Source organism: Podarcis erhardii, assembly GCF_964252035.2.
Source record: "Podarcis erhardii genome assembly, chromosome: 15".
NCBI lineage: Eukaryota > Metazoa > Chordata > Lepidosauria > Squamata > Lacertidae > Podarcis > Podarcis erhardii.
In genome coordinates this window covers 16,692,096-16,833,637 of record NC_138505.1, presented here as the reverse complement: position 1 = coordinate 16,833,637, position 141,542 = coordinate 16,692,096, and the positions used below count along the sequence as shown (strand labels likewise).

The following is a 141,542-nucleotide window of genomic DNA, read 5'->3' as shown; positions in this document are numbered from 1 at the left end:
GTTGGATGGTCGCCTGTCAGGGATTCTTTAGCTGCGATTCCTGCATTGCAGGGGGTTGGACTAGATGTCCTCTGGGAGCCCTGCCAACTCGACAGTTCTATGATTCAACCAGCTGCGTTCGCCCTAGATTGAGTTGAGAGCCTGCAGTGGGTGTGGTTACTCGATAGGCAGTTGATAACACTCCCCTTTATTAGTTCGCCCACGTCTTTCTCTCCCTGGACATGCACCAGGTGAATGAAGGACGTGGTGATTGTGATCTTGGTATTTGCCCACCCACAAGGTCATTGGGTGGGTGTGGAGAGACGCTCATCTGCTGCCTTGCTTGTTTTTGCAGTCACAGGCTAATACGACTATTGGCTACCAATCTGGGAGCTTATGAAAGATCACCTAGTAATTAGTTGATGGATCAAGGCAATGCTTAATTGTCCACCCATCAGTAAAAATTTGGACACTAGAAAGAAATCCTGGCAGTACCAAGTACAGTGGTACCTCGGGTTACATACGCTTCAGGTTACAGACTCTGCTAACCCAGAAATAGTGCTTCAGGTTAAGAACTTTGCTTCAGGATGAGAACAAAAATCGTGCTCCGGTGGCGCAGTGGCAGCGGGAGGCCCCATTAGCTAAAGTGGTGCTTCAGGTTAAGAACAGTTTCAGGTTAAGTACGGACCTCCAGAACAAATTAAGTTCTTAACCCAAGGTACCACTGTATGCAAGCTTTGGGGCTATCACAGAGCTCTTTATCAAGACAGAGCAAGGGCACTCGAAAGCTTTCCCATTGCTATATCATAACAGCTGGTCCAACCTTAAAAAGAGATGTTGTCATCTTTATCTCTTCTGGAAATCAAAGCACTGGCCACTGTATACTAAACTTTCAGCCCAGAAATTCCCACTTGTTTTATTTTGGACTTTTCTTTAAAAACAAATGACTCAAAAGGCATATAACTTTCCTGCCTGTTTTGTTTTTCAGGAAATGTAGGGCAAATGACGCCCTTGGTTATTGACATTAAACAGTGCCCTACTTAAACCCAGAAGAGTCAGCAACAATGGCAGCCAAGGATTGAAGGAAGCCTCATTGGACAGAGAAGGATTTACTTCTGAGTAAACATGCGCAGGGTTGTCTCCAGGGAAAGGCTAAAAATCTCAGGGCGGTGCCGGATTATATCCTGTGGAGGCTCCTAGGCAGTCAAAATCAGGGGGTGGGGCCTTCGCAAATTAACGCCTAATGTGTTTTTGCAATATTAATCCAAGATCAAATCAATATTATTTTGATCCCTTGTTGTGGGGCTCCTTCTCTGGCGATCACTCATAGCCGAGTAAGATTGTCTTCCGTGAATATGGTCTTAATGGTGTGTCCATAAGTGACTATGGAGGCCAATTCTGGACCCACACATCCTTCAGTAGTGGGGACATAGGTTTCTGGGCAGGAACTGTGGGGTCCATAGGCTGATACCTACTCTGTCTATTTGGTAATTTGGCACAGGTGAAGAGTAAAAAATTAGGTAAAAGGTAAAGGGACCCCTGACCATTAGGTCCAGTCGCAGATGACTCTGGGGTTGTGGCACTCATCTCGCTTTACTGGCTGAGGGAGCCGGCATACAGCTTCCGGGTCATGTGGCCAGCATGACTAAGCCACTTCTGGCGAACCAGAGCAGCGCACAGAAACGCTGTTTATCTTCCCGCCAGAGCTGTACCTATTTATCTACTTGCACTTCGTGCTTTTGAACTGCTAGGTTGGCAGGAGCAGGGACCGAGCAATGGGAGCTCACCCCGTCACAGGATTCGAACCGCCAACCTTCTGATAGGCAAGCACTAGGCTCTGTGGTTTAACCCACAGCACCACTGTGGAGGAAGCTATTGATCAGCTTTTACTTTTTGCTCTGCCCCCAATGCTATCATCTCTCTCTCTCTCTCTCTCATCATCATATGCCACATTTTCTTCTAAGGAGCTCAAGGTGGGCATACATGGCTCTCTATATCATAGGGTGATGCTTTTCAACCTAACCTACCCTGCAGGTTCCCCCCACCCCCAAAGTAGCTGACTGCAATTTGAAAGAGGAACCGCCGCTAAAGGTCCATACATAAATTCCACTTTTATTTCTTGTAAGCAAATCTTTCAGACTTACTGTACTTGACTCAGATAATTCTAACTGAAATTGGCATGGAAAAAATAGCTAGTGTTTGTTTATTTGTCCAAATGTCCAGAACAGAAATCAGCCCAGCAAATATTGACTGTTATCTGCTGTTGCTGCTTTCTGACTGAAAACAAAACATGTTTATGTACCCACCCCCCTGCCCCCATTTGCATTGTGTTTCCTTTGCACTGAAATGAATGCGGTGGAATAACATAATGACAACACACGCACACACACAGCAACACCAACCCTGAGCTCTGACCTGACCCAGAGAGTACCTCACTTGGCCTTGAATCATGTTTTTTGGGAGGAGCTAATGTTTAATTAGGGCTAATTTGGTCCATCATCTTGATTCAAAATGGCAGTTGATGGTTCAACTTTGACATAAAAAAACACCCCACCCCACTCAGGAACCCTCTTGCCAATTTTGCAATCTGTGCAATTTTAACCCCTTACGCCAAAAATCATGTGAAGTCACACCAAAGTCATGTTTCAGTCCACCATCTTGATTCAAAAGTGAAGATGTTGATGAAAATTGCTGCTGCCTCCATCTCAGGTAGCCTTGTGCTGAATTTGGCAGTGATATCTCAAGAGGCATCCAAAACTATGGAGAACAAACAGACATACAGACAGACAAACCACTTTCTCAAATATATGGTAGATTCCAGCAACTTTTTGTTCTGCAAGTTTCCCCATTCACTAGGATGGTCCATTTTGACTAAATTGTGGAACTGCATGATTTCTCCGGCACCTGCGGACTTTGGTGAGATTCATGAGGAAAACCTTAAGGCATCAACAAACTCTTTCTGCTTACCAAACTGTATATCTTTTGCACGTACAGGACTGTCTAAGGCAAAGATTATATCAATGAAGTAGACAAAATCCTGAAGGTTGCCTTTTCATGTTAAGAGAACCTAGCCTCTGGTCCCATCTTCTCTTTTTTTGATACACAGTGTTTTTGTTGGGGGACACAAACCTCTAAACAGTTTGTGAATCTTGGTACTTTTGTGCATTTACTGTATTTATTTTCCCTGATTTGAATTATAAAATGATGATTTTCTTGAGTCAAAATGTTTACTCCTAAACATTTTTTAAGGGGGAAAAAAGCACTGGATACACTACACAGTTTGTTGCAACACTCAGACCAAACCCCACATGCAAAAGAAGGAAAGTGTTTTCCCCACATGATGACGGGTCTCCAAAATCAAGGTCTTCTCACTGTTCAGGACCGTCTTTAGCATATGCGCCGCCGGGGTGCAAAGATCCGCCCAGCGCCCCCAAATTAACTTTTATGATGCTTATGTCACTATTATCATTTGATAGCTAGAGCTCACACCTGTGTGGCTCCAAAAGGATTTTTGTGTGTATGTGTGTTTTTGTTTAAAACCAGCTTTTCTAAAGAAGACAAAGAACACATTGGGAGTCGGTGTAATGACTCCACACATGCGCTTATGGTTGTAGGGAGGTGTCAGAAAGATGAGATGGGTGGGCATTGTGAGCATGCGTGGCAGAGCCATCTTGGGCAGCCTTTCATTGTGGGAGCAACCTTATTTCTAGAGCAGCTGGGAGGGCCCTTGTGAGAGCGCATATACGAGTTCTTCTTGGGAAGGTTCTGGAGCCTATGTACGCTCCCGTCATTAGATAGGCGCATTTTCTTTCTGTCTGTCTCTCCCTCTTTCCTGTCACTCCCCCTCCTCCTGGCTTCGGTGAGCGAAACTTTCCAGAGAGGTCCTCTGAACCCGTTGCTGGATAGCAGCTCAATACAATACACTTAGGCAGCTTCAGTGGCGGCCGCCTGGTGCCCCCCATAATTCGGCGCCCGGGTGCCCTGCACCCCTTGCCCTCCCTGGTAAAGACGGCCCTGTCACTGTTCCTGCTCGCAGAGCATCAAAGCAGTAAGCTGGGGAATAAAGTCTGCAAACGGCTAATGCATTCCTAGAGTTGTTGTTTTTAAAAATTGTTTTAATGGCATAGGTTTTTTTTAAAACTCATGAATCAGGATGCAAACAAGAGTCAGTGGCGGTGCAATGGTTAGCATGTTGGACTAGGTCCTGGGAGAGGCCATGAAGCTCCCTGGGTGACCTTGGGCCAGTCACTATTCCTCTCAGCCTAACCTACTTCACAGGGTTGTTACGGGAATCAAATGAGATGGAGGAGACCCACACACGCCCTCTGGAGAGAAAAAAAAAGGTGGGATAAAAATGCAACAAATAAGTAAATAAATTGGGGTGAAGGACAAGGCTGTCTGGGGGTGACACCAGCCTCTGTCACTTTTACCATTTTGCTTCATAAGAGGCTGCACAGGGTGCACCAGAGTGAGGTGGCAATAAAATAAAATGCAGAATAAAGTAGGCAGGTGATAGCTAGAAAGAAAATTGGAGAGCACATGTGCCGTGGCGCAGAGTCAGAGTTAATATTAGTTGTTTTCCTGCAGGCTTTTTTCCTGTCACCAGGCCAACTAGGATAAAGGTTGCACATTGTCTTTCCTCATGAGCACTCAATCGCTGAAGACTTTCCAACTGTGTGACCATGCCCTTCCTCAGTCCTCAGAGCCCTTGCTTGAAAGGCGAAGGTTCTTTCCCCTTCCCTGTCTCATGGCACGATTTATAACAAATTCCCTCTGGGGGGGAAAGCTTTCGTGTGCAAAAGTTTTTACTGGAAGTTGCTGCTCCATCTTTCATCTCATATTATTCCCAGAATTAAAAGACCCCTGTGATGTCCAGCTGTCCCAACTGACCAGGGAACCAAGTGACAGCCGCCTGCCTATGCCTCCTGTCCCTGGTAAACTACTCTTGAAATTTTGTCTGTGTGAGTTTTCTAGTGGTGCAAGTCTAGTTCTCACCCTAACGTAGCCAGTAATTACTTTTCTGATGCCAAGGCAGATATGGCACAGAACCAGCCTTCCCCAACTCGGTGCCCTCCAAATATTTGGTTACAGATTCCAGGCGCAGCTCGGCCATGTTAGACCAGAACTCCCATCAGCCCCAGTGAGCATGGCTGTTTAGTGCTCCATCTGCTGTCAGTGGCAGCTGTAGTTCAAAATATCTGGCGGGCCCTTGGTTGGGGAAGGTGTCAGAATAGAGTAATTGCTTTGGAAGACGATAATCAGGCATCCAAACAACAGGACCAGTCCAATGAAGTTGATGTTGAAGAATCATTGCTTTGACACTGGTGATCTTTGCTTCTTCCAGTACACTGGCATTAGTTCACCTGTCTTCCCAAGTGATGTGTAAAGGTTTTAGGAAACACCATTGATGGAATCTTTCGAGGAGTTGGAGATGGCGTTTATAAGTGGTTCATGTTTCACAAGCATACTGTAAGGTTGGTAGTACAATAGCTTTGTAAACAAGCGTTTTGGTTTGCCTGCAAATGTCCCGGACCTCAAAAACTCTGCACTTCAATTGGGAGAAAGCTGCACTCACAGAGCTCAGGCGATGCTTGTAGAAAGATAACCCTTGTAGAAAGATAACTGCCCAGGTAGGAGAAGTGATTGATGCTATTCTTCTTCTTCTTCTTCTTCTTCTTCTTCTTCTTCTTCTTCTTCTTCTTCTTCTTCTTCTTCTTCTTCTTCTTCCCCCACTCATCTGGCTGGGTTTCCAGTGTTACACATTGAGTTGGATTTGTGGCGCTGCAGAAGGGTTGTTTTGTGCTTGTTGGTGCAGCACTTTGGTTTTTTGGATGTTGAGCGACAGGCCAAGCTTTTTGTAAGCTTCTGCAAAGACATTTTGGATGCTTTGGAGGTCATCCTCTGTGTGTACACACACTACGTTGTCATCAACATATTGAAGCCCTATGATGGAAGTTATGGTAACCTTACTCTTTGCTTTCAGCATACTCAGATTAAAGAGCTTTCCATCTGTTTGATATATGATTTCTACTCCGGTGGCGAGTTTCCCTTCAACAAAGTGTAGGATCTTGGCAATGAAAATAATGAATAGAGTTGGGGCAACAACACAACCTGTTTAGCACCTGATCCCACTGTGAATGGTTCACTTTGAGAGCCATTGTTATCTGCGATTGTTGCTGTCATATTATCATGGATGAGCTGAAAGACGTTCACAAATTTATCTGGGCAGCCAATTTTCAGAAGGACGGTCCACAGGGCATTACAATTTACAGTGTCAAAGGCCTTAGTCAGGTCAATAAACGCCATATACAGCGGTTGGTTTTGCTCTCTGCATTTTTCTTGAAGCTGTCGAGTAGTGAAAATCATATCCACTGTCCAGTGGCGGACAAACCCTCTCCGGCACCCGGGGCTGCGCAGCCTGTACAAGATGCCGCACATGCGCAGTTTGTATGGCTGCCGCTCATGCGCGGTGGCTGTACAAGCCCATACGGTCACTATGCGAGAGGCAGTCCATATGGATGGTGCGCGAGAGTGGCAGACGGTACGGATGCCCGTACAGACGGCGCGCAAGTGGTGCCCATACGGATTGTGGGCGCCCTCGGCTGCTCTATAGCTGGGGGCAGCTCTACAGCTCTACAGCAGCACATGGGGTGGGAAGGTTTAACTCTTTTCTTCCCAACTATGGAAAGGAAAACACACGGATCCTATTAGTGCTGGGGAGAGGGACATCCTTAATATTCCAGATTCCCTTCCAGGGTATACATGGTAGCTAATAGGCAGGGACCAGATTGTCACCCCTCCCAGAGTGGCACCTGGGGCAGACCACCCCCTCTGCCCCCTTCCTATGCCACTGCCACTGTTTCCCTAGAGAAGGTCGAAAACCATTTTGGAATTCAGGAAGGATAGCCTCAGATATTGTCAGGAGACGATTTGCTAAGATCCTTACAAGAATTTTGCCGACCGCTGCTAATAAAGAGACGCCTTGATAGTTTCCACAATCCATTCTATCACCATTTTTTAAAGAGACTGATAAATTTGGCATCCCTAAAGTCTGCTGGGATCTCCTCTCTCCCAGATTTTTTCTATGAGCCTGTGAAGCTGTTGTGTAAGTTCAATTCTGCCCACTCTGAAGACTTCGGCAGGTATCCCATCAGGTCTGTTGGCTTTGTTGTTTTTCATTTGGTTAGTAGCTGTACACAACTCTCCCAGATTGGGAGATACTGCAAGCTCATCTCTAACTTGTTTTTGCAGAATTTCTGAGAGGACCTCAGCAGGTACAGGGAGTTGTGGTTAAGAAGATGCTGGTAATGTTCTTTCCAGCGCAGTGCAACAGCTTCTTTTCTTTTAGAAGTGTGGCACCATTTGTTGAGCACAGGGGGCATAGGCCATGATCCATTGGCCCATAGATGGTATTTGTGGCTTTAAAGAAACTGTGTGTCATGAGTGTCAGCTAAGTGCTGGATCTGTTGAGCTTTTTTTAATCCACCACATGTTCTTTAGTTCTCTGCTTCTTCTTTGAAAAATCAGCCTTAGTGTTGGCATAGGTTCTTTTCTTAGTGGCACAGCTTCTATCTCTTTGCCAGATCTGAAATGCTGGTGTTCAACAAAAGAGGTTTAAAGACTCTCTTGAGGCAAATCGAAAAAAATGTAGTATAAGCACCCACAATTGGGAAACACTGGCCTGCGAGTGCTCCAGTTGGAGAACAGCCTTTACCAAAGGTGTCATGGACTTTGAAGATGCTTGAACTCAGGAGGAAAGGGAGAAATGTTCTAAGAGGAAGGCATATGTGGCAAACCCTCACCGTGATCAACTCCCACCCAGAAACCTATGTCCCCACTGTGGAAGGGCATGTGGATCCAGAATTGGCCTCTACAGTCACTTACGGACTCACTGTTAAGACTGTGTTCATGGAAGACAATCTTATTTGGCTATGAGTGATCGCTAAAGAAGAAGAAAGGGGAGGGTGCCACAAATGCATTGTTTGCAACCAGATCCGTTATTGGTGGTGGGATTGACACCAGGGACATGATTTTTGTCAGGACCACAGCACATGGGGTGGGGAGGTTTAACTCTTTCCTTCCCAACTATGGAAAGGAACACACACAAACACACACACAGATCCTATTAGTGCTGGGGAGAGGAACATCCCTAATATTCCAGATTCCCTTCCAGGGTATACGTGGTAGCTAATAGCTTTGGAGGTGGACATTTTTGTGGAGAACACAGTGGGGAAGAAAAAAAGGGTTAAGCCAGATGCACCCCTTTTGGGGGGGGAGTTCCTCATCTTAGGGGCCTTTACAGAGAAGGCCCTCCACCTCCTGAACTTCTGAGGGTGGGAGGACTACCAAGAGGGCTCCCTCTGCCAATTTGGGCACTCAGGAGAGGCTGTAGGGAAGGAGGGCATCTTTCAGGCATAAAATACCCTCCAACATTTCTATGATGAAAATAGGGACGGGCCAGTATACCTGAAGAAGCGTCTCCACCCCCATCGTTCTGCCCGGACGCTGAGGTCCAGCGCTGAGGGCCTTTGGGCGGTTCCCTCATTACGAGAAGCAAAGCTACAGGGAACCAGGCAGAGGGCCTTCTCGGTAGTGGCGCCTGCCCTGTGGAACGCCCTCCCATCAGATGTCAAAGTGATAAATAACTACCTGACATTCAGAAGACATCTTAAGGCAGCCCTGTTCAGGGAAGTTTTTAATCTGTGATATTTTAGTGTATTTTTGGTTTCTATGGAAGCCGCCCAGAGTGGCTGGGGAAATCCAGCCAGATGGGCGGGGTACAAATTATTATTATTATTATTATTATTATTATTATTATTAATTACTATTCCATAATAATAAATTCACTATTCATTTCCCACCCATCTGACTGGGTTGCCCCAGCCACTCTGGGTGGCTCCCAACATATATAAAAACAAAATAAAACATTTAACATTTAAAAAAACTTCCCTATACAGTGCTGCCTTCAGGTGGCTCGGCAATCGGATAATTCCATACACTCCAACATTTCTCCGATGGAAATAGGGATGTCCTAAGAAAAAGCAGGACATTCCAGGATCAAATGAGAAACTGGGATATTTTCTGTAAATCCAGGACTGTCCCTGGAAAATAGGGACACTTGGAGGGTCTGGTATTTGGGGCCTGAGTTGTTTGGGGCTTTAAACACCAATGTGTATACCTTGAATTGGGCCCAGAAACAAACTGGCAACTAATTCAGATGTTTCAAAACAGAGTTTATATGAGATCTAAACGGAACCCTGGCCAGTAATCTGGCTGTTGAATTTAAGACCCATTGAAGTTTCCAAGTTGTCTTCAAGGGCAGCCCAACAAGGAACACATTGCAATAATACAGTCTGGTAGTTATTAGAGCACAGAACACAGTGCCCAGAGATCAGGGGGTGCTGGAGAATGGGCAGGGTCACCCTCCCCACATCTGTCCCCCGATAAATGTCACCAACCAGGGTCCCTTCTGTGAATCCATGACCAAGGCAGCTTCAGTACCTCAAGCAGGCCTGAAGAGCTAGATCAAAATGGATCAAGTCAACAACTTCCCCAAAAGCAGAGAGGTTCTGAGACTGGCTGGCAGCCCGGTCAAATTGAGCCCTGCACCAGATCTGGCGGGTGGGGTGTGCAGAGATGCTGAGGTGGGATTGCAAATAAGGAACTAGAGATTGTGGGGGCGAGGGTTCAGTTGCAAGAGGAAGGCAGGGTAGCAAAACAGCCGGCCGGTTTTCTTTTCCTTGAAAACTGACACTCCTGCTTATTGCTCCGAACATGAGGCTATGATGAAGCGCAATTTCACACACGCTCTCAACAGTAAAGGGAAGTCACCCTGATTGGCTGGAAGAGATAACAGCCGGCAGGCGATTGGAGGAGGCCCGTTTTCATGTGCACATCCATGCGCCAGCAGCATGCTCCTCTGACTAAGGAGGGCGAGGAGGAAATCCAGCATTGCTTGAGGGTATCCTTTGGCCCCCTTTTTCATCAGCATCAGCATCATCACTGCCACCCCTCACCCTTCCTACAGGGGCGGGGAACTGCCCCTCCAGGGAAAAAAATCTATTTTTAAAATTCTGAATAGGACGGTGACTAACATTCTCATTCCCAGAGTCAGCAACTCCCTCACTTGAAGCTCAATCATGGATCCCACAAGGAGAAGTCGAGCTGTGGGTATTCAGCAGAGATCCCCCCCAAGGCACTTGGTGCATGCTCAGAGACCCTCTTCAGCTGTTACTCCACATCAGAGCTGCATACCCGCCAACATTTCTCCGATGAAGATAGGGACATCACTGGCTGGGAAGAAGCTGTGGTTAAGCACTGCCCAGACCATGAGATCCTTCTGGTACATCATTTCTGCCCTCATCTGGTTTCTCCTGGGAAACTCACAAGCAGGGCAGGAAAGTGACAACTCTCCCGGGTTGGTATTTGAAGGTAGACTGCTACTGAGCCTGAAGGTTCTATTAAGCTATCAAGGCTCATAGCCCTTAACAGACTTATTCTCCTCCATAAATGTGTGAAACAGAGCCGGACCATGAGAGGCAGGACCCCACCTTCCCCACCACTTCTGCTGCCACCGGAATGCCCCCCTCTAACCAGCAAAAGGGAGGTGTTCTAGTGTGTGGCATTGCTACTCTTCTGGGGCAGAAAATACAATCTGTCTATCTATCATCTATCTATCTATCTATCTATCTATCTATCTATCTATCTATCTATCATCTATCATCTCAGGCATAAGCAAACTCGGCCCTCCAGATGTTTTTGGGACTACAACTCCCATCATCCCTAGCTAGCAGGAGCAGTGGTCAGGGATGATGGGAATTGTAGTCCCAAAACATCTGGAGGGCCGAGTTTGCCTATGCCTGATCTATCTATCATCTGTCTACCGTGTGTGTGTGTGTACACCTCTATAATTTCACAGTGACACCTCTATAATTTCACAGTGTTTAAAGCACATCCAACACACATTTAAAGCACATGACTCCCACAAAGATTTCTGGGACCTGTAGTTTTCCACTCACAGAGGTACAACCCGAGCACCCATTTAACAAACTATGGCTCCCAGGATTCTTTGGGAGAAGTCATGTGCTTCATATGTGTGCACTGTGTGTCTTTAATGCATCTTCTCTCAGCTAACACACACTGTCATCTAACCCCTGCCACACACCAATTGCCTTCCTTGTGCAAAGTCTTAGATTGTAAGGTTTTCAGGGCAAGGACCTATCTTTTTCTTGTTCCTAAAGCTACATGACCATTGAAAGCAAGGTATTTGTAAAGTTGAGGTGCAGTGTGGTGTAGTGGTCAGAGTGTCAGGCTCAGACATGGGAGACCAAATCCACACTCAGCCATGAAGGTTGCTGGGTGACCATGGGTCTGTCAGTCAGTCAGTCAGTCAGTCTGAGCCTAACCTACCTCACAGGGTTGTTGTGATTAAATGAGGAGAGGGGAGAGCCATGTACACCACCTTGAGCTCCTTGGAGAAAAAGGCAGAATATAAATGTAGTAAAAACATAACTGAATACATAGCCAAGTAGAAAAATAACCTGCTCCCTTGACTTCAGCTAACTGTGATTTTATTATTCTCCCCCAACCCTCCCCAAAAAAACCCTGAGAAAGAGGATAAAATCCTGAAACTTCAGACCGGACCGTGAGATTCAGGCAACCCTCAGCTACTCAGAAAATATTCATGAATATGAAATTCCAGCATTTGCTCATCAGAAAAATTAATGTTAAGGAAGGTTCCTTCAGATGCAAATCATTTGCCTAATTTATCTGGATGAAAACAATAAGGTTGTTTGTTGGGGACTGTGTAGTTTCTTTGAAAAGCAAGTAAATTTTGCAACTGCCTTATTTAGTCATGCCTCAAACCCATTTTCAAAGGCTGGATAAAGAAAGTGGGCCACCTTCTATACTCCTGTGGTGTGTCATATTCTGAAAACAGAGAGTTGAGTGCAAAAAGAAGCCAGCAGAATTCAGCAAAAGCTCTGTTAACTGTTGATGAATTAAGTATAAATACACTTTAAACATCAAGGCCTGAAGAAGAGTCCTGTGTGACTCAAAAGCTGACTTTAAATGTGAGACGAATTGGGGTGGAGGGGAGCTTGCTCACCGCATTTGCTAAACTTCAGTCAGGTCTAAAACTGGTTCTTCTAGCTGCCCTGGAGTTTCCCAAAGTTTTTCTTCTGGAGCTAGCAGTAGGAGAGCAATAATTCATCTGGTAATGACTCAGATGAGGCAAGGCACTGTGTGTTCTAGGGACCGGGGCTCGCTCATGAAACATCTTGAGTAAGTGGGAGGCACAGGCAGGAGGGATCAGGCGCAGGGAGCGTGGATGCTGTGTGCAAAATGCCTCTGGCCAATCAGGTGCTGCGTGATCCCTGCAGCCAGCCAATCAGCCCCCTTGCCGCTCCCCAGCATCCTCTGCTGAGCTGGCTTCAGTGTTAGCAAAGCGCTGAGGCCAGGAAATCCAGCCTGCCTGTGGGAAAAGGCTGAGTCTCGCCCTGTGCTCCTTTTGTCTTCCCCATGAGAAATGCCACATTCTCAAGATAACCAGCCTCAAAGTGCTCTGAAAAAGGGAGCGGAGCTTAGTGCTTCCCCTACAAATCATAGCGGCACAGACATGGTTCTTGGAACAGGGCAACCAATACATTTCCAACTGTTCTCAAAATCAACATCCCACCGCAATTCAAACCACCCAAAAGCCACACACTTGATTTTAAGACTGTGTACACACTATACTTTTAAAGCACATTTCAACACACACACACTCCGAATTCTAGGAACTGTAGTTTGCCCCTCACAGAATTAACAGTTCCCAGCAACCCTTATCAAATGACAGTGCTCAGAATTCTTTGAGGGGGGAAATAAATGCACTTTGAACATAAAGGTACGCAGGGTGTATGCAGTCTTATTGTTTATTTTTATTTTAATCTTCCACCCTTTGGGCACTGTGCCTCAGCTTCAAAAATAAAAAATAAACCTAGAGCCAGGCCCGTAGGCAGAAATCTTATTAGTTCAGGGAGGCATGAGGGTGCAAGGAATCCAGCTGGACCTCAGAGAGTCCAAAGTCAAAGTTATTTAACCATATCAAATATTAATAAAATAGAGTACAGCCGCCGCCCTTCATATGTTTTGGACTACAGTCTGTGTAGAAATACAATACTTCTCGCCATACAGGGAAAGACTATGACCCTGCTGAGGGGCAACTTTGACACATGTGCTTTCCATTCTGATAGAGGACACCTCCAAACAGAGGACAGTCCTCTGCAAAATGAGACATGAGGCTACCTAACTGGTGGCAGCCAGCCTCTGTGGCATAGTGCCTAAAGCAGAGGTCAGCAACCTAAGGCCCATGGGCCAGAAGCGGCCCATGAGACACCCTCGAACCGAGCCGCCCGCTCAGCAAACCGGTGCAGTGCGGCACGGGTACTCTCTTCCATGGCTCCGGAAATCATGTCTGCGCATGTTTGCGGCGCCGGAAATCACTTCCTCACATGCCCAGATGCTGAAAATCACTTCTCTGCAGGCACGATTTTCGGCGTCTGGACATGCACAGAAGCAATTTCCAGCACCACGGACATGTGCAGATGCGATTTCCGACGTCGCGCTGCGCCGGTCCAGCCCACGGAGGATCTCTGCAGGAGTTATCTGGCCCATGCCCGGTAAGCCTTGCTGACCCCTGGCCTAAAGTGTGAGACTAGGACCTGTGTTCAAATCCAGAACTCAGCCATGAAGCTCACTGGGTGTGCAACCTTGGGCCAGTCACTGCCTCTCAGCCTAACCCACCTCACAGGGTTGTTGTGGGGATAGCATGAGGAGGCAGAGAACCACGTGCAATGCCTTGAGCTTCTTGGAGGAAAATGAAAAGAAGAAGAAGAAGAAGAAGAAGAAGAAGAAGAAGAAGAAGATAAACCCAACTTCTAGTCCTGAAACATGGTTGTATAGTTACAATTCATCCAGTTCCAAGAGTATTCTGCTAGGTCATATTGCGGGACAGGGAATAGGGGCCTCCCAACCCTCTTGGACACAGAAAACTAGGCTGCCCAGTTCTTTTGAATTTCAGCTGGCTCTGCTGACGTCAGCGAGCCATAGTATAAGGTATCTGTCTTTCTCAAATAGCCAAAGGCTCAAGAAGTTCTGGGAGAGAAGGAGGAGGCAGAGGTTAGGGAATACGTCAAATGCACCGGATATGTTGACATGTCTGAGCAACTGGCATGGCTCTGCAATATCGCCCATCTCATTCCCTTTCACTACCTGGAACCGTATTCAAATTCTCCGGTGACTCAGCCAACTGTGCGTTTTGTAGAGGTAAAAAGCCTTTTAGTTCAGTCTTCCCAAACATGGTACCCTCCAGCTGTTTTGGATTACAACTCCCATCGGCCCCAGTCTGCTGCAACAGGTTACAGAGCAGCAGGAAGAAGCACCTCAAAGGATCTCTGGCTTCACTGAGGTGATCATAAAGGCCAGAGAGCCATAGAAGCATAGAATTCTAGAGTCGGAAGGGCAGGAATGCAAGGCATCTACCGTATTTTTCGCTCTATAGGATGCACCGGACCATAGGAGGGGGAGAACAAGGGAAAAAAATTATCCCCCTCTCTGTGCAGCGCCCCTTCAGCGAAGTGGCAGGAGAAACGGAGCGCCTTCCATTTCTCCTCCCGCTTCGCTGAAGGGGCACTGCACAGAGAGGGGAAACTGTGCAGCGCCTCTCCAGCAAAGCGAAGCCTGGAGAGCAAGAGGGATTGGTGTGCACCGACCCCTCTCGCTCTCCAGGCTTTAGGCGGCTATCCGCAAGCCTTCGGAGTGCAGAGGGAACTCCTGCTGTGCTCGGAAGGCTTGCGGATAGCTGCATGAAGCCCCCGGAGTGCAGCGGGAGTTCGTGCTGCTCTCCGGGGGCTTCAGGCGGCTTCAGCGAAAGCAACGCGAAGCCTCCGGAGCGTGGGGGGAGCTCTCCCTCTGTGCTTAGGAGACTTCGCGTTGCTATCACTGAAGGCAAGGCGCCTGCATTCGCTCCATAAGACACACACACATTTCCCCTTAATTTTTGAAGGGGAAAAAGTGCGTCACATAGAGCGAAAAATACGGCAGTTTTCTCCGAGGCAATAAGCTGCATCCATGCTGTCAGGCATCTGATTGTAGCTGAAGGTTATCAAGCTGAATGCTCCTCTGTGCAAAAAAAGCTACTGCAGGTAGAAATCTAGCATGTCAAGGAGAGGGCTGGGGCAGTTTTGTCTTACTTGTGTGCTAGCATTCTAGCTGCAGGGAATACAGCTAGGGTAGCTGTTTGTGGAGGGGCATTCGATCCTGTGAGCTATAGGAGTGCTTTCACTGCACAGGTGGCAGGTGTATTGCATTGGTGAGAACTAGACCTTTGTTTAAGGGGCCAGCTCATTCTCAGTCACTCCCAAGCCGTTCCTTCTTCCGATAGCAAAGGGTGAGCAATCCTCCCACTAGGATCAAAGAGTTGGTTTCATTCTTGCTTCCTCTTCTGGGCGAGAATCAGTACCTCTTTGAGTAAGCCTTATTACATAAGAGCCACGCACCTCGGCAGATAGATTCTTATTTTGCAAAGGGAAAATGGACGGCTCTAAAAAAAATGACAGGACACGAAAGAAGGAGAGGTTGCAACAAAGGAACATTGGCTTTAGAAAATGATGGAGGACGCGTAACTGTCAAGAATCGATTAACAGCAAAGATTACAGACCAAAATGACAAATAAAAGAATCCATTGAGGACTGGAGACGTTTTTATTGGGGATTGAAGGAACTGCTATAGCGAAATGAAAATGCGAGCAGGACTTGAAACAGCGTGATTTATTAAGACAAATAGGTTTAAATGGATGCACAGTGGTACCTCGGGTTAAGAACTTAATTCGTTCTGGAGGTCCGTTCTTAACCTGAAACTGTTCTTAACGTGAAGCACCACTTTAGCTAACGGGGCCTCCCACTGCCGCCACACCGCCAGAGCCCGATTTCTGTTCTCATCCTGAAGCAAAGTTCTTAACCCGAGGTACTATTTCTGGGTTAGTGGAGTCTGTAACCTGAAGTGTTTGTAACCTGAAGCATATGTAACCCGAGGTACCACTGTATTGAATAGTATATGTCAAGTATGCAGCATTTAAGGGCAAATATGGAAACCGTGGAAGAGGAGGACGGGAAGTCAATGGATAAAATAACTTATGGTCTATGTAAAAAATTGTCAAGTTTTTTAATATGAAAAATCAATAAATAAGACTTGAAATAAAAAATAAAAAGGACTGGACAAATTCATGGAGGAGAGGTCTATCAATGGCTACTAGCCACAATGGCTCTGGTCTGCCTCCCCTGTCAGAGGCAATCTCAGGAGGTTGCCACCCTGAGGCAACCACCTCACCATGCTTCATGGGCAAGCTGGCCCCAGCCAGGGGTATCTATCCCATATAATCCCATCACACTCTCGCCCTTTATCTGAATCACTGTGTGCTCTAGAAACTTCGCTTCTGAAGAAAGTCTTGTTTACCAGGTCACAGGAGTCCAGGAGTGCCGTGAGATAAGATTACAGGTATGAGATAAGGCGCTTGATAAGATTCAGAGGCGAGAGAGGGCCACACAATGGTGAATTCCATGTCTCAGAGTTGCCAGGTCAGGAGCATCCCAGGCCAGGAGCATCCTGGGCCCAGGTGCAGATGTTTGGGATTGGAGGCGGGACCTTCTACATGCAAAGGAGATGCTCTGTCCCTGAGCCACAGCCCTTCAAAAGCTGCCATATATGGAGTCGGACCATTAGTCCATCTAGTTCAGTAGTGTCAACACTGACCGGCAGCAGCTCTCCGGGCTTTCAAATGTCCTACCTGGAAGTGCTGAGGAATGAACCTGAAGACCTTTTGCATGCAAGGCAACCGCTCTTCCGCTGAGCTATATAACAATATGGGATGTGTGGCAATCCCAGAGGGGCAGCTACGTTAGTCTGTTGCAGAAGGCAATGAGTTCAGAGAGAAGCAGAAAGGTGGTTCTCCTTTTTTAAAAAAAAAATGCAAAGTGAGAATAGAGGGAAATCAACACTGCTACAGGCAAGGCACTCTTTGCGCTTGAGCCGAAAGCTGCATTTAGTGCAGAATGCTGCAGCAAGGTTGCTGTCAGGAGGGAAGCTTTAAGAGCATATCTGAAGGCAACCCTGTTTAGGGAAGTTTTTAATGTTTGATATTTTATCAGTTTTTAAATATTCTGTTGGGAGCCGCCCAGAGTAGCTGGGGAAACCCAGCCAGATGGGCGAGGTATTAATAATAATAATAATAATAATAATAATAATAATAATAATAGTTATTATTTCACACCCCTGCTCAGAGATCTGCACTGGTTGCTGATTTGCTCCCAGGACAAGTTCAAGGTGTTACTATTAGTAGCTGCTTTTAGTCTATTATTATTTTAACTTTTGGAAAATCTTAAAATATTGCTAGTTCTCCTTATTCATAATTTTATAGTTTTATTCTTTTTGTAAACCCTTTGAAGGGGGGTGTGTGTGTGTGTGTGTGTGTGTGCGTGCGCATATTCAATAATATATAGGTACAGAATAATAAAAATGTCTTCAACAGTAGTTATGTGTCATCTTTGAATCAGTAACAGGCAGTGCAAAGGTTGATGAACGCAATACATCAAGTTAAATATAGAACAAATACAGTGGTACCTCGGGTTACAGACGCTTCAGGTTACAGACTCCGTTAACCTAGAAATAGTACCTCGGGTTAAGAACTTTGCTTCAGGATGAGAACAGAAATTGCGTGGCGGTGGCAAGGCGGCAGCGGGAGGCCCCATTAGCTAAAGTGGTACCTCAGGTTAAGTACAGTTTCAGGTTAAGAACGGACCTCCAGAACGAATTAAGTTCTTAACCCGAGGTACCACTATAATCATATCCCCTGGGAGACCCCCAACCCAAATAAAATTATTATTTTTGGTTAGCAGTCCCCACACAGTGCATCCTCCAAAATAACACTTCAGCAAAACTGGATTACAAGTGGGAGACAAAGAAGATAAATAAGGCCAAGGAAACTGTTTACATGACAAAGTATAAAAGGGAAAGATCATGGCCAGTAAGCGCAACGAACAAGATGGGACTACAGTACTAAAACATAAAATTCAGCGTCCCAGGTGTTCAGCGTCCCAAATTATTACATAGCATGAGGGAGGATGCTGTGAATTGTCTTCCTTATCAGCATAACTAATAACAGAGCTCCAAGTTGAAGTAAATGCGTCTGTCTTCGAAGTGCCACGTAAAACTCTCCATTTTGGGGTTAGTTTCTCCTCCATAAAAATGTTGTTTGTTTTTTGAAACAATCGAGCGATGCATAAATTTCACGAAACAAACATAAATAACATGCATCGATTTTAGTACTAATAATTAACGTGGGCCTCGATGTTTTTTCGATGCGTACAGAGCAAAAGCATTGTTGTTTGGTGCGCTCCGGTCTGCAGCTGCGACGCGCCAAGAACCCTAAACACTTTTTCATTCTTGGAAACCGATGGCTCGCGTCCAGCTGCCGGCGACTTCCTTCCTTCCACCCACCTGCCTCCCAAATAGTCACGTTCTGTCCCAGGCCTGCCATTGGCCGGAGAGCACCCCCGGGCGCCCCTGATTGGCTGGCAGGGCCACTTCACATGATCAGCCACTCGCAGGGTGCGTGATACCTCTGGGCTGCCGACAGGCGTGTGCGTTCCTGGGCTTTGGTCGGGCTGGGCGCCTTTCCACCCTTGCACTACTCAGGCTTTGAAAGGAAACCCCCTCCCCATCAAAGGCAGAAACTGGAAACGAAGAAGCAATTAAAAAAAATAATAATCTAAAAAGATCCAGCCTAAAGAGATGGGCAACGGAGAGGTTGTCTAATTATAAAAGAAAAGAGGAAAGATAGGAGCAGCTGTCGCTGACAGTCATCATTCCCCAGAGAAAGGCTTAAAATGAGCACCACCGAGCTCATCAAAATGTGACACACTGTCCAGTATTTCACAGATGGGCAGAGGAGATGCTAACACCTGCGAAGCGCAATTTGCACTCGCCTCTGCCCCATGAATGCTCTGCTCAGGGAGAATATTAGTACAGTATATATATGAAGAGGGATGCGGGTTTAACTCACAGAGCCTAGGACTTGCCAATCAGAAGGTTGGTGGTTCGAATCCCTGTGACGGGGTGAGCTCTCGTTGCCCGGTCCCTGCTCCTGCCCACCTAGCAGTTCAAAAGCATGTCAAAGTGCAAGTAGATAAATAGGTACCGCTCTGGTGGGAAGGTAAACGGCGTTTCCGTACGCTGCTCTGGTTCGCCAGAAGCAGCTTAGTCATGCTGGCCACATGACCCGGAAGCTGTATGCTAAAGCGAGATGAGTGCCGCAACCCCAGAGTCGGTCACGATTGGACCTAATGGTCAGGGGTCCTTTTACCCTTTACCTTACATATGAAGAGCCTGCTGGATCAAACCAGACCTGAGGATAGAATAGATCTGAATTGTGTCCAGATCCTGGATCAGGCCAGTGGCATAGCAGATGACTCTGGGGGAACCTCACAAGCAGGATCTGAGCCCAAGAGCAAGTCTCACCTCCTTTGGTTTCCAGCAACTGGTATTCTGAAGAATGGCTCACACAGCCATTGTTTCTAGGAGCCATTGATAACCACCTCCATGCATTTGTTTAATACTCCTTTAAAGCTGCCCAAGGTGGTGGCTATCGCTGCCTCCCGTGGGAGAGAGTTCCACAGGTTAACTATGCATTGCACAAAGAAGTCTTTTCAATTGCTGGGAATCACAAGGGGGCAGAGCTGCTGTCACGCTCAGGCGTCTACTTGAGAGTTTCCCATTGGGGCATCTGGTTGGCCACTGTGAGAACATGATGTTGGACTACACGGGCCGCTGTCCCCATCTAGCAGCTGGATGAATTCAGATCTTTTTTATCCTCAGGTCTGGCTTGCCTGACAGTTGGGCTGCCAACTTTCCCCCTTAGCCTCTGTTGCTTTGCCTTTGTCATGCAGGTGGAGCTTTTTTTTATAGCTCAGAGATAATCATTATTTACTCACACAAACGCCTGGTTGGCACAGCCAAGCAGGAACAGTCATTGGCTCGATGGCAAGCGCCGTGGAGCCAAGAGGGCGGGCACCAAATCCAATTAAAATCCAGCTATACTTAGAGCCCAGAGCTGTTGCCTTGGGAACCTGATATAGGGAAAGCAGAGAAAATCCCTCTCGCCCTCTGCCTTTCTCTCTCTTGTCTCCCTTTGCAATGTGCTGTGGCATAAACTTTCCCGTTGATAAAGGTGAGGAGTACAAAGAGTACAGAACAGCTGGATAACGAATCCAAATTGTTGCAGTCCCTGAAGCTTCGAGCTGTTGGGAGGGGACCCCCAGTCTAAGCCCCACTGCTGTAAAGTTTCCACTTTCTTCCCAATAGACAGAATATCTGGGTTTTATTGTTAATAGAATCCCCAGAGACACCTCGCTGTTATGACCCTACTAGGGGCTGCCAACCCAACTCACGTCGCTCAACAACTGTGCCTAGTGACTTTGCATCTCCAGCCTTGTATCTCCAGCACCAGCCCTGTGAGGTAGCTCACAAACAATTGCCTCTTCTCCACCATCCAGGCCAAGGGGTGCAGGATTCCCACTGCCTCATGGCAGGCTATTCAAGAGTAGGGGGCTTTGCCAGCCAAATTCCAAGTGTCCTTCAGCCCTCCTGGACTTGCAGGCATTTTAAACAGGTAGCATAGCACAGGTTTGGGTGGGCCGGGCTGGGGGAGTAACACTTGAGTGTGTCCAAAAATTTAAGTGGTGTAGTGAAGAAAAGCTGGGGGGAGTGGGAGAGTTTGGGGGCCAGATAGGGATGCCTGGAGGGCCACATTTGTATTAGCGGAGGTGGAAATTAGGGCTGTGTATGGACTTGCAGCAGTGGTTTGGGAAGTAGTCACATTAGTCACAGTCCACGCCTATTCCGAATTTATCCTGTTAGGATATACTGCATTTTGATAGGTTTCCCCAAAACCAACTTCAGTACGAATTCAGATCTAACGCATTTTGAGATGGCCATGTGCACACAACCAAAGTTAAAGTGGTGTGCTAGGAATGATGACGATGATAGGATCTAGGGCTGTCCGGGGCATAGATATGGTTGTAATGAAGCAGCATTCATTTAAGCTGCAACTAGGAGGGAGCAGAGGGACGCAGGTGGCGCTGTGGGTTAAACCACAGAGCCTAGGACTTGCCGATCAGAAGGTCGGCGGTTCAAATCCCCGCGACGGGGTGAGGTCCTGTTGCTCAGTCCCTGCTCCTGCCAACCTAGCACTTCGAAAGCACGTCAAAGTGCAAGTAGATAAATAGGTACCGCTCCAGCGGAAAGGTAAATGGTGTTTCTGTGCGCTGCTCTGGTTCACCAGAAGCAGCTAAGTCATGCTGGCCACATGACCCGGAAGCTGTACGCGGGCTCCCTCAGCCAATAAAGTGAGATGAGCGCTGCAACCCCAGTCAGTCATGACTGGACCTAATGGTCAGGGGTCCATTTACCCTTTACCTTAGGAGGGAGCAGAATGTTATATTGCCCAGGGCAACAACAACAACAAAAAAACCTATGGGATGGCCATGCAGAGGACGCCATGGTTGACCAGAATGCAGAATTTCCTTTTTGGGAACCCCTATCGCCCCTACAAACTGGCTAGAAAAAAGGCTCAGCCAGAAACAACTAGTTTCTACATAAGGAAACAGTAGTTTCTACATAAGGAAACAGGGGCATAATTCAGCCCTAGAGGGTTCCACACAGAGAACACTGAAAATGCAAAGCACTTCAGCTTCAAGAGAAGGGTGTGCAAGTTCTGCCACAGACTGGAAGGAAAACACAACTTAAGTCACTCCAAAGGAAGATAATTGGAGCACTCCAAATCATTTGCTTGCAAGAAAACAGTAAATCTAGCTGAAAGGCAACACGTGGAGATTTGCATTGATAATGATCAGGGCACGTCTAATTATTATAATCAGCGCATCCTTATTATTATTATTGTATAATCTTAGAAGGTTGTATAATCTTAGAAGGGAGCATGGCTACCTTGAAATGGTTCTCTGTCCGGATTTATAGCCTGATTCAAACTGGAGCCATGCTTTATTTTCTCTGCTCTTAAGTGCTCATCGTGTAACAAGTTTCTTAAACAGGGTTTGCACACAGATTCCAGGTGAGGCTCTCAGGATGGGCCTGCAGCAAGGTTTCTTGGAAGGCATTCCAAGGATAGGAAAAAACTGGCCCCTGTAACATATGCATTGGTTAACCTCAAGGCTGGACTACTGCAACGTACTTTGTGAGGGGCTGCCCTTGAGGGAAGTTCAGAAGCTTCAACTGGTGCAGGATGCTGCGGCTACACTGGCGATGGGAACAGACCATCACCAACATAGGACCTGCACTGGCTTCCCAACTGCTACCAGGCCAGGTTCATGGATCTTGTGTGAGCGTAGAAATTCCTAAATAATTTAGGTCTGGCATACTTTCAGGACCCCCCGTACCCTGTATGTCCCAAGTCGATCCAGCCATCTGGGGGCTGAAATGGGAGCACTGTTAGTGGTTCCCCATGGACCATTAAATGCATGACTCGTGTCAACAAGGAGTCTTCAGTGCGGTGGGCCCAGCTCTGAGGTTTTACTAGAAATCAATCAGGCCTCATTGCTGTGGAGTTTAAGCGGCCGGTTTAAAACCATTTTATTTCCCAAGGCCTTTGCATCATGAATTTGCTCCGTTTCCGAGGTTTTACGTCTCGAATGTTTTATATTTTTATTGTTGTGAAGTAAATTTGAGAACCAGATGCATAGCTGTCAATGTTTCCCTTTTTTAAAGGGAAATTCCCTTACAGTGGTGCCTCGCAAGACGAAAAGAATCCGTTCCGCAAGTCTCTTCGTCTAGCGGTTTTTTCGTCTTGCGAAGCAAGCCCATTGACGGCTTAGCGGATTAGTGCTATTAGCGGTTTAGCAGCTTTTAGTGGCTTTTAGCGGCTTATTGGCTTAGCGGATAAGCGGCTTAGCAACTTAGAAAAGGGGGGGGGGAAGGAAAAAAACCCGCAGGAACTCGCAAGACAGTTTCGTCTTGCGAAGCAAGCCCATAGGAAATTTGTTTTGTGAAGCACCTCCAAAACGGAAAACTCTTTCGTCTAGCGAGTTTTCAGTCTTGCGAGGCATTCGTCTTGCGGGGCACCACTGTATTCCGAATAGGATTCCTCACAAGAAAAGGGAAAAGTTCACAGCTATGCCCAGATGGTGAAAAGTGGGGTATAAATATTTATAAATAAATAAATATTGATAGAGGGAGAAGATGGACAATGAGTTGTGCTTAAGGAAACAGTGTATGGCTGAGCCCCTCCATCCTTGGTGCAACAATCATGGGGGAAGCTCCAGGGTTGGAGTCACTATGCTACCAATTGCTATGGAGCAATGGTGGGGGAAACTATTGCAGCTATATCCAACTTTATGTCTTCAGATGTTTTGGACTCCAACTCCCATCAGCCCCGGCCAACACGGCCATTTTGGACTACAGCTTCCATCAGCCTCATCCAGCACAGGTGTTGTGGACCACAACTCCCATCAGCCTTAGCCAAAGCAGTCTTTTTGGATTCCAACTCCCATCAGCCCCAGCCACTACTGGCTGGGCCAGCAAGGTTGTGCTAATGGGAGATCATGAGAGTGGAGGTCCAAAACATCTGGAAGGCTCCAGGTTGGGGATGCTCCTTCAGCTCAAAACCTGCTGCTGCAGTGCAGCTGAGTTGTCACTTCCAGATGTGACTGGAATGCCTCTTTGGGCTGAATCCTGCCATGACTCACCTTGCACCACCACCCAAAGCGATAGCTAAGCTGCAATTTTAAAATAACGTGCCTGTTAGCCTTGCAGCCTCTATGTAGATAAACATCCGGTGAGATCATCAAGGTCGGCCGTTTTATTTTGTTTGCAAATAAAGGAGAACTAAATTGCAAGAAAGGCAAACAGGTTTTGGGTGAATAAAAGGTATGTTTTATTCAGCAGGGCAGCCATAGCGCTTGAGAAAACCATTTTACGATACCCAGATCAAAATGAAATATGATCAGTTAGAAAGTGTTTAGTCAATTACATGCAATCAATTACAATAATACATTTTTTAAGAGGAGATACATTGTTACTCTCAACCCCAATCTACGAGAGATGAGAGACTCCAGGGATACCTGCACTTATCCGGGGTTCTGTTTCCTTGGAATGAAGGACAATGGAGCCTGTGGTTTCTTTAGGATATGTCACTTATTTACACATATCTGCAACCTCAGCATAGCGTGGGAGGGCTCGCAGCATTAGCACCCCAACAGATCCTTGCTTCTCTGTTAGGTTTCCAGAGGAGCCCAAAATCCAGCACAGAGCAGACATGTCTCTGTGTCTCCAGCTTCCAGCACCACGAAAAAAAATTATAGCACACAATTCCCCCCCACACAGCCCTCCTTGCCATGACATCCAGCCAGGTAAGATGGGAAAAGGCCCACCCATTTGTCTCTATTGCAACCTGTTTGGACATGTAAATTTCTTATGAAATGAGGAAAGTAAGGAATAGATATGGCTTCTTCTGTATGCATAATCTACAGGCTTATAGATAGATGATTTATTATGGTCAAAGACCAGCTCACATAACATAACACAATAAAAACAGTGTTCATAAAGATAAAATATACAATCGGAGCAGATTGCAGCAATAGCTCATGAGTTAAAATTGAGATATATACATACACCTGTACAACTGAGATTTGGGCTACCATAAAAAAATTGACCCTGAGGCGCCTCAAAGGACAACTTCAGTATTTCCCTAGTCAGCTATTTTATTCTAGAGGATGATCTGTGCCTACAAATCTGGGCGCAGAATCTGGCTTATCCTTCACCCTTGGAACTCACTGCCTCATTATTTTTATTTTTATTCTACTGCCTCAGGCATGAAATTAACCTGTCGGTGCTCCTATAAGTGAGCTATAAGTCCCGTGACTTGCATCCTGAGGTTATAGCAAAACCATTGCCACAGGGATGTTCTGTAGCAATGGAATGCATCTCATTCCCATGAAACATCCTTGCAAATTCCAGTGGGTAGGCTGAGCGGATGGAAACCAGCGGGTTTGACAAAGGTGGCACTCCGCCCACCCGCCGCTGCCAAGAAAGAAAAACCCAGAGTCTGCCTTAACGGATCTGAGCATCTTGAAGCGCTTTGCTCAGCATGGAGAGAAACATGATCACCTGTTTACGCGTCTGCACATCAAGGAACTGTTCAGCATCCAGCTGCAAAGGGTGGATTGCAAAGTTGGCAGCCTGTCATATGTGCTGTGAAGTGAGTCAATACTGTTTGAAACACACATATTATTAGTACAGCGATTAACCTACATGCCCCATAAAAAACACAGGCAAGAGGTCAAAGATGGAGCAGCGCGTGAGCAACAGTAAACAGATGACTTTTTTTTTCTTTTTGCTGATTTCAGCCTGAATTATTTCCTCGCCTTTAAAAAATAAAAATAAATATTTATGCTTTTCAGATTTATACATTTCACTAATTTCACAATCATTTTAACATTTCAAAACTTGACTTCCTTCTCCCTCTTTCTGCATCTCCTTGAATTTATTTTTAATACCTTCTGCATATCCAAATTAACTTAATTTTCTCATTTATTCATCGACTTTAAATATATACTCTTTTTTTAAAAAAATAATTTTTATTCAATTTTTAAAACACATAATTAAAAAACAAACACATCACAAAACACAAACAAACAAAAACAAATCAAACATAAATAAATTCATAATCTTCTTTTCTTGTAACTTCTTTCAATCGACTTCCCCATACCTCCCTTTCGCTGCATCCTTATTTTAAAAAGAATTTTTTTTTTTTAGCAACCCTTTAGTCAATTTATCCATTTAGTTCCCTTCATTAAATTCCCATAAATTTGTTGGTTACAGCTGTAATTCTCTGCTTCTTACCCCTTGACATCTTAAGACTCATCAATTTTACAACAGTTTTTAAGATATATTTTAAATTTCTTCCAGTCTTCTTCCACTGCCTCTTTCCCCTGGTCACGAATTCTGCCGGTCATCTCTGCCAATCCCATGAAGTCAATCACCGACTTTAAATATATACTCTTATGAAACTGCAGGTTATTACAATAATGCTGCCAATGTTCTTATCTGTTTACAATTTATCTGTAAATATTCAATAAACCATTTCCATTATTTTATTTTTAAAAAGGAGTTTGTTATCTTGATTTCTTATTCTTCCAGTAAGTTTCGCCATTTCTGCATGTTCCATAAGTTTTTGTATCCATTCTTACTTTGCTGGGACTTCTGCTTCTTTCCATTCTGGGGCAAGTAGCATTCTTGCCACTGTAGTCGCATACATAAATATATTTCTATAGAATTTAGGTAGTTCTGCCCCTATAATTCCCCAAAGAAAAGCTTCTTGTATTATTATTTTTTACAAACATTATTTTAAACACCCTTTTCAATTCATTATATATCATTTCCCAGTAAGCTTTAACCTTACTACAAGCCATATGATAAAAAGAAAACTACCGTATTTTTTGCTCTATAAGACTCACTTTCTCCTTATGGAGCGAATGCAGGCTGCACAGCTATCCCAGAAGCCAGAACAGCAAGAGGGATTGCTGCTTTCACTGCGCAGCGATCCCTCTTGGCTTCTGAGTTTTAGAATTTCCCCCCCCTTGTTTTCCTCCTCCAAAAACTAGGTGCGTCTTGTGGTCTGGTGCGTCTTATAGAGCATATATATATATATATATATATATATATATATATATATATATAATATTTTATTAAGTTTTACAAAAAGAAAAAGTTAACACACCAACAAAAAAGAAAAAATCCACAAATGTCACAAAGAAAAACAAAAGAAAAAAAACACATAAAAAACAAATTTAGCATAAAAAAAAACTTACTTTCAGATTTGTACCCTTCAAAACCTTATTTCCCTTACTTCCACCCTCCTCCCTTTCTTGTATTCCACTTAACAATTAATTCAGCAAGATTATTCATTATTCATTTTCGTCCTTTATCCATCCCTTTGTACTCTTATTTATCTTAATCACTAGAACCCCTTCGTTTCATTTTCAATGTCCTCAACATTCATATATTTTACAATGTTTTTGTAGATAAACAACTTTAAACTTCTTCCAATCCTCTTCCACCTGCTCTTCTCCTTGATCTCAAATTCTGCTGGTCATTCCAATGCTTTGCGATGAGTATTCTTGCTGCTGCTGTAGCATACATAAAAAAAGTTCTGTCCTTCTTTGACACCAATTGGCCGACCACACCCAGGAGAAAGGCCTCTGGTTTCTTCAAGAAGGTATACTTAAATACCTTTTTCAGTTCATTATAAATCATTTCCCAGTACGCCTTAATCCTTGGGCACGTCCACCAAAGGTGAAAGAATGTTCCTTCAGTTTCTTTACATTTCCAGCATTTGTTATCGGGCAAATGATAGATTTTTGCAAGCTTGACTAGGGTCAAGCTTATAGAGCAAAAATATGGTATTTCCTGGGGAATTTGCTGAGATCGCCAAGGGCAAGGGATGAAAGAAGTTATGGTCCAGTAGGATGGCAGACTCTCCTTCACTGGAGCTTTTTAAGCAGAGGTTGGATGGCAAACTGTCAGGGATTCTTTAGCTGTGATTCCAGCATTGCAGTGGGTTGGACTAGATGACCCGCTGGGGTCCCAACTCTACCCTTCTATGATTCTAGGACCTAGAGGGTAGGGATGTGGGAGAAATCTGATTAAGTTCCAATACATAGGTGAACTTACCTCTCTTCCACTTTCTGGAACAATACGCAAAACTGAAACACAATCATCTTTCTGAATTTGCACCTCTATTAACTTTGCAATGTGGTTCTTTAGCCATGTATTGGATACAAAAATACATGCGCTGGAGGAATGTCTGCATGTAAATGCACACGCTATGAAAACTGCATACAAAATGGAACTCACTGCTGCAAGAGGCAGCGATGGTCGCCAACTCGGATGGCTTTAAAGAGGATTGGAAAAATTTGGGGAGGCTATCGATGGCTACTAGCCAGGATGGCCATGCTCTGCCCTCCACAGTCGGAGGCTGAAATGCTTCTGAATACCAGTCTCTGGTAACCACAGGAGAGAAAGAGGGCTCTTGTGCTCAGGCCCAGTTTGTAGGTTTCTTATTAAAAAGGCATCTGGTTAGCACTGCGAGGGCAGGAGGCTAGATTAGATGGCCACTGGCCTGAGCCAGCAAAGATGTCCCCACCCCTCTTAATCCTGGTCCAATGGAAAAGTATTTAAAAACATTTAAAACATCAACATTCATTAAAATTATCTTGAAAACAGAATTATCAAAAAGTATCAAAAACATCAATATCAAAATGTTGGGGAGATACTATAAAATGTATCAGTGTAAATAGCCACAAATTGATAAGGTATCTTAAGCATTTCACATCACAGTGTATTGGGATGGAAAGTTTTTTTCTTTATCTTTAATATATACAATGTGATTAAATTAAACCATACTTTAAAACCTTTTTTTTTTAATAGAACTTTGGAGAAGTTCTCCCCAAAAGCATGTAAAATCACAGTGGCCTCCCTGTCCCCTTAATGCCCGTGTGAGCACTTTCATGCATGTGCAATAGAGACTGAGATATCTCCGCCTGCCACCCAGAAATTCCTGGGAAGGGAGCAAAACTCTCCAAAAACAGAAGTCGAGTCATAGCAACTCCTGCAAACTTTTTCACAAGACTTATATAATAGGTGAAGATAAGGTCAGGGACAGGTGGCCAGAAAACAGAGATGGCCCTTTGTAAATTGGGACCATAGAATCATAGAATTGTGGACTGGAAGGGACCCCTGTAAGTTCTCTAGTCGAACCCTCTGCAATGCAGGAATCTCAACTGAAACATCCATGACAGATGCCTTAGCCTCTGGAGTCTGCCCCCACAAGCAACCTCTGACACGAAAGGCCTGTCGGTGCCTGTTGCGCTGTCTGCATCAAAATAAGATGTTCTTGTTTTCTTAGCACACCACAAGCTGTTCTCCCTCCCTTCACGTGTTGGTCTCTCGAGTTTGTTCTCACCGTGAACCAACCGACTGGTTGCTCAGTCACATGTTTGTGGTGTTCCCTGTCTCAAACCGCAAGAGGTTTTGTAATCAGGAGAGAACAAAATATTTGCTAGGTTTCTGCAGAAAGCCAAACACAGGAGCTAGCAGTGTTTGGGATTGCTTCCCCTTTCTTGGAAATGCTGCGTTGCTAATCTTCATACATTGTTCATACAATTTGTTCTGGAGGTCTGTTCTTAACCTGAAACTGTTCTTAACCTGAGGTACCACTTTAGCTAATGGGGACTCCCGCTGCCGCTGCGTCTCAATTTCTGTTTTCATCCTGAAGCAAAGTTCTTAACCCGAGGTACTATTTCTGGGTTAGCGGAGTCTGTAACCTGAAGCGTCTGTAACCCGAGGTACCACTGTATTCAGCTGGCCAACAGCTGCCATAAGAAGAGAAAAAGACTAGGAGGGATTGGTGTGGGGGGAGGACTATCACCTCCAACCATGAGGCAATGCTGTCCAGTTTTGCTCTTCTGCACTCAGTGGTGGTGGCAGAAATTCGTGGGGTGGGGCACAGAAGGGGCAAAGTCTATTTCAAAGTGGGCAAGTTGCATGTCACATAGTGAGCTATCGGAAAGAAAGCAGTATATGGTGACAGGAGTGCAGTGATCGGGAGGGGGCAAGTAGAGGGGCCAGCTCTTTGTTTTTTGTCCCCCCTGCACCCCCCTCAACACCACCTATGCCTTCTAAGAACATAAGAAGAGCCTGCTGGGTCAGGCCAACAGAAACCAGCAAGCAGGATTCGCATAGAAGAGAACCTTCTCCTCCTGCAGCTTCCAGCAACTAGCATTCATAAGCATTGCTGCCTCTGACTGTGGAGGCAGAGCATAGCCGTCTTGACTAGTAGCCACCAATAGCTGTGGTCTAAATTGCTGAGCCTCTTGGGCTTGCTGGTCGGAAGGTCGGCAGTTCGAATACCCGTGACAGGGTGAGCTTCTGTTGCTCCGTCCCAGCTCCTGCCAACCTAGCAGCTCGAAAGCACACCAGTGCAAGTAGATAAATAGGTACTGCTGTGGCGGGAAGGCAAACGGCATTTCCATGTGCTCTGGTTTTTGTCACGGTGTCCGGTTGTGCCAGAAGTAGTTTAGTCCTGCTGGCCACATGACCCAGAAAGCTGTCTATGGACAAATACTGGCTCCCTCAGCCTGAAAGCAAAACAAGCATCACAACCCCATAGTCGCTTTTGACTGGACTTATCCATCCAGGGGTCCTTAACATTTTACCTTACCATGAATTTATCCAATCCTCTTTTAAAGCCATCCAGGTTGGTAGTTATCACTGCCTCCTGTGGGAGGGAGTTCTGTAGTTTATGTATTATGTGAAAGACTTTCTTTTTTCTATCTTGAATCCTTCCAACTATTGGCTTCATTGGATGCCCATGAGTTCTATGAGAGCACTATGAGAGAGGGAGGAAAACTTTGCTATATCCACCTTCTCTATGCCATGCATAATTTTATAAACTTCCATCATGTCACCTCTTACTCTTATCAGGCGAGGGCCTAGATCATACAGGGATTGCTGACCCCTGGATGGCCGCACGCCCCCCCCCCCGCCCCCAACCATGAAGCCTGCTTCTGTCTCCTCCAGAGGAGATTTGACTCTTCTAAAAGCTGGTCTGGCTTTCTACTCATTGGGGAATTGAGGAGAGAGATTCAGGCCACTTCCAAACTGTCATTATGTTGTGGGTATCATTAAATTGTATAGCAGCAGATTCAGCTTGCGCAATTAAAATGGGTTTGGAGCCCTTGCTCACCAAACCTATTTCCTTCCCACCCACCTACCCTGGACTCTGAAAACCAGATTATTTTTGCAGTAAAAAAAAGTGATGGGGAAAAGTGACCAGAGAGTGTGGGATAATGGCAGTGCTGAGAAATGCCATACAATTTTGCTGCAAACGCAGGGTACCCTTCTATCCCAGCTTGATCACCGGGATCGTGTGCAGGAGATCTGTTGGTTGTTGCTCCCTGAGTTGGCAAGGCTCATTTGACATCAACAAGCCTTTAGTTATCATATTTATGATAACATTTGAAATGAGTTTATACAGAATGTAAATTAACATTTACATAAACATTAGGATAGGGACGCAGGTGGCACTGTGGGTTAAACCACAGAGCCTAGGACTTGCTGATCAGAAGGTCGGCGGTTCGAATCCCTGTGACAGGGTGAGCTCCCGTTGCTCAGTCCCTGCTCCTGCCAACCTAGCAGTTCAAAAGTACGTCAAAGTGCAAGTAGATAAATAGGTACCACTCTGGCGGGAAGGTAAACGGCGTTTCCGTGAGCTGCTCTGCCAGAGGCAGCTTAATCATGCTGGCCACATGACCCGGAAGCTGTACTCCGGCTCCCTCGACCAATAAAGCGAGATGAGTGCTGCAACCCCAGAGTTAGTCACGACTGGACCTAATGGTCAGGGGTCCCTTTAAACATTAGGATAATGACACAACATCAGTTTATATAAGGATGTATGGGAGTATCTTGTATTTTTGTAAACATATTTTCTCTTATATATTAGTTTGTTGTTCTTTTTCCCCTCCCCCTCACTTTTCCTTCTTTTTTTCTGTATCACTTTATTTGTTTTAATTGAAATTACTTGAATAATAATAATAATAATAATAATAATAATAATAAGCCTTTAGTGTCATGTGCCCAGTCCTGTAGAATATTCTGCCAGTAGAGATTCAGCAGGTACCTTCTGTGTAGGGCTGCCATATGTCCAGATTTTCCTGGACATTACTGGGATTTCAAAGGAAGAATTGATGTCTGGGGGTGCTTTCTGAATTTTTTTTTTAAATATGGCAACCCTACTTCTGTGCCATCTTTTAGACATCTCCTGCCAGCTTTCCTATTCTGTCAGGCTTCTGCAGGCAATTAACAATATACCTTTCCACAATAAGTTAGCCGATTTCAGCATTTTTATATGCTTTTTATCGCATGGTTTTACACAGGATTGTTGTATACCACTCTGGTTATTTATTTCTTCCTTTTTTAAAATGAATAGTGGTATATAAACACAGGCCGCAGGCTGCTGCTTTTACGTGCCATAGAATTTGGGTGACCTTGATGCAGGATTTTGCTCTGTTATCTCAGACAGGCCTGATCAAGCTGCATGCTTAATCTATTGCTCACCCTGATATTTTATAGCTCCTTTGTCTGTTTGGCACCATCAGCTGCGCCTGGCGGTTAACGTGTTGCAAGAGGACAAGGGAATGCCCCAAAGGAGATTATAAAAACTGGAGATAAAAAGAAGGGGAAACAGATTTGGGGGTGGAGGCAGACCAGAAGTGGTGGGGGATGGCGTGGAATCTGCAATTATTTTTCTTAGCATTAGTTACAGTGGGTTAAGGGAGCTAACCTTTTATGAACAGTGTGCGCGCGTGTGCGCGTGTGCAACATGTTGTGCAACATGTTGATCGAGCATTCATTCTGATCTATCATCTATCTATCTATCTATCTATCTATCTATCTATCTATCTAATCTCTCAGAATGAATGTTCATCCTCTGTATTAACTTAATGCAAAACTGTACAGAGCGAAGCTTGATAAAAGGGTTTGTAGGGAACAGCCTACAGATGGCTGCCTGTCTTTAGGCCCAGGATAGCAAATGCTCCCTCTCTCCCTCTGTAATTGTGCATCAATGGGACGAAGAGCCTGGCATTTTGCCTAGTGAAAGCAAACAGCCGGGCAGTTCTGAGAAGTACTGGGAGCACGGTACAGTTATGTAACCTTATGGAAACAATGCAGCCTCGGAGGAATAAACTGCTCCTGGAATACGATGTGCAGGAAACATTGCTGCCTCTGTGCCCCACCTCAAAGGGTGTGTCTGTGCGTGCGTGCTCTTTCTAGAATGCACGCGGCAATCTGAGCATGGTTAGGATTGTCATAGAAAATATGGGGGGGTTGGCTTTTGCTGCCCAACTCCCCTAGGGACTGAGTCCCCTAAGTCCATGATCGGTCAGAGATGAATGGATGGAGGCAAGATCCATAGAAAGCAAGGCAGATCTTTATTTTTTTCTGTTGCAGCAGAATTGCCTCCCCTCTTTGCAAGGAGGTAGGAGAGGCCCCGAACAATGGTGCAGCAAGCCTCTGCAAATACTTTTAAAATTGCCCACCCTGTACCCCAAGACCACCTCCCAAAACATCACAGGAGGAGGCAGTCTCCAGCAGAAATTTGAGAGTGTTGCTTCCTTCCTGTCTGCAGGGGTCCCTGATAATGCCTTCCTTGATTGCATTTTCTGGGTAGCCTGGCCATTCCTTTGAGATGATAAATACTTCAGTTCCTGAATCTCTTACACATATTGATAGTTTGCTTAGCAGATAACTTGCCGGACTGTACTTGCAGGGAGGTGTAAGCTGCTACAATCAAAGACAAATGGAAAGCGTTTCCCATTTCCTTCCTCCTTGCAGAGAAATATTTGAGGTCAATTTGGGAGAGTCAAAATGGCTTTAGGGTTGCTCTTCCTGTACTATTTCAGACACGTGGTTTCTATACTTATGTATGTGTTTGCCTTGTAGATTTATGAACATTTATTCTACATTTGAGACCTTAGAATTCTTATAACAGGATTGCTTTGTGTTGTTGCTGTTTTGCTCCATCTGAATTGCTTACTGTCTGGGTAACACGTATGACCGTCCCAGGACCATATAGCATCTGGGCTATGTGCTTGCAAAACGTTGGCCTCTTTGCTCCAGTGCCTTTCAAGAAGCTTCTGGAGCATGTGGGACATACATCCCTGTGGCTTTTGGCTTCAAGCAGGCAAACGAAGGGGACCTGGGCCAATAGCTGCTGGAAAAACACACCCAAATAAATGGTCCCAGAAGATGAAATGGAAAGGAAACAGAGCGTTGCATAGATTTGCACTGGCCAGCTTTTCCAAAGAACTCAAGGCGCTGGGTGTCTATTGTAGGCTGAAAATATCTCCTGTTTATAGCTGCAGGAGTCAGTGGTGTAGCTCTGGGGTGGGAGGGATGGGATTGGAAAGGGGTCCCTTTTAAATGGACCATTAAGGGGCAGTGATGGCTGCCAACCTGCAGGATAGCTTAGAGCCTGCAGGATAGCTCAGTCAGTAGAGCAGGAGATGCTTAATCTCAGGGTTGCGGGTTTGAGCCCCACGATGGGCAAAAAGATTCCTGCATTGCAGGGGGTTGGACTAGATGACCCTTGGGGTCCCTTCCAATTCTACAATTCCACAATTCTCTGGCTGAGCCTGTCTCCAAAGCAGATGCAGTATTAGTTAGAACAGGTGTTTTATTTTATAATGCCCTTTGTCACGCTCCAGGGCAGTGACAAAGTTATCAAAGCTGGAAAGTTATCAAAAAGAATATACTGGTAACTCAAACACTGTGTCATAAACTAGAAGGCCCCAGGATGATCAGGAATGCAGGATGAAGGGATCTGCAAGATTAGATCTATGTAGTCTGGGAAAGTAATAAAAGGCCTTTGGCCAGTGTGTGGAAAACACAAATGAGCAGGATCCAGACTTCCATTCGGTGAGCTTATAGAGCAAGCCTACAGAGTTTTCTGCTCAGTTCAGTGGGTCTTGTTGCCATGTAATGGTGGACAGGATCCCAACCCCGGTTCCCATCAAAATCAATGGCTCTGTTTCCCAACTCAGTTAGGTTGCAATCATAACTCCACTTACCTGGGAGTAAGCCCCATTTAATTCATTGGGACTGGCTTCTGAGTAGATGAGGTTAGCCTTGTGTGGTTAGTCTGGATAAAGAAACTGATCCATAGTAAACTGACCACTACAGTTTCCTTTGAAAACAAGCTTAATGTTTACTAGAAGAGGTTTTCTTTCTTCATTATTCTGAATTACATTTTATATCCCATCTCTCCCCTCATTTTATTCTCACAACAATCTTTCGAGGTAGGCTAGGCTGAGCGAGGGGTGACGAGTCCAACACCAGCCAGTGAGCTGCATGGCTGAGCAGGGATTCGAACCCAGAGCTTCCCAAACCTAGTCCATGCCAGCTCTAGCATGGACAGATCTGCTGTAGACCTCCTAGAGCAAAATGGTAGCAACTGAAAACGCATTGGGCGCCAGCAGTGGTGTAGCAGTTAGAGTGTCAGACTAGGGCGTGGGAGACCAGGGTTCAAATCTCTATCCTTAGCCTAACCTAACTTACAAGGTTGTTGTGTGAGGATAAGGCTACTTGCCACAATGGCTGTGCTCTACCTCTGCGGTTGGAGGCAGTAATGCTTCTGAACACCAGTTGCTGGAAACCGCAGGAGGGTTTCCAGTCTTGTGTTCGACTCCTGCTCATGAGTTTCCCACTGGGACATCTGGAAAGAGGATGCTGGACTAGATGGGCCATTGGTCTGATCCAGCAGGCTCTTCTTTAGTTCAAATGTGGGCGAGCATCACGGGAGGTGGCTCAGTTTGCAAAGCACACCTAGTCAAGGCTCAAGAGGCAAGAACACATCACCTCCATCATCAATAGGAGTATAGCACCTGATCAAGGGAAGTAATAGTGCCACTGTATTCTGCTCTGGTCAGACCTCACCTGGAGTACTGTGTCCAGTTCTGGGCACCACAGTTCAAGAAGGACACTGACAAACTGGAACGTGTCCAGAGAAGGGCAACCAAAATGGTCAAAGGCCTGGAAACGATGCCTTATGAGGAACGGCTAAGGGAGCTGGGCATGTTTAGCCTGGAGAAGAGGAGGTTAAGGGGTGATATGATAGCCATGTTCAAATATATAAAAGGATGTCACATAGAGGAGGGAGAAAGGTTGTTTTCTGCTGCTCCAGAGAAGCGGACACGGAGCAATGGTTCCAAACTACAAGAAAAAAGATTCCACCTAAACATTAGGAAGAACTTCCTGACAGTAAGAGCTGTTCGACAGTGGAATTTGCTGCCAAGGAGTGTGGTGGAGTCTCCTTCTTTGGAGGTCTTTAAGCAGAGGCTTGACAACCATATGTCAGGAGTGCTCTGATGGTGTTTCCTGCTTGGCAGGGGGTTGGATTCGATGGCCCTTGTGGTCTCTTCCAACTCTATGATTCTATGACCTGCCTGGGCGCTTGACAGCTGGTTTTGCAGCTCTGACTGGGCTGCTAAAACCGGAGGTTTCTGACGTCCCTGGCACTGCCTTTGGTTTTGGAGGTGGGCGGGGGCGGGGCGGGTTCATTGGCGTTTTCACAAGTCTGCTGATGCTTTAAGTCAGCCCATTTGGCTCCCCCCACACCGCAACTTCCTCTAGAGAGAGCTATATCAAGGTTCTCTGCTCCATCCGGAACAAGCTGTTCCTTTTTGCGCTTCCTGCCTCCGGAAACTATTCTGCAGAATTTGGGGTGGCAGCAGAACAGGCCCCAGACTAAAAAAAGTGTGGCAGAGGTAGCTCTACAGAGGAGAGATGCACAAGAGGTCGAACAACTGCTTTCATGGGGCTGGTTTAGCTTTGACTTGGGAAGAGTGTAAGCTTTCAGGTCTCACAGAAATCAATGCTAGACCAAAGGGTTTGGTGACGCTCAGCAGCTTGCACGCTTCTGTGCTGACCTAATAGAAATTTTGTTACGATTTCACCCCTTCTTCCCTTTGCTTCTTGCTTTCTCTCCATTCTTCCTTGTATTCATCATACACAAATCATCTTTTCAAACGCCGCTGCCTCTGACTCCAAGCTTTCAGTCGAGCTACTCTTTATGTGTCGGCATAAAAACAGGGGTTATATGAGATCTAAACAGAACGCTTACCAGTAATCTGGCTGATGCTTTGAACCGATTGAAGTTTCTGAGTCGTCTTCAAGGGCAGCCCCACACAGAGTGTGTTGCAATAATCCAATTTGGAAGTTAAGAATGGAAAGATTTGACAGGGAGAGAAACTGAAATCATCTTTCACCCATCTCTACCACTAAGGCAGCTCCTAAGATTCTCCCACTCAGCCTTCCTAAGAAAACTTACTTAGGAAATTTCCATTCCCAATACTGTATGGTGTTCTCTTATCAAGATAGTCGCTGCCCTAGCAGAGCCCTTCAATTATTAAGATCATTTCCATATCAAAGTCTCTCACCTCAGTTTATTCTCACAAAAACCCTGTATGTTGGTGAGTTAGGTTGCTGAGAGAAAAGCACTCTGTGTAAGCTAGGAATGTCCAAAGTCCGCTTTAGGGGTCTAATCCGGCCCCAGCCAGTCGATTTAATATGTCCTGAGGTAAAATCCTAAAAAAAGCTCAGCAACTCACACATGTTCACTTCATCGAATCTGGCCCTCTTTGAAAAAAGTTTGGGCACCCCTGGTGTAAGCTCACCTGAACTCTGCCCTTGTTCCTTCATACATGTCCAGGACTGGGTTGCCTCCCTAACATTCAAAGCAGGTTTTTCAGATGTGCTTTTCACAACCAGCCTCTGGGGCCTGATCCTGCCGGACCTTGACTTGCACCACGTGTAAAAGATGACTTTGTCAGTTTCTGAACACTTCCCACCATGCTTCAGGGCAGCATCTGACACATGCCAGAGGGCAGCAGTACATGTGGAAATGGCCACATCCTGCCAACAGCCTGCTGAGGGAGAACCACAACAATTTTACCTGTTGGAATCAGAGGATAACCTGAGGAATTTGCTCCTGGGCAAGCAAACTTCACATTCTCTTGGGCACACGTGGGTCACTCCTGGGCACAGAAGGCGGAGGCAGCAATTAGAATTAGGGCGATGCACACTGGGATTGACAAGGCAGACAGCATCCCTGGAATGGCACAGAGGATGTGAGGAAGCCACAAAAGGATGATCTTCACACCTACCCCATCCCAGGTAAACCATCCAGGTGAAAGCAATGCCTGGGTCATAGAATCATAGAATCATAGAATCATAGAGTTGGAAGAGACCACAAGGGCCATCGAGTCCAACCCCCTGCCAAGCAGGAAACACCATCAGAGCACTCCTGACATATGGTTGTCAAGCCTCTGCTTAAAGACCTCCAAAGAAGGAGACTCCACCACACACCTTGGCAGCAAATTCCACTGTCGAACAGCTCTTACTGTCAGGAAGTTCTTCCTAATGTTTAGGTGGAATCTTCTTTCTTGTAGTTTGGAACCATTGCTCCGTGTCCGCTTCTCTGGAGCAGCAGAAAACAACCTTTCTCCCTCCTCTATGTGACATCCTTTTATATATTTGAACATGGCTATCATATCACCCCTTAACCTCCTCTTCTCCAGGCTAAACATGCCCAGCTCCCTTAGCCGTTCTTCATAAGGCATCGTTTCCAGGCCTTTGACCATTTTGGTTGCCCTCCTCTGGACACGTTCCAGTTTGTCAGTGTCCTTCTTGAACTGTGGTGCCCAGAACTGGACACAGTACTCCAGGTGAGGTCTGACCAGAGCAGAATACAGTGGCACTATTACTTCCCTTGATCTAGATGCAATACTCCTATTGATGCAGCCCAGAATTACATTGGCTTTTTTAGCTGCCGCGTCACACTGTTGGCTCATGTCAAGTTTGTGGTCAACCAAGACTCCTAGATCCTTTTCACATGTACTGCTCTCAAGCCAGGTGTCACCCATCTTGTATTTGTGCCTCTCATTTTTTTTGCCCAAGTGCAATACTTTACATTTCTCCCTTTTAAAATTCATCTTGTTTGTTTTGGCCCAGTTCTCTAATCTGTCAAGGTCGTTTTGAAGTGTGATCCTGTCCTCTGGGGTGTTAGCCACCCTTCCCAGTTTGGTGTCATCTGCAAATTTGATCAGGATGCCCTTGAGTCCATCATCCAAGTCGTTGATAAAGATGTTGAATAAGACCGGGCCCAAGACAGAACCCTGTGGCACCCCACTAGTCACTCTTCTCCAGGATGAAGAGGAACCATTGATGAGCACCCTTTGGGTTCGGTCAGTCAGCCAGTTACAAATCCACTGAGTGGTAGCATAGTCAAGACCGCATTTTACCAGCTTCTTTACAAGAATATCATGGGGCACCTTGTCAAATGCCTTGCTGAAATCAAGGTAGGCTACATCCACTGCATTCCCTTCATCTACCAGGCTTGTAATTCTGTCAAAAAACGAGATCAGGTTAGTCTGACACGACTTATTTTTCAGAAATCCATGTTGACTATTGGTGATCACAGTATTCCTTTCTAGGTGCTCACAAACTGTTTGCTTAATGATCTGCTCCAGAATCTTCCCTGGTATTGATGTCAGACTGACTGGGCGGTAATTATTTGGGTCCTCTCTTTCCCCCTTTTTAAAAATAGGGACAACATTTGCCCTCCTCCAGTCTGCCGGGACTTCGCCTGTTCTCCAGGAATTCTCAAAGATGACTGCCAGTGGTTCTGAGATCACATCTGCCAGTTCTTTTAATACTCTTGGATGCAGTTCATCTGGCCCTGGAGACTTGAATACATCTAAACTAGCCAAGTATTCTTGTACTATCTCCTTAGTTATTCTGGGCTGTGTTTCCTCTGCTGAATCATTTGCTCCAAATTCTTCAGGTCGGGCATTGTTTTCTTTATCGGAGAAGACTGAGGCAAAGAAGGCATTGAGGAGTTCAGCCCTTTCTGTGTCCCCTGTTTGCATTTCACCATCTTCTCCTCTGAGTGACCCCACTGTTTCTTTGTTCTTCCTTTTGCTACGAACATACCCATAAAAGCCTTTTTTGTTGCTTTTAACCTCTCTAGCAAGCCTGAGTTCTTGGGAGGCTATTCTCGTTGCTGTGGGAAGCCCACAAGCAGGCCAAAAAGAATACAGGCTTCTTGTCTTGCTCACCTCCCAGCAACTGATAGTCACAGGTAAGGTGAAGGTAAAGGGACCCCTGACCATTAGGTCAAGTCGTGGCCAACTCTGGGGTTGTGGCGCTCATCTTGCTTTACTGGCCGAGGGAGCCAGTGTACAGCTTCCGGATCATGTGGCCAGCATGACTAAGCCGCTTCTGGCGAACCAGAGCAGCACACGGAAACGCTGTTTACCTTCCCACCAGAGTGGTACCTATTTATCTACTCGCACCAGTGTGCTTTCAAACTGCTAGGTTGGCAGGTGCTGGGACCGAGCAACGGGAGCTCACCCCATTGTGGGGATTCGAACCGCCGACCTTCTGATTGGCAAAGTCCTAGGCTCTGTGGTTTAACCCACAGCACCACCCGCGTCCCATGATCATAGTTAGGTAGGATATAAACGTATTAATTTATATTTAATTTTCACTTTCTTCTGTGTATATTATAATGTTCTCTTGCTGCTATGGCCATTGGCCGAGGCGAATAAAGTTTCTATTCTATTCTAAAATGTATTACCCAATTCTCTCTCTCTCTCAGAAACAAACAAACAAAAACCCCATAATTGCCTGTGTGGATGAGTCAATGCTGCTGAAAGATTTGGAATGGTTGCAATTTTAGAAGCATCCATTTAAGGGGAAAATTTTGGTATTCGAAGTTTCCTGCGTCTTGCCGAGGCCTTAGCTTGTGACTTCCCCTTGGCCCTGCTTCACCCCCTGGCCCTCTGCCTCTCTGTCCATTAGATAAACTTCCTGCCATTTTGGATTTGAGTCGAAAACAGGAAATGCTGCAGAGTGGGGCAGCCTTTCCACACAGAAGGAGGAAGGGTTTTACTCCCAGATAGTTTCCACGTTCTATTCAAGGGCTTAAGCCTCTGAGCAGACTTGGAAAAGGCAGATATAACATTACAGGACACAGGCTTATTTAAGACTATATAGAACACCTATTATCAGTAATGATGGCATTCACAGGTGGATAATACTTTTATTTTTCCTAAATCTTTACTATCTGTAAAGGGAATATTTGTATGAGTTAGTACTTTATCAGACCCTCCAAGTGTCCCTATTTTCCAGGGACAGAAGCTGTCCCAGTTTCTGATTTGATTCCAGATTGTCCTGCTTTTCCTTAGGATGTCCCTATTTTCATCGGAGAAATGTTGGAGGGTATGCCTGATTATCACTTTGGAGTCGAGCTGTATCTTTGTACTTTCGTCTTTCCAGGCTGTGATACTTTATCTCTGATTTTCCGCTTTCTTTCTTCTTGCTGTGTTTTTGTTAATACAGCCGTACAGTACCTTGGAATTTGAACGGAATCCGTTCCAGAAGTCCATTCAACTTCCAAAACATTCAGAAACCTAAGAGCAGCTTCTGATTGGCTGCAGGGAGCTCCTGCAACCAATCGGAAGCCCTGTTGGATGTTCGGCTTCCAAAAAAATGTTCAAAAACCGGAACACTCACTTCTGGGTTTTGATCATTTGGGAGCTGAAACGTACGAGTACCAAGGTGTTTGACAACCAAGGTACAACTGTATATCCATAATGATATTGATAGCAGAAAAGCTAAGGCAGTTCTAGGCTGCATCAACAGAAGTACAGTACTTTATCCAGATCAAGGGAAACCATAGTACCACTCTGTTCTGCCTTGGTCAGACCCCACCAGGAGTCCTGTATCCAGTTCTGGGCACCACAGTTTAAGAAGGATGTTGACAAGATGGAAGGTGTGCAGAGAAGGGCAACAAAAATGATCAAGTTGAGGGCAATGGGGATGCTTAGCCTGAAGAAGAGAAGTCTGAGAGGGGATACGATAGCTACCTTTGAATATAGATGACAAATGTTTTGCGTGGAGCAAAACACGCATTGGTGGAGCACTGCAAGCCCATTCTGCCTGCCCCATTTTCTGGCCACTTCCGGGATGTGGCAATGCACATGGCCGCACGCATATTTAGCACATGTAAAAGCTGAAGGACCATCACATGGAAGATGGAACAAGCTTGTTTTCTGCTGCTCCAGAGAGTAGGACCCAAACAGATGGATTCAAAGGACAAGAAAGGAGATTCCAACTAGACCTTAGGAAGAACTTTCTGAAGGTAAGAGCTGTTTGACAGGGGAACAGACCGCCTCAGAAAATGGTGGGCTCTCCTTCACTGGGGGTTTCTAAGGATAGGTTGGATAGTCATCTCTGAGGGATTACTGTATTTAGTAGCAATTCAGGTGACCTTTGGGGTAACTTCCATCACAACAATTCTATGTTTCGATTAAAATACTTTAAAGGGGGGGGGGGCGGTGGCTATAATGGGGACCAGAAAACCCGTTTTGTGTCAGATTAAGTATCGTCTGCAAAGCTTAACTCTGGACAGCTTGTGAAAAATAGGCTCAGCTCAGTTTGGGGGAGACAGGAGACGCAGAGCTGTGAAGGGAATCCTGTGCAGCACTTGAAACTGCTGGGTGTAGGGAGATAAGCACATCTGTGATCAAGTTGGAGCCTCTGCCAGGCCTTGTGTGGTGTGCAGATAGGGGCCTTGGGATCGTGTTCCTGCTCTCGATCCCTCCCCTCGTTCCTATCAGGGGTGTGTCCCAGGGCTGGCCAGGACTTTCTGCACGTAGGCCTGGCTGAAGAGGAAAACAAGGGCGAGGGAATCACGCGGCAGTGGGTGGGGACGGGATCCGTAACCAGCCTTCGTGCAGCAGGTGCGTTTCATCCAAACCCTTCTCTGGTTTGTCAACGGCCGTTTGCCAGACGCTGCTCCCCCTTCCAGGGACAAGAGGCAGGCGAAAGTGATGGTGGCAAAGAAAAAACAGATTCCATGCAAAACCCTGCTCCCAATCCGTCAAACTGCACCAAATGAAAGCAGATTTCTGCCGCAGTCAACTAAGCTATTGCATTATTTGGCGTGGTGGATTTGCATCTATTCCGCAATTTGCTGGTTCAGCAATGCTCTTCAGTGCTGCTTTATTGTTCCCAGCCTGCAAGGCTGAGTTCCCACACTCCTGATTTTAGAAACAATTCATGGTGTGCACGTTACAATGGTACCTCAGGTTACAGACGCTTCAGGTTACAGACTCTGTTAACCCAGAAATACTGTAGTACCTCGGGTTAGGAACTTTGCTTCAGGATGAGAACAAAAATCGCGCAGCAGCGGTGTGGCGGCAGCAGGAGGCCCCCATTAGCTAAAGTGGTACCTCAAGTTAAGAACAGTTTCAGGTTAAGAATGCAGCTCCAGAACAAATTAACCCGAGGTACCACTGTACTTTGGACCTGAATCTGGTCTATATATGAAGCCTGTCCCTGAAACTCTTTGTCATGGGTCTGAAATTCAGAGAGAGAGAAAGATTTGGAGGCTGAGGGTCAAGTTTACACATGACTCTGCATGCTACAGAAATAAAATGGCGATGGGATGTGATACGCAGCAAAGGCAATCTTTGCATGCCCAGAGGTACTCTGTGTCGTCACTGCATCCTTGAGGCACGGCCAAGTCTTGGCACAGGAATTAAGTAGCAGCTTCTGTCCAAATCAAGTCCTGCTTGCATTTGACCATGAGCGTAAACTCGTCTCTCCCTGCGTAAGTGGTCTGTGGACAGGAATGCCCGGCCTCCAGGTATTCTTGGAAAGTGTTTGCTCTTCTTCAGCTGCCACCAAAGGAAAATTCCATTCCACTGGAAACAGTGACGTCGCTCCCCAGCCCTCGACACACCCACCTTGACCTTCCCTCAAACCCCTTGCCCTACAATGTCCCCAAGGAGGAATCTCACCCCAGCAGGAAAGCTTTTCTCGCTTTTTTGATAAAGGTTCTTTTTCCCCTCCTCCTTTTATAATGTATAAAAACCAGAGAGGACCGTTAAAACAACAGGTGAAAATTAATAGAGGAAAAGCAAAAGTATAACATAGACAAATAGAATGAGTGCAGTTGCACATGGGTTAAAATAACAAAAGTCCAAGCGAAAAATATCAGCATTATCTGATTTTCAACTGTAGTTGTAGATTTGCCAGACTTGTGATGAGAGTTGCCTTGAAAAGGATGGTTCCAATGCATATGTAATAAAGGAACGACAAATTGTACCAAAAGTGCCTGGAGGTTCTGGTCGAAATCTCAAATTTTGCGTAATTTTCTCCATTGTAGCTATATTTCGGAGTTACCAAGCATTCAGTGTAAGATGCTGGGCTGTTTTCCATTGAGCCACAATTACTATTTGAGTCGCCACGGTCAGATATATGACCAGTTCTTTTGACAATGCATCTACACTGGTGCCATCAAAAAATATTCAGCAACCTTAATTTTGGACAGCAAACAATAGTTCCTTTAGTCCTATTTCTGTCAAAATTAAATCATCAAAATCTTCAACCAACTTACATTCCCACCATAAATTATAGTAGGTTGGCAGAGCAGGAGACACGTAATCTCAGGGTTGTGGGTTCAAGCCCCACGTTGTGCAAAAGATTCCTGCATTGCAGAGGGTTGGACTAGATGACTCTTGTGGTCCCTTCCAACTCTACAGTTCCATGATTTCATGTACCAAGTTTATTGCAACACAACTACCTCGATCCTGCTCACATCCCTTCTGCTGTGTGATGTCCCCAAAGAGGAATCTGGCCACAGCCTGACACCCAGAGCCCCCAACAGCAATATGTCCTTTCCAGTTTCCATGAAATACCAAACAGCAGCATTGGGGAGAAGAAATCATGGGAGGCAGGGGGAGGCAAAACTAAACACAGTGTGGTACAATGGTTAGAGCGTGAGCCTAGGAATGAAAGAAACCCAGGTCTAAATCCCTGTTCACTGAGTGACCTTGAATGACTCTCTCTCTCTCTCTCTCTCTCTCTCTCTCACACACACACACACACACACAGAGCCTGGCCCACCTCACAGGGTTGTTCTGATGAACAATGCACAATTTATTTATTTTCCTTTGCTGCTAATTTTGGAGAGAGGCAACAGCAGCATGAGGCGCAGGTGCCTCAACTGTGGAACATTTTCATTCAACCATCTCTCCGACTCTGGAGATTTCAGCAGGCGTTCTCCACCATAAGGGCTAGGAACTTGGATTTCTATCAAACATGGAAGATTGTCATGAGAATTTCCTGCCCCAATGCTCTAGGTTACAGGTTGGTAGCCGTGCTGGTCTGCCGTAGTCGAAACAAAATTTTAAAAAATCCTTCCAGTAGCACCTTAGAGACCAACTAAGTTATTGGTATGAGCTTTTGTGTGCATGCACATGAAAGGTCACTCAGTGAATAGGGGTTTAGACGTGGGTTTCTTTCATTCCTAGGCTCACGCTCTAACCATTGTATCTGAAGAAGTGTGCATGCACACGAAAGCTCGTGCCAATAACTAACTTAGTTGGTCTCTAAGGTGCTACTGGAAGGATATTTTAAAATTTTGTTTCTGCCCCAATGCCACATTCTGGGCCCCTTCAGAACTGGGGCACACACACAAATCTGCCTGTTAGGGAAAGGGTTGTATATCAGCTGTTGAGCTTTGCATCTCCAGGTAAGAATGTTGAAACCCTGGAGAGATGCTGCCAGTCAGTGCAGGAAACACACTGAGCAACGGTTTGACTTCATTGTAAGTTTGGCCCTTTCACTCAAACCGACGGTGGCGCGTATTGCTTTGCTATTGACACACAAAGTGGGAAGAAGGAAGAAGCATCCCCCTAAGTGCGTGCAGTCAGAAATTTACCCTGGCCACCTCCCCTAGAGCACAAGAACATTAAATCCTCGAAGTGCGTCAGCAGAGGGGTCAGCCAAGTAGGGCTGGCGTTGTCCGGAGGCCTTTGTCAGAAGCAGAGCCCAGATGCCAAGGGTGGAAGCTTGTTGACTGTACAGAGTTACAAACTCTCTCCTTCTTTTCACCCTAGACCTTCCCCATCACTCTATCCCCTCGTCCGTCATGCGTCTGGTGCATTCCCAGCTGCCGGAATAAAGTCCAGGGCACACGAAGAGCCCTGCTGGATCAAAGTTGACAGTCAATCCTGGATCAGTCCCCAACTTCTCGTCACTTTAAAGATTGTGAATTTCACTTTAAAACACAAAAGACAACATGGGGCATCTTTTACACCAAGCAATCCAAATTTTGCATTGAGTGGTGGGGCTGGGGCCAAATTCAGCAACCAAGGGACTCTGCACAATTTCTCACATCTTTCGCATCCCGTACTCTGCAATTCTACAGGGGAAAAAATAAAGCAAGAATTCAGCAGTGTGGTGTAGTGGTTAGAGTGCTGGACTGGGACCTAGGAGACCAGGGTTCAGATCCTGACTTTGCCATGAAGCTCACTGGTTGACCTTGGGCTGGTCACTGTTTCCTCTGCCTAACCTACCTCAGAGGGTTGTTGTGGGGGTTTAATGAGCTCCTTGGAGGGGAAAGGCAGGATATAAATGCAATATATTATTATTATTATTATTATTATTATTATTATTATTATTATTAAAATTTGTATACCGCCCCCTACCCGTAGATTTTAGGGCAGTTCACAGCATAAAATTACGATATAAAAACACAAAGTATATAATATAAAATAAAAATAAGAACAGAAACAAACCAATAACCCCCCCCCCTTTCCACAACACATTTAAAAGAGCATTAGATGTCAATCAGCCAAAGGCCTGGTTAAAGAGGAATGTTTTCGCTTGGCGCCTAAAGGTGTATAATGAAGGCACCAGCCAAACCTCCCTGGGGAGAGCATTCCAAAAATGGGGAGCCATTGAAGAAAAGGCTTGTTCCTGTGTTGATACCCTCTGGACATCTCATGGAGGAGGCACACAAAGATGGGCCTCAGAGGATGATCTCAGTATCCAGATAAGTTCATATGGGAAGAGGCGGTCCTTGAGGTATTGCTGTCCTGCAGTCTGCAATAATCAAACAAACTGAGGGACTCTGGCCAATTTCTCATACTTTTGCAACCCATACTCCGTAATTTTTTCTTTTTTCTGCAGAATTCACCAAGCTTCAAATACAGTCGTACCTTGGAAGCCGAACGCCTTGCGAGTTGAACGTTTTGGCTCCCGAATGACGCAAACCTGGAAGTGAGTGATCTTGTCTGTGAACGTTCTTTGGAACCCGAACGTCCAACGCGGCTTCCACGGCTTCTGATTGGCTGCAGCAGCTTGGCTTCCAAATGCTTTGGAAGTTGAACTTCCGGAACAGTTTCCGCTTGACTTCTGAGGTACAACTGTAGTTGCTTTGAGTCAGGCAGCCAAAGGTCTGAGTAGGACTGAAGCTCCCCCTCTCTGAGCACGGTCAGCAACCATCCTTTCATCACCCATTGCCCTTTCACTAACCTTTGCTCTTTCAAACGCACTTTCACTAGAAATTTGGGGTGGGTTTAATGGAGCAGGGGATTGGAAGATCTTCTGGATTTTGCTGTTCTGGATTTCCATGTAATCAGAGTGCATAGCCCTTTCGCCCCGTTCTTCCTGTTCTTCTTCCTCGCCTTTTTTGCACAATCCACTGCCTGTTCCTTCCACTATATTCCAGGGGTGTGTTGTTTTTGTTTGTTACAATGGCATGTATTTTGATGTTTTTAAATTGGAAACCGCCCTGTGATCCTTGGAATAACGGTATAGAAAATTAATTAATTAATTAATGATAATGATAATGATAAAAATAAATACTACTTCCTCTTTCCAACTTACAAAAATCAAAAGGAGGCATTTTTAGATTGCAACTAGTCAGTGCTAAAAGTCCCAGCTGCTCCCCTGGTCTTCTGTGATGGTTTTCCCCCAGCCAAATTTGCCCTTTCATCTGCTCTTCCCAGAAACTACTACCAACATTTTGCTTCTGGCCGTTTCATTCGGAGCAGCGAAGGCTGCATTATGAACCTAAGAACCTATGACAAGCCTGCTGGATCAGGACAATGACCGCATCTAGTCCAACATCCTGGTCTCACAAGGACGCAGGTAGCACTGTGGTCTAAACCACTGAGCCTCTTGGGCTTGCCAATCAGAAGGTTGGCGGTTCGAATCCCTGCAACGGGGTGAGCTCCCATTGCTCCGTCCCAGCTCCTGCCAACCTAGAAGTTCGAAAGCACACCAGAGCAAGTAGATAAATAGGTACTGCTGCAGCAGTTTAGTCCTGCTGGCCACATGAACTGGAAAGCTGTCTGTGGACAAACGCCAGCTCCCTCAGCCTGAAAGCGAGATGAGCACCACAACCCCATAATCGCCTTTGACTGGACTTAACTGTCCAGGGGTCCTTTACCTTTTTTAAAAAAACCTGTTCTCACAGTGGCCAACCAGGTGCCCGTGGGAAACCCACAAGCAGGACTTGAGCCCAGGAGCAAATCTCCCCTCCTGCAGTTTGCAGCAACTGGTATTCAGAAGCATCACTGCCTCAAGTTGTGGAGGCAGCGCATAGCCATTGTGGCTAGTAGCCATCAATAGCCCTCTCTTCTATGAATTCATGTAGCAATTTGTTCAATTTCCTTGATGTTTTCCTAACATTATATCCGAGCTTTCACACAGGGTAAAAAAGCCAGTTCCAGAAATATAACAGACTATAGCTCAACTCTGGTGCTCAATTTTAATTTTTTTGCTTCCAGGAAAAATCCATTTGTAAACAACACGGAAACAAGCACTAAACAGGCACTACGTTTCTGAAAGCAGCTTTTATGTCATGTGAAAACTCAAACATAATGCAGAAATGAAGAATTAAGGAAAGTATCGGGGATACAGAATACACTGCTGTGCAAATGCAGCCTAAACATGGGCAAACCTTTCGGCTTTGTTGTGAGTGGGAAGCCTCAGGAAACTGAACGAGCCACGGGGGGAAATGTGGAAACTTTTATTGCAATAAAATAATTTATATGCAGACACATATATATATACCCACGCACACTGTAAAAAGGAGAGGCGTTTTAAAAACTTGCCAACAGGCAAAAATAAAGGGAAGGGCTCTGTCTTGCAGTAATCCTATTTTAGAGGAAAGTCCCTAACCTCAAAGTCTTCTCTTTATCCACTCATCTGCTTCACTGAGACTTTTAGGGATTGCTTGAGAATACTGCTGCAAATCAGGTAGCTGGTTCAAAGAAAGAACCTTCTGAACCAGCTGAAGGATTCCTAAAGGGAACAGGTGGGATGCTCTGCTTGTCAGTGTGTCAGGATTCCCATTGGTCACAAACACTGCTCCCAGAATAATTATTAGGAGGAAGCAGAAGACAGAGCATCTTTGAGGCTGAGTGGCAGGGCAGTCTGTCCCAGAAATGTGCATGGCCTGCTTGCAGTGGTTGGCCAGCTTGTTTCAATTTGGGGGCTTCAATTTGGGGGCCTCTTGTAAAAGGAAGAGGGAGGGGAACCTTTGTCCACATTGCATTTTAAAGACAGGATGACACCCTTGAAAACTATAAGACCTTTAAAAAGTCCTTCTTCTTTAGCAGCTGATAAATGGCTCCAGGAAAGTGGGGTGAGTATTTAGCCCAGCTGTGCTTGCAAAAATCCTGATAAGGGTTAAATATCACGGGGGGGGGGAATAGCCCCACCATCTTCAACAGTTATGCCTGAGATGGGAAAGTTGTGGATGCAGCTGGCAGCTCTCAGCCAAAAGTACAGCACCGAAACCTTGTTGCTGATTAAAATACAAGTTAAAAATTGGGTTTTGTACATCTCAAAATGGGAATTTCTATGCATTCCATGAGCAACTCTTCGAAGAGGCTGGCTATCTCCTTTGCCTCCTATCCATCCCCTTCATCTTCAACAGGGCTTCACAAAGTCAAAAGTAGAAAAGTGGAATTTAAAACCGTCTCGTTAAAATACTTCCCAAAGAAAAAAATCAGTATCTTAGGTATTCGTTTGGCACTGCCTTCCACACAAGAGGAAAAACAAACACAAGGCATCATTACAAAAGAGAAGATCAAACGAGAGGAATGGTTTTTAACACCGCAGATAAAAGTCCCTTTCAGTGTCTTCTGGAAGGATTCCATTTCCTTCCTAGGCTCAGGAAAGAAAGCCAGATGTGTCAGGAGTTCACACGCTCTCCTACTAAACCCAAAGGAACCCACATTTTCCAGAAGAAAATGGAGGAAGCCAAAGATCCAACGTTCCTGTGCTGGTTTTGTCAACAAGTGCCCACACAGAGACACACAGAGCACCCAGGGAAGAATGGATCAGCGATGCCACCTAGAGGCCGAATGAGCAGAGGTTCCGGCAGGTTCCGCTTGTGAAGGGGCCCCACAGAAACCAAGCAGGAGCCCACCCGAAGCGAGACAGCTTGTCCATCCAAGGACCCCAAAGGGGCAGCAGAAAAGGCTCCTCAGTGGGTGAGAGATGTTTGGGGCGCTTGTGAGACGCACCTCCCTGTTTGCAAACTGGGTGGGCCGCCCCGTTCAGTATATGGCTTCATCTATGTTGTCGTCGCTGTCGCCCCCGAAATCTTCACCGTTGTCGAAGTAGGACATGATGTAATCCGTCTCCTGTTGAAGAAGAATAAAGGGGGGCAGCAGAGATGAGAGTTTAGAACAAGCTTTCGCTAAAACCAACAGGTTCAAATGACAAGAAAGGGGATTTCCTCTCAACATTAGGAAAACCTTTTTGAGGGTAAGAGCTGTTTGTCCGTGGAATGGACCACCTCGGAAGGTGGTGGACTCTCCTTCATTGGAGACTTTTAAACAGAGGTTGGATGGCCACCTGACAGGAATTTTTAGCTGTGATTCCTGCATTGCAGTGGGTTGGACTAGATGTCCCTTGTGGACCCCTTCCAACTCTACAGTTCTATGATTCTATGAACCTGGTGCCCCTCCAGATGTTTTGGACAACCTGGCTTTCTGAGATTTCATCAGATGTGGCCCACACACTTTCTAGCTTATCCTTAAGGAGTAGAAGCACAATCCTTTTTGTTTTTAAAGGAAACAAAATGTGAATACAGTGGTACCTCAGGTTACATACACTTCAGGTTACATACCTTTCAGGTTAAAGACTCCGCTAACCCAGAAATAGTGCTTCAGGTTAAGAACTTTGCTTCAGGATGAGAACAGAAATCACGCTCTGGCGGCACAGCAGCAGCAAAGAGGCCCCATTAGCTAAAGTGGTGCTTCAAGTTAAGAACAGTTTCAGGTTAACTACGGACCTCCAGAACGAATTACCGTATTTTTTGCTCTATAAATAGGTAGCCGTGTTGGTCTGCCATGGTCAAAACAAAATAAAAAAATTCCTTCCAGTAGCACCTTAAAGACCAACTGAACTAACTCAGTTGGTCTTCAAGGTGCTACTGGAAGGAATTTTTTTATTTTGTTTTGCTCTATAAGACTCACTTTTTCCCTCCTAAAAAGTATGGGGAAATGTGTGTGCGTCTTATGGAGCGAATGCAGGCTGCACAGCTATCCCAGAAGCCAGAACAGCAAGAGGGATTGCTGCTTTCACTGCTCAGCGATCCCTCTTGCTGTTCTAGCTTCTGAGATTCAGAATATTTTTTTTCTTGTTTTCCTCCACAAAAAACTAGGTGCGTCTTGTGGTCTGGTGCGTCTTATAGAGCGAAAAATACGGTAAGTACTTAACCTGAGGTACCACTGTATCTCGTGCCTTGAATTTGCTGGTCAACGCTGATTTCTCAGCTTTAAAAAGTGCAGATATCCAAAATCTTCCTGCCAAATAGATCCCAGTTGGATGCCTCTCTGAATTTTAGGGAGCAGAGAAACCTTTCTGGGATGGCACCACACACACTTTTTTAGCTAAGAGGTCTAGTGGTGGCGTTGGCAAGCGGGGGTTGTGCAGGGAAGGAAGCCTGAACCCATCAACTCGGAGAAACGGCAGGTTGCACCTCTTGCCAAAGACGGGTCTGTGTTTCTGATTTTTGCTCCACTGATTTTTGTCCTCCATACCTCCTCAAATTCTTCCTCGTCGTATTCCTCCTCCTCCTCTTCCTTCCCTTCTTCTCCCTCTTCTTTCTCCTCTTCTTCTTCAGATGTCACCTCCTCCTCTTTCTTTTCCAAAGTCTAGGAAACAATTTAAGTATTAAGGAAACAATTTTAAGTATTAAGACACAAGCTTATTATATCACAATTTCAAGGGAAGACTCCTAGCGCTGAGAACAGGATCTGAGACCCAAAGGAACCATCACATGAACTGGGTGAAGGGGGAGGTCTTGATTCAGCCTCCTGCTCTCCATCCTATTATATACAACTCACTCCTGACTTGCAATGGATCTCACCATCTCTGGTTGATTCAAGATGAAACTTCATTTGGTCCAAAATACAGCAGTCAGATTGGTGGCTGGGGTTCCATTTAGATCTCACATATAATCCTGACGGTTACAGCTGTTTGACAGTTGAACAGATGACGTAGGAAAGTGTTGGGCTCTCCTTCATTGGTGATTTATAAACAAGAGGTTGGATGGCCACCTGTCGGGGATTCTTCAGCTGTGATTCCTGCATTGTATGGGGTTGGACTAGATGACCCCTAGAGGACCTCCCCACTCTACAATTCTGATTTACCCCCTGTTCTAAAACAGCTGCACTGGTTGCCAGTTCATATCTGGGTCTAATCCAAGGTGCTCACAGTAGTCTTTAAAGCCCTGAACAATGCAGGCCCCAGATATCAGAAAGACTGCCTTCTTCCCTACAGACCAGCCCTCTTGGTAGCTCCTCTGCTCTCAGATGCTCAGGGATGGTGGTTACAACCCAGAGGTCTTCTCTGTGGTGGCCCCTAAACTGCGGAACTCCCTCTCTGCAGAGGTCCGTCTGGCACCTTCACTGTACAGCTTTCGGAGGATGCGGAAGACACACCTCTTCACCCTGGCCTTAATGTTTCTGAAAGCCAGTTGCTTTAAACTTCAGGAGGGCAAAAAGTGCTCTTGTCTTTGAGTCCTGCTTGCGGGCTTCTCAGAGGCATTTGGTTGGCCCCTGTGAGAACAGGATACTGGACCAGAGGGCCATAGGCCTCATCCAGCAGGCTCATCTTATGTTCTTACCTCCAGCTTCTTGATGGCTTCTTCTTTGTCTACTGGCAACTGAGTTTTGCGCCTGGGGGTAAGGACGGTGGCTCCTGTACCAAAAAGAGACCATCAAGTTAACACTGCAGAGAGAGGACAGCAGGGTAAATGCTGGAAGCTGCTTCTGTTCCAAAGCCAGACCATTAGTCCACCTGGGACATTCCCAGTCTTACTGGGAGATGCCACTGGGGATTGAACCCATTACCTTCTGCACACAAAAGATGCCCTACAGCCCTTGCATACATTTACATCAGCACACTGACATCTCCTGAAGGCTGCCCATTTTTCCCCAGGCATAATTCAAGGAGCTGGCTATCTTAACTACTTGTGTGGTCAACAGTTCCTAAATATAAAACATACCAGGGAGTGGTTCACAACAAGGAGCCACAAAGAGCAACGAAGAGTCAAGGCCTCCAAAACATACAACAGCTCAATACACACATACAGATAATATAAACAGCCAGAAATATCTAAATGCGCGCGCACACACACACACACACACACACACACACACATAATCACCTCAGTTTATATTTTAAATAATAAGGCTCCCACAATCAACCATGGGAAACATCTCAACATTTTCGCTGTTCCCCTCCAGAAGTTACAATTCCCAGAGTGGTTTAACAATCAACCCCTCTTCTCAGGGAAGTCTGGGCATCATAGCTCTGTGGGGAATTTGTGGCCTCCTCAGCACCTTTAAACAAACCACAGCTCCCAGAATTCTCAGCGGGAAGCCACAACTATCTAAAGTGGTATCATAGTGCTTAAAATATATGGTGCGAATGTGGCCTCTCAGCTCACAAGGGGCAAGAATGAGGGTTCTGGGTTCATCTGCTTAACCGAAAGCCATGGCATGTCCCAGAATCCTCTGCAACACACAGGAGTTCTTTGGCACGTTAATGTGGCAGGGGCAGAAAACTTTGAAAAGCAGCGATTTATAAAATCCTAGTATGATTAGGTCCATCATACCCAAGAGACCACCATCTTCTCCCTCACCCTCCATTTTGAAGACCCACCAACGAAGGACATCCTCTTAATGTGATCATTTCTGCACCAGGTTTGAGCATCAAGAGCAGAAGGTTCTCTCAGGCCAACTTGCTAGTTACAAGATTCTTTCCCACTTTGGATTTACAGAGGCCTCAGCTCTCTTCGAAAGGGTGACAAACTCTGCCTGTCTGAACTCATCTCCCTGGCTGAGGATTAAACCGGGAAAGGGTGTGGGAATTCTGAGCGGAAATCTGTCACTAAATTCCCCATAAAACTGAACAGTAAGCTGCGTAAATGGGGACTTGGGCAATTCAGGAAAAGCTAAATGGGTTGTTACAGGAAAGAACCCTTGTAAACTGGCAGAGGCAGCATGGTACAGTGGGCAGAGCTTTAGGCTGTGCACACATTACCGGCTTAAAACGCGGTGGGGCTGTTTCCACCCCCTCTGTTTCAAATCGCATTTGCACACTGTACACAGTTGGGTGTGTGCTTCCAAGTTGCCAAGTCGCTGTCTGTCCACACACCAGCGGGTGGGGTGGGGGGCATGGCTGTTTTCACAGAGGCTGTGTGGTGCAGTGGTTAGAGGCCAGTCACTCACTCTCAACCTAACCTACCTCACAGGGTTGTTGTCAGGATAAAATGGGGCAGGGGGAATGAGAACTATGTATGCCAGCTTGAGCTCCTTGGAGAAAAAGGTGGAATATATAAATGGGAAATGATATACAATTAATTGAAAAGGATGTTTAAAATAACGTTTGTTTAAAAAAAGCCCAGAAGCTTTTCTTTGGGGAATTATAGGGACATTTATTTATGTATGCAACTACAGCAGCAAGAATACTACTTGCCCAAAGGTGGAAAGAAGCAGAAGTCCCAGCAAAGGAAGAATGGATACAAAAACTTATAGAATATACAGAAATGGCAAAACTTACCGTAAGAATAAGAAATCAAGATAACAAACTTTTATCTTGATTTATTTATTTACAGATAAATTGTAAACAGGTAAGAACATTGACAGGATTATTGTAACAACCTGCAATTTCATAAGAGTATATATTTAAAGTAGATAATAAAAATGAGCAAATTAAACGAATTTGGATATGCAAAAAATATTTTAAAATAAATTTTAGGAACCGCAGAAAGAGGGGGAAGGAAGTCAAACTTTGAAATGTTAAATTGATTGTAAAACTAATGAAATGTATAAACCTGAAAAGTATACATAAAAACTTTTTTTAAAAAAGGAATATATAAATGCAAGAACTAAATAAGGCTTACACCTTCAAATCAGATCCCTGCTTGCGGGGAGATGAAAAGGCAGCTTTTCTCAACAGGATAGATATGGATTGTGGCTGATAGTGTTCGTACATTGCTTCCTAAACCAGTGGTGGGGGCCTACTGGATGCAGATACTTAAGAGCTGGGTGAGCAGAGTGCTGCCATTTGAGGCACAGAGATGAAGGGTCAAATCCCTGCTCTGCACCTGGCCTGCACCTGGGCGATTGTGGGGTGGGAAAGCGTAAAAGTCAGGAAAGGGGGGTTTCTGTTGCTGCTGTTCTGACTTTAGCTTGAATGCGGAAAAGTACTTACTCTGCTTTTTAATCTTCCGCACCCGGATCTTTAATTCTTGGGGTAGCTGTTTCCAATCTGCAAAGATAAATAGCCAAGCAAAATTTAACTACTTGAGCACACGTGGAAGGCTGGATTTTCTTACAAAATCTATCACTTTTGTACTTCAGAGCCATTCAAAATTCCTAATAACACCATTTATTTCCGCCCAAAAAAATCCACCCCCCCAAAAAACCAAGTAGGAATTTTGCCTTGTGCTCTAAGCAGGGAACTCTATCTGCCTATACTCTACACAGGTCTCACTCATCCCTGTTGGTGGGCTGGGGGAATAATGTGGGGGTGGGGAGACAGGATCCTACCTAGGCCCTTCAGTGTGCACTGTTAATATGGGGGTAATAACATCAGCCTAACTCGCAGGTTTGTTGTAAGGGCTGCAATTGGATGACGCATATGGAATGCAATTGTACCCTCCAAACCACCTCACAAATAATGACTAACTTAGGTTGATTAATTTCAACGGTTCCACCCTGCATGCAACTTACGTCTCATCTGTTTCTGTGTCGCTTTTACTGTTTCATGGTATGTTTTCATCAATTTGTACTTGCATTTGTTTTTGGGGTTTTCTTGAAATGGAAAATGATATATAAATATCTTCCAATATGATATCACGATAGGCAAGGGGGGAAAGGAGTCCTTGAGGCTGGTGTGGGATGTGCAAATATCCAAATGAATACAACTAAATAAAATATTCCCCGACTTACCAGGACTCCACTCAATGGCATTGTCAACAGGAGTGGACATCTGATACTTGTCGGAATAGCGTTCCACATCTGGAAAATGCAGGATGCAGACAGGTTTCAAGAAACAAGCCAGTCTACCAACCCACACACAGATGTAGGGACTTGACTAAACCCGGTGTGGCTAACTTGTGGTTCTCTTCATGGGCAGGCCCTCTTTACACACCAAAACTGCCTCCTACCTGCCCCCATATGCAACAGGCCCTACCTTATTCCTCCCCTTACCTCTCTGCTCTTATGAGTCGAGACAGGTTTTGTTCTAATGAAGGCTTCCTCAACCTCGGCCCTCCAGATGTTTTTGGCCTACAACTCCCATGATCCCTAGCAAGCAGGACCAGTGGTGAGGGATGATGGGAATTGTAGTCTCAAAACATCTGGAGGGCCGAGGTTTAGGAAGCCTGTTCTAATGGTCTCCAGCATCCTCAGAACAACAAAAGAACATAAAAGAGCCCACTGGATCAGGCCAATGGCCCATCTAGTCCAGCCTCCTGCTCTCACTGTGGTCAATCAAACACTCCTGGGAAGAACAAAAGCAATGCTTGTGCAGTTTCCAGAAAACACTGTTCCCAATCTAGCCACTGAGATTTCCCACCAGGTGCTACCCACATATTCTCAGGGCTGTTTAGAGACCCCAGAAGTGTGCTTTCAAAAGAAGAAGAAAGTTCTTGATCCTCATTTTGTGTGTGCCCAGTATCCAATTCCTCAAGTGGTCACTGTGGAGCTCAAAGAGCCTTGATTCTACGAGTGAAACCAGAGCCTGGAATTAAAAAATATGTTTGGCGAAGAATGAATGAACAGTTCCTGAAAGCTGCCCATCGCATCTTATGACCCTCTCCTCTGGGCTTTTGCTCCTCCGACCAGGAAGGTCGCCCAGGCTGGTGGATCACAGCAGAAGATCTCTGCTGTGCTCCGCTGAAATACAGGTCTGTATTTAATATCAGCTTGGCCAATGACCTCTTGTCAACATAACCTGAAGCTGGCTTTAGGCCAGTGAAAACCAGCCACTCGATAGGGATCTAGCAATCCTGAAATTTAGAGAGATTTGGGGTTTAGAGTCACTGGGTTTGCACACACTGAAGACACCAAGTGGCCTCAGGTTAACAAGGTGTATATGACACCACAGTTGAAAAGGATTTTACAACCCAGAGAAACTCGACTTGGGGGAGGATTTTGCAATATCTCCGGGATGCACATGCCTATAGTAACATGTGCAGAGGAGGGTGATGAAAGTGACAAAAGGTCTGGAGACCAAGCCTTATGAGGAATAGTCGAGGGATCAGGGTATGCTCAGCCTGGAAAAGAGGAGACCGAGAGGGGATACAGCTAAGCAACAGGGAGGTGGAGGAGGAGGAGAAGAAGAAGAGGAAGAGGAAGAGGAAGAGGAAGAGGAAGAAGAAGAAGAAGAAGAAGAAGAAGAAGAAGAAGAAGAAGAGGAGGAGGAGTTTGGATTTGATATCCCACTTTATCACTACCCTAAGGAGTCTCAAAGCGGCTAACATTCTCCTTTCCCTTCCTCCCCCACAACAAACACTCTGTGAGGTGAGTGGGGCTGAGAGACTTCAAAGAAGTGTGACTAGTCCAAGGTCACCCAGCAGCTGCATGTGGAGGAGCAGGGAAGCGAACCCGGTTCCCCAGATTACGAGACTACCGCTCTTAACACCACACTGAAAGGAGGGATTGAAAAATGGGAGTGAATCTGCTCCTGTTTGCCTGCCACTGCCCAGTCCTCACAGCAAGGTCTGGGAATGATGCGGCCAGATGATATAGGTCACATCAGCACCTTACATTCAAAGCACGATGGTACCACTTGAAGCAGCCGTGACTTTCCCCCAAAGAATCATGGGAACTGTAGTTTGTTAAGGGTGACAAGAGATGGGATACCCAGAGTTCCCTGGGAAAGAGGCATTGATTGTGAAAACCGCTCTGGGAATAGACCAACAACTTGGGTGGCCTTAAAAGAAGGATTAGGCAAATTCACGGAGGAGAAGGCTACCAATGACTATTAGCCATGATGACGATGTTCTGCCTCCAGGACCAATGCCAGCTGGTGGAAACCACTGGAGGGGAGAGGGCTCTTGTGTTTGGGTTTCCCATTAGAGCATCTGGTTGGCCACTGGGATGCTGAACTAGATGGGGCATTGGCCTGATCCAGCATGCTCTATTTATGTTCTTATGACTTCCAACATTCATGACTGACCCTTCCCCCTCCTTCAAAAAAACAAACCCAAAATTCCCATCGGTGAACGTTCTGTGACTCTGAAACAGGTCAGCCAATCTATGGGGTGGGGGTAGCGATTAAAAGATGGCAAGCTATTTTTGCCCGTTGATATTTAAGAGGTGGGTCAGCTGTTTTACTGTCCTCCTAGCAGAGGAGGAATTGTGCATTCTTCTTGGCTGGTGGGTTTTTATGGTTGTTGTGTGTTGTTGTTTTTTTACCTTTCTTTGGTGCAGAAGGCTTGATGAAGTACGGCAGGTTCTTCATAGCACCCCTCAGTTCTTGTTTCAGGGCCAACATGTATTCAACCTCCTCTCCCGTTTGCAGTGGAACAGGTTTATATTCTAAGGGCTGTACAGGGAGAGGCCAAGAGACATGATAAGGTAACCTGCCTCACAGGGTTGTTGCGGAGATGAAATGGGAAGGGGAGAGAACCTTGTACGCCACCTTGAGCTCCTTATAAATGCAATAAATAAATATGGAAAATTTTATTGGATAAATTAATATGTCTGATTTTTCTAGACAACCCTGCCTACCCCACCCCCTGGCAAGATCAAATTAAGAAAAAATGTAAAATGGATTACAGTATAAATAGAAATAACACCACGCAGCTACCCTATGAACAGTATTTCAGGATTCAGGTTACGTTTATTTAAAGCACAATATATTCTACTGGTAGGATTATAAATATTCTATTTAACATAATATTTGATCTACTATAATATTCAATACTACAGTTTCCTTTAGAGCATTCATTGTTTTATATAGCCTATTTTATTTACCATATGTTTTAAATCAACATTGCTTTGGTAATACACGTTTGATATGGAATGTAAATAAATATAATAAAGGGGGGGGGAGAGAAATTAAGAAAAAGCAATCCAGACTCACAGGAAACAGTGGGGATGGTTGGAGGGTGGGTGGGGGCAGAGCCTCCCCCTTTCCGATGCCCACAGCTTCAACGTTGAAGGTCATGTGACCGCCGCGGCCCCTCCCTCTGCCGCCTCTTCCAGCCATGATTGGTCCTCTGGGCAGAAAAAGGTACTGATGGTCTTAGGGGAGGTATTGTCAGGAGGCAAAATCTGTCACACAATTTAAGGTGAGAGATATAAATTACTTTTTATATCTTGCTTTTTTGCCAGACTGAGTCTCAGTTAACACAGATAAAATACCAGGGAGCAGGCCCCAGAGGAGGGGGAAAGCACAGGACATACCGTAATTTTTGGAAAATGAGCACTTGTTGCAGAAATGGTCCTAAATTTATCTCATTATTATGAGATATATGAGAATGTAATTTATGCTGGATTAGACAGATGTTTGGCCTGCACGGCAGTTATGAAGCTCAGTTGTGGTTACAGCATTGCCATGTAACGTAGCACAACAGCATGTGGCCAGATACACACAGCCGAAGGAGGGAGCAGAGTCATGGGGCAAAGGTGACTTGCACCTTTAATACTTGTGTAAGCGTGCAGGGGGACGCGGGTGGCGCTGTGGGTTAAACCACAGAGCCTAGGACTTGCTGATCAGAAGGTCGGCGGTTCGAATCCCCACAACGGGGTGAGCTCCTGTTGCTCGGTCCCTGCTCCTGCCAACCTAGCAGTTCGAAAGCACGTCAAAGTGCAAGTAGATAAATAGGTACCACCCTGGCGGGAAGGTAAACGGCGTTTCCGTGCGCTGCTCTGGTTCACCAGAAGCGGCTTAGTCATGCTGGCCACATGACCCGGAAGCTGTATGCTGGCTCCCTCGGCCAATAAAGCGAGATGAGCACCACAACCCCAGAGTCAGTCACGACTGGACCTAATGGCCAGGGGTCCCTTTACCTTTAAGGGTGCCGGAGTCCTCACTTTTGCTTCTCTGGCCTCTCAACTTGAGGTGGTAAAGCTGACCTTACCAACAAAGGTGGGAGATCTCTCTCTGCTGTACCACCTTTCAACTTGTGTTGGATCTCTGTGGGAAACAAGCAAACCCTGCAAGTGGAAAGCTAGCAGATGGGGCAAAGGGGTTTGCTTGGCTTCCTTGCTATTTTTCTCCTTGCAGGGAGCTTTTCCTATTTAAGCTGACTTTAAGATGCATCCGAAAATCGAACCAGTTCCACATTAGATGTTTACACTCTGGACCTGTGGCATTTGGATCGAGCCAGCCCACCGTGGGACACACGCACACAATGTCACCCACGCCACGCTGGGCGACTTGCCCTTCGGGATGGCAGGCTGTCCTTCAGAAGCAAGCCGTAGCTGCAACTGCAAAAAGAAAAATGAGCCGTAGCTCAGCGGCGGCGAAGCTGCTTTGCATGCAGAACTTCCCAAGTTCGATTCCTCGGTGGGAGGGCCGGAAGTGTCTGAGATCCCGGAGAGCTACAACTGCCAGTCAGTGTGGACAATATTGAGCTAGAAGGGCCGGGGGTGGTCTCCCCTTTTCTCCCTTATTACCCCATTAGTCCCTCTCCTCCACCAAGAGATGGGCGGGGCTCCTTCCCAGGCCTCTCATTGAAGAATGGACCGGACCAGCTAGTCCATCAATCCAAGACCTCCCCCCTCCCCGCCTTTACCTCAGTTTCCCCTTTGCAAGGCCCACGTGGGGGCGGGGTGGGGGGAGGCAGCGGCTAGAGCTGCTGCCGGGTCCTTCGAAGCCGGATACGCAACGTTCGAAAGGGGCGGAGCTCCTCGGCGCGCGGCCAATAGGGAGGAGGGTAGGGAGGAGGAAGAGGCGTGGCTTAAGAACTTGTGAATGGGGAGGGTGTCAAGCTGGTTTTTGTTCCCTTGGAATCATTTTATTTTTTTTTAGAATCGGAAGGAACCCAAATGGTCATTTAGCCTAACCCCCTGCAATCGGGGAGTGGGTGGAGGCTGGTCTCCCTGTATAGATGCAATCAAATCACGCAGCATGTGTTTTGGCTGGAAGTAAGTGAAGAAGCTACCTTCTGTAACCTTACTCAGGAGTAAGAGACATAGGGGGCTTACTCCCAGGTAAGCGGATCTAGGGTTGCAGGCTTACGCAGAACAAGTCCTTCAAAAAGGTGCCGGCCGCAACCCGTGCCTATGTAACTTAGGGTACTCCACTGAGCACAGGGGCGCTTACTTCCGAGTAAACGCGCAGGGGATCGGGCCGCACCAATTTTCTCTCTCCCCCCCCCCCCCCAGAAATGGTCAACCGAACTGAAGCCTTGCATCGTGCATTTACCTTGAAACCAGCGATTGGGATTTACTCCCGAGTAGACCTGTCAACAGCAAGCAGTTAATTTATCGGCTGATACCTCTGTTTTGTCAGCCGTTCCTCTCGTTGTTGCACACACCAGGGATAAGAGTGGGTGCAGATTTTTTCTTTTTCTTTTTAAGGAAAATGTTTCTTGGCATTTATCAAGTGATTTGTCTCCGCATTCCAAAGTGCTTCTCTCCTACACACCATTAAACCCTTTACATATTATTTCCCCCCACTTTCACATTTTCATTCAGATATAGGACATGATATATTAAAAGAAGTGTGTGTATGGGCATACATATAAATATCATTTAAATATATTAAAATTGAAATTCATTTATATATTTAACAGTGCAATTCTATACAGTTGTTGTTGTTGTTGTTGTTGTTGTTATTACCACACACTTCATTACCACCCCCCTCATCCTGAGGTCCTAGGGCAGGTTACAACAATTAAAAACAACAACAATTTTAAAGTTCACTTTTACACAATATTTAAAACAGTTTTAGACAACTTAAAATTATGAAATAAGGCATGTTCTGAAAATATACATCTCGAGTCAAAAGCCAGGGTGAAGAGATGTGTCTTCAGCCAAAAGCTGTGTAGCTAAGGGGCTCGATGCACCAACATGGGGCAAGGAGTTAGACAATTATGGGGCCCTGTCCCAGGTCACCACCACCCCAAACTTCTGAGGGCGGAAGAACAACCAAGAGGGCCCCCTCTGCAGATCTCAGCACCCGGGAGTGTCTGTCTGGAAGGCGGTCATCTTTCAGGTATTTGGGGCCTGTGTCATTCAGGGTTTTAAACATCACCTCTGGAATAGTTCAGCCGGTTGGAGCACGATACTTTTAATCTCAGGATTGTGGGTTCGAGCCCCACGTTGGGCAAAAGATTCCTGCATTGCAGGGGGTTGGACTAGATGACCCTTGCCCCTTCCAACTCTACAAGTCTATGATTCCATCTTCATGAGAACTCTGTAAGGTAGGATGGCTCAAAACCATCCAGTCTGTTTCATTGCTGAGTGGGGGTTTGAACCGTTAAGCCTGTGCATTGTACATGCCAACTTATCGTCACCATCAAGTAAAGTTCCTCTGAGCATGCGCAAAGGTGCGTTTCCCTCTCTACTGGTTTTTGGTTCCAGAGATAATGGTTTCAAGGTAGGTAAGGCCTTAAGCTGATCTGGGCCTGGTCAGGGCCTGGATGGGTGGCCCACCCGGGACCCTATGAATTGGGTTCTCTGATGGACAAATTGTGGGGTGTATATGTAAGAAAATAAATGCCTACATCAATAAATAGCCACACACAGATCTGCTAAGGTGAAGGGAGGCATGGAGCTATTTTAGGATTAGCCACAATCCCCGTGATCAAGCGCCCGTTTCTGATCCCAATCCCCTCCTGATTTCCTGAGTTTTTCCCCCTCCCTCCCCACCCTGAAATCTCTCCCTGGAGCTGCTAAGGTGATTCATCCCCCTCTTCCCTCCCCTGCTCAGAGAGCGGCCTTAAAATTGCACAGACATAAAAATAAACCGTTTTCTTGATCTGCACATCATATTAATAGCAGAGCCACACTAGCACGTGGGCTGATGCCATGGCGGGGGGGGGGGGGGAGAGCAGGAGCCAGAGACATATTGCTATTAGATTCTCTCCTTCTTCTTCTTTTCTCCATCCGCTAAGGCATCTCAGCAGCCCATCACCCTGGGTTGCCTGTGTGTTGCCCAGCCGGTGGTTGCCATAGCAACAGAGCATGGGGTGGGGGGAGATGCAGGAGAAGATGGAGGGGGAGAAAGAAGCAGAAGTGGACACGGAGAGAAAAAAGGGGGGCAGGGAATAGCAATCTACATTTTAAAAATATGCATTTAATTATGAGTCAGTTTGTGCAATCTCTTTTCGGCATCTATTTCTAATGTACACAGGTGTCTTTTCTGGACCAGAGGTGGGGGACATGTGGTCCTCCGGATGTAGCTGGATTCTCCCATCGTCCCTGACTGCTGGCCGTGCTCACCCTTCATTCTAGCATGTGTGTGGTGCCGGGTGATCACTTTGCACATGCTCTGATGCACTCTTGGTGTGTTTTTCCTGCACAGAGCTTCTACAGCTTAGTAGCCAGGAAATCCCCAGAAAGACAGATAGGCAGTAAGGGTTGCCTTCATTGTTAGTCCTGCTCAGAGCAGACCCACTGAAAATAACAGTGAGGACTAACTTAGGGCCATTGATTTCCATGTGTTTACTCTGAGCATGACTTAGCTGAAAAGCACCCAAGTATGCTTGCCTGCTTTTATCCTGACAATAAAGCAATGAATTTGTGGTGGGGAGGGCTGCACATTTCCTCTTATGAACTTCATGGCAAGCAGAGAGTTACTACCTTGTGAGTAGACCCTATGGATTTCAATGAGTTACAGTTTCACCAGCTAGATAATTGTCCCTTGGCTCTGCATCAGTAATAGAGGGAGAGTAATTTCATCCCAGAGTGGAGAGCCACTTAGGTGTTGCAGAGATAATGTGTTTGAAATATCATTTGACACTGCAAAAATATGGCAAGTGCTGTTATGATTTTCGCTACTTCTCAGGTTTCCGGGCTAACATTGACATTATATTCTGGGGCTGAGCCCTCCTGTTCAGATTATTCGCTCAGAGGTCAACAGACTCGCCCCTCCACCACCTGCAAACCCAGAAGTCCTCATTTCCCCTGCCTAGCGTATGTCATAAGAGCGTTAAAACATAAGGAGAGCCTGCTGAATCAGGCCAAAGGGAGCCCATATAGTCCGGGATCCTGTGCTCACAGTGGCCAACCAGATGCCCCAATGAGAAACCTGCAAGCAGGATTCGAACACAAGAGCAACTCTCCCCTCCTGGGTTTTCAAGAAACAGGTATTCAAAAGCATTGCTGCTTCTGATGGTGGAGGCAGAGCATAGCCATCCTGGCTAGTAGCCATCAATAGCCCTCTCTTCCATGAATTTGTATAGTAGTAGTAGTAGAAGAAGACTCTTGAGAGTCCCATGGACTGCAAGAAGATCAAACCTCTCCATTCTTAAGGAAATCAGCCCTGAGTGCTCACTGGAAGGACAGATCCTGAAGCTGAGGCTCCAATACTTTGGCCACCTCATGAGAAGAAAAAACGCCCTGGAAAAGACCCTTTCCATGTTGGGAAAGATGGAGGGCACAAGGAGAAGGGGACGACAGAGGACGAGATGGTTGGATAGTGTTCTCGAAGCTACCAGCATGAGTTTGACCAAACTGCGGGAGGCAGTGGAAGACAGGAGTGCCTGGCGTGCTCTGTTCCATGGGGTCACGAAGAGTTGGACACGACTAAACGACTAAACAACAACAACAGTAGTGATTATTATTATTATTATCATTATCATTATTATTATTATTTATACCCCACCCATTTGGCTGAGGTTTCCCCAGCCACTCTGGGCAGCCACCAACAGCTACCAACAGAACACTAAAAACAGAATAAAACTTCAAACATTAAAAACTTCCCTAAACAGGGCTGCCTTCAGATGTCTTCTAAAAGTCAGATACTGTACTTGTTTATTTCCTTGACATCTGATGGGAGCCACTAGCATTGGGAAGTTGGAAGGGACCTCAGGGGTCATCGACCCTCTCAACGCATAGACATTCTGATGCTGCAGAAACAGGGGTATGGTACAGAAAGGCTGGCATCTGAGCAGAGCTTGGTGCTGTGGGTTTGCATTCCTCTGGAGGATGGGACTCTGCCACACCTGCTCTGCTCAGCAGTTTTAAGAAAAGAGGGGAAAGATTCCTCTCCCCCCCCCCCAATAATCAGAGCAGACTTTGCCAGTGGGAGGGAAATTATATCTGCTGGGTATGCGGGGGAATGTAGCACTTATAAAGACTCGCCTTATTGCTGCAATTTTTATTTGCTTTTAGTATTATATAATATTGTGCTTCGGATATTGTGTGTTTTAATTCTTAAGGAAGGCGGCAGGGAATGTTTTGCCCAAGGGTTTTGGCAAAGGCACAATGGTTTAGCGGGTGGCAGCCTGAGAAGGGGTCCAGGCCCAAACCTCAGCCATAAAAGCCCTTAGGCTGACCACCCTTTCTCAGCTGTGCTGTCCTCACAGGGTTGTTGTGAAAAGGAAAGAGAGGACCATATCTATCGCTCTCTCTCTCACTCTCTCTTTTTTAAGAAAACAATACAGCACCAGAGAGGTAAAAACAAAAATTATTCATACCTAGACCTTGAACAGATACATGACCTGAAGAAATTGCAGCCTTGTAACATCAACCATTTGGCTTTCTGGGTTGGTTGGCTTGCTTTCCTTTTCCCTCCGCTCCCCACTTTCCTTTTATGTTGTGGCTTTTTAGAGGTTAGGACAGGTTCTGTGTTGTTTTCATTGTAAGGTGCTCTGGGAGCTTTTGCAAGGTTATAAATGTTTCCAATCAATAATAAATGTAAAGTGTGACACTTTGGGAGGCAGCAGAGGGGACAGGAAAGGATGAATCTAAGCAAATCCAGTTAAGTTTTACTTTATGAAATAGGTTATATCTTGTTTTATCCCTTGGATTCAAAGCAGCTTATAGTAGTTTTCCAGTTTGTTCTTCTGTGTTTGTCCCCACCCCCATGGACTTACAATCCTAGGGCAGATCCACACCAATGCATTTAAAGCATGTCCAATGCACATTTAAAGTTCATGAGTTTCTCCAAAGAATACCGGGAACTGTAGTTTGTTCAGGGTTCTGGGAACTCCAGCTCTGTGAGGGTGAAACTACATTTCCCAGGATTCTTGGGGGGGGGTATTGTGTGCTTTAAATGTGCATTGGATGCACTTTAAATGTAGGGTATGGCTTTGCCTCAAGTCTGTGCAGTTTTATTGTTATTTCAACCATCCAATACAATATTAAAGAACGGCATTTACCCAAAAATATATTTACATTAAAACATCACAAGCACACACACACGCTTAAAAACAATTAATGCATTAAAATCATTCAATTAATTATTATTTTTTGCCATTCACCATATTGACCCCAGTAAAATTTCCTCTTGGCTTTCAGGCAGCCACTGCAAATCTCACAACTTTGCCTGTCACGAATTTGTCAGAATTGGACAACGTACGTGGGATTTTCACTTGATTGTCGCCATCAGGTATCTTACTTAACAAATTCAGAATAAACTTTACCCTCTGTTCAGAATACAAAAAGATCTTCCCTAAGTCAATAAAGAGAGGTTTTTTTGGGGGGGAGACAGAAGGAAATAAATACATGGCATGCTGCAGTCATTAAAAAAAAAATATAGTGTACTTTCAGATTTGTGGGAAAAGAGACCTTATTTTTCTATTTTGCATTTTGAAATGTTCTTGCATTTATATCCCACCTCAGGGTGGTTCTCCTCCTCCTCATTTAATCCTCATAACAACAACCCTGAAAGGCAGGCTTGGCTGAGAGGCAGCAACTGACATCCCCCCCCCCCCACATCCAGTGAGCTTCATGGCTGACTAGCAATTCGAACCCCGGTCTCTCCCAGACCCTAGCAGTCCAACACTCTAAACACTACACCACACTGCCTCTGTGATTATTATAATTAATTTCCCAGTGCCAACATGAAAGACCCGACAGTCAAGACTACAAAGAAAGAAATGACCTGCTCTTTTATTGCAGAATTAATGCCACCTGGCCTAAACCTGTACTGCGACTCACCAACAACGTGCAAAAAAGATCTTGGGGAGAAAACGCCCCAAAATTACTGTAAGAGGTGGGGGGGGGGACACTAACCCTGGCAGACAGAACCAAATTTGTAAGTGTTGGCTAGCAGCGAGCCTTTAAGAGACGATCTCCCCCCCACCCCAAAAATGTGGTGCAGTATATTTTAATTGGGGGGGGTGGTCCTCTCCCTTGCTTTTGATAGGTAAGGGGGCTAAAAATAGCAGAATCCGCCATCCAGCCTTAAGAACCTCAGAATGGTTGGTTGGTAGGATAGATGGATGGAGAGATAGACGCCTCCGCCGCGGCCCGCCCCCCCCCCCCCCAAATCTTAAAGGAACTGGATGATCTTTGGAGATGGCTTGCTAACGATTGGCCCTTTCGCTCCATCCCCGAAGCAGCAGAGGGGGGTTAGCATCATTCCCAGGCACCAAAATAACACAGCGCCAGAGAGCAGCAGCAGCAGCAGGACACGTGTTCGGCGTGCAGAGGAGACGGGAGAGATCGCCAGAGCCCCCGTGCTCCGTGGCTCCCCCTCTCTCTTCCTCCTCCTCCCGAGAGCGCAGCAGAAGCATGCAGCCCGGGTGAGGAGCCTCGCCTCGCCAGCCCCCGCCAGGGTGGTGGTGGACCACATAGAAGACCACCGGAGGAGGCAGCCAGGTACCTTTTTCAGCAGAGCTGTTGGGGTTCCATGCAGGGGTGCAGCGGTGGCTGCGTTTCCCCTGGGCTGTGGGATGCAAACTTTGATCCTCGGTTTTTTGTTTTTTTACCAAATAAAATAGGATTTTAATTTAAAATACCTTTCTTCAACCAGGTGGGCATCTGTTGGGGAGGAGGGTGGGCAGGGAGTTTGGGGGCTCCTGAGCATTAAGAGAGTCAGGGTGGGGTAGGGGGAACTGCCCTGTGTTATTTTGCGCCAGGGCTGAAAGTGTGAGAAAATCATGTAATTTTTTGCATCCGGGTTGAAAGTGTGACAAAAGCGTGTTGCTTTTCCATGGGGGCCGAAAGTGTGACAATATCAGAATATCTTTGGGGGGGGGCTTCCTTTAATTTAGGATGGGGGGGGGACTTCAGACCCAGCAGGCTGCTGGATATTTGAAGGAACCAGGTCCCTGGTTTTCTTGAAGAAAATCCCTACCAAAATCAGGGGGGTGATTCCCTCCTTTCCCCCACCCACCCCCGATCTCCAAATACTAAAAGCGCGGGGGTCTCGAAGACACAGAAAGAAAAGGAGGGACCCCAGTAGTGCCAGATTCTCCCACCTTCTTCCCTGCAGGTTTAACAGACTCTAAATTTGCCAGTGACACCCTGGAGCAAAATGCACCCTCACTTTGCGTGTGGACTGAGCAAGCTTCAGAGCTACCTCCATCCTTTCCTGATTTCCCAGTTCAGAAGTGGGGCTATTTCTAGCGGGTTTTAAAAAATAAATTAAAAGTATTCCAATCCAGTCATGCCTTCCGCCTCCTTTCGTTTCACATCACCCCCACAACACCTGTTCAGGAAGACTAGGGTGGGGGAAATATTACTGATATCTTGGCTATGCAAAGGCACCCTTTCTGCCTTGCTTCTGAAAACCACAACGAATCCATTCGCTCATTAAGGCTGGCTTTGGGCTCACTCCCTTACTGACTGTTATGTAACCAAAGTGGAAGCAACCCCCCACAACTCACACTAATTTTGAGCAATCTCTTTTGTCTTCAAATCCCCAAACATCCAGGCCTGAAATTTTAAACAGAAACAGGACCCCCTCTCCATCTGTCTCTGCACAGAAGGGTCTGTCTTGCTGAGGGACCCTGGGCAAAGTGGTAGATATTATCAGTCTGCCAAATAAATGCCACCTCCTTGCTTTTTATATTTAACCCCCTCCTAAGAATCAAGGATGCAATGCTAAAAATAAAGTGTGTGTGTGTGTGTGTGTGTGTGTGTGAGAGAGAGAGAGAGAGAGAGAGAGAGAGATTTAGAGATTATTTCTTTAGTTATTTCAGTTTTTGATCTTTTAAAAATAATAATAATAATTTCAAAAGATGAGTCTGCCTCCCGCCCACCCACTTGGCATTAATGAAATATCTCTCTCTCAATAAAGTCAGTTTGCCCAGCAATGGGGATCAAATGTTTGCTGTTTTGAGTGGGTCTGCGATTCAAGCGGAGAGCTCTCTTGAGAGCTTCTCCCGGCTTTGATAAATATGTCCAGGTCTCCGGGGAGGAGGGGAATCTGGGTGGAGGAAGACAAGGCGAAGGGCTTTAGTATCAGATTTGTCATTAATTTGGAGCCAGGATTGTTGAGGATAAATTATGCATCTTGCTGGGAAACCCAAGATGGAACTGTATGCCTTATTACACCCCCAGCATGACATAAGGATTTTGCTAATATTTGATATATGGCTCTTGTAGATTTCATTCGAGTGCCCCTAGAGGGACTGGAGAAATGATATAGAGAGCAGTGAGTGTGGGGAGGGGGAGAGAGAGCTGGGAATCTGCAAGGACAAGGGTAGTCATTCGTCATTCTGTCAGTTCCTGGGAAATGCAGGTGGTCCCCGGTCACCTTAAATAGCTTGACCTGAGCTTTGCGTTGCAATTCAAGAGCTGAGCTTTGGGGCTTGTATATAGGGAAGTTTTAAATGTTTGATGTTTCATTGTGTTTTCATATTTTGCTGGAAGCCGCCCAGAGTGGCTGGGGCAACCCCGTCAGGTGAGCAGCATAGAAATAACAAAATAATCATTAAATTCTTATTTAAGGTGCCCAAGGGTTGTATGTCCTGCAAACAGCGAGGATTGCTTTTCTTTTCTGCGTACAGCTTTTCCATTTCGTAAGTTCATTGTCAACGCCGTCGCAAGGGGGTTGGACTAGATGACCCCTTTCGGGGACCTTCCAATTCTATGATTATATGTTTCTGTGAGCAAATGTATGCTAGCCTCAGATACGCTATCAGGCAAGCTTGGCCGTGTTGACGTTTTTAGATTTGATTGCTAAATGCAAGCAAAACAAACAGGTCGAAATTAGATCACCCTCCAGGGTGACAGAAAAATTTCCCAGTGTAAATTAGCTGCATTTGTGTATGACATTCAAATGCTTTCCAGAAACCCTCGCATTGCTGGCTGCAAAGAGGAAATGAACCACATGAACCACAGCTCTGGGGCACCAGCTGGGCCTCCCTCTCTATTTAAAATACTGTCCTGAACCAGGTCCTGCTACAGGGTCAGCAAGCAGTTAGTTCCCCACCAATAAGCCCAGGTGCCCTCCTTGTGGCTCCCTAAAATTATTCTGTGACCTGGAGTTAGTGAACAATCTCATGAGCAAAGGCCTTCCTAGGCAGTGAGGCAAGGGCTGGGTGGGGCTGCTGGGTCACACCTTAAAAGAAGAAAGCAAAAGGTTGGGGTGTCTGAGAACAAAGGAATTTTGTGTGTCCCCTGACCTCAACCTGCAGGATGTGCTATTGCCAACTTTTTAGCCCCCCACCCACCCAGCTTGCTACTGCGGCTTGTGTCAAATGTCCTCACGTACTCATCACTGCAGAATATACAGTGGTACCTCAGGTTACAGATGCTTCAGGTTACAGACTCTGCTAACCCAGAAATAGTACCTTGGGTTAAGAACTTTGCTTCAGGATGAGAACAGAAATCACGCCGTGGCGGCAGCAGGAGGCCCCATTTGTTAAAATGGTACCTCAGGTTAAGAACAGTTTCAGGTTAAGAACGGACCTCCAGAACAAATTAAGTTCTTAACCCGAGGTACCACTGTACTTGCGGTTAAGTGCAGAGAAACACTGGTCATTTGAACAGTTGGCAACTCTCTGTGGAGGTACTAATCCCCACTCTGCGGGATAATTATAATTATTTCATTTATATCCTGCCTTTCCCCCAGAACCAGGACTCACAAACACCGGAAAAACCCAGAAATCTAAAAGCATATGAAGTATAATAGTTGAAAAGCAATTAAGATATGGTAGAATGAAAATGACATAATAACAAATCTATTAAAATGCAAATAGCAAAAACAGCACAGTACTGCTATAAGTTCTTTCCTTAAAAAAGAAGAAGAGTACAGACAGTTTCCGAAGGCTTGTCAGAATAAAATAGTCTTCACCAGCCAGCGGCCAGTCTGGCCTCTCTAAGGAGGGAGTTGCAAATAGTATTAAGAAATTGGCCAGGCGCGTTTTGCGACTGGCACAGGTCCACTTGTGAGCAATGTGGGGATCTGTGGGGGACTCCTATGCTCAGGTCCCATTTGGGGGTTTCCCTTCGGGGCCTCTAGTTAGCTGCTGTGTGAACAGGACTAGACGGTCCCCCTTTGGCCTGATCCATCCAGCTCTTCTTATGTTCCTATTTAATTATAGCGGCCTCCAGTAGCACAAGGGGTCAGTGCGTCTAGCTGCTAACCAGAAGGTTGGTGGTTTGAGCCCACTGCCAATTGCCAAGCTGGCTTCTGGATTCTGTGGAAACAGAGTACAGCCATGGATAGTCTCCATGAATTTGTCTGACCCCCTTTTAAAGCCATCTAGGGAGGTGAGCGAGTTCCATCACGGGAGTGAGTTCCGTGGTTTGACTCTGCACTGAATTTTCTCTGTCCTGAATCTTCCCATGTTCAGCTCCACTGGATAGCCAGGAGTCCTAGTGCTACAAGGGAGAGGGAGGAAAACTTTGCCCTATCTACTTTGCAAAACTGGATATACTTCTACCATCCCGCTCACCTTTTCTAAAAAGTCCCAAACGCTGCAACCTTTCCTCGTAGGAGAGTGTTTTGTTTTGTTTTAATTTTTTAGAGAAAGGGCATCGCTCAGCTCTGGAGCCCCTGCTTTGCATTCCAAAGGTCTCATGTTTGATCCCTGGCATCTCCAGGTAAAGGTACCCCTGACCATTAGGTCCAGTTGCGGACGACTCTGGGGTTGCACGCTCATCTCACTCTAAAGGCCGAGGGAGCCGGCGTTTGTCCGCAGACAGCTTCCAGGTCATGTGGCCAGCATGACTAAGCCGCTTCTGGCGAACCAGAGCAGCGCACGGAAACGCTATTTTACCTTCCCACCAGAGCAGTACCTATTTATCTACTTGCACTTGACGTGCTTTCGAACTGCTAGGTGGACAGGAGCCAGGACTGAACAATGGGAGCTCACCCCGTCGCGGGGATTCGAACTGCCGACCTTCTGATCAGCAAGCCCTAGGCTCTGTGGTTTAGACCACAGTGCCACCCACGTCCCAGGTAGGGCTGGTGTTCTCCTGAGACTGAACGATGCAGTATCTTAAGTTCCTAGTTCATCGGCTGGGCTCATTTCAAGCCTTCCTATTCAATCAGTCCTAACTAACTCTGGGGGTTAACTGGTGTTGCTGTGCATGGCCTCCCATGATTTGTGGGCAGGAGGCGATTTGCCTGCCACACTAAATTAGCCACGGCCGGTAGTCAGAAGTGGGATTTATGAGCCAGAGTGTGGATTTGCTCAGCCATCCAGAAGCCACTTGCTCCAAAGCAAAGTCTCATTGAAGCGGCTTTTGTTTTTAAAGCAAGCGCAAAAGGATTCTAAATTAGCGAGCTGGCCTCAAACAACCCGGCCGCCTTACCCCACTTTCCCCTTCTTCCAAGAGACACAGGAAGTGGAGGGGTGGCAGTTCCACGCTGCTGAGGACTGCAGCCTTTCTGAGGCCTCCTCCTGGTTTCCCCTGTGCAAGAAGAAATTGCAGGTTAAAAAGATAAATGGGGGGGAAAGCCAAAATTCTGCCAAGTTACTCCCCCAAGTGGAAAAGTTGCAGCTTTTGAGACTTTGTTTAGCTGAGAGAAAAGGTGACATGATAGGAGATTCTAAAATTATTCATGGCCGGGAGAAAGTGGCTAGTGAGAAGTTTTTCTCCCCCTCTTGTAACACCAGAACTTGTGGACATTCCATGAAGCTGAAGAGGTTGAAGGTTCAGGACGGATAAAGTTCTTCACTGGCACAGAGTTAAACTATGGAACTCCCTCCCACAGGAGGCAGCAATGGCCACCAACTGGGATGGCTCTGAAAGAGCGCTGGAAAAATTCACAGAAAGGTATATTATCTGTGATGGCTGTGTTTCGTCCCAAACAGCTGGAGGGGGCCATGTTGACAAAGGCTGGCTTAGAGAACATGACATATTGAGGGATGTATAGAGTCATTATTCAATCAATAAATCAACAAAGCCGGCAGAAAATTAGAGGGTCGAGCATGGGTACGAGGGCAAAAGTTGCCTTCAGGAAGAACCTAATACAGCTCACACAAATAACCTGGTTTGCGCAAGGGAAAAAAGACCCTGCCCAAGTGACGCTTCCCGCAAAGTCAACTAACCTTTGCAAAAGCCACCCTGAGTTTCCTAGCGTTTAAAGGTATGGGCAGCAAATCTCAAGAATGAGAATTAATTACCCTTTTCCCTTCTGGCTCCTGCGGAAGGGTTTCTGAGTCACAGCAGGCTGTTTTGGATGCTGCGCCCGGAAGGACCGGCCAATTGTGCCCGTCTGTGTCTTTAACAGCATGTGGAGTGAACGCTCCTCCTGCCAGCGCTGGCAGGGGCCGCGCCTCAGCGGGGGCAGCAAAATTGGCACAGCCTGCCTAAGAGACAGGAGGTCCTTCCCCCACTCGGCTTACCGCTGGCCACCTCTAGAAAAGTCACAGAGATGCTGGGAAGCATCCTAAAGAAGAATCGGCTGCTGAACCAGCCTTGGAGCTTAAGGCCTAAAGCTGTCTCCTTGCAAGGTTTAACGCCTGAGCTGCCTAAACATGCATGGAATTGCCAGAGTTCCCCTGACAGAAACTTGCAAAGGAGCAGTGAGTGGTCTCTTGCGAGGTTGTCAGAGGGGCAGAGAGGCTTGCAAAGTGCTGAGGTTTGACCCAGCAAATTCAGACCCCAAGAAAGCTTCTTTTAATTTCAACTGACAGAAGCTTGCAAAAGGAGCAGAGGGGATTGCTAGCAAGGTTGTCGAAGGAGCTTGCAAAGTGCTGTGCTTTGATCCAGCAAATTCAGATCTTGGGAAAGCTGTCCTTAATTGTCAGGAACACGGCCCCCTGCTCAGGCCTAACTTGTCTCCTGCGCTCTCTTTCCGTTCCTGAACCCCACTCCTCATTTCCTATCCCTACTTTTCCCTAATGCTGGTATTTTTTTCCAGGCCCCACCTCTTCCTTTCCCTGGGTCTATTTTTGCTCCTCCTCCTCCTCCCCTGATTACTTTCTTTTGCAGACCCTCCAAGCGCCCCTATTTTTCAGGGGACAGTCCAGGATTTACAGCAGCCGTTCTGGTTTTTGATCCCGGAATGACCTGCTTTTCCTTAGGACGTTCCTATTTCCATCGGAGAAATGTTGGAGCGTATGAAGTCATGCAACCCCCAAGCCAAGGAGATAAGTAATGATGCAACCTTTAGAAGATGTCTGAAGGCAGCTCTGTACATCTGAAACATTTTGCAATGTTTCAGTATGTTTTTATATATGTTGGTGGCTGGGGCAACCCAGTCAGATGGACAGGGTATAAATATTATTACAGTGGTACCTCAGTTGTTGAACGTAATCTGTTCTGGAAGACCGTTCGACTTCCGAAACATTTGACAACCGAGGTGCAAAGGGCGGTCAGCAAAGTCAGTGGAGAAAATTGAAAAACACGCAGCGGAAGGCGTTCAAATTCTGAGACATGTTCGGAAACATTTACTTCTGGGTTATCGGCATTTGAAAACCAAAACGTTCGGTTTCCGAGATGCTCAAAAACTGAGGTACCACTGTATTATTATTATTGAATAGGAAGCCCCTTATTTCATCAGAGAAATGTTGGAGGGAATGCTTTTGGACAGACCTTCAGAAACCCATAATATTGCTCCACAATAGAGCAGTCCTCACGCTCTGGTTTCCCTCGCTTTGTCTCCCATTCCAGGTCATGGCGTGCCCTGAGATGTCCTCCTCCATCTCGTGAACTCCTTGCCTCTGCCCAATGCCTGCGGAACCGCCTGCCACCGCCATGGTCCACCCCGAGGGGAGTGCCCTGCTGAAGGCCGTCTGGCAGGGCAAGTTCCGCCTCACCCGCCTTCTGCTAGAGGGTGGGGCCTACATCAACGAGGGCAACATCCAGGGGGAGACCCCCCTCATTGCGGCCTGCGTGGCCCCCTACGAGGACCCTCAGAACAAGTCCCGCATGGTGAGGTACCTCCTGGAGAACGGGGCCGACCCCAACATCCCTGACAAGATGGGGAAGTCCGCCCTGATGCACGCCTGTGCCGACGGGGCTGGGGCTGAGGTGGCTTCCATTTTGTTGGCACACGGGGCAGAGCCCAGCGCCAAGGATTATTCTGGGGCGTCGGCTTTGGTGTACGCCATCAACAAGGGGGACCGGGGGACCTTGCAGGTGCTCCTGGATGCTTGCAAGGCCAAAGGGAAGGAGGTCATCATCATCACCACAGACACGTCCCCCTCAGGGACCAAGAAAACCAAGCAGTACCTGAACTCGCCCCCGTCGCCAGGCGTGGAGGACAGCCGTTCGCCTGCTCTGTGCATGTCCCCCTCAGACATTGAGGTGAGGACCTCCCAGTCCCCTGGCGGCAGTGAGAAGGAAGAGGAGCGTGACGTTTTCAACTTCACCATGGCCACCCGGCTCAGCTGCTCCCCTCTCCCGCATGGCAAGGGGAAGGAGGCTGAGGAGAAAGCCCCAGCCCTCCCGCCCAAAGGCCGGCCCAAGCAGCTGAAGAGGTTGAACTCGGAGCCGTGGGGCCTGGTGGCGCCCTCTGTCCTAGCTGCCTCCCACCAGGAAAAGGCCCGGACCCCGGAAGAGAGGGTGACGGCTGAGATGAATGGCCTGAGCTTCTCCAAGAGGCCTCCGTTGTCCCGGAGACACAGCATGGAAGGCCAGGAGTCGTCCTGCCTCAAAATGGCCGCTCACCAGGCCTCAGGGGAAGAGCTGCCCAGCCTGGAAGCCGCGTGGGCAGAGAAAGTCCATTTCAGTCACCTGCACCAGACTCTCGCCCGACGCAACACAGCGCCCGAAACCCAAGACGGCGGCCCGAGTCCTGGCTCCCGGGCTCTGGTCCACCCCAAGCTGAATTGCTTGGACCACTACGAGTTGGATTCCCTCTGTCCCGAGTCCATCCCCGGCTCCCCGGATTCGGGCCGCGTTTCTGTGGAGAGGAGGAAGTACAACGCCTCCCCGTTGACCCTGCCGGCCAGCTCGCCCCGTGAGAGTTTGGAAAGCATCCCCAACGCCGTCTCCCCCATCACGATACGACGCCGGGCCCCGGGTCTCCTCGAGAGGAGGGGCTCTGGGACACTGCTGCTGGACCACATTGCCCACACCCGGCCGGGCTTCCTGCCCCCACTCCACCTCAACCCCCACCCTCCCCTCCGCGACATCCGGGGCAATGGCAAGCCCTCCTCCCCGGCCCACAAGGGCCTGATCCCGGTGGCCCCCACTTCTCCCAAAGGCAAGAGGCTACTCCGGAGGCACTCCATGCAGACGGAGCAGATGAAGCAGCTGGTCAGTTTTCAGAGCCTGATCGCCCAAGGGGACTCGGTGGCCAGTTAAGACATGGCGGAATGGGAACAGGGCAATCTACAGTCTTCTCGTCTTTGCCTCATGGGGACTCGGAGGGCCTTCCACAATGCCATTTTCCTGCTTTCCTCGCCGGCCTCTGAGCCCACCCTGTCTTCGTAGCTGGGTTTCTGCGTCTTCCTCCTTCCTCTCATTTTGGTGTTCCATGTCGTAGCCGCCATCTTTATAAACTGGACATACGAAGCATGACGTCGGAGCCGACACCGCGAGGCCAGAGTAAAGGGAAGGGGCCTTTAGAGTGAAGTCGCTGAGGGCAAGTAGGTAACCCAGGAAGTTTTGCCCATCTGCTTGCAATGAAATTCTTTGGAGTGGGAAGGTTGAGTCGGGTGTTGGCTTCCTTGACTGACCCACCAAAATCTTCATCAGGCCTGCAGGAGACTCCTGGCATCCTTTGCTTCCTGCCCTACAGATGAGGCCTGGGAACTGCAAAAAAGGCAGAGCAGTGGAGTCTGATGCTTGACATGGTGACTCCATGGGGTAAAACCCCAACAACATCTCTGAGATGAAATCTAGAGGGTGAATTCGCATTTGGAAAACATACGTTTTGTGGATCGATGTCTGCTTTGAGGGTCCCGTCCTCAGCAAGCAGAGACCCATCCCAGTAGAAAAGAGGACTTAAAGCCCCCAGATGCTCTTCCCTGGGTCACCTTCATCTATATTCTTTTGAATATTTTTCTTTTTCTTTTGGGTGGGGGGAGATTTCAGTTCTCTTGTTGACACTTGATGTTGGTTGGGTGGGTTATGGGAAGTTGTATGCCCAATTTCAGGGAGGCGAATCTACGCACATCTGGTTTTTAGACCTGGAAAGCTGAAAACCGAGAGGGCACATGTTCTCTTTGTCACCTCCTGGAGTGGGTGGCATGGGCAAGGGAGAGCTCTAGCAATGGGTTGCCAGGCTCTCTTCATATGGATCATAGCCCACCTGGGTTATTTTGGAGGTGGGGCGTGACTTTCCTGAAAAGTTCAAATTAGTTTGCTTCAGCTGGGATAAATGCCAAACCCAACCCAAGCCCCTTTAAACTGGCATCATCCCCCAGCCCCACAGAATGCTGAAGCACCCAAAAAATGCCAAGGCAGCCTTTGCCAATCTGGTTTCAACCTGGAAGTTGTAGTCTAGAGCATATGGGGACCAAAAAAAATACATTGGCAAAGGCTGCAGTAGGGCAAAACTCCCCAAAAATATTTGATGCCTGAGACACAGGATATCTCCTTCCTCCTGCCCCTAATTAAACTCAGAGACACTCTTCGTTCTTCCTTACAAGGAGGTGTATCTATTTCCTCCATCAGCTCCCAGAACAATGGTATGTTACTGTTGGGAGTACCTGGTTGCTAACCACTTTTTTGGGCACCTCTTCCTCTCCCATTCCTTGCCAGGGCTCAGGGATGGCAACAGGATTTATCTGGCCAATAGGGGTAATTCTGGGATTCCCGCTGCCCCCCCACCCCCATGCAGCCTGTCAGCTGTAACCCAGCCTGCATCAGGGAACCCAGACACATCTTTGATGCAATCTAAGCGCGGGTGGCGCTGTGGGTTAAACCACAGAACCTAGGACTTGCTGATCAGAAGGTTGGCGGTTCGAATCCCCGTGATGGGGTGAGCTCCCATTGCTCGGTCCCTGCTCCTGCCAACCTAGCAGTTTGAAAGCACGTCAAAGTGCAAGTAGATAAATAGGTACCACTCTGGCAGGAAGTTAAACAGCGTTTCTGTGCGCTGCTCTGGTTCGTCAGAAGCAGCTTAGTCATGCTGGCCACATGACCCGGAAGCTGTACGCCGGCTCCCTCGGCCAATAAAGCGAGATGAGCGCCACAACCCCAGAGTCAGTCACAACTGGACCTAATGGTCAGGGGTCCCTTTACTGTTACCTAAGCTCCCCAAGGCCTGGCCAGCTGTATAGGGCCCAAGCCTTCAGTGCAGTGGTTCAACCCTCTTGCCTCTTGGCACTCAGTTTGCATGTCCTCTGGGCCAAAAGAGAGCGCCCAGCAACCTCCCTGCAAGAAACATTGATTCCATGGCTGTCGGCCCAGTTTGAAATGGATTGAAATGTCTGGTGCAGACCAAGTGCGGGCCTTGACGCTGCGCTCATTTGGGCAGTCGAGGAGAGTGAGAGGCTCTCCTGCCTCTCCCCTCTCCCAGCTTTCCACGTGCCTCAGTTTCCTGCCAAATGGGGCTCTCGATACCGACCCACGTCTGTAAAACGACTTTGATAACCGAGGGAGGGAGGCCGTGGCAAAGCCACCAGGGTTGCCGGCAACAACGAATGTATTCTCTTGTTCCTTCCTGCGGTTTAGTAGTGTCGACAAAGCAATAGTACTTCGGAGTAACACTTGAACTCAGCCCCTTCCATCCTTAAGCGCTGTTCCGGGGGGTGCTGAAATGACACCCCCACTCTCTCTCTCAGCAGGCACAGGGGGGCTTCAGGAAGGTGGGACCCCCACCACTCAAGGCCCGAGGCCCGAGGCCCAATCCAAGCACACTCTCAGCTCTCCTGAAGGAGCACCTGTGCAGTGTTCCCTCTTCCTTGCACTTTTGCTCCCGGTCGTACGGCACACCCTGTGTCGCTGAGTTGGTTGTTCAGGTGGCATGTGCCACCGCCCTGTGTTTTTTTCCAGTGATAAAAGTTAGTTCAGGTGGGGATGTCCGTCCCCCCCCCTACTCCTCTTCCAATTGGATCCCAGCCTCCCCATTTTTCTTGCCTGTCTTCCTTTCTTCCCACGACTGTCCAAGCTCAAGACCAGCCAGCCAGAATAACCTCTTCCTTCTCTCACAGCAGTGAGCACTTAATTTTGCTGGAGGGACTCTTTGAGAAGGACATGCCAGGGCCCCACATTAACCTTCCCTCGCAAAAACTGGGTTGTTGTTTTTTTTTGCAAACCCTGCTTCCGCAATCCTCTTCCACTTCCACCTTGGTAACTGGGGCAGAGCACTGGCTGGCCTGCTGTGCTGGAATGTTTATGAACATTCCATGACAGCAGAGAAGCTCAGCCAATAGCGACAGCTGTGCTGCCAGTGAGGGAAGATGGACCACCCACTTTCCTGCCTACCGTCAATCCCAGCCACCAATTTTTTTGAATTTCAGTATTCTGAGCTTTGGAGAAGGGCGTCGGTATCCAGGGTATATTTCCTGCTGTGAATCCACCCCTTCCCCTCCGTCGCCCCACATGCTTTCTTCTCCCAGTCCCAATAATGCCCTCTGTCTGATAGGCAGCCCTCCATGCTCTAAACCGACGTTGTTTCCTTAATAGCAAATCACAGGTTTCCCCCCTGAATTTCGTTCAATTGCCTTTGCACTCGTCTTTCTCTTCCAATCGTGGTAAAAGCACAATGTCGCCCCCTGTGGCCAAACGCACAACTTGTTGGGTGGTGAATGCCAACCGTTAAAGCTTTTCTGTGCTATAAAGTCCTGTATGGACCAATAGAGATAGATAGATATAAAATAATGTACACATAATACTGAACAAAAGACCTACTGCGTTTGTTTGCTTATTTGTGCGCCCGTGTTTGTAAATAGCCAACAATGTGCTCCACTCCTCTTGCCTTAAATGCAGCTCAGAGTTTTTCATATTCTCTTATAGGGCCTCTTTTCACCTGGAGGAGAGACAGTGCTGGAGTCTAAGGGTTTATGTTTGCTTTAGATTTGCGCAGCCTCAGTGTCAGTCCCAAGCAAATTCGGTATATGCTGTCCAAGTTCTACAAGTTCATAACATATTTAAGCCGCCTCTCCGCCACCCTCATTCTAGCATCTCAGACAACAAAGAACAAAAATACTGACTTGATAGACAGCTTGTACTTTCTTTCTAATATTAATATTAATATCAACATTATATTCATATTTATTTGTCACTTTTTCCCACTGAACAGTTTTGAAAAATAAAAGTAACAGGAAACATTTTTAATGAGCAATAAAACAAGACCTGCAAGTCCAAAATACACACCTCTAAAGAACATATCCTGGCCATCCCGCTTAAAGGGTGAGGTCACAAACGCAAAACCCTAATTATCCTTCCAATGTAGGGTCAAAGGGTCAATAGAGATGGAAGAGACACAAAGTGTTGCTTCATCCTTCCTCTTAGCTCCTGTTCAGGTCAAAAGCATTGGGAGGCTGACTCCTACCCCTAGCTGTGATTCCTTCGTTCCTGCATTCTGGCATTCCTGGGAAATTAATTTCACTACTTCTTCATTATAAAATGATGGATGCCGGAGCTCTCAAGTCAACGGCCAGCAATATCCCTCTGTCCCAAGAGCCCCTCCCACAGCACAACAGGATTGTTGCAGTTTACCCAATGAGCAGAAAGCACTCTGAACATGCTCAAAGAGACACTGATCATTCCAGGATTAAGACCCAAATGCTTTTTCTCCAATTAAGAAGCCTCTAGGGGGGGTGAATCTGTAGTAATGTCCCTGGCTAGTGGGTGAAACTGCCCACTTGATCTGGATCCATTCTGCAAAAAAAAACCCCACCTGGTTCCTCTTGGTCCAGATCCACAAGCCAGGCAGCAGCGGAAGATCATGGTTGCAAAGCTCAGGCAGACTGTGTCAATAAAGGCAGGAGGACAGACAGTGACATTTTAAGCAGCCGTTCGGAACAAGCAGGGCGCCTTGGAGGGGAAATGCGCACAGGAGTGTTGTGAAGCCAAGCTGGTCGGTAGCTGACGGCACAGAAGGAGAAAGGGCTGTGGGTGGAGAGCTAAGCAAGAGGCAGGCTGGCACTGCTAAGCAGGGAAGTTGAGAGCAAGGACGATCCTGTCTTCTGCTGCCTCAGAGGAAATGAGGAGAAATCGCACCAGCTTTCCACCTAAGCCTGCCAAACAGTCACTTTCATACTTTTCTGAGCATGCCTGCCTCTGAGCACGTGCAGAGTGATGCACAGGCAAAGGTTTTGTTTCAAGAGCAAAGGACTTGTGAGCATGGGCAGAGACTCCCCCCCCCCCAATGTGGAGGAATATATTTGAAAAGTGATATTTTAAAACACGGTGTCTCTGGGTGGGAAGTGGGTTTTGAAAAAAGGTTGAGGCAAGGCAAATATTTCCTGTGGATTCCTGTTTTCCAGCACAGGGCCAGGGGACTGAACCTCTGGCTCCTTACAAGCATATTTAAAATAATAATAATGCTGTTGTTGTTTTTTAACATAGAAGAGAATAAGATACATTATAGTATAAACTATATAAAAAGGAAAATAACATTTTGTTACAGCAAGTCAAATTCAAGTTTGTTATGGGGCAGGTCCATAATAAATACCTCTGTTTAAGTGATATACTTAGGAAAGTACATCAAGTAAATATCTGAATCTATTTTTTAAGCTTTCCCATTTTCCTGTTTTAGGGTATAAGGATAAGAGATTTAGGCGCATTATAAAGGAGGCATCAACACTGCTGGTGCATTTAATTAGAGTAGGTTAATTAGTGTTGGAGCACCCCGTTGGTATGCAGAAAACCCCAGGTTCCATCCACTCCAACTTCTTAAGTTTAAAAAGATCTCAGAAATAAGGCTTGGAAAATGCATATGGGTGATAGAATTTCTCTCCTCCTTCCCATTCCATTCCTTTGGTGTGTTTTGCTCCTCCTGGATTCCGGTCTAACTAGAAGAATTTATGGAATGAATTCTGGAATTGGGAAATGTACCGCTTTAGACCATAAGAAGAGGCTGGTGGGTCAGGCCAATGGAACATCTAATATAGCACCCTTTTCTCACAGAGGCACTCACAAGTCAAGTACAAGGGCACCCTCTGCTCCTGTGGTTTCCAGAAGCTGGTATTGTGGAGGCAGAGAACAGCCATTGTGGCTAGTAGCTGCCCCCTTTTCATTTCTCTTCTGGAGAGCCAGTGTGGAGTAGTGGTTAGGGTGTCGGACTAGGACCTGGGAGACCAGGGTTCAAATCCACACTCCGCCAATAAGTTTGCTGGGTGACCTTGAAGGCCAGTCACTGCCTCTCAGCCTAACCTGCCTCACAGGGTTGTTATAGGCAGGGTTTTCTTAAGCATATGGGGCACAAAGATCTGCCTGGCACGCCCCCCCCCCAGGTTGCTCAGTCCCAGGCGCGCAGGAGGGCAGAGCTCGTGGCGCAGAGCCGCCCACAGCAGAAGAGCCCACTGCGGCGCTCCGACTGATGGGTGGGCTCTTTCCTGGACTCAACTCTCGGGCCCTGAACTCTTGGCCTGGCGCCCTTGAGAGCCCAGTGCCCAGGTGCTCTGCACCCCTGGCTCCTATGGGTAATATGGCCCTGGTTATAGGGATTCAATGAGGAGGGAGAGGACCATGTACCATGTATTTGAGCTCCACGAAGAAAATGCTGGGATTTAAATGCAATCAAGAAAGCAGTAGAAGAATTTGCAGCATCTCCCCACTTTGCGTTACTGAATGCAGACGTCTACACTGAGGAGCAGCACACAGTGTCAACCCCTCCCCTCGCAGCAATCTTGATAGGATGGTATCTTTGGCCATATCAAGATGGTTTTTCGGCATATCAGTAAAGTGCCACAGGAAAAGAATCTTGCTATAACCATGGACACCTAGTACAATCACTTCAAACTTGCTTTCTCTGTGTGTGCAGTGGCTTTCCACCAGCGACGCCCCATGTACCCAGGGCTGGGCGCACAGATGTATTAAGAATCTCAGAGCATAATTTTGCCTGGAGTGCTGTGCTGAGTTTTTCTTTTTCAGTGGAGGGAAGGAGGTATGAAAGGAACTGCATTTGCTCTGCAGATAATTTGAATATATATATAATATAAAATAAAACAACAGAGTATTCAGTATTGGATGAAAAATCTAGGAGGCCTCCTGACTCCGGCACATACCAGAATAGTAGATTTGCACAACTAGATTCCAGAGGTCTGGAAAGGATAACTCAAATAATAAATCAACTTTATAATGAAGACAGGCCACTCTGCTGCAAAGGATTCCTTTCGTTTTATAACTTGTGCTGTTCTAAGTTTATCAGTGAGCTTCTCGGCAAGTGCCAATTACCTTATTACCATAACCTTATTACTAACAATTCTTAGTTACAGTCAGTCTTGCCATGAACAGTAGATTCCAAATCAGCAGCTCAGAGAGCTCATATCAAGTTCTGCATTTGTATTATTTTGTGATATTGTTAACCAACGGGGAAAACAAACAAACTAGTCCTCATGGAGAGAAATGATCAGCCCAGCTGTGTGTGCGCAGGTGCATCTGAAATACAGCAGTGCCCCCTGGTGGCTAAATGTTCCTGCTGCTGTTTCTTGTATTCTGTAACAACCAGTTGCTCAATGACTAGGCATGTGTGGCCTGGAGAGTCTTGGGGGCCAGAGAGAAAGCACCGGGAGGCTAAATGTGGCCCTCGGGCCCCCCCACTGCTTCTAACATCAGCCAAACACACCCAATTCAGTTCCGCTTGTTCTGTTGTTCTCCATCCTATGATGCCCAAGCATCCAAATGTTTCACCCACTTGTCTCTATGGCAGCCTCGCTGGACTTGCAAATGGACATACTTGACTTAAGGCCATTGCCTTAACAAAAGAACTTGTCTGTCCCTTCTTCTAGCGCCCAAACCTCACTGGATACAGGATTGCAGGCAAGGGTGCCAACTTTAATAAAATATGGGACAGGGGCAGGTAAGCTCTGCCCCACACAATCAATAATAAGATGCTGTACACACACAATTGGAATGGCAAAGCTCATCAACTGATTGTAGGCGGGGTTTCAAATATTTTATTGGGGCCCCCGAAGGGACATTGGCCCCTAGGGGTTGGCTCCTATGGTTGCAGGTTTGGAAGGGACCCCTAGGAACCATCTAGACTGACCCTCTGTGACACTAACAACAATTAAATAAACAAGGGGCAACCAGCCAGACATAGCATGGTTACAGAGGTTCATGTCATCATTTCGACTCTTCAAAATACCTATTAACCTTTTCTACAACAAAATGGGGCTGGTTATTGCCAAACAAATGTGGACTAAGTGCCAGGGCAACAGAAGCAAGTGTGTTTTTTATCCCCGAGGGCCTGATGGTGCCGTGATTTAAGGACGTATAAAATGCACACAAAGCTGGCAAACTATCCTTGTTGTTGTTGCTGGCATCTGTTGGTCTCAAGAGACAATGGAGTGCGCCTTCTGGGGTGAAGTCAAGCCAGTGTGTTAGCACTAAAGTAACCTCCCTGCACGGGACGCGGGTGGCACTGTGGGTTAAACCACAGAGCTTAGGACTTGCCGATCAGAAGGTTGGCAGTTCAAATCCCCGCGATGGGGTGAGCTCCCGTTGCTCGGTCCCAGCTCCTGCCAACCTAGCAGTTCGAAATCTCACCAGTGCAAGTAGATAAATAGGTACCGCTGCGATGGGAAGGTAAATGGCATTTCCGTGCGCTGCTCTGGTTCGCCAGAAGCGGCTTAGTCATGCTGGTCACATGACCCGGAAGCTGTACGCCGGCTCCCTCGGCCAGTAAATCGAAATGAGCGCTGCAACCCCAGAATCAGCCACAATTGGACCTAATGGTCAGGGGTCCCTTTACCTTTACCTAACCTCCCTGCACAAGCCTAGGCAGTGTACATGGAGGTCTTGGGCTACCCAGATGCAGGGCCGTCTTATGCATATCCAGTGCCGTGGTGCAAAGCTCCCTCTAGCAACCCCCCCCCCCATTTCCTAGAGTTTTTTTAGGGAGGACGGTGCTGCTGGTGGGGCTGGAGGAGGCGGGCAGCGGCTGGAGGGCGGCTCCAGTGAGGAAGAGGCAGAGGCTGGACGCTTTGTGCCACGGTGGCCACAACAGGCGGAGGCTCTGGGCGTGGCGCTGCTTCGGCGCGGCATGGCGGAGGCAGGTGAGGGCAGCAAGCTGATGCCAGGAGGTGCCACTTCCAGCCTCCGCCTCTTCCCTGGCGCCCTCCAGAACTTGGCGCCCTGGCGCCCTCCACCACTAGCCTCTATGGGTAAGCCGCCCCTGCCCAGATGACAAGACCCCCACCCCTGTCTCGGCCTGGCTGATGTGGTCCAAAGGAAAGCAGAGCAATTCAGTGGTACCTCCGGTTAAGAACTTAATTCATTCCGGAGGTCCGTTCTTAACCTGAAACTGTTCTTAACCTGAGACACCACTTTAGCTAATGGGGCCTCCTGCTGCCGCTGCCCAATTCCTGTTCTCATCCTGAACAAAGTTCTTAACCCGAGGTACTATTTCTGGGTTAGCAGAGTCTGTAACCTGAAGCGTATGTAACCTGACGCATCTGTAACCCGAGGTACCACTGTATACGTTTGGTACCAAGAGTCGCGGAAGGAGGAGTACAGGACACCATCCTTAGAGATTCTGCTCTGGATTTGCGTAGGCTTCACTCCTTAGCCTTTCCTTCTCCCGAATATGTCCCACAAGGCAGGAGAGGTTTAGGATCAGCTGCTGCACCTCCATATTGCACATAGAAGCGAGTGCTTCACAATGGAAGCAATACTCATGGCTGCCCAAAGGGGGCGCCATGTGAGACCAGCAAGTTCAGGGTTGAAAATAAACCAACTGCTCCAGCATCTAAGACGGGCCTTTAATGAATTTGCCATGAGATGCGAGCTGTCACGTCAGCCCTGACCCGCAGCTCACGACCTTTGCCCGCTGTGCTTCCCTGGTGTCGCTCAGCGGTTCCCAGGATGCCGAAGAAAGTTAGAAGCTGGCCATTGTCTGCAACAAATTCTTGCTTTTAAACAACGTGCCGGAGAAGCCTAAGAGGCCCTTTGCAAAGCAGAGAGTTTTCTCTGCACTGTGTCCTAAAGTGATCAGCTGGCATCTGGTACCCAGTGGGAACAGACTGAGGAGGCTGGGAGAAAAGCCGCCCCCCCCTTGGGTTGCTGGCCATCTGCGCTGTGTCTGGGTTGCTAGAGAGGGACAGAGAAAAGAAAAGAAAGTGGCACCTTTAAATAGAAAAGGTGGAGATGGGAGGGAAGGAGGGAGGAGAGGGAGAGAGAGGAGGACCCTGAAGGAAGCAGCATTGCTTCTGCAGTGACCTCCAAGGCTGTAACATTGGAAATCCACCACGGCCACTTGCTATCCCGCGATGGCATCGGGCGCACGACGCAGCCCCCAAAGCAAACCTCTGGCATCAGAGGAACTAAGGGGATAGAGAGGAACTCAGCAGCCCCCCTGCCTTGTTCTTGGAAGGGTTCCCTCCCCTTCCTCCCCCCTCCCCATTTCTCTGCAGCAACAGCAGCCCATGGAACTGCGGAAGGAGCAGAGCAAAAGGATGGTGAGTAAGGCCGAGTGTCCCATCTGGAGGAAAGCCATGGGGATGGCGGGGACAGTGGCTGTGGGCACCCCACTAGGGAAAGAGATTGGGGTGGGGGAGCATAACCTGACTCGCTGGTGGCTTTCCAAGGAAACGGCTCAAAGATGGGCAGGGGGGATGTTGGTGGGTCACGTGTGGGTCGCTTTGGGTTCAAAAACCTCGCACATGGAGGGCTCTGCATGGGTAGTATGGTGCGGATGGCTTTTCTGGGGCTTGGGGCAATTCTTGAGCACCCCAACTGCCGGGAGGGTTCAGGGGTCCCATGGCCCATCTCCCCCATTTTTTCCCAGTTCAGCGTGAGTGCTCCAACTGGATGTACGAAGCACTGGTGAAAGGGGTTATTATGGCCACCTAGGAGTTCCCTCACATAGTTTTGGTTTTTGTCACAAAGGAATGCCCCTTGCCTGCCACCTTTTTGGCATTCCTGGGTCAGAGACTCATAGAGCTGGAAGGAGCTCCAAGAAGCATCTAGTCCAACCCCCTGCAATGCAGGAATCACAGTTAAAGAATCCCTAACTGAAGGGTCCCCCACCCCCAAGGTCTTCCAAGTTCTTCACCCATAAATATCAGATTATGGTCCGAGAATCGAGGGTGCAACTGCCTGCCCAGCTCAAAACGGCCCATTTTCCGCTCCACAGATCGCAATGAATCCTGACGTTGTGATGAAAAGATTCCACAAAGCTGGTTCCCTGAATAGAGAACAAGTGTTCTGCACATGCTCAGAGGCACTTCGTCTTTAGGTCCCGTTTCTAGGTGAAAATACATTCTGCACTCTGCACATGCTTTGGTGATGGTCCGAGGCACCACAGTTTTGAAGGCTGGTGGCCTTTAGTGGGCATGGGAGCTTGGGCTGACTCAGCTTTTTCATTACCTAGAGGGAGTGAAAAAATGGACAGCCCTGTGCCATGTACATTGGTGGATGCTTGTTGCAATTCATATCAAAAGAGCAGGAGCACAGCAGAACTAAGGGTCGCCAGATCTGTGGATTTCAATTACTCTCAGCTCTTGTTGCACAATTCTCTTAATATTTTTGCAAGCAATTTCTATTATTATAATGCTATTTTCACTATTACTGCCACCACTATTATACTTATGACCTGCTTTTCACCATAAGTATGCATTGCCATAATGTCCACATTTTTTGGCTGAAAAACCCACACTGCAGAATTCAGGAAATGTGAAGCGTTGAAAGGTAGCTGAGTTCTGGATTTGCACATTGTTCTGGAAAGTGCAAATCAGGTAGGCTCACACTAAAACGTGAAACCAACCCAATTCCCCACCATCCCTAAATATAACTAAGGGACCAAGTAAAGCTCAGGCCTTTGAGTGCTGCTGCTGCATTCCTCATCAGGTTAGCTATTAAACAAAAAAAGGGCAGGTTGGGGTGTAAAAAAATCAGATGGTTTGGGTACAGAGAATGGATACTCTGCAGTCAATGAGAGCCTGAAAGTTGTGTCGGAAAGTTCAAGCTATTATCTTTTCATACCAGCACCACCCCTTTGGGGCTATTAGGAATATAGAAACCTGTTAGGTATCATTCGTCACAAAACAGGAAAAGGGTGAAGATAACTTTAAGGACATTTTCTATGAGTTCTGGGTGTGGTTTTCCAGGCTAATTAGGCACAGCTAGTGATGTGTATAAAGAGAGAAGAAGTTGCAGTTTGCAGCGGCCTGCAGAAAGAGAACACCCACACGCTTTGTGTTTGTATAGCCGTAATAAAACTCTTGTTTGAGTATCTTACATCAGTCTTGTGGTTCTGTCATCTGCCACCAGGGAAACTTCGCCTCCAATAAAACCTGCCTTAGACTGAGTCAGACTCTTGGTCCATCCACCTCAGTATGCCTGACACTGACTGGCAGCAGCTTCCAGAGTCTCAGACAGTGGTCCTTCCTACCTGGAGATGCAAGGGACAAACGTAAGGTTCTACACATAGGCAGGAAGAACCAGATGCACAAATAGATGGGGGACCCCTGGCTGGACAGAACATATTAAAAGGTCTTAGTAGACCACAAGCTTAACATATGACAACAGTGTGATGCAGCAGCAAAACAAGCTAATGCCATTCTAGGCTGCATCAACAGGAATCAAGGGAAGTCATAGTGCCGCTCTGTTCTGCCTTGGTCAAACCCCACTTGGAACCCTGAGTCCAGCTGTGGGCACCACAGTTTAAGGAGGATAGTGACAAGTTGGAGGGTGACCAGGATGATCAAGGGCCCGGAAACCAAGCTTTATGAGAAACAGTGATTGCAAGAGCCCTGATGGATGAGGCCCATCTAGTCCAGCATCCTGTTCTCGCAGGGGTCATCCAGACCCCTGGGGGAAGGCTGCAAGCAGGACCTGAGCACTGGAGCACAGCTCTCCCTCCCTGTGGTTTCCAGAAACCAGTCCTCAGAAGCGTTACTGCCTCCAACCGTGGCAGCAAAGCATAGCCATCATAGCTAGTAGCCATCAATAGCCTTGTCCTCCATGAATCTGTCCCCATCCTCTTTTAAAAACATCCAAGCTGGTGACCGCTACTGGATCCTGTGGGAGTGAGTTCCGTAGTTTAACGATGTGCCACATGAAGGACTTTCCTTTTGGCTGCATTGGATGTTTACCATCTAGTGTTATGAGAGTGGGGGGAAATCTCTCTTCGCTTTCTCCATGCCATGTATCGCTGCTTGCCTTTCCTCTAAACTAAGAAGCCTCAGACAACCACAATCTTTCTTCATTGAGGAGTCTCTCTCTATCCCCTTGATAATTTTGGTTTTCCTTTTCTGGACCTGTTCCATCTCTCAGTATCTTTTTTTCCTTTGAGGTTCAAGTGAGCAGAGCAACATAGCTATGTCTGCATTTGGGAGGGTGTGTCTGTATCCTCTTGCAGGGTTTCCTGCTTCCCTTTGTTATAAGAAAAAACTGCTCCTTTATCCCTTATGCATATCCAAGAGCCCGTATAGAGCCCTTATGTAGGTTTTCTATCAGTAGGAGAAAATAACAGAGGCCAGCCAGAGAATATTGAGAAGCAAAGCAGCTAATAAGCATGATCTTTATTAAACTGTTGCAATAGGGTCCCCAACTTCCCCATGCAGGAAGGGAGGAGAGGAACGCTGAACATTGGTGTGCAAGCTCTTATACAGACTTTTGAAATTGCCTACCCTGTAGCTCAAGACCAACCCCCAAAACATCATACATACGACACAGAAAAAGGTGGTCCCCAGCAGAAATTTGAGTGTGTTGCTTCTCTCCTGTCTGCCAGGATACCAAATAATTCCTTATCTGATGGCCATTCCTTTCAGATGGTAAATACTTGGTTCCTGAATCTCTTACGCATATTGATAGTGTGCTCAGATTAGCAGATACTTGCCAGACTATATTTACAGGGAGTTGTAATCCCCTACAGTCCAAAGACAATTGGAAAGCTTTTCCCATCTCCTCCCACCTTGCAGATAAATATTTGAGGTCAATTTGGGAGAGTCAAAATGGCTTCAGGATTGTTCTCCTGTACTATTTCAGATACGTGGTTTATATACTTATGTGTTTGCCTTGTACATTTATGAACATTCATTATATATATAAAAGACCTTAGAATTCCTGTAACACCTGCTCATTTCAGCCCAGCATTTGATGAGGATTCGCAGCCACTGGAACTCTCATCAGGAAACATCCCTGGCAAAGGAGGAGGCAGGTGGGAAGGAAAAGAGGTATCCCCTTTGCATGCTTGAATACCCACTGGGAGCTGCTGGAAATAGCTCAGGGCCTGTCTTGTTCCTCTTATCTCAGGCTTCTCTCCATTGTTCCTCCGACTGCACTCAATAAATCAGCGGCTGGCTAGCTAGAAACCACAGCAGCTAAGCTAAAAATAAGCGCCAGTGTGGGCAGGTAGCGTGAAGTGTCTGCGACAAAACCTCAAGGATGGGCGTTGCATTTTAATTGGGAGTCTATTAATTTTTTCCTTCAACAGGATGGGTAGTTTAGGAACTGGGGAAGACACAAAGAGGTATCTGATTATTGAACGCAGGAAGGAAGCACCCTTCCAGGAAACCTTGCAACAGATCTCCAGGGCATCAGGCTTTCTTCCCCCTCAGGCTTTGCATGCACAGGGTCCCGAGTTCAATTCCCAATGCCATCTCCCCGACTGAAAACCAAGTGAGATGCTGCCGGTCAGAGTAGGCAGTGCTGAGTTAGACAGACGGACAGGGCATAAAATTTAATAAATAAAAAAATTAGTAAAATTGATAAGAAAATAACCGCTGCTTCCTGTAGCAGCAAGTTCCAAAGTTTAACTATTGCACTGCATATGAAGAAGTGTGTTCTGTTGCCTGTCACAAATCTTCCAGCGTTCAGCTTCATGGGATGTCCACAGGTTCTAGTGTTCTGAGACACAAAACTTTCCTCTGTCCACTTCTGCCATCCCATGCCATGGCAGGTCCAGGCACTCTGGGAGGAAACCAATTTTCTAAATCTGTTTCGGTTAGGGTTTATTAGGCCTCATTTTGGCACAGGAACTGCTTTGGTCACCTTGTACGATGCCCTCTGTCGGAAGAGAGATGGGGAAATATGTCCCCGTTAATTTTCCTCGACCTCTCTGCAGCTTTCAATGCCGTCGAGCATGGTATCCTGAAGCGTTTGATTTGGGGGTAACATGGCACTGCTTTGCAGCGATTCTGGTCCTACTTGGATGGCCATTTCCTGAGGGAAATGCTTGGGGAGTGCTCTTCAGCCTAGTGGAGCCTTCAATATGGGGTTCCTTAGGGTTCCATTTTATCCCCCGTGCTGTTTAACATCTACCTGAAACTGCTGAGTGGGGTCTTTTGGAATTCTGAAGCATGTTGTCAGCAATATGGTGATGGCACACAGCTCTGCTTTTCCTTTACATCTGCAGGTGAGGCAGTGGAAGTGCTGGACTGGATGAGAGCCAACAAGATGAAGCTCAGTCCAGATAAGCCTGAGGCACTGTTACGGGGCAGTTCCCTAGACCAGATGGATGAGAGGTTGCCTGCTTTTGATGGGGTTACAAGCAGGTTCACAGCTTGAGGGTACTTCTAGATCCTTTGTTGTCGCTTGAGGTCAGGTGGTCTCTGTGGTATGGAGCACCTTCCATCAGCTTCGGCTGGTGGCCCAGCTGTACCCCTACCTGGAGAGGAGCAGCCTCATGTCTGCCGTTTGAGCATATTACACCGATCCTGGCCCCATTGCATTAGCTGCTAATTAGTTTCCGGGCCCAATTCAAAGTGCTCTTTTGAACCTAACAAAGCCTTAGATGGCTCAGGAGCACAATACCTCAAGGATCACCTCTCCCCATATGAACCAACACAGACCCTGCATTCATCATCTGAGGCCCTTCTTCATTTGACTCATCCACATGAGGTCCAGACGGTTGTAACACAAAGACGGGCCTTTTCTGCAGTGGCTCCCTGCTTGTGGAATCTTCTTCCCTGGGAGGCTCGCCTGGCGCCTGTTATATAACTTTAGGCACCAGGAGAATCATTTTTGATTGCCTACAGTGGAGGGTTTTGTTTGTTACTATGTTATGTATTTTTGTGTTTTGCTATTGCACACCTCCCTGTGATCCTCCAGCGAAGGCTCGTAAAGAAATTTATGAAACAAATAAATTTATACACTTCCAGCATGCCACCTCCTACTTGCCTTTTCTCTAAACAAAAAAAAATAAAAATAAAAATAAAAAATCCCCAATTTGTTGGATACGGTCCCAAGAGATGATTATGATTATTATAAAAATGTGTCCCTTAAGACCTAAAGTTTTAAGTCAAAATCCCGGCAAATATAAAAGTTAAATTCACCAGATACTGATTTTCAGGCGACATGTTAAAATACCCCCGGAAGGAGGGAGCAGGGTGGTAGTGGTGGAAATGGCAATTATACTAAGCCGATCTGTATTATGTCCCCACTGCAGGTTCTTGGGCTTTGCTCTTCTTCTTCAGAGCTGTAAGAGGCACTAAAACTGCCCTGAAGAGAAAAGAAATGTGTGGGCTGTGAACTGTTCCCCCAGAGGCCAGATAAACCACAGAGAAATCCTTGAGAAGGCACCATCTTGGCCACTGACTGAAATGTGTGTTCCTGACATGGCCACAACATTAGAACTACATTAAGTAGACAAATCTCTTCTATTTAATAGAGTATTTGGGACTGGAAATACAAAGATCAAAGACAAGGGATTCTGGACCTCCCAAAGAGAGGTCTCACCTGGCAGCAAGGTGTAGCTGGTCAGCTGACCCAACAGAAAGGACACCTTGCCACCATTCGATTTGGAGCAGAGTTGGGTAGCTCAAGCTCTGTCTGAACAAGGGAACCATGCCCTATACTTGCCAGATTTGCCCCAGTCTTGGAAGAGAAGGGCTTCCCTGGGAACTGGTAGGGGTCCAGCCCGATTGGGAACCCCACATCCAACTAGAATCCGTGTATCTGTTTGGGGCATTACACCGTCTCCATCTCGGGAAAGCTTGACACTGGCCCAATGAACACCACCACCACCCAGATGAAGCTCAGCAAGATGGTGGGTTCTGGGCTACCCACCACGTCCAACCAAAGTCAATGGAAACCCAACGGCCTAGAGGAGCTCTTGTCCAATGGGGGGACCTCCAATGGCAGTGTTCTGGGAGAGGAGGTCTTCCAACTGCCCACTTTCTCTACTGCAGCCAAAGTCCGCGTTGCCATAACGGTGGTCCTCTTCTTCTCTTCTGCCTGCTTCAACATTGCTGTGCTCTGGACTGTCACCCAGAAGTACCAGCGTAGGCCTCACCTCCGGATTCTCCTCATGAACTTGGCGGCTGCCGATCTCCTGGTGACCTTTGTGGTGATGCCTTTGGATGCAGCATGGAACGTCACTGTCCAGTGGTATGCCGGCGACCTGGCATGCCGGTTTCTCATGTTCCTCAAACTTGTGGCCATGTACGCCTCGGCCTTCGTTACTGTGGTGATCAGCCTGGACCGCAGGGCAGCCATCTTGCACCCGCTCAGTGTCAGTGAGGCCAAGAGGAAGAATAAGGTCATGTTGTCTGTAGCCTGGGTCTTGAGTTTGGTTCTGGCGTTCCCTCAGGTAGGTGCTATTTATTTTATTGGCACATATTTATGCATTATATGCATTTATATCCCATCCTTTTCTCCAAGGAGTTCAAGGTGGCAAATTCAGTTCTTCCCGCTTCTCGTTTAATCTCCACAACAACCCTGTGAGGTAGGTTAGGAAGACCTTGGTGGTCAGGGATCTCATTGGCCACTGTGACGACAAGATGGCAGACTAGGTGGGCCCTTGGCCTGATCCAGCAGGTTTCATCCTATGCTCACTGGTGCAATGCTGGTTGTTGTCCAATGCTATTTTCTCCGGATTTTAAAATAAAAAGGAAGTATATAGCTTTTCTCCAAAAGGGAATTGACATTGAATAATATATTAATTATTTGCGCCTAAAAACAACCCATAGATAATGGGACAATAAAGAATTATCATAAAGCCAAACTCAGGGTGCCTTCAGACGTGTGACACTGGACGTCGCTAGTCTCCTACGCTTTCCGCAATGCCTGCTTCTCTTCCCCCACAAAAACAGCATGAAAGATCCACATGCTGGTATCCTGCCCCAGATTCTGTCACCTTGCTCCCACGATTTTCCGGGTGAAGGGGGGCTGTAAATGCATTTTTCCCCCTGCCACCAAATCCAATGGAAATGGATGCTAAGCATGTGCTACATATCCCATTAATTTTACAGATGTGGCTTTTATGGTTGTGTGAAAGCCAAATATAATCTGGGAATTAACAGTTGGGGAAATGGAATTAACTGCTGTGTGAATGCAGCCACTACATTGAGATGCCTGCTGGATTTTTTTAGATGATTGAGCACTCTGATGGATCTCTCTCTCTCTCTCCCCCCCCCCCACGGTCCCGTCTCCAGGTGTTTGTCTTCCACACTGTCAGCCGGTCTCAGCCCACCTACTTCATCCAATGCGCCACCGTAGGGAGCTTCCAGGCTCACTGGCAGGAGACCCTTTACAATATGTTCACTTTCTCCTGCCTCTTTCTCCTGCCGCTGCTAATCATGGTCCTTTGCTACTCCCGCATCTTCGTGGAGATCTCGAGAAAGATGAAGAAAGCTTGCGGTGAGGTTAACCTGCAATGCGCCAACTATCCTCCTGATATATCTCCCCAGAAGGGGTGGGTGAAGGAGCGTTACTTTTGGCTTTGGTTTTTTTAAAAAAAGACTAATAAGTCTAATAAATAAGATGGTGCTGTCTCATCAGCCCCATTCAGCATTGTCCTTGGTCAGGGTTGATGGGAGCTGAAGTCTAAGGATCTGTGGCTCCAGAGAGGTCCGGAGGATGGCCTTCTCTGCAGTGGCTCCCCATCTGTGGAATGCTCTCCCCAGGGAAGTTTGCCTGCCATCTTCATTATACACCTTTAAGCACCAGGCATGGCCAAACTTGGCCCTACAGATGTTTTGGGACTACAATTCCCATCATCCCTGACCATTGGTCTTGTTAGCTAGAGATGATGGGAGTTGTAGTCCCAAAACAGCTGGGGGGCCAAGTTTGGCCATGCCTGCACCAGACAAAAGTGTTCCTTTTTAACTAGGCCTTTGGTTGATTTGATTGACATCCTGTGCCCTTTTAATATGTGGGTTTTTTGTGGGGGTTTTATTGGGTTGTTTTTCTTTTCATTATATATTTTGTAGCTTGTTTATTTTGATTTTGTTCTGAGACCTCCGGGTATAGGGCGGTACACAAATTCAATCAATCAATCAATGTTCATAAGAACATAAGAAGAGTGTGCTGGGTCAGGCCAGCTGCCCATCTAGTCCAGCATCCTGTTCCCACAGTGGCCAACCAGAAACCTGGGGGAACTGGAAAGCAGGACCCGAGCACCACAGCGCAATTGGTGGAGGTAGAGCACAGCCATCAAGGCTAATAATAATAATAACTACTAATTTTTATTTATACCCCACCCTCCCCGGCCAGAGCTGGGCTCAGGGTGGCTAACACCAGTAAAATTACAATTAAAACATAATAGGGGGATGACAAGTTAAAATACAAGTTAAAATGCAGCCTCATTTTAATAATAGCCCATAGATCAAAACCATAAGGGGAGGGAAACATAAGGGTCAGACTGAGTAGCCACTGATAAGCCCTCTCCTCCCTGTTTATTTGTATGCCGCCTTTCCATATTTAAAACAATGCTCAAGGCGGTTACAAAAATAGAACAGAAGCAGTCATAAGCAAGAAATAAAACTGTATCAAAGCATACACAAGAAAATCAAACAACTCACCCCCCATAAGTTCTAAAAATAAAAGGTGCAAATTTTAGTATCAATTAAGCATCTCCAACTGTGACCCCAACAAAAAACCCACAACAATTCTGGGTCCAGAGATGAAGAGAAGAAAAAGTCCCTACCAGAGAAGAATGGCAGATCATATTGATGGATTATGCCAAAATTGGCCAAAATGATTGGAAGAATCAGAAATCAGGAAGAGCAAAATTTTAACAAGGAATGGGGGAAATTCGTAAGTTACCTTAAAAACCATTGTAAAGAGTTAAAAATTGTTAGTAGGACTGGAATATCACTTGTAGTTTAATGGTGAATTTTGGACACAATGGAGAGGTAAAATATTTTGGATTATCATAAAAGATGCAGGAGGAAATGACTAGCAATAGGACCCACAAAGGGGAGGAGGGAAGTCCAAGAAATTCCTTGGAATCTTGTTTTTATGTTGTAAGTTGGACGTGTGACTGTAAAATTTTAATTTGAAAAACAAAATGAATGTGTTTTTTTTAAAAAAAAAAACCCTCAACAATACCCCACCCCAAGAGCCCAGAGGCATCTAAGATCAGGCATCCCCAACCTGTGGCCCTCCAGATATTTCGGCCTACAACTCCCATGATCCCTAACAGGACCAGTGGTCAGGGATGATGGGAATTGTAGTCCAAAACATCTGGAAGGCCGAAGGTTGGGGATGCCTGATCTAAGATGGCTTCTGGTTCTTTGGCGGCCTCAACATTTGTAGCTGGAGTCAGGCAGGCAGGGACCTGCTCTCCCAGCAAGGTGGAAGGAGGCCAGCAAGGCAGGGAGCAGGTCTTGCAGGACTCACAGCCAAGATGTTCCCCAACTCCCTAACTCCCCTCTCCCAGACCCTTTACTTTTTGCCTCTCACCAATGTCTTACTCCTCCTCCAGCTTCACCAAAGTCCAGGGAGTTCCACCTCCGCCGCTCCTACAACAACATTCCTCGGGTGCGCATGCGCACCCTCAAGATGTCTGCCGTCATTGTCCTGACTTTCGTCGTCTGCTGGACTCCTTACTACCTGCTCGGCCTGTGGTACTGGTTCTCCCCAGAGATGCTGACCAGGGAGCAGGTGCCCCCATCCCTCAGCCACATTCTCTTCCTCTTTGGCCTCTTCAACGCGTGCCTTGACCCCCTGATCTACGGCTTCTTCGCTATGCACTTCCGGATGGAGAGCGGGCAGGCCTGCTGCTGCCCTCGGAGGGAAAAGGAGATGGAGGGAGCTTCCGTGCTCACCGGCTCCTTCCGAGCTTCCACCATCAGCGGGGGAGCTGCCAGGCAGCTGAGGGAGCCCAAGAAGCACAAGCCGGAATCGGCGCTGGCGAGGGTCAAAAAGCTGGGGTTGAAGAGGAAGAAGATGGCGGAGAGCTTCATTTGAACATGTAGATAAAACATGGTCCATTACCTCACTTGCTGGGATTTGCTTTCACTGCTGGGAGTTGGGTGGAAGGCCGGCACTACTGTTTGACAAAGTGATGCAGCTGCCTCATGTGCCAGTTATTCAGAGGCAGAGGTGTTGGGGGACGGAGCTGCCAGTCCCAACCAGCCTGCTGTCTTGTCACAAGCACTAAGAGACAACTGTCAGCTCAGTCAACTTCTGCACAAGGAAGGTAGGCGACATATTGTCCTTTGCTACAGGTGGCAAATTGTCTTGGTGGCTGGTTGCAGCCTGATTCGAGCTCAGGAGGAGCTTCCATGGCAATAGTCAACACTCCAAATCTCTGACCAACAAATACAGAATATTTTCTCAATGAGGGATCCTCTCTCTTGTCCTTTATTTCTCTTCTAGTGTTGCAGCTATGGAAAAAGGCAGTTGCCCAGGAATAGTAATATGGTACAATCACATCTTATGCCCATTTAACTTGCCTCCCGATTTATGCTGTGCTCTAGGAGGCTTAGTTTGGTCAGAAGCGAGTATGCACTTTCAGAGTTAATACAAAATGCATTACTTCTGGTAAATGAGCCACTACAGCCGCTAGAGGGCTATGAAAATTTGTTTCTTGGGCTTTTGCCCATGTACTATCTGAAACCAAAGGGCCGCATTGGTTGCCAGATGTGATTCCCCCCTCCCAGCTCTCCTACCCTGCTAAAGTAGCCATCAATAGCCCTATCCTCCATGAATTTGTCCAAACCTCTTCCAGAGCCATCTAGGTTGGTGGCCATCCCTGACACCAGTGGGAGTCCCATAGCTTAACACTGAGCTGCATAGCTAACCTCCAGAAACATCAGATTTAGGATGGTGAGCTGAGGGGTTGCAGAATGGAAAGTGAGAGGGCACCAAATTTTGACAGCAATTTTGCCATATTACCAAAGTCCACCCCTGCCTCCAGTTTCTCCTGGGAATAAAATGCCTGGAGGCTTTGCCCTTTGCTGAGACTATTGCCTCTCAACTTTACTCTCCTCCTCCTTGCTGTGCTGCCTCAGAACCTCCATGGGTTCTTGATTCCTCTGCAGCATCCTAGCCTTTCCTGACCTCTCTCCCTGCAGCCCCATCTGCTCTAAGAATTGCATCCCTTCCTCCTTCAGGATCCTGGCTCCAGCCACCTGCAACTCACCCAAGTCCTCTGCTGGCTCTTGCCCTGCTGACACAGGCAGCTGCAGGAACAGGTCAACTGACAATGGCACAAGCTGCCTTGGGAAGTGGAAAGCTCTCCTTCATTGGTCGTGTTGAACACCTCTCACCATCTGGAAGTACCTGCTGCATGTGTCCTGAAATCTGCTTCCCAGCAATTTAGAACCAGGCTGATCTTTCTTCATTCTAGCTGTCTTTTAGGAGATGCTGTCACTTCAATCAAGCACGGAACAGGAGACATGTCTAGATCCCTTCCTGCTAATGAACATGGTTTTGGTCCACAGCCCCACCCAGTGGCCAAAGGCTACCTGTGACACCTCACTGAAGCAGCTGTTCATCAACAGCTTATCCATAAAACCATAAGAAAGGGATCCCAGAGTCATCTAGTTCAATCCCCTGCAATGCAGGAATCACAGCTCTTGCAGTATCAGAGAGGATACACCCCTGAATACCATCTGCCGACTGTTAAGTCTAGCAGTAACAAGAGACCAATACCTTTGTTAGGGACTGAAATCACAAGAGAATGAGCTTTCAAGTTCAACACAAAAGAAAAGGCAGGGGCACAGAGTGACGGGAGAGAAAAGGATGCAGGCATGCGTGTGATGAAAACGCTCCCCAGCTAAGAATTGTGCCGTTGTTCTAAAAACGAAAAACAAGGGGCATTGCTCAAGTCTTTGTTAAATGCCATGATTGGCGGACAGGGATCTTACACAGCACCAAAGGCTGTAAGAGGCAAGAGAAGCAAGGACTATTCTCCCTTGGAAAATCTATGCCCCAGGAGCAATGACTCTTCGACTCTAGAATCAAGGGTTTTCCCTTCATACCTAGTCCTTCTCTTCGCTAGCTTCTTCTCCCCACTTGGTATCCAGCCTGAAGGTAAATCTGAGGGCTGTGGAAAATCACTCACTTCTTCAGTTTTTGGTTGACAACAATGAAAAGGCATTACTTATGGCTGCTTTTAGAGTTTTCTCCCAGTGGACCAGCAGAAGAAAAAGAAAATGCTCCACAAATTAGGCTGATGAATCTTTTCCGACAGATTTTCTGCCTTGAATGAGATGACAAGAGGACCACTGTGGTGTTGTGCTTAGGGCATCAGACTAGGCCCTGGGAGACCAGGGTTCAAATCCTCACTCGATTATGAAGTTCACTAGGTGGCCTTGGGCCCAGCCACTCAGCCTAAACTACCTTACTAGGTTGTTGAGAGGCTACAAGGGGAACAGAAGAAATAAACATGCCACCTTGTCTCCTTAGAGGAAAGGTTAGATAAAAATGTAATAAAATAGAAATGAATGCACAAATGAGATGAGGGCAGCTGTGGACATTGTGCGCAGCCTTGTTTTGAACAAATATTGTCCTACTTCTGGCAGCCAGGATGAAGTGTGGTGGGCAGGCAGAATATTATGGGGGTCTTAAAGTCTTACCCCCTTAGTTCCAGCCCATTCTCTCTGGCTCTGTAACCAAAAGCTTTTTAAAAAAATGCACCGGAAAAATAGCGGGAAAGAAATGAAAACCTGCTAGATCTACACAAACTTGCGTGACATAAACATGTGGAGCCCCAGTGCTTTTCCCCCCCTGGGGCCTTTGATGCGCCACAAAGGACTTACGTAGACAAGTGTGAGCACGCTAGTAACATTTCAGACTGATAAAAAAGGCTAGTTTGGGAATTTTTATGGATGCTCTTGACAATCCAACCACAAAAGAGGCTAACAGCCCAGCAAAGGGGAGGTGCTAGACTATAGTCACTCTGAAGCCGCCCCACCACCTTGGAACACATCCCCCAAGCAAAGGAAAAAAGGTTAAACGCAAGGATTGTTTTATATAAAAAAGTCCATAATCTTTTTATTCTGAACGTTGCTTTCAGACAGTCCCTTCTCAAAGACTAAAAAAGCACAATGACTTGTACCAAAACACAGGAGGACGTATGTCCAAGGACACCAATAACAGGAAATCTCATGTAAACTGAGACATCAGATTGAGAGTAATTAAGAAATAGTCAAACTGTGTAAATACGAAATTAAAGGGGGGGGAGGGGAGAGAAAAAGACGTAAGCATATGGTCTCTTAGTGCAGAGGGGCATTTCCTTCTGGTTCGCCAGGACTTAACATCACAAGCATTGCAAAAAGGAGAACCTCCCTCCCCACCTCTAGCGCCTCCTTCTGTCAGGACTCCTGCTCCTTCTACGGCCACCCCTGAGAGGAAAGAGAAGAGACAAAGAGGTCCATTAAATTATGCTGAGTTTCTCTCCATAAGCAAAAGCTGAGAAAGTTAACAAGACTGGATGAGGCTCATGAAGTATCTGCTGGAGAACTGCGCTCCATTTATCATGCCACAAATGGAGGACAACTCTAAGCACAGTGTGGAAGTGGTAGCTGAAGAAAAGAGCTTGCTGCTAGCAAAAGACCAGAATCTGGCAAGCCCCAAAGCCAAAAATGTTTGCAATTTAATCTTGTTTATGCAATTACACAGAACACCCCCCCATCAGTGTCAGTGCCTTAGCCCTGGGTTCAGTTCATGCTTGTGGTGCATAATCAGTCCACTGTGCAGCCTAGACTCAGTTCCCTTTCTGAAATTGGGAACAATGGCAGGGAGTCTCAGCGATCGTGAAGACAAAAAACAGAACACATACAAAACTATGGACAATTAGAAAAGGGTATGTAAAGTGTGTCTTCCATAATGCTCAAATTGTTTTGCAAAAACAGCCAGATCTTTTGATTAAATTCATCTTAGCTTTCCTGCTTTAACATATAAAGAAGACAGAAAAAGAGCTGTAGTATTATTAGTTTGCTGTAAGCACCACCTTTTAGCTTACTGTGAGAAAAAAAATGTACAATTTCCTCCCACTTCTTAGTGGGAAATTCTCACCTTCGCTTCCCTTTCGGAGGTCCCCTGACAAAACACCAATCCACGCTGATCGGCTGCCCCATAAGGTCTTGTCCATTCAGTCCCTCCATGGCTGCCTGGGCTTCTTTGTACGTTTCATATTCTACCAGGGTGTAGCCCTGTAAAATACGAGGACGTTCAGGGGAAGAAACATAATTCACTCAAACATTTATTGGAAGGGTTTCTAGACTGTTCTTCAGCCAGATCTAAAGAACATAACACAGAAGGAAAAGAGAGCAGGAAGGAGAAGGAAAAAGGCAAACTCAGGCACACATTCTTAGTCATACAGTTATTTTCACAACTGGATGGAATGGGAAACAGTTCAAGAGCACTAGGTGCCAAAATTTGCTAGTCTCTCAGTTGAACTGATGGAGAATCCTTGCTTTCCTTCTCTTCCACTGCTGCAGTCTGAACAAACTTCCCCTGGTCAGACTAACTGATTGATCCCAGGACACCTTATCTGTAGCAGGATTCAACACTGACAAGCACACTGGCAAGAAATAAGGCTGACAAAATGCAACAACATATTGACAAAAGCAATGTCCTCTTCTTATGCTTTCCTTTCAATGCCTTTTGTGCATGTCCCATGGCTCTTTTGAGAAACCTGCAGATAGCCCCCGCTCCCCCAGCTTCTAGAACCTATCTGTGCCTGCTGCCACAGGGAGCAGATCTGAGGCTTTTGGTAGTTATAGCAATGCACTACTAAGGTGTGTTCCTTGACTATCTCCAGAAGGAACACAAAAGCAGCCACCCCTGTACCTTCAGGTAACCTGTCCGCCGGTCAAGATTCAGGTGGAGGTTCTTGATTTCCCCAAACTCTGCAAACTTGTCATGAATGTCCTCCTCAGTGGCCTCCTCGTGGACACCCGTGACAAAGAGAATCCAGCCTTCCACCGCTGTAACAACGAAGAGCAGGACAAAAAAAGAGCCATGAGCTGTGCTTGGAGGAACACATCTCAACGTGGGCTGCCCCATGCAAAGGAAAGAGAGGTTACCATTGGCCAATTAGGGTGGGTGGGACATGGGAGAGAGAACATGCTCTCTGGACACGTACTCACATCTCTGGGGACCCGGCTCATCCCCATCTTGCTCCACGCTGTCGTAATCCTCACGGACACGGGCTCTGGAACCCTCCTCTGATTGTATGCACCAACACACAAAGAAACAAAAAGCAAAGCAACCAGAATATGATTTAGAAAGCACTAACGGTGCTGTGGAACCCTCCCAACAAGCCCACGCCCACACCCTTATTTTAGGTTAATGGCATGTAATTACACATCAGCAGCAGGGACTGCTTTCCCCAGGCTTCACCCTCAGGGATACCACAACCCAGATCTCACATCCTCAGTCCCAATAACTAGAAAGTATAACTCTGCACCTGAAGCACCTGCAATGTTCCCTAATAAAGCTCCTTCAGGGAAGGGGCTCTGAGTGCCTCCAAAATGACAACCCTGTGCTTTCCAATGCTTCCCCCAGAGGTCAAACACTCCACAGAGTAACTCCCCCAGAAAGCAGCCACCTCCCCTCACAGCCACAGCTTGAGAGCCTGCTCATAAGGCTGTCCACTTTTTCTGGCTGTTGCAGCTGTCCAGGGACAATGAATGTGATTCCTGCACTCTGGCAAGTTGGAAACTAAGCATGAGTGTTGAGCACACCCTTTCTGCTTCGAGGGCAATTATACAGGGCTATGGAGAAAACTCAGTGTGAGGTTGGAAACAACACCATGCCCTTTCCTCTAAGGGCAGTGGTAAGAACAAAATCTGGCTACCCAGCAAGACCAGCTATAACTGGCAGCCCACTGATCCCCCTGTGGCAACCAACGGCAGATCAAAGCAACTGGCAATACAGTGGTACCTCCGGTTACGAACTTAATTCATTCCAGAGGTCCGTTTGTAACCTGAAACCGTTCTTAACATGAGGCGCGCTTTTGCTAATGGCAACTCCCACTGCTGCCGTGCCACTGGCGCGCAACTCCAGCTCGCATCCCGGGGCAAAGTTCGCAACCGGGAGCATCTACTTCTGGGTTAGCGGAGCTCGTAGCCTGAAGCATTCGTAAGGAGGACAGTACGTAACATGAGGTTCCACTGTACTGCCACTGATATTTTTCAGACAAAGGAAGGGAAGACAATCAAATAATGTAACCTCTGAGATAAACACACACATCTAAGCAACAGACACGAGGCAGCCACCTTACCTGACCCAAACCCTCTGCCTTTCCTCTTCTTCGCTTTTTCCTTCAGTTTGTGGATGCTTTCTGCAGAGAGATCAAACAGGCTGGGTCAAAGTGACTATCTAAATGGGTGGCATGTCTCTACCTGCATGCACTCTCAAGCCCTATCCAAGGCATTATGTACACATGTTACCTGGGAGTGGAGGAAACCTTGAGCGAGATGCAGCTTACTGCAGCCTTCGCCCACCTGGCTGGGAGTTGTAGTTGAAGGGCACCAGGTCAGCAAAGGCTGCCTTAAACCACTGAGATGGGAAACAACTAATGAAATGGGGTTGGGGAAGAAAACACCACCAGAATCAACCCACGGAAGGAAGTAGAGGAATGTATTGGGAAAGTATCGCATAACTGTTTTAATATTTAGCATGGACCTGTTACCTACTGTATTGTAGCAAGCATGTTCTCAAGTTTTTAATCATGTGTTTTCTATATTGTAATTAGTCTATTACTTGTAAGCCACCCTGCAAGGAAAGCTTTCCTAAAAGGTTCATGTGTGGCCTTCAAGATGTTGCAGTTGCAGTCCAACAACATCTTGAAGGCACCACATTGGCTACTGCTGCAAACGAAGCTCACTAACTGGCCTTAGGTAAGACTTTTATTCCTTGTCCTCAGCTTTCCCCCTTTACAAAACAAGGATGCAGGGCTGTGAAGAAGGTCTCCTAACAATACAGTGCAACCTTGAGGGGCGGGGGAACAGTCCACGACAGACCCTTTTGCAAAGTAGGGGTAATAATAGTAGACTACAGTGCGGAGCTGTTCTAAGCGCTTTATTTCTTCTCTCTGTCTCTAGGGCCTCAACCATGTATTTTATTATTAATTCACTCGCCCTTCACCCCAAGGTCCCAGAGCGGGTTACAGCAACAAAAACACAGTATTAAAAAAAGTTATTGGAAATACAGGAGAGGAGCAAAGTCAGAGTTCATCAGCCACCCCCCCCCGCCTCTCCCTACCGTCGCCATCCTCGTCCATGGCGAAGTCCTCGCCGCCCGCCTCATGAAGGTCCAGTACGTCCGCCATCTTGGCCACTCGAGCGTCTTCCTCGGCCGGCGGAGCTAATCTCGCCGTCTGCCTGACGCCGGAAGGACCGCAGTGCACGCCGGGAGAGCTCGGCGCCGGCGCACATGGGTTGGCTGAAGGCCCGCTTCTGGGAAGAAGCGGGGGAAAGGGGATGCGTGGGGCGCCATCTTGAGGAGGTCTTTGCGGCGCTATACGAGCGCGACGGCGGAAGGAGAGTTGCAAGGCCTCGTGGGAAGAGGGGCCAAAAGAGAAATGGGGCGGGCAGAGGGCTCCAGCTTGTAAAATGAGAGTGAGGGGTGTGACTAAGACCGAACGGGATCTTCTAACACGGAGAAGGGGACTCTGAAGGACCCTACCCGTGGCTATCTCTCCAGACAGTGTGGTGCAGTGGTTAGATTGCCTGACTAGATCCTGGGAGTCCAGGGTTCAAATCCACACCTGATGACGAAGTGCACCGGGTGCTCTTGGGCCAGTAGCCTACCCCAAAGGGTTGTTGTGAGGATAAAATGGGAAGAACTATGTGTATGCCAACTAGAGCTCTTTAGAAGTAAGTTGGGAAATAAGCGCAATAAAATAATAATGTTCCACTGAAGTGTGCAGGTGAGTTAGAGAAATTAGCGTAACTAGCAAATAATTTACATAATGCAAAGGAATTTGACAATCTTTTGATTTATAAGCAAGTCCCACAGCCATGAGTAGAAAGCCACTTTTTCATTTTTGGATGAGGACCTAACAGTACTACACAGCTGGCTATAAAATACCTTGACCAAGGGAAGATGAGAGGTAGATGAGCTTTAAGTGTTACCAGTATTTGTAAGGGGAAGATATTGCAAGATGAGTTAAATGACTTTTAGCCCCTGGAGGTGGGGGGAAGCACAGACTTCTAATGTGAAAGAACTAGACCTTTCATGTGCTCCTCTGATGCAGCTCAAAATTCAAGGAAAAGCAGTGAGCAATGTGCTGAGGAAGGGGTAATTTCCCCCTTTTCCATATCCAGGAGAAGCATGTTTCAAAGAACTGAAGGGCACCCAAAAGCATTCCCCCTTTCGCTGCAAGAAAAAAGGTCATGCGTTTACGAAGAGTGACAAAGGGCAGCCAGACCTGAATGTCAATGCCACTCTAGACCAGGGGTCAGCAAACTTTTCCAGCAGGGGGACGGTCCCTCAAGACCTTGTGGGGGGCCGGACTATATTTTGAGGAAAAAATGAATGAATTCCTATGCCCCACAAATAACCCAGAGATGCATTTTAAATAAAAGCACACATTCTACTCATGTAAAAACACACTGATTTTCGGACCATCTGCGGGCTGGATTTGGAAGGTGATTGGGCCGGATCCAGCCCCCGGGCCTTAGTTTGCCTACCCATGCTCTAGTCTAGACTATCAATCCATGCACTAATTTTGCAGACAGGATGATGTCTGGAGCTCTTAAGCTCTTGCAGCCAAATGGCAAAGGCTTATCATTAAGAAGGTGGGGGAAGGAAGAGAGAACTAACAGATTAGGCTCTAACTTGTTGACAGAACAAGCTTTGGGGACAAATCTAATGGCAGAATTTCTAACTGGGAAAAAACCAAGGGGAGCAGAGATTCAAAAAAATGCTATTTTATTGTATAAAATTAGGCATTACAAAATTAAGTACTGGACTTTATCGCTTATAGTAAAAGAAAAGGCAGACAGTATGTAGAACTATTTTAGGTATGGTAACCTCTGAACTAGAAAAAAAACACAGCATTGAAAACCTGGACAGTAGAAATATTGAATGAAGAGGAGGATGAGGAGGAAGGCAGCTTATTCAGAAAACCAGCACCAAAAGGAGGGGATGTGGGGAATCAGGTTATAGGTGACAGCTGGGACCTGCCCAGAGGCAAACATCTGTAGGCAGGTCTCTCCGCAAGGAAAATTCAAGCGCCACATGTTTGGAAAGGAAAAACTCAAACCCTGTACATAGTTTGTTTCTAATAGAAAGTAGTAAGTGAGGCAAGTGAGACATTCATATACAAACTGTCAAAGGATTATTTATAAGCCAACTTTATAAATGCATTTCAACATTAATACTATTGTGTAAACAAAGCTGTATATAAAAATATATATATAAAGGACAAGACTGATTTATTATTTCAGGTATACAAATGGACATAGTGTGGAGGCCAAAATAATGCCACTTCTTGAGCTCCCTATGGAACAACTACCATCTCCACATATCTTCTGCAGCCCTTTGTCTATTCTCCCTTTCTCAGAGTGGTAGTCTGAGCTCCCACAGTTATGAAGTATCTGTTTGGAGGTCTGACTGCAAAGCCTCACTGAAGGACTATACACCTGCTTATACACCATTTGGCTAAGAGACTAAAGGCCCTCAGCTTCAGTAAGGTGATTCCCAGGTGGAAAATAATCCTGTACACATAAGAGTTGTATCTAGACTAAGTATGTCTACTTGAAACCAACAGAACCAGGTTAGTCATGACTTAACTTGGATCCCTCTGTGTGTGTGCCTTGTCCTCAGCTTCTAATGCCCAATTCAGAGCGTTCTACCCACACTTCCTGAAGCACCAAGTTCTTATTCCTGTATACAACTGCATTCCTAAGCAGCACACAAAGGACACAGAAGTGCATTAACAGCTGACACACCCCTTTCTCCTCACCCACATTTTGCAGGACTACCATTATTTTAGGACCCAAATACCAGTTGTGAGGAATGGTATGCATGTGAAAGTTACAAAAAACCTTGGGGGAGCAATCTGGTGTTTTACCTGCTGACGCTGGTTCAAATATTTTGTGGCTCTCGGGCCCCAGACAGCAATTTCACTTTGTACCAATCTCCTATAAGATACAATTATAAGCAACGGCCTGTCAGTTTTAATTACCATATAAAAGGACTCAACAATACTATCACAAACCATGTGTTGCCATATACAGCTGTCAGCACTGAGACTGTTTTGTCTTTTGCCCTTTGAGTGTTGAACAAGGCAAATTGATCAAGGCAGTATCAATTCAAGGGCATGTTCTAGTTAAAATATAGTCCGAGTGCGCAGGTCATCTAGCTCCATCATTCCTGGTGACAATACCCTGGAAGATTATCTTCTGAGATAGAAGAATTACTATAAACACATTATAACACAAAATGACTTCCAGGATGGAATTACAGGAAGTCAGGCTATTTTCCCTTTCAGTAGAAAGAATCAATGGGATCCAAGATCTTTGTTCACCGTAAGGGTAAGCTAATGCCTTGCATTAGCTGTCTTCTGCCTCTCCTCATTCTTTCCAGTTACAAACAATCTTCCATGCCCAATGTCAAGACCAGAAAGGCAACATCAAGGATGTTCTGATTAAACTCTTATTCTACCCTGTAAATAGTGAAGTGCTTTTAAAGTGTAACCATGACAATTAATCCCAAGGCTACAGGAATGCTGTTGCACATGGGTTAAGGTGCAACAGGTCTGATGACAAGTCAGACCCTGAAAATCTGGGGTAGGAAACACTCAAAACGGCACTAATGTTAGCCCAATACTCCCCTTCCCCAATCACACAGTCCTACAGTTGTGCTTCTGGATAGCTCCCCACCTCCCGTAAGTAAACTACATAAAGCTCTGAGTCAGATTCACCACAACTGTTATTTTCCTCATGCAATTTTAAAAATAAAGTCAATGCCATGTACACAAAAGATTCCACTGGATTTAGCATCAACCTGGAAGTAACTGTCACCCCCTAGTTCTGTGTTCACAATTAATAAAGTAGATTATAACCCCAACTTCACCTCAAATTATGCACTGAAAATTGGAAGTAGTACTGTTACTGTATCAACTTAATAAGATATTTAAGTGTTGGGTGGTAACAAAATTATCTCAAGCAAGCTCAATTAGAACTACAATCCTGTACCCACTTAAAGGGGAACAAACCCCACTGAACTCAACAGGACTTCCTCAGATTGCACTGTTAATCAGGAAGATTATTCAAAAGTGTCACAACACAGCACTCTTGAGAGGCCTAGTCCCCCTCTGTAACCTATTTTATTTCCCCCCTTTAATCCTTAAACATCACATTTTGCTAGTTCATGATACTGTCTTAGTCCCAAATCTTAAGGGTGTGCTTTGGAAGGCAGTTCTTTACCAGGCGGATGTAACAAAGTCAGACACAGAACACGCAATGCTCTACTCACAGTGCAGATGAGTGATCTTGGCTTTTGGGTGGCTGACATGATTCCCCCTTACATCTACATCAGCTTTCCCTCATATTAAACGTGATCTGCAGAGCACTTCTGTCTCTGAAGCTTCAAGCAACTTTCTCTATATACATAGTCAGTATTGCTATTTAAGAGTCCTGCTCCTAGTTTCAGTTTCTTTTTTTATATAAAAGTGCATACATATATAAAGTTTGTATTCTACAAATTTTTGTAACTTTCTAATGTTGCTCGAACAAAGAGGCATTTCTCCTTGCAGCTCCACAATCACAGTTCTTCACTTACAAACAAGTAGCTCTAGCTATTGTGTGACAGGCTAACTCACAGAGCACTCTGCCGATGCAGTTTCCCGAGACACAGGAGGCTGCTTGATTGGAAATGAACCAAAATAGCATGATTTGTGGACTGCACACATCACAGTTCACAGAAGCAAATCATGGAAGTAGACCCTTCTGAGGCACCAACTGAATCCAGCGCTCTGATATGAAGGTCAAATACAACCATAACAACAAAGTAGTGCTTCCCCCTTTGACTCAAGATAAGCCTATGGTATCTGCAACCCAATCAAAGGATTCTGCACGTAGCTGTCAACTTTTCCCTTTTCTTGCGAGGAATCCTATTCAGAATAAGGGAATTTCCCTTAAAAAAAGGAAAACGTTGGCAGCTATGATTCTGCATTCATCAAGAAGCTGAAGCTAGTAGGGAAAGAAAATGAGTCAGGGATTTTTCTTTTAAATCAGCTGAGCACCTTAGAAACAACACTTCATCTATCTTCCTTCCCTGCAAGAGGCAAGCACAGAGAGACTAAAATGCCAAAGGCTGGGAGCTCCTTATTAAGATTCATTATAAAGGGGTCATTCCACGCCAAATCACTTGATTTTAATACTCAACCATGCTCTCACGACTCAAGATTGATACACGTTAGTTGTGGTTTGCACGCTATGGCTTATTGAACTTACCAGAAATAAAATAACAAAAATTCACTTTGAATGGTTGGTGACCCTTTTCTGTGGCACTTGATACCATTTTTATACCTTATTTTTAAAGAGGCCACAATTAGCTTTATTTTGATACCAAAATAACCCCAATCAGTTGAAAAATAAGCAAAACAGGAGGTTTTTTCTAAACTGACGCAGAAAGTGCATTAGCCTAAATCATGCGAAAATCGAAATTGTCAAAAATTCTCCTGCACCCAATTTTGGACCAAAAAATCTTAAAATTTTAATTTGAGGTTATCTCATAGGTATCTACACATATTTTTTTTTTTTTTGGAAGAAAATCTGAGTTGTGAGAGCACATAGATTTGGTGTGGAATGTCCCAAAGTAACTCAAATCTCTAGAACCTGGAAAGCTCCTTTAAGCGACGCAATTCATTCGTGAAGCGCAACTAGATGGGTTGTATTTTACTTATGAGAGAGAAAAGCAACCCAGTATCTCTGGTTCAAATGTAACGCTATGTCAGAGATTTTGGTTTGTTGCTCCCACTTGTGCTAGGGGTGGAGTGACATGACAGCCAGCCATTAACAACAGTTTACACAGTGATGCGCAACCGTCCCTTGCAGCAATAGGGAACTGCTCAAACTCTGTGGAACCTTGCAATCAAGACGCCAGCTAGAACAAGATGCCATTAACCAACTAAATAAAAACCTTAATAGTAGTTCGAGAACAGTGAAGAGGAGTGTTTTAAGTGCTGTGCTTATCAGGTGGCAAGGGGAAAAGGAGTGTATCAAACTACATAAACTGCAGGAATACATTTGCCTAACATACAGTTTATGCCTTATATCCATGGCAAAATTAGTATCCTCTTGGCAATGCTACATTTCCACTTAATACTGTATAGTACCTGGATAGAATTGAGGACTAAATGAGTATTAGTATATTTAACACTAAAAAGGCTACATTTAAAAATGTGCTCTATAGTGAATCAATAAGAAATTCTCTATTCCAAAGAGAAAAAAGATAACTAAGAATATCCAAGTACATTATAAAATCTATACAGAATTTTTTTTTTAGCAAAGAGGTTTTAAAAATGTGCAAATGGGCCCCTATTCTTCAAAAAGAGGCATCTGTGCACACTCTTTAAGTGATGTGATTCAGGTTAGAACTGAAGCTCAATTATGAACAAACTCAACCTGACCAAGTTTCAACTTTCAGATTTTGAGATATTTCTCTCTGGCTGAAGTATATTGAAAAATGGTGTTTGTGTGTAAGTAGCAAAGGGGGTGGGTGTATCTACCTGCTTGGCGATATAGGTTATTTACTTGCCAAATCTCAACAATCCAGAACCAGATTAGACTTAAAAATCCAAAATCCAAACAGCATCTTGCATGACTGATAACGTAAGAAAAATTTGAAAGCCAATTAGAAGAATTTGGTTGGACATTTTGCCCCCTTCAATTTTGTAACAAGCTCTAGGTCACACCCCATTAGGAAGTTGGTTGTGAAGTGAGAGTGTAGGGAAGGGGAAACAGAACAGCTCTCTGGGGTTTCTCAACAGTTGGAAGAGTGCATGTTCCCCAGCTGGCCAGCTGCCAACATCAGAATGTCTTTCTTCTCCTTGTGGAACCGCAGCTCTTTTCCAGCCAGCCGGGCTTCATCCAATTCCCGCTCTGTTGAGGCCAGCTCCCTTGAAAGAGCCCCTGGGATATTTTGCTCCCGATTGACCCAGTCCATTGCCATCTGGTTCCTTATATCGTCATCGAGAGCACGGTGAGAGTAGTGAGCCAACACTTCCTAGCGGGAGGGAAAGAGAGAGAGATCAGCAGATGAGCACTTGACTGATTAAGCTAGTGTCTCCCAAACACCAGGGCAGTGGAATGGAATGGAATGAGCAGGGACCAACCACAGAGGAACCACTACGGCCAGCCCATCTGCCACTGAGATGATGGTGCATACTTTAAGCGGGACTTCAAAGACAACTGGGAAAACAGAAATTGATTGGCACAGATAGACATGACTAAGATGCAGTAGTGAGGGCTGGAGCAACAAGAAAGCTTAGGCAATCACCTCTTGCTGGTGTGCCTGCCTGGAAAGTAGATCTAGCCAAAGTCACTAGCCCCATGAAGACCCAGGTGAGTATACTCAAATAAACTCTGTTGAAAAGGGAAGCTTACCCAGCCTGTGCTGAAGGGAAATGGTGACATATAAAAGCCCTTACTACAAAGACATTCATGGGTTAACACCCAGGTTCACCCTCCCATACTGCATTGGGAGAATCCACTGCCAGCCACATGAATCCCACACAGAAGACAGGATTGTCAGTCCAAAGGTTCAGGAATCCCATCTGCAGGCTCTGCTTACCTGTCGCGAGCACTGTCTCTCTCGCATGGCTTTGAGGCTGCCATTCCAATGCAGCAGCTGGAAGACGGTCATCAGCTCCTGCCAAAGGAAAGCAGCCCAATTTTAAGCACTGTTTCAACACTAATGAAGCAAAGAGAAGGAAATTAAAGAGATGTTCACTGATGGGTGAAATGCTTCTCAGAGGAAGTGTACCTAGATGTTCTGAGAGAGAAAAAGACACCTCCACCGCCTACTATGGCTCAGCTCTAAGGCATCCCACAAGGCTTCATCTTGCTCCCACCCACCCACTCTTTAACATCTACATGAAAATGTTGAGTGAGGCATCGTCAACATGGGGATGACACCAAACTCTGTTTCTCTTTTTCATCAGACTCTGGAAGCACTGACCAGTGCATGGAGTCTGTAATGTACTGGATAAAGGCCAATAAACAAGGTCAATTCAGACAAAATGGAGGTGTTGTTGGCAGTGGATAGCTCATCCGTCTATGAAGGTGGTGCTTAAATCTACTTAGGCAGTACTCTGTCTAATAAAGCAGGACCACCATTTGGGAGTGCTCATAGAACCACACTTGTTATTGGAGTTGCTGGTTGCCTGCTTCTGTGGCATGGAGCTCTAGTGCACCAGCTGCTACCTGTTGTAGACCAAGAAGATAGCCAAGCCTCAGTTGACCATGTTCTGGTAGCCTTGTCCATTAGACTACTGAGAAAGCATTGTACATGCAGCTGCCTTTGAAAATGGTGTGGAAACTCCAAATACAGCTGTGAGGCTGCTAACAGTGACCAGGCACTGGAAACATCTCTTGCTGGTGAGAAGAGACACATACATGCAGGTTCCCAGTCCGTTCCAGGCCCTAGCCAAAGTGTTGGGATTTTCCTTTCAGTCCATTCACAGGGAGGAGTCAGAATGAAGGATTGCCCTCTCTAAAAGAACTTAACTGCATGAGATCATATTTGGAAGCCCTCCTCTAAGCTTCCATCATTACAGAAGTGGTGGGTGGTGACTAGAGAAAAGGGCCTTCAGAGTCGTGGTGCTCCATTTGTGAAATGTTCTCTCTGAGGAGGCTGACAGGGTGCCTGCCTGCTATGGTGTCGTTTTGGCAACAGGGAAATATGTTTTGCTTTTCCCAGGCCTTTGAAACTCTGAATTATAAATCCATGTTTATCGGCTTTATGCTGCTTTTAGACTGTGGGTTGTTTGTGTTTTATTGTATGCCTTAATTATTTTATACAGGACTTTTGTGTAAACTACCCTGGGAAAGATTTTGATGGGTAGGGTATAAATACATAAAATTGGTGAGGCCAAAACCCTCTCCATTCTCTAAGGGTATAGCTTTATCAATTTATAAAGCTTTAATAAATCTAAAATGTAGCAATCTTTTGTACACAAAAACGCTGTGGGAGATGGACATAGAAGCACAAATAGCAAATGAAAAGTGGACTGCTTTGTAGTCCAAGATACCGTTGAAATTGGTTTATGCAAAAATCGGAATCCTCATTAAAACTTCTGCATAAGTGGCACTATACACCTGTGAGGCTATCCCATATATCTTAGGAAGTCAACCCTAATTGTTGGAGGGGGTGCACAGTCAAAGGTACGTATTTCCATATGTGGTGGCTTTGCGATATCATTAAAATATATTTAAAGAAGTAAGCTTGATATATAACAAAACCACTGAAATATATCATGCACTAGCACTACTTGGCCTTTTATCCTGTCTGCCCAAGATTACCCTAATTATGACCACTTAGCCAGATGTTGGGCTTAACTTCAATTCTTGGTACACCAGCGTATGGCCAATAGCGTTGGGCAAGAAACTAACATGTCAGGTCAGAGCAGGAAAGGACAAACACAATCCCTATTCCTTTTATAACATATGGCAAATGTTACTGAATACATTAATTTTTCAGACTGTGGCAGGAATCCACCCAACGCTCATGGGGAAATGTGGCATGATGTTTTAGAATAATAAAAAGAAACTTTACAGACTTTTGTCATGCTATGTAATAATCATATTGGAACAAGTTGTTTGTTGTTTACTGTTGTAACAATTGTTTTCTCAGAATGTATCTTCTGTACCATGGAAAATAAATAAAAACCTTTTTTAAAAAAATTGGTATCACCCAAAATTATTGGCAGAATTCTACCAAGTGCATTTGCCCCTAATAAAAGAAAAGCCAAGAGCCTCCACAAATCTGTTGTAAGTTTTTGGGGTGGGGAGAGGGATTGAGTGCCAGCTTAACTGTTCCCCAGCTGTTTTTCTCCAAAACAGTGTCATATGGCAGAGGGATCACAGCGCCATGGGTGAAAATCCCAGCTCTTACAAAGGCCTTTTGTCTGTCCAGGAGGCTAGCAAAAAATGCAGCATGATAGAGTTCAAGACAATGCAGGCCTGTTGCCTAGAAGAACCATTCCAGCTGCCTTGGGAAAATACCCTGACACTTACACAGAAGGACTGTGAAGTCCGGCAGAGATTCTCATGGTTTGGGTCTTCTGTGTGCATGTACCACTAAGAATCCTAGAGCTACAACACTGCATGAAGGCCAGCAGCAGCCCAGCCCAAAAACTATCCCATAAACTTCCCTCACGTAGGCAGGCAGGTCCATAAATACAGCAAGAGCAGGAGTAATACATAACCAACTGAGTCACTCTGTATAAGCGGGGCCACTAATATAAACCTTGCTCTGCTAACCTACTGCAATGTTATCATAACTAGAGGAGACATCAGCACCAGGGAAGCTGATTTGCAGTCACAGTCTGAGGCACCTGCCTTCAAAAAGAAAAAGAAAAAACAAATCTGGCTCCTTTCCAGCCCATTAGCAGTGAAACTCTGGGGCCCAATTTTCCCTTGACAGAATGTCTCTCTATTGTCTATTCAGTGTGCTGCTAGCACAGTGTGATCATCAGAAATTTCCTAGACACATAATAAGCAACGTTAACATTCCATTAGTGCACTTTAAGGTTTAATTGCTTAGGCATCTTGCATGATACCTCTGCCATTCACAGACACTAAGCTTTCAAGTCCCACTACAGTATAAACTAGAGGTGGGGTTCTCAAACTGTGGTCCATGGGCCACAAATGGCTAATGAGCTTGATTCAGGTAGTCCACAGCATGTCTATGGATTTTGGTTGAAGAAGGGGGACGGCACATCCATCACAATAAATATTCATATTAATTATTAATTTTATTGCTTCTTTTATTTCTTATACTATATTTTATTGTATTACAATGTGAATTCTACAAGATTCAAACACCATCAATAAGAAATAAAAGAAGCAATAAAATGAAAATGAAAAATCATATAGCATCTAGCACAGTGCATTACAACTGCTACAACAGGCAGAAAAACAATTACCGTATTTTTTGCACCATAACACTCACTTTTTTCCTCCTAGAAAGTAAGGGGAAATGTCTGTGTGTGTTATGGAGCGAATGCTTACGGATGGCGGGGGATCTGCTGCAATCGTGAGCAGAGGATCCATAGTTCCCCTTCCTTCCCTCCTCCGTGGTTCGCTTTGAAACAGCAAAGCGGGAGAAGAGCCGCTGAGTGGGGGGGAGGAGAGGGACAGAGAGCCTGCTTGCTTTAAAGGAGCAAAGCGGGAGAGGAGAGGAGCCGCTTACACTCGTGTAAGCGGCTCCTGTCCGGTTGGCTCCTTTAAAGCAAGCAGGCTCTCTGTCCCTCTCTTCTCCCCACTCAGCTGGCTAAATCACAGCAAAGTTTTTCAGCGAGCCGGGGAGGAGGGAGAGAAGCAGAGCCTGTTTGCTTTAAAGGAGCAAAGCGGGAGAGGAGAGGAGCCTTCTCCTCTTATACTCACCCCTCTTCTGCATTATTAACAGCATCCTTCTCCACCCACCCCATGCGTGTTCCTTGTCCCTTGAGTGCTTTTCCTTCCCTCCCCACTTAAAATGTGGTTACAAAGCACAGATCCACATGGATCCTCAGGATTTTTGCACTGGGTCACCCCAAATTCACCATCAGATCACATAGCATGTCCATGGCTACAGCTTGCACCAAAAAAAATCACGCACCCACTGTTGCCTGGGGCCGCAGTGGTGCAAAAACATGGTTACAAATCCTCAGGATTTTTGCATTGGGCTACCCCAAACTCACCGTCAGATCACATGTCTGTGGCCACAGCATGAACCACAAAAATCATACATCCACTGTATCGTTTAGAATAATTTTTTTCTTGTTTTCCTCCTCTAAAAACTATGTGCGTGTTATGGTTGGGTGTGTGTTATAGAGCGAAAAATACGGTAAGTGTTCCATCACAACTCTTAGCAATTTTGAAGTGGTCCGGGGGGGAGGGAGTGAAAATAACTAGACAAATTTCTCTCCTCCTAAAAGCAGAATAAATACAAAGCATAAATTCCTTAAATTGTCACAAGATTGAGGATTTAGAGTTGGTAAGAAATTCAAAAGCTATCACTTCATTCTACTCCCCAATCGATTACATGCTTTAATCCCTTAAGTACCTATTTTAAAGCTAACTGCAGAGGTGTTAAGTCTTAAAATATTCATCTTCCTGGGTTGTAGCAAATTAAGCCCTCTGCTGCTCAGCAGTGTATGTCTGAACTGGAAAAAAATACTGCATTACTAAACCACTTGGGTTCCCTTTCTACTTTGCATTTAATAGGCCTTTTTTTTTATGCAGCCTGACTGGTCCCATTATGCATACAGCACACAAGGCTGGAATGAAGGGCTGGCCCCACACATTTTGCTGCCTGTGGCAAAGTACAAGGCGGAGCCACCTCTCATTCCATGTACATAGATTGATCAGGCTGGCAGAAAAATCTTACTTTAATACTGGTAATGAGAATGTGTCTTCCACAGCGCCAGAGGGCAACAGGCTAGGACAAGGCGGCCGACATGGCACACACTCCTCTTCTTCCCCAACAACTTGCTGCAGCTCCCTCCCTCCTCACTTTGCCTAATGGTAGGGCCAGCCCCGGAGGAATGATTAATCATATTAAAAAGAGTACCTGGAACTCTAACATGGACTTTCCTTTGTTTGACTCCAACATGAAGCGGAAAGCACCAATGCCTGTGCTTGGATTATCTGCTTCTTCTCTATTGCCCTGCAAGAAAGACAAACATTCAAGGAGCTTAGGGCAGACAGACCTCTAAAGAGGCATTTCCACAGCATTTTTCTCAGACAGGGCAGCCTTGGTGGACTGCTCTGAGTAAAATGTATTTGTGGGGAAAGCGGTATATAAATAAACAAACTGACTATACTGAGATTAAGAGAAACTGAAACACTGGCAAACTCTGTCTCTTGTCCATACCCAAAAAAGAGAGGGAAGGGTGAATTCACAAGCTCAAGGCTTTGCTCAGGCTCATTCCAGCTCACACACATAGCACTAACCCATGGTTTAGCATAACATATAAACATAGCCATTTTCTTATGGTTGCAGGGCAGCTGAAGAAAGATACACAAGCTATTTAAGAATGACTCTTACGTCTCAATTTGATGGTTCACAAATAAGCTTCCTCACGCCACACAACAGGCATTCCAGTTACACTCACACAGAAATAACTAAACCAGAGTTCATCTAGTTTAATAGGCATTCACACTTCCAGTCCCTAGAACTGTGGCTCAGCTAGAGTATGGCTAGCAATTTAGCCAAACCCCCACTATTCACCATATTATGGTTCCTAAGATTATTTGGCACCTAAATATGTACACAACAAAAAGTTTAGAGTGTAGATATACAATGAACTTTAAAACATTTTGCTGTCTTATTAATCAAGCATTGAGTGCTTACACTAGGCATTTAGAGTGGAATTGTCATACATTTTACAGGGCACCATCCAAATATTGTCCCCCTGTCCCCCCCCCCGTGGTTTTTCTATTCTCAGACTACAGAAAGTCAGGACTCCCCCCACAACCCATAGAGCAGTAGAGTAGTGCAATCTCTACAGGTGTGTAGATGCCTTCAGCACCACTCAGTTTGGTGTCATCTGCAAATCTAATGAGCATAACCTCTACCCAGGTTATTTATAAAGATGTTAAACACCACTAGGCCTGGGACAGAACTCTGTGGCACTCTAATTCTATATGTAGCAGAATGTATACATAGAAAAAGCAAATGTGTAGAAAGGCAGTTCCAATTCTGCTGGTAATTTACAGCAGAAAAGCAATGGTTGGGTGATAGTTGAAGCCACTCCTTCTGGAAGCAGGTAATTAATGCAGAATATATCAAACACAAAAATATATGAACTTGATTTTCAGATAAACAGATGTCTAGTGTAATGAAACCTATGATCTCACAATTGCATAGTGCTTTAGGATCTTTATTCTATTTTTCCTCAACACTGAAAAGCTTTATTCCCACTATAGAGAAAAGGGTGAGGTGAGAGCAATTTGCTCAAGGCTGTCCCATAAACCCATGACAGAGTCAGGATTTGAACCCAGATCAAACATTCCACCCCCACCATGAACCACAAAAAGAAGAGAGTTATCAGTTTTGGTTTTTTTATAAAGTATTTCACAAGAATGTTGATCAGAGCTCAGAAAACTCTGGTGTGCTTTTGCATGGCTCTGGAATTAGAACAGTTTAGTACTCCAGAGAGCTTCCACACAGGGTGTAGTGAAAGTGTCAAGGGCAAATTAACAAAAATGCAACCGGGAAAAGCTCTGCATTCAATACAGAAGAGAGCATGGGCTCGGTGGGTGTTTAACAGTTTATTTTGATGACATTCCCAGAGTTTTTAGAAACCTTGCCAATAAGGGTTTCCAGATGCAAAGAATTTCCCTTCCCATGGAGTTGTGATGCTTCCCAGCAATTCTGTCCCCACCAATTATAGCCGCAGGGCTTTGAAAAACACTCACATTGAAAGATGCCAGAGCCTCCGAGACACTCTTCTCAATAAACTCGTCTGTGATTCTCCGGGACGGATGCTCATTGAACACTGAATTCATCAGTGCAATTTTTGCTGCACTCCTCCTGGCTTCAGCTTTGGTAGGACAAAACTAGGGGGCGGGCGGAGACAGAAGAACAGGGCATGCTTAAGAACAGGAATCACGAAAGCCAAGATCAGTTAGATCCCACATACTATGAAGTATGTATTTCTACCCCAAATTACTAGGTTGCAGCTATGCATGCTGACATGGTGCTCTCCAACATCCTGAAGTCATTAGGAATGGGCTCTTTAAACCCAGAAACTCCAGTCATCTACAATACAAGAATTACACAAGCAGCTGAAGTCAGCACATATTATTTGGAGAAGGAAATACCACAGCTGGGTCTGTCAACAAAATTAATTAGATCAAACCAAGCTGTGAACACCCTATTCTAAACACCCATTGCTGTTCTCCAAGTGGGTAGGCAGTTCAGAAACCAGGATTGCTTGTTTAGGATACCTGTTTTAAGCCCACTACACAGAGCCCGGGTTCAGCCAAAAGTTAACAGCCACCCTGGACTTCCAAGTGTTAAGTCTGTAACCTACCGAAATTGAGGTAGGAAGGAAGATGTATTGAAGTTTATGGCACAATGACACTTACACCATAATGCTTCACACACTTGTTGTGGACAATCAAGAGATTTATGATTTACTACAGCAATTGGATGGACTTTAAGGGATAATCCACACAAGTGTTTAATGCAGGCTTGTGGCTGCTTGTGTCTCAATTTGTGAGTCTTGTAGTATCCATTCATATAACAACCAGCTCTTCTAACTGGCAGCCCACACTTTCCCCCAAACTTGGATTTCCCCAAACTGCCTGCTAAGTGTAAAAATGGAATATAAAATTACAAGTTACCCAACCGTGTGGGTTTTTATGTGTACGGAAATGTTTTGCTGGATGCTATCTATAGCCACACCCCCTACCTCCATTTGCACCTCACCCGAAAAACAAGCTAGCCATTTTGTTTCCAATAGCCCAAAGGAAAGGATGCAGCATGCCTATTTCCACCAGTTGTTGCTGAAGGAGCACTGGCAGTATTTTTCATCATTGTGGTGTGTGAAACAACACTATTTCCAATTTTTGCATGCTGAAGTCACATTTGCAGAACAGAAATCAAACATGCACACACCACAACGATGCTCCCGTCAAGGACTGCCTGCTGGTATGAACAGGTAACACTGGTTTAGAAATTAGAGGCAAAAAACTTAAGCATGCCTCTACATACACACGCCTGCACATGGGAAAATTGGTTTTGAGCTATCCACTGTATGAGAAAACACTCCCTTACAGACAGGCCACACATTTTGATGAAAGGAATTGATGGCATCTATCAAGCAAAACCTCCTAGGTGAGGTGAGCTTAAAAAGAGACACCATTTTTGCCCAGTAAGTCACCATTAAATCCAGAACCATTTTATTGGGGACAGTCAAGCCCTCCCAAACATAATTAGCACCAATGCAAGAGATACATGCACATTTTGCGTTAACTGTTGCGCCTACCAGATTGTGCCCGTGATGAATCATACACACATACAGACCATGGAGCACCTCTCATATCGCCAGGATATATTTGTACAATTCTCTAGCTGCCTGTACTAGATCAGGGCTAGTGCCATGGTTGTGGTATGAAGGGAAATTTTCTGGCTTTGTTCCACTAAAGCCATCTGTACACAGCCTAAGGAACTTTTAATCGACCCTACCAGATCAGAGTTCCAGACCACCACAACAAAAAGTAATCAAAACATCTAGTTAACACATTCTAACCTGAAAACTGCCAAAACAGCTCCCCCCAGGCAATGTGACATAACAGACATAAGGAGGACTGTTCGATGGGACCATCTCATAAACCACCAGAGCACCATTTTTCAGATCAGCACCACGTGATTGCTTCATCTGCCAGAATTCCTGGAGAGCTTCCACAACGTTGACTGAAAATAGAGAAAGAGGCATATATCATAATAGAGTAGTTACACAGAAGGCAGCAAGAGGAATATAATCTACAATCTTCATTTGCTGCTTATCATCCCCCCACCCTCAAGAGAGATACAAAGACAGGTTCAACCATGACCATGGGTCAGCAGCCAAATCTGAAGAATGTTGCCTTAGACGTTCAGCATCCTTGGGACATGTCCAAAGCTAGAGGGGGAAAAGGAAAGCCTGTGGTGATAGTTACTGAGTAAAAGTTATTCTAAGGCATACAATACTATACTCAGGTTGACATTAAAAATGCCTCAAAGGACTTGTTTTGAGGCGGAAAAAAGTTTAGAGCATGAAATTGCAACTCATTTCCCCCTAAAAATAGGCACCCTCTTGACATTTAAAAACAAAGATACTACTGCATCATGCCTTGTGTGCTATTCTGATGCAACTGAAAATAGTTTGAGAGTGGGCAGGTTAAATAGTCTGACCTGCCAAGACACACCTAGCACAATTCATAATATTTTTCTGTGCTAGATTTTGAAACAGACATACATGAGAAAGCAAGCGGCTGATTCAAGATTCATATGTGGTATTTGTCAGCAAATTTAAGGATTTGGGGATAGCACATCATACAAGTATTTTTAAGATGTACAAAAAAGAATTAAGCCATACTGGGCCATAGAAAAAATATCAGAAATCCACAGTAGGAGAATACCTTTATTAGGACCACCCACCTCTTTGGGCAGAGAGTTACAAAGCCACAAAAATAAAGGTCTTGTCAACAGAAAAGTTTCACTTGGTGGCAGAACACTGAACTGGGTCTCCAATGAAGAGCTATGTAGGTGGACAGAATCCAACCTTCAGGTGCCCTAGTCCTAAATCATTTAGGGCTTTAAAGGAAATGAGCAGCACTTTGAACTACACTTGGAAATAAACTGTAAGGCAAAGAATCTGGTACAACAACCATATTCTAGATCTCTTTCTTAAAAAATGTTTTGGTCACAACTCTGCCACATTGTGCACCTGTTAAAATTTATGTACTCTTTTCAAAGGGCAGCTCCAAGGAGAGCACATTGCAATGATCCAACTTATTTTATATATTTTTATAAAATGCTATGACCTATCTTTTCTTGAATTTAAGGTTGATTCACGTTACTAGGACATGTTTTATAATAGCTAAATCTGCCTTGCTCAGCAAAAGATGCAGCTGGTACACAGGACTCAGCTATACAAAACCATTTAAGCCCACAGCTACCATCTGGGTACCAAGGAGCAATACTAGGATCAAGAGCACAAGCACGCATAAACCTGGTTTTTCAAGCAGAGGGCTATCAGCTCTAACAGAAGCTAGATGCCTAACCCCAAATCAGCTTTTCAGATAATTATACTTTTGCCTTATTTCAATTCAATCTCAGCTTGTTCACCCACATCCAGTCTTTCATCAAGCTCATTCAGGACTTCTATTGCCTCCCCAGAATTAATGTAACTGGTGCTTGTCATCAGCATATTGATGGCACTCAATCCCACATCTCCAGACAACTTCTCCAAGTACAGTAGCTGCATTTAGATGCTAAGCAAAACAGAGGATGGAGGTAGAACACTGCAGACCTCATTAGCCAATGCTGATGAAGTTGAGTAGTCAAATTCTAATAGCATCTTTGAAGCTCTACCCTCCAGGAAGGAATGGAACAATTGCAAAACGGTGTCTTCCAGCCCACCCTATCTAGGCAATCCAGATGGATACCATGATTTGTGGAAGTGCAAGGAGCAACAGAAATTGATTAAGTGGGGTGAATCAAATCTAGATTTTTCAGAACCACCACCATCTCTCTTCTCCATGCAAATCTACAGCAAAGAAAAAGAATTTTCGTATTAATGTGAATTAGCTTGATTAGCAAAATTGGGAAAGGAGTACGACAAGGCTGTATATTGTCTCCCTGCTTATTTAACTTATATGCAGAAATCATCATGCGAAAGGCTAGACTGGATGAATCCCTAGCCAGAATTAAGATTGCCGGAAGAAATATCAAAACCTCAGATATGCAGATGACACAACCTTGATGGCAGAAAGTGAGGAGAAATTAAAGAACCTTTTATTGAGGGTGAAAGAGGAGAGCGCAAAATATGGTCTGAAACTCAACATCAAAAAAACGAAGATCATGGCCACTGGTCCCATCACCTCCTGGCAAATAGAAGGGGAAGAAATGGAGGCAGTGAGAGATTTTACTTTCTTGAGCTCCATGATCACTGCAGATGGTGACAGCAGCCACGAAATTAAAAGACGCCTGCTTCTTGGGAGAAAAGCAATGACAAACCTAGACAGCATCTTAAAAGGTAGAGACATCACCTTGCCAGCAAAGGTGTGTATAGTAAAAGCTATGGTTTTCCCAGTAGTGATGTATGGAAGTGAAAGCTGGACCATAAAGAAGGTTGATCGCCGAAGAATTGATGCTTTTGAATTATGGTGCTGGAGGAGACTCTTGAGAGTCCCATGGACTGCAGAAGATCAAACCTCTCCATTCTTAAGAAAATCAGCCCTGAGTGCTCACTGGAAGGACAGATCCTGAAGCTGAGGCTCCAATACTTTGGCCACCTCATGAGAAGAGAAGACTCCCTGGAAAAGACCCTGATGTTGGGAAAGATGGAGGGCACAAGGAGAAGGGGACGACAGAGGATGAGATGGTTGGACAGTGTTCTTGAAGCTACCAGCATGAGTTTGACCAAACTGCGGGAGGCAGTGGAAGACAGAAGTGCCTAGCGTGCTTTGGTCCATGGGGTCACGAAGAGTCGGACACGACTAAACGACTAAACAACAACAACAACAGCAACAACAGCTTGATTAGCTCTAGGAAGAAGAGTCATAATAGATACATAGGCTGCTAAAATAGTTTCAGCAAGATTCTGAAGAATGACTATTAATGGAGATTTTTCAGATTTGGGGCTTCCTTTATACACATGTGCATGCACACACACACACACACACACACACACACAAACACAGCAGTTACTAATGAAAGGAACTCACAGGAAACCATAGACAATCTGTGCAGTATGCTGTATGGGAAACCACTGAATCCCTGGAATTCAAATGTGGGCAAGCAAGATTTATTTTTACTAATGTCAAACATGCACTTTCATTCCAAAGAAGACCTAAAGTCTTCTTCTGTAGTAGTTTGTCAAGCTATCACAGAGCAACCAAACCCATAATGCACATCAAATATATTAGCAGTTTTAGGTTAGTATGCCTTTTATTTGCTTGCTCAAAAAAAATCAATCGAAATAATTCCCCTAAAGCAGATTCTACCCTGGGTGACACATAAAATATGCACACACACCCAGGTCACTTACCAAAGCCCAACTGTTATTTTCAAAGGGCAGCTTTACTCATGCATCAAAAACTGGGAGAGAAAATTTCAGGGCTGGGTCAATTTAACTGTTAAAAGCAGCCCGTCAGCTGAACTAAATACCTCTGTGGTAAATAAACATTCTAGATTTATGTTATGATGCTTGAAATCAACAGTTGGATAATCTGGTGCCCACAGATGGCATAAGTCACCCATGGACAGAAGGATGTATATTGCACTGTAATGCCCCCACTCCCATGCATGCAGTGTGAAATTAAGTGAAAAAGCATACCTCTAGAGTATATGGGTGGTATTCAGTGCTAGTCCTACTCAGAGTATACCAACTGAAGTCAACAGATATGACTAACTTGGGTTCATTAATTGCAATGGGTCTACCCAGTAGGACTTAGCTGAATACACACCAAATAAAACAAATAGCATTCTAGCTCAGTGTGGAAATGGCTATGGCCAAACAGAGTGAATAGTCTAATACTGCTCACTATGCTTCTAAAAATTGTCTGTTTGTTCTCTCATAATTGGCCATTAGCTTGCCCTCTTATCCCAGTAAACCCCCACGTTATTTATCTAGAATCTTCATGACACAATATCAATTCATCATGTGTCAAGAAAGCAACCAACCAGTTTGTGTCTGTTTGCGATGTTTGAAAGCAGCAAAAATGGTATTTTGTAGCCAGAGCATGGGTGTTCTATTCTCAGCCCAGACAAGATCCCATTACACACTGTCCCCTTTGTACTGCAAAGTGTTATGTTTGTGAAAGAAGCATGAGGCCAGACAGTGGATAATTATGCTAAGCAGCCGCACTCCTTGACTAAAATTAGTACTTCCCTAGAAGATGGAAACCAGCATTAGCAGCTTAAGCACAAATAGTATGAATATTTTGGTTAGAAAAGATACAACAAAATAGTTTCATATTTAAGATTGCAAAAATGCATGAGCTTAGAAACAAAGTCCTGTTTTGCATTTTAATATAATATGTAGAAACAGCAGTGCTATTGTTTTATATTTATTGCTTAAAAGTGAATATTAACTGAGAGAGCGAAAGAGTTTGTGGCAATACTGCACAACACAGATTAATTACAGAAGAGATACTTTTCAATCTGTCAAAATATATTAATCCACTATGAAGATGGAATTCATTCTGCAATATCTAAGGGTCAATGCTTTCTTGGTCACTAGCATTCTTAAGAACCCCATTAATGTGACATCTTAAAAGAAGACAAAAACTGTGTGTAGGCTGTAGCACTTCTTCTAGATTACTCTACTAACTTGTGTTTTAAATAAATGCAGCCTAGAGGTTCTGATTTTAAAAGGAAGATGGAAAAGCCCAAGGAAAAATAAAATAATTATTTTGGCTAGAAACATTTGAAAAAGCAAGCAATGATGTCTAAGATGTCCAGGTTTCCATGAAGAATTGGCTGAGCCTTTCCTCAAAGTATGCAAACACCGCATAGGAGATAAAAAGCTTAACGAAGAACAGCTTTCCAGAGGCTGCTTACTGGCTCCAACAAGACTGTGGAAAAGCAATGCTGTCCAAAGCACTGTGGAAATGAAGCTGACTTATGTTGGAATGGAAGTGTGCTTAAAGATTACAACAGGAGCCACTGTCCACACTAGTTTTTACAGTTGGTTTTACACAGTTTGTCTTTGGTCCTCGGGAGAAAGCTGTTACTTCAGTTCTACCTCAGGCTTGGAGCACATATAAACAGTATGAGCTGCTGCTCTAGGATGTCTTCCCAACTTCTACAAGCTAATTTATACAAGACTATGCTTATGTTTACACAGGTAATCTGAAGACTGTGTATGTAGTCCTTCAGAATATAGGGAAATAACTGAAGAGAGAACAATTGCTTGTGAGCTGAAGGAAAAGGTAGAGGCAATATGCTAAGTAAAGCAAGTATGCTACATGAATCTCCTTAACTGCTGGTTCAGAAGTAGTATCAGACATTTCAATGCCAGGGTTCACATATATTTGGGTCTAACAGAATGCTATTCTCGATCAAAACCCATGTACCATATTAATACTAGCTGGTTTTTTATAAGACTGGAATTTACTGAGCAGCAAAAAAGGGGAAAAAAAGAAAGTCAAAACAAAACAAAACACAAAGCCTACACAGATTTGCATAGTAAAAAGAAACCCAGGTTTATGTTAATTGAAATGAGAACCCACTCCATACATACAAAAAGCTAGTGTGACTATGAATTTGCCCAACTCCCTCTATTTTCTTCCCAAACTACTCTCATAAAGAGATCCTCTTTTAGGCTTAATATCATTTATAAAGCCCAATCAGATTGCTATCTGTTCTCACATTCTCTCTGAAGAGGGAGAGGAGAGGACAAATAGAGACCTCTTTCACACACACACACACACACACACACACACACACACACATCCTAATTTACTTCCTCCAGTATTTCAAATGCTCTTGCTTTCTGGAAAGAGCAGACTGAGTTATCCATGTACTGTACTAGGGACACCGAGTCCTCTACATGGAAATGCATTTGAAGAGAAAATAGAAAATTCAACCAGTACATAATGCAATCATTGGTTGGAAGTTGTAACACCAATGCTGTACCATTTGCTCTGTATGGCAATGTATTTCTAGGTCTAGTTCATTGAACTCCTAACAACCTTTAAAGCCCTGAATGGTTTGGGCTCGGGTTATCTTACGAACTTGCCATACCCTAACGTACGTTGGATGCCCTGTTGAGAATACAGAAATGCCACATCTTACAGGTGGGGGACTGCAGTTCAGCAGCAAAAGCAATGCCAATCTTAGAATCATAGAGTTGGAAGAGACCACAAGGGCCATCGAGTCCAACCCCCTGCCAAGCAGGAAACACCATCAGAGCACTCCTGACATATGGTTGTCAAGCCTCTGCTTAAAGACCTCCAAAGAAGGAGACTCCACCACACTCCTTGGCAACAAATTCCACTGTCAAACAGCTCTTACTGTCAGGAAGTTCTTCCTAATGTTTAGGTGGAATCTTCTTTCTTGTAATTTGGATCCATTGCTCCGTGTCCGCTTCTCTGGAGCAGCAGAAAACAACCTTTCTCCCTCCTCTATGTGACATCCTTTTATATATTTGAACATGGCTATCATATCACCCCTTAACCTCCTCTTCTCCAGGCTAAACATGCCCAGCTCCCTTAGCCGTTCCTCATAAGGCATCGTTTCCAGGCCTTTGACCATTTTGGTCGCCCTCCTCTGGACACGTTCCAGTTTGTCAGTGTCCTTCTTGAACTGTGGTGCCCAGAACTGGACACAGTACTTAAACAGGAAGCCTCAGCACATCCATAAAAACCTAGCCCTCTATTACCCTTGCCCTCCAGAACTTTCGGACTACAACTGTGCTGACTGGGGCTGCCCAGAGTGATTGTTCAAAAACCCCTTTCATTGCATTTCACTGAAAGAACTTATATTTCAAAGACCTCAACAAGTAGGAAAAGCAGCAGTTCATATTTACATTTCCTACCTGAGAGTGAAGACGTTTACAGTCAGACCACTGGCTGTTATTTATATCCACTGTTTATGGCCTTGGATCACATACTCTAGTCCCTACCTTGTGTATGACAGCACATCTGACTTGCATATTAAATAGGAAAGAGTAAATGATTCCACATGGCCTTAAAGCCTTTCAGAGCCAGGAAAGCAGTGTTGTGTTTAAGTCACAGATTGCCTGCCAAGCATTTGCTGCTTAGAACCTGCAAGGCGGCGTCTACTGGGCCTGCTGCTGCTGTAGGCCAACATCTGACACCCCAAGTGGTCACAAAGTCGCCCCATTTGGAGCAGAGGACAACATTTTTCCACATAGATGTTTGCAAAAACTCATTTTAACTGCTTCTTTCCTGCATTTCATAAGCCAACCAAACAGGTCTTCAAGTTGGCCCATTTTGAGGCTACCCTGAATTATGTTCACAATTAGGGCCCTCTGTACTATCCCAGAACAAAAAAATTGTAGCAGGCTAGAAAACATTTCCCAAAACAGACAAGAAGAACCTGGGCTCCATTTCATCCAAAAACAGGGACAAAACATTGCTAAAAAATACAGCCAAACTGAAAAAAAGGATGGGAGGGAACATTATTGATGGGAAGCTTTCTCAGGGCGGGGGAAGACCACTTCATTTAACATTAGCTGAAAACAAACATTTTAGACATCTACCCTATGGTTGGACTTAACATAAGCCACATAACACATCAGGCTACAGAAGAAACAATGGTTGCTTCAGATGTGTAGGATTTAAATAGCTTATTTTTACTTCAAATAGTTAGAAGCCAAAAATGCTAACTTCCGTACTTAAATCAATGAACAAATAAAATTTTCAGCGGGGAAGCAAGCAATCTTAGCAAGCAATCAAGGGCTGGAGATGGGAAGAAGAGGGCCTCTCTACCCAGAACTACAGGTGCACAACACCTGTACCAACACCTCCCAATTACTGTCTTCCCTCTCCAAGATCCCCCAACTCAAGAATCCACACCACTGGGGCTCCCCAGTTCACCAGACCACAACACTCCCTTACTGAAATCCACAGGACAATTTTCCTCCAGTAGTCAGTTGCTTGTCACCAAAGAAAGATACTCAGCTCACCTTTTAAATGTAAACAGCTGACTAGTAAAAAGTCAAGTCAATTTTTTGCTCAGAGGCATTTTGACTTCATTTCTTACATTTCTATCTCACTTTTCCTCTAAGAAGCTCTAGGTATTCTGCAAGTCTTCTCCCTTGTTCTGCTTTACTTATTTTTTGTTTCATAAAATTTATACACTGCTTGATTGGTTTAAAAAGAAAGCAATAACCTGCAAAGCAGTTTACAGAAAAACACACCAAATTATCAGCTATTTAAAATGCTAAAAAATAACAAACAATAAGCTAAAAACAGATTAAAACACACATCAACATTCCTACATATCTAAATAGGCTTATCTAAACTTTTTATGCTGTGAACCACTCCGAGATCTATGGATGAAGGGCAGTATATAAATTTAATCTATAACAATAATAATAAAGAATGACTATAAACAAAATCATTTTTAACGATAATAATGATAATTTATTATTTATACCTCGCCTGACTGGGTTTCCCCAGCCACTCTGGGCAGCTCCGAACAGAATATTAAAAACACAATAAAACCTCATACATTAAAAACTTCCCTAAAGGGCTGCCTTCAGATGTTGTCAGATAGCAGGCACCAAAATGAGTGCAATGAAGTTTTCTGACTGATGTGACAACAGCACTGCAAGAGAGGCTGCGGTTAAGAGAAGGCAACTGAATTCTGCACATGCTTCAGCCCTCGCTTCTAAAAAGCTGTCCATCAGAAGAGACAGGACCACTCCACATGCTTACAGTCTTTTTTAAACGGCTGGCTAATGGGAAGGCGGGACCATTTTCCCTCCGGGATACATTCGACCTCGTTCCTTACATGTTCCACCCCACTTTTCCTCCTAGAAACCCTGGGCCTTCTGTAGGGCTCCTCCCCGGCCGCCTTTATCCTTACAACAACAAAACAACTCTGCCAGGTAGGCACGGCAACTGGTCCCGCTATGCGAGCCTGGATGGGTGAGGCAGGCACTCTGCACACGCCCAGAGGCGCAAAGCAGATAACGGGGGCCGAGGCAGCCCTTCATCCTCACCGCGGCCGTAGCCTTGCGTGTGCTTGGCGAAGCTCCTGACGACGGCCTCGACGGCCTCCCTCAGCACGGCGGGCGGACCCGTCGCCGCGGCTCCCGGGGGGCTGGATCCGGCTGTCACGCCCGGCAAGAGCGACGGCGGGAGAGGCGGCAGCGGGGGCGGGGGCGGCGGCGGCGGGGGAGGCCCCAGGGTGAGCGACAGCCCGAGCGGCGGCGGGGGCGGCGGCAGCGGCGGCGGGGGAGCCGAGGCGACCGCCAGGGACGCTCCCGCCGTCACGCCAGGCCGCAGCGAGCGCAGCGTGCCCCCAACGCCCGGCTGCAGCCGCTGCACGCGCAGCGACTCCATCATCATGGCGAGCGCGAAGGCGTCGGCGGCCCGTCGAGCGACTGAGGGGCGAAAGAAATGCTCGGCCCCCGTCCCCTCATGCCAAAGTGTCCGTCACCCGAGCGGGGGAGGCGCCCGAGCTAAGAGCTCAGCCAATGGGAGCACCCTCCACGAGCCAGGAGGCGGGCTTCGGCTCCGTCGCCGTCGCGAACACCTCAGGAGCGGAGGAGGAGGATGGAGCAGGAGGAGCTGACGAATGACAGCTCGGCCGGAGCGGGGGAGGTGCCTGAGCTGAGGACTCAGCCAATGGAAATGCAAAGTCCCCAAGCTAGGAGGCGGGGGTATTCGGAGGGGCTTCCTCCAATCGCCGTCGTGAACACCCCAGGGGGGGGAGGAGCCGGGAGGCCGGCGAATGGCTGCCCAGCTTGGGTGGATAAAGAGAAGGCCGACCCAGCCTCTTAGGATCAGCCAATGAGAACCGTGCGAACCATGGCAAGCGTCGGGATTTCCCCCAATCGCCTTTAAGAGGGGGGCGGGCGGAGGAGCAGCCGTGATTCAGAGCGAGCCAGTTAAAAGAAAAAAAACAAAACCCCCGCAACGACAGCAAAGCCTTTGCCCATTATCCGTGTTTAAATTTGTCCCTCGGGCGCTGCCGTACTGCCCCCGGAAGGGACCGCGATTTCATTTGCCCGCGGCCGAGGGGGCGGGCGGGGGCGGTGTCGGCCCTGAGGGAGGCGGAGGGCGGTGCGGCCCTGCGAGGCCGAGGAAAGAGCTGCCGGGGAGCCTGGAGGAGGCCAGGGAAGGAGGGGGCCCTGCCTTCGCCGAGGAGAGGCGGCTGCTGCTGCTGCTGCTGCTGCTGCTGCGATGGATTCCTGGGTGCGATTCAGCGCCCAGAGCCAAGCCAAGGAGCGGGTCTTCAGGTGCGGCGGAGGGCGAGGCAGGGGACCGCGAAGGGTATCAAGAACCAACCCGCTCCCGGTGCCATCTCTTGGGGCGCCTTTCGTTTGGGGGAAGGGGAGCGGGGGATTCGTGTAATGATCGTGGTTCGTTATTATGATCCCCATTATTAATACTGTGTTGTCACTAGGCTATTGTTACTGTATTCTTAAATATTTTACATTTCTTTAGTTATCTTGTTGTTTCTTTTGGTTTATCATTTATCATTATTTGTACTTTAACCAGCCTCCTTTCATCCCAAGGTGGGCCAGGGTGTCGGGTAGTGATTAGAAGTGTCGGACGAGGACCCAGGAAAGATCAGAGTTCAACACACACACACACACACACACACCCCCTCGGCCACGACTTTTGCCCAGTGTGTCTCTCTCTCTCTCTCTCTCTCTCTCTTTCTCTTTCTCTTTCTCTCTCAGCCTAACTGCCTCACAAGGTTGCTGTGAGGGTAACATGGAGCGGGAGGAGAACTTTATGTGCCCCCTTGAGTACTCCTTGGAGAAAAAGGATGTGAATGCAGTAGCCAATAGGATAAGAAATATGAGTAAGCAAACTAAAACTCAATAACTCAATATTAAAAACAATTTAAGACAACTCACAATCTTAAAACAATAAGGTGTGCCTTTAAACTATATAACCTCTCAAATGTCAAAAGCCATATTTTTTTTGGGGGGGGGGGGAGTTTGAGACTTCTTGGTAAAGCCACCAACCTGTGGTACCAGGTGTAAAAGAAAGAGAGAAAAGACTTTTAGTTTTTATGTCTTTGTCATATTTATACCCTACCTTTTTTTTCTCAAAGGAGTTTAAGTTGGTGCAACATGATTCTCCTCCTCCTCAGTTAATCTTCAATTAATCCCCACAGCAAGCCTGGAAAGTAGGTTTGGCTGAGAGGCAGTGACTGGCCCAAGATCACCCAGAGTTAGGATTTGAGTGAGGATTTGAACCCTGGTCTCCCCCAGGTCCTAATCCAATACTCGAACCACTACAGCATGCTGCCTTCTTATTGATTATTATTAGACTTCCTTTTTAAAAAATGAAAGGAAAATACAATTGCATTTTCAATTTTACATACAATAAGCAAAAGAAAAATAAACACAATAAAAACAGAATCCCCTTTGACTTCCCCTCCCCTCCCCCTTTGTGCATCCTCATATAATGATTTTCTCTCTGCATCTATTCCATAACACTATTTTACAAATCCTTTGCCAATCCATAGTTCAAATTTTTACTACATGTTTTCTGTCAAGCTTACCAATGAATGTAATTGTTTACAATAATTTTTCAAATAAGTTATAAACTTTCCCCATTCTTTATTAAAATCTGCCTCTTCCTAGCTTCTAATTCTTCCTGTAAGTTTTGCCATTTCAGCATAGTTCATAAATTTTAGTTGCTGCTCTTCTTTGGCCGGAATTGTGCCGCCTTTCCATCTCTGGGCTAGACGAATCCAGGCTGTTGCTTCCAAGTAGTCCTTCCACACACTAATATGCTTCAGTTTACTTTTGCACGCACACACCTTCCTGTGCAATTTCCTCATTTCACTAGCATTGTTTGGGGCACATGGTTCATTCTGTTGTTTTCCTTGTTATAACAGCTTTAGGTCAGAAATCCTTCCCAAATTGTGTGACAGTAGGTCCTTATTTGTCATCTGGCTACTTTCTGACTATATGCCTTTTAAATTGATTTTTATTGTGTGTGTTTTTTTAAGAAAGAAATAAGGGGGGATTTTTCCAGGAGCGGGGGCAAAGTAAATGCTCCAGACAAAGATAATTGGTATTGGTATTGGAGAACACGTGTAGCCTTTTTGGTAGATCTGTTGACTGAGCAGTGATGTGACCTGGCACGTCTGTCTCAGAAAGACTTGTACTGCAGGTTTGCTCCTCCCTTGTTTCTCAGTGGTGGCCAAATAATTCCTTCCCACTCACCACTGACACCCTCAGTTCTTTCATCTCCCCCAGCCCATAGTTAATTGTACCAGCAGTGCAATCTGCTTTACAGTTGCTTCCCCCTGCATTTCCATACCCCTCCCTGCCCAAAACCAGGATAACTATGCTGGACTGCAGTGTTGTGTAATACGCTACTCTTAACCACCCCCATCAAAATGGGTTCCATTGTAGGGGTGGTTTAATCCACACACTCTCGGCCACACCCTGTCCTCTGCATTATCAGACTAAAGATGATGAACTTTATCTCATTGGCATTAGCAGAGCTATTTTTTTATTTGTTTAAAAAGTTTACAAACTCAGGGAAAGCACACCCTCTTTTGATGGAAATAAACTTTAAATTAAAAAACCACAAACATACTTCTCTTTCCTGCTACTTTTTGCTTTGGGCCGACACAATCCCCTCTCCCCATTACAGCTGCACTCAAAATCTCAGATTGTTCAATTTTCTTCCACTGGCCAATAGCAATTGTTTGGTTAGTGGTTCCACAATCCCTTTGTAAGTCATGCACCTTAATGTTTCTCAGGGTGCATTTGCTTTTTCCCAGCTGGGAAGACTCCTGAGCAAAGGAGGCTTTTCTTAAAGTTCAGGATTGTACAGTTAATTTGTTTAGATGCCCTTTGCAAAATGATTCTACTTGTAGGGAAAGGGTCTGTCCACAGAGTGTTTTTGCTTCTGTTCATGATTCAGTAGCAGCAGGAATATATGGTGATGCAATAACTCCTTCACTCCTCTCACATCTTACTGCATACCCTTAGGTTGGCCAAGAGCTCCTCCAAAGTTCAAACTTCAAGGACATAACAAGCACTCGGCGTGGTTGCCTTTTTCCCTTCCCTCCTGGAGGCTTGCCGGAGCTTGAGAATATGTCGGTTGCACTCTCTGTTTGGCCTGGCAGTGTGTGATTAGGGGTCTTAAGCAAGCCTTGCATTGGGTTACAACTTCCTTCATCCCTGACCATAGACTGCGCTGGCTGAGGCTAATGGGAGCAGCTGCAGTTCAGAACATCTGGAAGGCATCAAGTTGGAGAATGTTGATATTTATGTGTCTTATCCTAATTTGAAAACCCTCCTGTATATACCTATATATTTAATTATTCCAGGAAGCTCTCATGGACCCACTTACGCAGCACAAGTATATACCTCCCCTCCTTTTTGCTTTAATAATAATAATAATAATATTTATTTATACCCCACCCTCCCCAGCCAAGGCCGGGCTCAGGGTGGCTAACAAGCAATAATAAATACTTTTTGCCTCGTTTGCCAGCTATTGCAGTAGGGCTATTTCATTGTGGCCTCAAGTATCTTCTCTACCAGGCTAACCCCTTTCCACTGTTTGTTTCTTTCCTCCTAGGGCTGCCCAGTATGCCTGCACTCTGCTCGGCTACTCACTGCAGAAGTATGGGGCCAGCCCCGATTTCATTGCTAGGATCAAGCAGCTGGAGGCTCACATGAGCTTGGGGCGCAAGTGTGAGTGCAAGAGGGGTTGACTGGGACCTGAGAGGGTTGGGGAGGGATTCATTTTTATTTATTTGAGGAAATTGCTGTAGCACTTAGTATACATCTATGCAGTGCAGGGCAGATTTTTTGAAAAAAACACATTTTACAAACATGCAGTAAAAGCATCGATGCAAATGCAATGCAAATATATACAGTGGTACCTCGGATTAAGAACTTAATTCGTTCTGGAGGTCCGTTCTTAACCTGAAACTGTTCTTAACCTGAAGCACCATTTTAGCTACTGGGGCCTCCCGCTGCTGCCGCACCGCCAGAGCACGATTTCTGTTCTCATCCTGAAGCAAAGTTCTTAACCCAAGGTACTATTTCTGGGTTAGCAGAGCCTGTAACTTGAAGCATCTGTAACCTGAAGCGCATGTAACCTGAGGTACCACTGTATTTGGATATTAGTACTGTAACTGAGTACTGATGTTAGTCCCTCCTTTAACACACCTCCCCACACTCAGCACCATTTAAGCCTCCTGCCTCTCACCCAGGACCCAAGCAAACCCACAGACCACCCCAAAACCTTACAGAAAAGAGGGTACTCCTGAACCTGCCGACTTAAGAGCCTAAGAAGATCCTGCTGGATCAGGTCATTGGCCCATCTAGTCCAGCATCCTGTTCTCACAGCAGCCAACCGGCTGCCTGTGGGAAACCTGCAAGCAGGACCTGAACACAGGAGTCTTCTCCCCTCCTGTGGCTTCTAGCAACAGGTATTCAGAAGCTTTGGTGCTGCCAACTGCAGAGGAGCAGCATAGCCATCACAGGTGGCAGCCTTCTCAGTGATTTTGTTGGATCTTCTTTTAAAGCCATCTGAGTTGGTAGCCACCTGTGGGAGTGAGTTCCATCGTTTAGCTATGTTCTGTGTGAAGAAGGACTTTCTGACTTAGCCCCAGTTCCTCACTCTAGGGCTTACATGCAGGCACTAAGGTCTCATTGCCTCCTCAGGCTTCCCACAACTGTGTCCCCTCCAGCAATCTGTCAGCTGCTCTCAGCACACCCAGTTCCACTCCAGGATCTGGTGGACCTAGGGCAGTGGTGGCCAAACTTGGCCCTCCAGCTGTTTGGGGACTACAGTTCCCATCATCCCTGGCCACTGTTCCTGTTAGCTGTGGATGGTGGGAGTTGTCATCCAAAAACAGCTGGAGGGCCAAGTTTGGCCACCACTGACATAGGGTATTTAAAAAGGGCAGGCTTCATTTATTCATGCTAAATTGTTTCTGCATCATTTCGCCCTTTTTTCGAATTTGTAAAATGCTTCAAAGTACAGTGGAACCTCGGTTTTCGAACGTCATCCATTCCGGAAGACCGTTTGATTTCCGAAACGTTAAAAAACCGAAGCATGCATTTCTGGAAGCATTTACGTCCGGAAAACTCAATATGGAAGCTGCATGGCATGTTTGGCTTCCAAAAAGTGTTCAAAAACCAAAGCAGTTTCTTCTGGGTTTTTGGCGTTCGAAAGTCGAAACTTCCGAGACGCTTGAAAACCGAGGTACCACTATACAGGAGAGCAGCCCTCCTAGATCATATTGAAGAGCCACCCACCCAGCCTCTAGTCACCCACATAGTTCAGCCAGACTGCCTCCAGTAAGCCTCAGAGGCACGAAATCTATCCCCATGTAGCAGCTCCCTTAGGAACTGCTTTTCAGCACACCTTACTGTTTAAGGTTGATCCCATTTTACAGATAGGGAACGTAGACTGATAAAGCAGGTTTCTCAAGACTTCCCAGAAAGTTTGTGCTTGAGCTCTGTTAGTCCAGGCTTGTAAGTAGCCAGTTGCCTGGTCCACTCTGGCAAGTAGGAACCTTCCCCCAGGTAACTAAACGAAGATGGTGATTTTGGTTTTTGCCACAGTTGGTTATGTGCAGCCATGTAGGATAGGAAAACCTATTTGTTGGATAGTAACTTGTACAGCATTATGCAACCTTGTGATCCTTACAGCCATCCTATAAGGTAGACCTATATTGGGCCTACCTTGCAAGGTTGCTGTAAGGATCCTCTCCCCACATGGCAGGGGTTTATTGGTGCTGAGAATGGCCTACCCAGTCTAATGAGGTCATATCAGCAGTAAAATGCAAACCAGGGACCTAATGATTCCTAGCTCCCCTGTCTCATAGCTGCTGTGTTATCCTAGTTAGCAAAGCTGTCCTAGAATCTGGCCTCTTGAAGATCCCCTTGGTCTATCTGGCCCCATCTCCTGCCACTCCTAAGGCAAACACATGCTGTCTAAGGACGCATTCAGACAGCCAGTTGACACCAAATCGGATTGCAGTTTGGAGCTTCTCCTTTAAAGAGCTGCAGAAGTGAGACCAATGTTGGACAAGCACTTTAACTTGGAATTCCTTTCCAGTGTTCCGGCTGGGGAATTCTTCAGATGCCCTGGAGGCGGCCAAACGGGCCATCCACCTGTCAGACATGGTCCTTCGCTTCTGCATCACTGTCAGCCATCTAAACAGAGCCATGTATTTCGCCTGTGACAATATCCTGTGGGCAGGGAAATCAGGTCTCGCCCCGCACATGGACCAGGAGAAATGGAGCCAGCGGTCTTTCAGGTGAGGTTTTTTGAATTGTATGGATGTGTGCTTTTATTTACACTGTTGATGGGCATAAAATGTTGCAGCGTTCTGCTGAGTGCAAATAAAGCTGCGTAAGACGGCTGTCACAGCTGATACCTGCTGATAGAAGTTAAGGACTTTTCTTCCTCCCCACCCCTTTGCCTTTTTTGCAGGTATTACCTCTTTGCACTGATCATGAACCTGAGCAGGGACGCCTATGAGATCCGGCTGCTGATGGAGCATGAGGCGAACGGGAAGTGCCAGCGAGGTGGTGGTGGAGACAGCCCCAGAGTGGGGGAAGACCACCGGCTCCAGCAGCTGAGCTTGAGGCTGAAGCTGCAGGTCCGACTCCTGTGTCACGTGCTGAGGGACAACCCCCCTCTGCTTCTGGACCTGGCGAAAAACGCCTGCGATATTTTTATCCCCATGGACAAGCTGGGCCTGTACAAGACCAACCCAGGGTTCGTGGGGCTCTGTGGCTTGACGTCTTCCGTTATCTCCATCCTTACCATTGTCTTCCCGTGGCTGAAGCTGAAGCCTTGAAGGGCGGGAGCGGGGGGGCGGGGCGGCTAGCTGCTGTCTGTGGAGCAGGCCACATGTCACAGGGCTTCCTCTTTCTACCTGTTCCACTTCCAGGGGCCAGTACAAGGTGTTTGCGACTTTGACAGCCTTAGGCAGCTGGTGGCCATTTGCGTAGCATGGGCTCCTTGGTACGTGGGGACTTGGGCCTGTTGGCGCTTTGGGGGACATCTAATTTGCACTCAATTTTAAGTGGGGGACAGAAACTTCGAGACCAACTTTCCTTAGTGCTCTGGGCCACCGTACTACAACCTTCCTATGCAGATGGTCCTCAAGATCTATCCTTCCGCTGGCTTGCCCCTCCTCTGCCCTTCCCACTCCACAATAACTCTCCCCACAAATCCCAACCACTCATCTGCTCTTTTTAATTCATCCTGGGCTGCTCTGTAACAGTTAAGCCCCCAGTGAACTGTGGGAATGCATCCTTTAATGCTCTGACATTGGAGCACTGGGGAAGGGATCGGAGCTCTTCTATGCCCCGCCACACCCAGCCTCTTCCACTCTTGAGCAGGAGCTGAAAAGTAAAGGTCTGTCCTTGTGCTTAAACCTAGTGACAGGCTGCCTCGTGGCATGGTGCCTCGGTGCCCCTTGGCAAGGAAGGAAGGTCTGGGGAAATGAGGCCCTGTGGCATTCTGCATCCTCTCTGCCTCTTTGCGGGGAGGCCAAGGGAGAACAGCTGTGGAGCTGGGGCCATATTTGGACTGAAGAGTAAGCACATGCCCAGTAAAGGGGCTTCTGGTATTCCTATCGAGCTGTGGCTCCTATTTTTTTAGGCTTCACCACTCCATTAACAAGCAGAGCTTTAATGTCTGCGTTTCCTCAACCTGGTCCTCCTCCAGATGTCCAAGACCCCAGTTCCCACCAGCCTGCAGCCAGCATGGCCACACTGAGCATGATGGAAGTTGGAGTATCCACACGGCATGAGAATTAGGATGGGCTGGTCTATGCTATGCCTTGATATTTGGCGCTGTTAATTCCTTTTCCTGATTTTGCAAGCCTCTCCCCCATCCCCTCCGCCTCATTAACAACTTTTGAAATCGAGTGACCTCCTAAAGCTAAATGTAGTCAGCCACAGAGAGTTTTCTTTGGTATTACTATTTTTAAATGGTGGATGGCTCCTGTTTGCCTGGGGGAGGGTTAGGTTCTGAGTAGGGATGCTGGTTTTCTGCCAGGCAGCTCACAGGGCATAGCATGTGCTCCAGATCTGGTTATGATCTGATACTGTATATAAAGTCAGGTTTCTTGCCGTCATTGTTCTACAGCGAGAGCTGGCAAATTCAGACCCTGAGAAGACTCCTGTCAAAGAACTTTGGGGGATGGGGAAGCCTTACCCAGCAGACTTCTCTGCTAGGTATCTCCTTCTCTGCCGCTCTTAAAACATAGGAATCTTCTCCGAGTATGCACATAGCCATCTTACTCCTCACACCCTGTGCTGCCACCTCATTTCCCTTCACAGGAGCTCTGTGCCTTCAGTAGTTGCACAACAGACAGACATTCCACCTGGGCTGCTTCCCCTTCCCTCTTCACTGTGGCCTCTCATTTCTGGGAGAAGCTGCACAGATTGAATTTCTGCCTGCCACCCATCTGTTAAGAGCTACAAAGCTTTGGGCTTTGCGTTCTCATTGGGATGCCCAAGTTGTGGTTGGGTGGCATCCCATCAGACTGCCGTGGGCTGGGTGCTCCCCTGTGTTGGGGGGTGAACTAAATGTTTCCACATACAAGAGAAGTTAGCATGTCTGGGGTGGGCACTAGGCAAGGTTCTTCCCCCTTGATTTCTGAGTGGAGAGAATTATTTTTATGGGGGAAGTAGTCAGGAACATGACATACATACACATGCCTCTTTGCTTTCTGAAAGAATGCATTGCCAACTCGGTCTGAGCTTAGGCCATTTGGGGGAATCCTCAGGAGTCCGTGTTGATCCGTTGTTTTTTGTCATCTTTTTCCATCTCCAGCCCAGGTCTCCTTTCCCCTTTCAGTACTGCTTCTTAATCTCCACCTTTAGCACCACCCATCTGCCCTGCTCATAACCCCATTCCTGGTTTTGAAACAGGTGTTCCCAACCTGGAGCAGGTGGTATACCCTGTTCCTCTGCTAATACAGTGCAATACCCTCCAGATGTTGCGGAGCTTGCAGCCTCCATCCTTCACCATTGGCCACACTGGTTGGGTCTGAGCAGAGTTTGGGGAGGGGGATCCTCCAGCAGTATCAGAAGGGCACCATATTGGCTACCCCAGGGTTAAAAATGTACCATTTCTCCCAGTCCTCAACTACACTTCTGCCTTTCCCTCTAACTAGTGTATCAAATAAACAGGGTTGATCATTTGATCCAATAAATTAAGGTTGGCATCTGTTGTGTAGCCTGGGTTCTTTTTCTTGAACGAGTGATCTCAAGGGAACACCCCTGTAAATCAGTTCCTTTGGGGGCGTGGGAATCGCTCCCTTTGCTTTCACTGGTGCCCATTCCTCTGGGCCCTCACTGCAGCTGGGTGCTCCTTTTTCTTTTAAGGTAGTCTCTATAAAAGCATGAGAAAGCACCTGACTGCTGCATCACGCCAAAGGCCCATGTAGTCCAGTGTCCCGTTCTGCAGCAGTGGTTCCCATTCCCCCCCCCCCAACCATGGCTTCTTTGGTTCCATAAACTCATCCCTAGTGCCCCCATCTTAGAAAACATTCACAATAGCGGTTTGCACAACCCATGAAGGAAGATGCAAGACCGTAACCCATTAATTGCACATTGATTCAAAATCCAGTTAAAACTATTTATGTAGTTCTAACTGTAAAGTTGATCCAGTATCCCACCACCACCACCCTTGTTTCTTAGCACCCACTTAAATACCTCCCCCCACCCCCAGGTCTGATAGTATCCACTTTGATAGTATCAAAGCTTTCTCTGCTCCTTATCCTCTGACCAGTCCTGCCAAGAGTTTTTCATGGGACTCTGAACCAGTGGTTTGCATTAAAACAGGCATCCCCAAACTCAGCCCTCCAGATGTTTTGGGACTACAGTTCCCATCATCACTGACCACTGGTTCTGTTAGCTAGGGATGATGGGAGTTGTAGTCTCAAAGCATCTGGAGGGCTGAGTTTGGGGATGCCTGCATTCAAACATAAAGCAAATCAGATTTCTCTCATCCTTCCCTTCAGACATCGCCTGGTGTAGCAGAGGGTGCTGCGGCAATCAGAAGTTTGGGATGCTCTGCTATGTCAGCCCAAGTGGATTCATTTCCCCTTCTCTTCCAACTCTGCTCTGGAGATGACAAAGGTGCTGCACATGGATGGCAGGGGAAGTGGCGGTTTGTGATAAGAGTAAAAGCCCAAAGGTCCACTCCTTGTCTCTGGGGGCTGTTGCCAGCTGCTACCTGTTGTCATATGGCTCTCTGGCACCATGAGGACTAGAATCTTGCTTGATTTTACAAAAGAAAGAAAAATAGAAGCTTAAAAAAAACCCTTACAAGTTAGCATCAATCCTTGTCTGCTGGGAGAATTGACCTGTGACTTTGCACATGAAAGCAGGTTGGAAAACTTCTGTGTTTGTAAAAGGAAGGGGAAGTTGTGGAGTTCTGGCTCATGGCAGAAGTCAGCCTGTCATAAACTGGCCTGATCACC

General features: G+C 46.2%; 6 protein-coding genes and 1 long non-coding RNA gene across 11 annotated transcripts; 3 read left to right on the top strand and 4 right to left on the bottom strand.

Moving 5' to 3' along the window:
* Positions 1–26,094: 26,094 nt before the first annotated feature.
* On the bottom strand, positions 26,095–42,018 carry LOC309330723. Its single transcript, XR_014151547.1, has 3 exons — positions 41,705–42,018; positions 37,592–37,670; positions 26,095–26,373 (listed from the first exon to the last, which is right to left on the bottom strand). It is a non-coding gene; the product is annotated as an uncharacterized lncRNA (long non-coding RNA).
* Positions 33,457–97,857, top strand: LOC309330681 (gonadotropin-releasing hormone II receptor-like). 4 transcript variants are annotated; one of them, XM_081842473.1, is made up of 5 exons: positions 33,457–33,487; positions 90,282–90,507; positions 92,737–93,879; positions 94,724–94,928; positions 96,997–97,857. In XM_081842473.1, exons 3-5 carry the CDS (start codon positions 93,298–93,300, stop codon positions 97,479–97,481), a joined length of 1,272 nt encoding a protein of 423 aa, XP_081698599.1. In that variant the 5' UTR covers positions 33,457–33,487; positions 90,282–90,507; positions 92,737–93,297; the 3' UTR covers positions 97,482–97,857. The 4 variants fall into 4 exon arrangements, with proteins under 4 accessions (XP_081698599.1, XP_081698602.1, XP_081698600.1 ...); XM_081842476.1 differs by lacking the exons at positions 33,457–33,487; positions 90,282–90,507 and adding an exon at positions 85,916–86,803; XM_081842474.1 differs by lacking the exon at positions 33,457–33,487 and having other exon boundaries at positions 90,195–90,507.
* Positions 48,510–61,641, bottom strand: POLR3GL (RNA polymerase III subunit GL). 2 transcript variants are annotated; one of them, XM_081842540.1, is made up of 8 exons: positions 61,411–61,641; positions 59,122–59,312; positions 58,452–58,581; positions 55,980–56,048; positions 55,240–55,296; positions 52,646–52,719; positions 51,558–51,671; positions 48,510–50,153 (listed from the first exon to the last, which is right to left on the bottom strand). In XM_081842540.1, the coding sequence occupies exons 2-8, from the start codon at positions 59,245–59,247 to the stop codon at positions 50,067–50,069; spliced, it is 657 nt and encodes a 218-aa protein (XP_081698666.1). In that variant the 5' UTR covers positions 59,248–59,312; positions 61,411–61,641; the 3' UTR covers positions 48,510–50,066. The 2 variants fall into 2 exon arrangements, with proteins under 2 accessions (XP_081698666.1, XP_081698665.1); XM_081842539.1 differs by lacking the exon at positions 61,411–61,641 and adding an exon at positions 60,779–60,890.
* ANKRD34A (ankyrin repeat domain 34A) lies at positions 67,185–80,380 on the top strand. Its single transcript, XM_081842463.1, has 2 exons — positions 67,185–67,757; positions 74,955–80,380. Exon 2 carries the CDS (start codon positions 75,012–75,014, stop codon positions 76,590–76,592), a length of 1,581 nt encoding a protein of 526 aa, XP_081698589.1. The 5' UTR covers positions 67,185–67,757; positions 74,955–75,011; the 3' UTR covers positions 76,593–80,380.
* A 2,627-nt stretch (positions 97,858–100,484) lies between the features above and the next one.
* Positions 100,485–104,890, bottom strand: RBM8A (RNA binding motif protein 8A). The gene is made up of 6 exons (XM_081842546.1): positions 104,733–104,890; positions 103,750–103,809; positions 102,614–102,691; positions 102,315–102,451; positions 101,538–101,674; positions 100,485–100,864 (listed from the first exon to the last, which is right to left on the bottom strand). The coding sequence occupies exons 1-6, from the start codon at positions 104,797–104,799 to the stop codon at positions 100,819–100,821; spliced, it is 525 nt and encodes a 174-aa protein (XP_081698672.1). The 5' UTR covers positions 104,800–104,890; the 3' UTR covers positions 100,485–100,818.
* Positions 104,891–111,335: 6,445 nt separating this feature from the next.
* On the bottom strand, positions 111,336–130,521 carry LIX1L (limb and CNS expressed 1 like). The gene is made up of 6 exons (XM_081842509.1): positions 130,096–130,521; positions 120,946–121,109; positions 119,108–119,248; positions 117,258–117,353; positions 112,275–112,352; positions 111,336–111,707 (listed from the first exon to the last, which is right to left on the bottom strand). Exons 1-6 carry the CDS (start codon positions 130,442–130,444, stop codon positions 111,465–111,467), a joined length of 1,071 nt encoding a protein of 356 aa, XP_081698635.1. The 5' UTR covers positions 130,445–130,521; the 3' UTR covers positions 111,336–111,464.
* Positions 130,522–130,979: 458 nt separating this feature from the next.
* Positions 130,980–140,283, top strand: PEX11B (peroxisomal biogenesis factor 11 beta). The gene is made up of 4 exons (XM_081842537.1): positions 130,980–131,337; positions 134,657–134,772; positions 137,153–137,354; positions 137,531–140,283. Exons 1-4 carry the CDS (start codon positions 131,282–131,284, stop codon positions 137,898–137,900), a joined length of 744 nt encoding a protein of 247 aa, XP_081698663.1. The 5' UTR covers positions 130,980–131,281; the 3' UTR covers positions 137,901–140,283.
* Positions 140,284–141,542: the final 1,259 nt, after the last annotated feature.

Bases quoted from the DNA above. Each gene is read 5' to 3' on its own strand.
- PEX11B (XM_081842537.1), top strand. From the start codon at position 131,282: ATGGATTCCTGGGTGCGATTCAGCGCCCAGAGCCAAGCCAAGGAGCGG. The intron at 134,773-137,152 runs GTGAGTGCAAGA...ATTCCTTTCCAG, and splicing joins CATGAGCTTGGGGCGCAAGT to TGTTCCGGCTGGGGAATTCT. The intron at 137,355-137,530 runs GTGAGGTTTTTT...CCTTTTTTGCAG, and splicing joins TGGAGCCAGCGGTCTTTCAG to GTATTACCTCTTTGCACTGA.
- LIX1L (XM_081842509.1), bottom strand. From the start codon at position 130,444: ATGATGATGGAGTCGCTGCGCGTGCAGCGGCTGCAGCCGGGCGTTGGG. The intron at 121,110-130,095 runs GTGAGGATGAAG...CTCTATTTTCAG, and splicing joins CACGCAAGGCTACGGCCGCG to TCAACGTTGTGGAAGCTCTC. The intron at 111,708-112,274 runs GTAAGCAGAGCC...CCCTCCCGCTAG, and splicing joins AGAGACAGTGCTCGCGACAG to GAAGTGTTGGCTCACTACTC.
- ANKRD34A (XM_081842463.1), top strand. From the start codon at position 75,012: ATGCCTGCGGAACCGCCTGCCACCGCCATGGTCCACCCCGAGGGGAGT.
- LOC309330681 (XM_081842473.1), top strand. From the start codon at position 93,298: ATGAACACCACCACCACCCAGATGAAGCTCAGCAAGATGGTGGGTTCT. The intron at 93,880-94,723 runs GTAGGTGCTATT...TCCCGTCTCCAG, and splicing joins TGGTTCTGGCGTTCCCTCAG to GTGTTTGTCTTCCACACTGT. The intron at 94,929-96,996 runs GTGAGGTTAACC...CTCCTCCTCCAG, and splicing joins AAAGATGAAGAAAGCTTGCG to CTTCACCAAAGTCCAGGGAG.
- RBM8A (XM_081842546.1), bottom strand. From the start codon at position 104,799: ATGGCGGACGTACTGGACCTTCATGAGGCGGGCGGCGAGGACTTCGCC. The intron at 103,810-104,732 runs GTAGGGAGAGGC...ATCTCTCTGCAG, and splicing joins CATGGACGAGGATGGCGACG to AAAGCATCCACAAACTGAAG. The intron at 101,675-102,314 runs GTACAGGGGTGG...CGTATTTTACAG, and splicing joins GGCGGACAGGTTACCTGAAG to GGCTACACCCTGGTAGAATA.
- POLR3GL (XM_081842540.1), bottom strand. From the start codon at position 59,247: ATGGCTGGAAGAGGCGGCAGAGGGAGGGGCCGCGGCGGTCACATGACC. The intron at 56,049-58,451 runs GTAAAAAAACAA...TGCATTTTCCAG, and splicing joins GCCTTCTGCACCAAAGAAAG to ATGTGGAACGCTATTCCGAC. The intron at 52,720-55,239 runs GTAAGTACTTTT...TTTTTGGTACAG, and splicing joins GCGGAAGATTAAAAAGCAGA to GAGCCACCGTCCTTACCCCC.